Genomic DNA, 144179 nt, shown 5'->3' with positions numbered 1-144179 from the left:
AGGAAGAAAGGGCATTTTTTGATAAAAGCAGCTGTATTATTGAGACAGCTACAAAATTAAATAATTTTAGCAGAGAGCAGATTTTTTCCCCCCGACAGTCAAGATTTAAACAAAGGAATCATCCCACATTTGGCAGATAATTTTGCTTCTCCAAGGGAGAATATAACACTGAGTGAAAAGCATTAAGGTCTCATTTTTCCAAGATAACTTTCTCCTTTGAACATTTTCAACTGCCTTTGTCATGAAAAAGCTAAATAATCTGAACAACTGTAACAATTACTGTTCCGTGGATATTAGCAATGTTCCTGTCATCATTTTATGAGTTCATTTTTTATTTCAGTGATCAGCATCACTGATTTTTGCTTTTGGTCTCCAGAAGTGTAGCAGGACACCTGACACTTTCCATATTGCTGGTGTATAAGGTTGAATAAAATTTTTTAAAGCACTGATTTTTGATATTAAAAGATAAGTCTCTAATGCTATACCGTTTCCAAAATCTGAAAGCCCTTCTAAATTTCAATAGTAACGAGTGTCTACCTCAAGTCTACTTATATGGAATTTTTACAGGATTTATTATTGGACATATTTTCACAAGGAATAAGAGACTGAAGAGATTTTGAAAAGCTTTAATTATACATTTGTATGTATTTAGCACAGTGGCTATATTTGAATGATTTTCTTACAAATAAAAACTATGATTTAAAATACTAATCCTTAGTCACAGATAGGCATCATTTGTATAGCAGATTTTGGAAAAGAGAAGATCCTGCACAGGAAATATACAGGACCTGGTTCTTACTGCATTTTGCCCAACACAATTTCCATAGACTTTAGAGGATTTACAAAAAGTTTGAATGACATGAGAACCAAAACAATAAAAGGGTTGGCTCTAGTCTGCTTAAACACACTATCCTGAAGGATGCAGTGTTTAGGAAAGTAAATTTAAAACCTTTTCCATCTCTAAACAAGCTAAGTTTTTAAACTGAATGCAAAGTTAAAGTGCAGCTGCCTTCTGCAACAAATTGAACTGTCAATTCAAGTTGTCCACGCGCTCCTTGCTGAAGGCAGTAACTGCAGTTTGCCTGTTTTGCAGCACTTCAAAGTGCCTTCCTTTTGCTGAGGGCAGCTTTCAAACCAAGAGTCCAGCCGCTATCTGTGCCTTGGTCAGTGAGACAGTACTGGCTTCCATAGGCCTTTCTTTGTCTGGAAGTCAGAAAAAAAAGCAAAGTTTGTTTTAGGAAACTATATACCAGATGTAGAATGTTTCATTTCCAGTGAGATCAGAAAATGGACAGAGCTGAAGAGGCCATGTATTGCTAAGCCACTGCTCTGCAAAATATCTGATTAGAGAGAAGCTGACGGAATTCTGATATTCCTTTTAGAAACTAATCTTCCTTAATAAACAACAAAAAGAAAACAAGCCAAACAAGAACCAGTTTTAATCAAAGCAGCAGTGTGAAGGATCAGCAAGAAGCTGACTGATCCCTAGAGGAAGGGAAACACACTCATTTTCTCCTCTCATCATACACTCCTGGGAAATTCTTGATCACTATCAGAGCCCTATGCAATATATAAAAGAGATTATATTTCATAAGATATGTTTTAAATTTTACATTTCCACACACGGTATTAATATGAAATGCAGTTTTATCGATTTTAATACTTTAACGTTAGCTTCCATTCTTTGCACAGTAAGTAAATGAAAAGATGCACATGAAATCTGGATTTAATTAGATAGGACATGCTATCACTTACTGATTGATATAAGTAGAATACATTAAATATAAGCACTGTGTAGTACTTTTCTGTCCTGTGATGATGCACAGCAACACAACAAAGTTTCATTTAATGCTGACAGCCAAAACCCAGCCATTTGAGTTTTCTTAGTAATACAAAGTTTTGTAGAAGGTAGATGTGGTATTGAGTATTGATATTTTCTCCTTTTTTTTTTTTCTTGCTGAGTTTATTCACTGGATTCATATTAGCTTTCAAAAGCATTTATTTCTATCAATACTATATTTTTGTCCTTTCATTAATTCTACTGCTATCAACCAAAAAAAAGTCCTGCATGATTCTCCCATAACTGAGGCTTGGTTCTATTTCTGTCAGTGGAAACTTTCTCTACCCAAAAAGTGTTATAATTATGCCACGTACAAAAGTACTAGATGTAAGGACCAAAAGGAGAATGGGGCAGGGTCTAGTGACAGGTAGTCGCTCAGACCTGTTTCTCCATGCAAAATCACAGCACTAGAATGGCTTTCACTCCAGCAGTAGCACTGCTTTCAGAGCCCATTCATTCTGGCCAAATAACACATGTTGCTTAAGCCTTACTTTTTGCTGCTGTGTTATAGCTGCTGATGACCAACAAAACCAGAGTGAGTAATCTGTTGTGGTTTATCTGTTTGTCTTCTCTCTGGGGTACTTTTCCAGTCCTTTCATTACAGTGGCATCTGAGCACCATGTTGCCTTTAATCTCTCAGCAGCTTCAAAGCCATACCCATAGTTGCAGCTGCAGCAGGACCCCTGAAGCACCACCGTGGCACACAGAGATCTTCAAAGAGCCTTAAGGCAGATGCTGAAAGCCTAGAGGTCAGCATGAGCTCACTCAACCACCTTCTTGGGTAAATTTTGCACACTGTTTGTATCTGTCTGTAGTGCCATGCTTGGACTGTGGTGGGTACCCAGTACTGTTCTGGTAGATGCAGCCCTTCAGCTCACCATAGCCATTTTAACAAGTTTGTGCGGGTGAACACCATTATGGTAACTAGAAGCCTCGAATCCACACTGCTTTATCTATGACAGCAGTACATGACATTTGGAAGACAAGTGTTCTATGGCCCTGCATTTCATCAAGACAAGAAACAGGATGGTGACCAGTGCTGTGGTAACTCCACATAGTTATCTCAGTCTTTTGTTTTTTCTCAGTTGCTAGTTGTCTTTAGACAAAAAAGCTTTCTACACCACAATTCATTATACACCATTCATGTAGAAAATTGTTAGTCAATCTTAAAACTTTTATTTTGTAGGAGAAGAATCAAAATAAATCCACATCCATTAAATTCCTCTGCATCTCAAGAGGTCTGATTTCCAGTAGCTCCTTCTACTTCCATGTGGCTCTTTGATTTTCCCTCACAGCAGAACCTTTCTTATGTTCAGGAAACCTTTGTATGTTTATTCATAGCTGCCTGCATAAATTCTTGACTTGTTATATTTATGCTATCTATGATAATGCTTATTTCATCTTAAAATACTGCAGTGATTTTTTCTTGATTTTTATGTTAAAGGTTACTCTGACAAAGGCTGATAAAACACATGGAGCATTGTTTGTATTTACTTACACAGCTTCAGCATCCAGATTGACATCATCACTTCTAAAAAGTATTATCCTCTAAGGATCATTTTGAAAGTGAATGTCACATCTCATTTTACTTTGACATGTAAATACATTTCAGGCAGTCTGTCTAAGCCTTTCTAGCACATCCATCACACCAGAAGTGTGCTGGTGCCAATGAATCAAAAGTTACAGCAGCAGTTAACAAGCAGTGTGCTAATTAATGGCTCAAGCAGAAAGTTGTGAGTGATTTTTCCAGACACTTCACTCAAAAGTGATTGCAAAGGAAATGCCTTTTTAGAAATTTTATATAATGTCACACTAAATGAACCAGAAAGAAACAATATAGAAAATACATAGCTTGGAATTTATGAGAACATTTTGCAACTATTAAAGACCACATTTAAAGGTCTGCATTTTAAATGGAGCAGAGGGACCTGTGAAAACAGATTTACCAGCAAGGTCATCTTTGAAAATGGAAAGGAAGAAAACTAGGCACCAGACATCACTGTTAGGAATATAACAAAGCACAGAATTGCTAGACAAGGGAGGAAGAAAGGATGCTAAAATTTGGAGAAATAATTATGCAGATCATATTTATTCAAACCCAAGAGAAACACTGACCTCCAGTCACCAGCAAAATGAGAAATGTCATTTCAGCTGGCTTTTAAAAAAAGAAGGTCTTTTGGACCAGTCATCCTCCTGCCTACTTAAAACGTTGCTGTTCACTAGCCTGGCTGGTGTCATGTTACCGCATCTCAGAAGATGTAAATCTTGTCCATCTCATGAGAAAACAGATTCCGATGACATATCAAAGGAAATTCCTCATACATATTGAAACCATTCTACTTTCTTTCAAGCAGTTTCAGTCATATGATACTCGGTATAGCATAAAAAGCATTTCCAAAAAAAAGAAGCCTATAAGAAAAAAAAATTAAAAACGAAAGTTTACTTTTAGAAACATCTTTTCTCCAATTTTTTCATCAATAAATTTGGTTTCTATGAAATACATATTACTTTTAAAAAGTAATCTGACTTTGAAATGATTAAGTATGGACTTGGGTTTGGATTCTGTGGCAACATCTCTCTCAAAGAATTTTTTCAAACTGGCTTTATAGTAGAAACCTCACCCTTATTGTGTGAAAATCAAGGTCCATGTTGCTTTAAGTGTTTAAATGAGGCAGTTAGTTCCCCAACCCCTCCAAAAAGACAAACCCAAAATCATTTTTTGAAAAGGAGTAAAAAAAAAAATCCAACCATAATTTTTTGGCAGGAAATTAAAGACCAAACTCTGTTATTATCTGAAAATGTAAATCAAAAGGTTGGTAACGGAAACAAAACTTGTTAACTGTATCCTTGACTATTTTTTCTTTAGTAGCCTTAGCCTCTTACTAGCCATGTCGTGCTAAGTATATGGCAGTAGTTTAAAGCAGTGTCGAATACACACTTGCCCTTCTCTGCTCTGTAAGTATTAGACTGTGGTCTATCAGGAGAGCCAGGGCCATTTGAAGGGCAACATGTCACTATTGCACATTTGCAGGTGGTGGGAGGAGTAGTAGGAGAACACACCCTTTGCATTAAATAATCTAGTAATCTGCATCTGCAATAGCAGTCCTATCTGGGCAGGGTCCCATTGTGTACCCAAAGATGATTTAGAGAGGTTGTACACATTTGAGTCTTCATTTTAATTATTATTCCATGACAGAAAGTTATTTTGTTCTACCTTTGACTGAGATCAGAAAGATCACACAGCCCAGACTGGGGAATGAGTTCTGATTCTGGGATTGAAAATTCATAGCTTTGTTTTGCTGCTAGCTGCAATGGGGAGTTAAGTCAGCTGGCAGCAGGTCTGGGCATTTTTCTTGGGCTCTGCTCTGGCTATCCTGGCCAGGGAGGAGGACAGAGCAGGCCCCCGCCGCTCTCTGGGGTTGGTGTGGTGTGCAAAGGCTTGCTGTGAAGACCGTGAGCACCCTAGTGTGACTGTTGCCTTCAGTGAGCCAGTGAAGGAATGAGGAAAGTTTTTCCAGATGTTCCTCTTCTTGCACAGCACTGGGAGGGCGTGAAGGAAAGGACAGTTTGCTTGCTGCTAAGATAATTCTCTGCTTGAAATTTGAATACCCTTTACCTTTGACAAAGATGTTATAACTGAAGTTTTTACAAAATAATATAAGCCTATTTCATGTGCATTGAAGAGTACCACTTCCTACAAAACTACAGTAAATGTGTTCAGAACAGAGCTGAAGATAATTGGTGGTGATAATAGTTTGCCATGTTTTTCTAAGACATTTTCAAGCCCTGTAGATACATAGCGTCTAACACTAATAACCTATTTATTTTTATATAACATTGAACTTGCCAACCATTTTTACTTATCAGTTGTTAAGAAAAACATTTAAGAACTAGAATTATCTCGTAAAATTTAACCCTGGAGCGGATTTCACTGAAGTTAATTAGCCATGAAAAATAAGATTTAGCTTGAGAAGGCTACTAAAATCTTTTTGCAGCTGTAGTCTATCCTAGCAGGCTGTGATCAGTTAAAATAGATACATCAATTAATCCTTTCTTAGAAACTGATAAAATAATCTATATGGTTTCATTAAAAAAAAAATAAATAAATAAAAGGGAATTGTTACCAAGGCAAAGAGGGGACTCACCTGCTCGGGAAATACTGCTCTGGTCTGCTAACCCTTCCTGCACCCTGCTTCCCTCATCCCTGCGCAGGCATGTGAGTGTGCCAGGTGGGAGGAAAGTAGTGCTGGGCACAGAGGGAGCTTAAAAGCTCCCTGCAGTTCTTCCAAATCCTGGGACCTCACTTCTTCCCATCTAAATAAATGACGCCAGAGAGAGTGAGAGGGAGAATCAAGTTCTTCCTCCTTCCCTCTACAGTATTTTACCCCAGTGACTAGTTCATAGAGTTATTCTGAGCTTCATCTAAATGCTACACGCCAAAAAATGCCATTAAGACTTGTAACAAAGATGGAGGCTATAAAGGAAGGTACTTAAATAAGGCAACAAATGTGCTTCTTTGAATATAGTTAATAAATAGGTTATTAAAAAGTAAAATGAAAAAATAATAGGGAAAGATGTTTTTCATCACTTAAGACCCTCTAGCAGAGACAGTCTTTTTTTATTATGAAAACTAGGAAAAAGAAAAGCCTGCTTCAGTTTTGCAGAAATGTTTCCGCTGTGGAAATGGATATTCTCTATGAATTCTATTGCAAACCAGAATGGTAGATATTTCATCTTTAAAATGGAATAAACCAGATCATCAATAGTACGATGCTGGGGAGGGACTCTTCATTAGGGACTGTAGTGATAGAACAAGGGGTAACGGGTTCAAACTTAAACAGGGGAAGTTTAGATTGGATATTAGGAGGAAATTCTTTCCTGTTAGGGTGGTGAGGCACTGGAATGGGTTTCCCAGGGAGGTTGTGAATGCTCCGTCCCTGGCGGTGTTCAAGACCAGGTTGGGCGAAGCCTTGGGTGGGATGGTTTGGTGTGAGGTGTCCCTGCCCATGGCAGTGGGGTTGGAACTAGATGATCTTAAGGTCCTTTCCAACCCTAACCATTCTATGATTCTATGATTCTATGAAACAGTAAAGTGCCAAAAACTAACACTGGCTGAAGATACTTAATTTCTGTACTGCTGATTTTGGCAGAGAATCCTGTTATAAATCAGAACTCAGACAGATCAGTCTAATCCCCAGGGAAGAAATCCACAAGGCATATTTTCTTTTTTAGGTTTCTCATATGTATGTATATAAATGCTGATTTACATATTCATATGTATCTATGCATACGATATGTAATGTACATGCGTGTGTATGTATACATGTATATGAGGAAATAACACGGTGGATGGATGATGGCAGAGCGGTGGATATGGTCTACCTTGACTTCAGCAAAGCATTTGACACAGTCTCCCACAGCATCCTCACAGCTAAATTGAGGAAGTGTGGTCTGGATGATCAGGTAGTGAGGTGGACTGCGAACTGGCTGAAGGAGAGAAGCCAGAGAGTTGTAGTCTATGGGGCTGAGTCTAGTTGGAGGCCTGTTTCTAGTGGAGTGCCTCAAGGGTCAGTACTGGGACCAGTATTATTTAATATATTCATCAACGATTTAGATGAGGGAATTGAGTGTACTATCAGCAAGTTTGCTGATGACACTAAGCTGGGAGGAGTGGCTGATACGCCAGAAGGCTGTGCTGCCATCCAGCGAGACCTGGACAGGCTGGAGAGTTGGGCAGGGAATAACTTGATGAAGTATAACAAGGGAAAGTGTAGAGTCCTGCATCTGGGCAGGAACAACCCCAGGTTCCAGTATAGGTTGGGGAACGACCTGTTAGAGAGCAGTGTAGGGGAGAGGGACCTGGGGGTCCTAGTGGACGACAGGATGACCATGAGCCAACACTGTGCCCTTGTGGCTAAGAAGGGTGTATTAGAAGGGGGGTGGTTAGTAGGTCGAGAGAGGTCCTCCTTCCCCTCTACTCTGCCCTGGTGAGACCCCATCTGGAATATTGTGTCCAGTTCTGGGGCCCTCAGTTCAAGAAGGACAGGGAGCTGCTGGAGAGAGTCCAGCGCAGGGCAACGAAGATGATTAAGGGAGTGGAGCATCTCCCTTATGAGGAAAGACTGAGGGAGCTGGGTCTCTATAGTTTGGAGAAGAGGAGACTGAGGGGTGACCTTATTAGTGTATATAAATATATAAAGGGGGAGTGTCACGAGGATGGAGCCAGGCTCTACTCAGTGTCAAACAATGATAGGACAAGGGGTAATGGGTACAAACTGGAACACAAGAGGTTCCACTTAAACTTGAGAAGAAACTTCTTCTCAGTGAGGGTGACAGAACACTGGAACAGGCTGCCCAGGAAGGTTGTGGAGTCTCCTTCCCTGAAGACATTCAAAACCCGCCTGGACACATTCCTGTGTAACATTATCTAGGTGTTCCTGCTCCGGCAGGGGGATTGGACTAGATGATCTTTTGAGGTCCCTTCCAATCTCTAGTATACTGTGATACTGTGTGATACTGTGATGTGTGTATTGTTATATATAAATATATATATAATGCAGAAGAACCGAGATCTGGGAGAAATGCATAGCTCTCAGTTATAGCATGCTTCAGCCTAACCTTGGCTACTCATGTAATGTTGGACTGGCCCATGGCTACCCATGGGTGAAGCTATGAAAATTCTGCTGACCTGCTTGCAGCATCACATCTCTAGAACTGGGAGGAACCTGGGGCCAGATGCTGATCAAGTGTAAGCCACCTCCTAGGCTTTAGATGTGTCATCACTGCTATGGGTGGGGGATCAGATCCAGATTCACATGGAATTAAAAACAGTGTAGTCAGTTTATCCTACCCATGTACTTTGCACACCATGTTCCAACACTATGCTTAAAAACAGTCTTGAAACATTTGTGTGTGTTTTACATCATATTTGATGTCTTCTTTTTTTTTTCTAATCTGACACAATAGTAATCTGCATTGGGGGAAAAAAAATGCAAACCAGCAGCTGGTAAATTCAGGAGTCTGGCTTTTGTTACTATGTTAAACACTGTGTCTTCATATTAATATGTTTTCTTTTAGAAGAACAAACTCTCTATATATGTTTTCCTATTTTAAATTAAGGTCATCATGGAAATGCAAAACAAAGCAAAGAACAAAGAAATTAATAACCCAGTTATTTTTTTTTGGCAAGGTGAACTAATACAGTAAATTTTGTCATAAAGTTTAACTCAGTTTTATGTTGTATTCACAATTTATTATTTTTTTTGCTTTCTGATTTCCCCTTTTTTTTCAAGACAGATACCTCTAAAAACCAAAAACCAATCAGTTGTGTCTACATTCACCGTGCTGGACGCTCATTCCAAATGTCATTTTTGCTCATGCTGCTTGATAAGATTATAGCAACATGACATAAAAAGGTCACAGAACCATCACTTCTATATTAAAATGAAATAGCCTATCATTTGGTGTCCTTCTTCACAATTTTCAGTATATCTAATACTAATATTAATTCAGTCTATCTAATACTAATATCAGTAAAAAAGTGGCATACAAATGGCATTTATAAATTCAGTCCATTTTGTTGTACAGAGAAAACAGAAATGGAACTTGGCATCTTCTGGGTGTTTTTTTGATAGCAGATATTTAGAAAAATATCTGACTACATGAAGAATTATTTATCAAACTGAACATGCTATCTATATGTAAAAAACCCTACCTGTTGCAAAGATTACTTTTATATACCCATTTTTCTCCAGTCTTGGTGGCATATTGTAGCACCTGAAGTGCTGATAAAAATGATTATGTCCTGCTGACCACAGAACGGGAAATGTCAAATAGATTGAAATCCACAGATTAAAATGAAAATAATTACTAAACTTGCTACTGTCACTTATCCGTATTTGCTTAACAACACAATGTCCGTATTAAATAGACAAATGTAATAGATAAATGTCTCTCTAGTCCGAAAAGAATGTTTTACACAGTAGCTGTCTATAAACACTAGCACTCCATCTTAGTAGCCAGATGTTATGAGACAAGGCACTGAACTTCCCTCATTACTTTTTTAGAAATTATATTAGCTGCTGCCTGTCAGTATCTAAATATCTATTGTCCATAGAATCATAGAATGGTTAGGGTTGGAAAGGACCTTTAGATCACCTAGTTACAACCCCCCTGCCATGGGCAGGGACACCTCACACTAAACCATCTCACCCAAGGCTTCGTCCAACCTGGTCTTGAATACTGCCAGGGACGGAGCATTCACAACCTCCCTTGGCAAACTGTTCCAGTACCTCACCACCCTCACAGGAAAGAATTTCTTCCTTATATCCAATCTAAACTTCCCCTGTTTTAAGTTTTAACACATTACCCCTTGTCCTGTCACTACAGTCCCTAATGAAGAGTCCCTCCCCAGCATCCCTATAGGCCCCCTTCAGATACTGGAAGGCTGCTATGAGGTCTCCACGCAGCCTTCTCTTCTCCAGGCTGAACAGCCACAACTTCCTCAGCCTGTCTTCATACAGGAGGTGCTCCAGTCCCCTGATCATCCTCATGGCCCTCCTCTGGACTTGTTCCAACAGTTCCATGTCCTTCTTATGTTGAGGACACCAGAACTGCACACAATACTCCAGGTGAGGTCTCACAAGAGCAGAGTAGAGGGGCAGGATCACCTCCTTCGACCTGCTGGTCACGCTTCTTTTGATGCGGCCCAGGATACGGTTGGCTTTCTGGGCTGCAAGTGCACACTGAAGCCAGCTCATGTTCATTTTCTCATCGACCAACACCCCCAAGTCCTTCTCTGCAGGGCTGCTCTGAATCTCTTCTCTGCCCAGCCTGTAGCTGTGCCTGGGATTGCTCTGACCCAGGTGTAGGACCTTGCACTTGTCATGGTTAAACTTCACGAGGTTGGCATTAGCCCACCTCAGAAGCGTGTCAAGGTCCCTCTGGATGGCATTCCTTCCCTCCAGGGTATCAACCAAACCACACAGCTTGGTGTCATCGGCAAACTTGCTGAGGGCACACTCAATCCCGCTGTCCGTGTCACCAACGAAGATGTTGCTTGCTGCATGCTCTTCTCACTGTCCTGAGGATCTCGAACTCGACCATCTCATGATTGCTGCATCCAAGGCTGCCCTGGAGAGTCACATTTCCAACCAGCCCTTCCCTGCTGGTGAGCACGAGGTCAAGCATGGCACCTCTCCTTGTCAGCTCCTCTATTACTTGCAGAAGGAAGTTGTCTTCTACACAATCGAGGAACCTCCTGGATTGCTTGTGCCAGGCCGTACCATCCTTCCAACAGATGTCAGGGTGGTTAAAGTCACCCATGAGAACAAGGGCCTGCGAGCGTGAGGCTTTTCCTATCTGTCTATGGAGTGCTTCATCCGCAGGTTCTCCTTGATCAGGCGGTCTGTAACAGATCCCCGCAGTAATGTCTCCCATAGCTATATTCCCTTTAACCCCGACCCACAAACTCTCTGTGGACTCCTCACCTGTCCCCAGACACAGTTCCATACTCTCCAGCCTATCCCTAACATAAAGGGCAACTCCCCCTCCCCGCCTGCCAGGCCTGTCTTTTCTAAAGAGCCTGTAACCTTCCATTCCAACACTCCAGTCGTAGGAGCCATCCCACCATGTTTCTGCGATGCCTATTATATCATACCCCTGTAGATGTGCATGCATCTCTAATTGCTCATTTGTTCCCCATGCTATGGGCATTTGTATAGAGGCATCTGAGCCCAGCTCCAACTGAAGCCGGCTCATTGGCTGGAGCAACTGGGATATCTCTACATTGCTCCAAGCATTTACTATAGATGCTGGCAACTGACTGGGTGTGTTGGAACGGAATGATGCCCCCCTCCCCCAACACATCTAGTTTAATGACTCCTTGACCAGTCTGGCAAGCCTCCTACCAAAACTGCTCTTTCCCTTCTTTATCAGACCAGCTCCACCAGCCCCCACTAGACCTGGCCTACAAGCTTGGGTCCCAAGCCCGTGACTATGACACCACCCTTTTAACCATTTATTAACCTGGCTGATCATCCTAGCTTTTTTTAGGTCCTCCCCTGTACCCTGGAGAATTGACGAAAGGACTGTCTGAGCTCCAGAGCCCCTAACCACCTCCCCCAGGGCTCTGTAGTCTTTCTTTATGTTCCCCAGGCTACTACTATCTACATCCCTAGCACCCACATGTATCACTAGAAGTGGGTAATAGTCCATGTGAATACGCATTCAAGTATGCATGGTATTGTGTAGCATGGGAATATGTGCAGTTCTTTAATAAGTGGAAAATGAGAGTTCACTCTCCAAACTAGGCTAGTTTCCTGACCTGAGACACAACTGAAAATTCCACCCAAAAGCAAAGGCAAGGGGCTGAACAGTCTTCACATTCTGTTTCCTTCTCATCACATAACTTTCTCCTCCACCTATTTCCCTATCCCTTTCCATTCTTCAGTGTCATTTCTATGTTTTATGTTTGCAGCTATGAGGTATTTTCTGCCACTTGTACCAACATCTGAAATAATAATTAAACTTCTTTTTTATAGTCTTGCAACATTATGTGCCAGGTTTTTCAGCACTGTGGGGGTGGAATAGTAAGTCCTTCACTGTGAGTGTACTGAGGTCCTTGTATTTGACTGCCAGCTTGGCTGTCACACTTTCTAGCCAATACAATCCTGTATTAACTAAACTACACTAAACTACATATTCCTATTGAAAATATAATGTGCTCATACCCTGTAGAGTCTCTCTGCATTGCCTTAAATCTCCCATCTTCTGCTGTTCTCTTTCATTTGCCTATCTGGGAATTCTTAATTTTATTTGCAAAGTCTAGCAGCTTTCACTTTCTCTCTTCTTCTTCTAGATCTTCCTTTCTCTGCCTAAATCTCCAGTATTTACCTGTTGTTACAAATAAATCTCTCTTTCTATTCTAAGTTTTACTTGCTCTTTGCTGTCCTACTGGAGGGGATTATTTGTCCAGTAATCTCTCAACTACTGATTTTCACATCAGTAGTTGGGATAAAATTTCAGACAGCTCTTGCCTTTATTTAAAAAATAACCCAACCTCTCTATTCCATCTAATTTCATAAACTGTTCTCTTACTTTCTAAAAGTCTTTCCTTTTGCAACTGAAGCTTACTATTTGCTGATGATGTTTATGCAAAATTAATGTGTGAGCTCTCAATTTACATCACTTCTGCCATTATCAGTTTCAAACTTCACCAAAATTCATGGCTGAATGAAGAGTATCTTTTGCTTTATAAATGGTGAAGAAATCTTTCATCTGTTACAACCCACAGTGACTGTATCATCTTGGTAATACTTGCTGTTCGTTTGGGAAGTTGAAGTATCTCGTGATGGTATAGATCCCAGCAGTATTTGTCTCCCTAGTAATATTTGTCTTTTTCAACCTTATGCCTTTCCAGTCTGCTTGAGCAAAGGAGACTCATAACAAGCAAAAGATTTAGGACAGATGCACCTTCAATACCAACAGAAATGAATCTACAGTATTTTTTAAAGGACTTTGGCTCCAGGTAAATTCTCCAGCTTTCACCAGTGTCTCGAGCCGTGCATGCCAGCAGCCCATGTGCATGTGTCATGGCAGTGATTTGGCTGTCACTACAATACCTGACTCATCCTGAAGCAGAAACTCTAATTCCTGTTTTACTCTCCTAGGGTTGGGTTTTTTTTGTGGTTTTTTTAATCTTTTTTTTTACCAAATATTTCAGTTATTTCTTTCTCTTTGAACCTTTGTATGACATTGCAGCTCATGGTCTCTGCTGCTGAATATTAATGTTTTTATATTAGCAGGAATCCTTTGTTATCTTTCATGCAGTTGGTGCAGCTGTAGGCTGTGGCATTCTGGATATTTTCTGAGTCCTTGGAAAGCCATTATGTGTTTTAAGAGGTGCAGAAGAGTTTTCTTGATTAAAGTGCATACAGTGAGAGATTCTGCTAGATCAGGTCTCCACTCTATGCTTCCTAATATTGTTCAAGTAAGGCAGATGAATGAGAGGTGGGGACTCTTGCTGATAATCCAGAACTTCAGGAGAGAAGAGTCCATGTTCTTGAATGAAAAAGACTAGATTTTTGGTACTAGACATTCCTCAGTATTTGTGCTTCTAGGTGCAGGCAATTTTTTCTCAACAAGCAGAGAAAGGGAATGAACACTTTGCTGTTCCTCTGCCTGTAAAAGTGATATTCCCGTTGCTTCTATTTGTTGGCAGCTATTGAGTTGGGAAATTAAATTCTGGAATCTGGCAACTTACATCCATGAGAATTAGCAGCAAAAGTTCCAGTCAGCAGAGGCCAGACCTCCCCTTAAGAGTATAAGAGGGCTGTCTTGCGTTATAGCATGTCTCCAGTTCTGGTGGTTTAAGGAAGAAGTAACAGCCCAGCAGAATAAAACTATGACATTTCCTGGGTTCACTGCCTGTCTGTGGAATCAGAGCAGTCAAAACTCAAGTATACAGTAGATATGAGATATCTAAAGCTAGTTAAGAACTTATGAACATAAGCATCAATAAAATCAGTTTGGTCCAGATAAGGGAGTAGTTTATGTAAGAGGCAGATTTGCCAGGACCGTCTCCAGGCATTCTAAAAGTCCTCTGGCATTTAATAACTAAATTGTGTCTGTTTTATGACCTCTAGCTTGCAATCACCTTGGTACTTGAGGCCTGAAAAACAGAAAATATCACATATGTGTGATAATTTCATGTGTCGTGGAAAGCCACATAATTACAAGCCAGTAAATTTGATGGCCTTACCTTAAGAATCATTGGGAAGTGAAAGAAAAATGGAAATATATGAACTAGAATATAGATGAGGGTCTTTATTCTGTACTGTTCTTTGAAGGAGATAAAAAGTATGTAATAAAGAAGATCCACTTGATATAATGTATTTGGCTTTCCAAAAGGCTCTCAAAAACCTCCCTTACCAAAAGGAAAGAATTAGATAGCTGAAAACAGAGAGCAGGAGTAGAGATTGAATCTTCATGAAATAAATTAAAACGCCCCACAGCTTTGAGGTGGGTGACTGGTCATTGACAGATAAAAAAGTTAAATGTGAAATTATACAGATGAGGGAAAGATAAATTATAATTTCATATATAACATGATGGGCTCTTAATTACTGCAGAATGCATCTTACAGAGTAATACACAATCTATGAGAACATCAGCTCAGGGAGCAGAAAAATAAAGCCAAATGTCAGGGACAATCAAGAACAAGGTAAAAAAACTACAAACCCCCACAAAAAAAACACACACACCCCCGAAAACTCAAAAAAAAAAACAAAACAAGCCCCCAAAACCAAACAAAAAATAAACAAAAAAAAATTAAAAAAAAAAAAACAAACAAAACAGCTTTCTCTAGCCAATGTATTTTCTGATTTCATCTTTGGTCTGTCCTAGACGTCTTCTTCTGGTCATTGCTTGAAACAGCATACTGGAAACTTTGGTCTTACCCAATATTTTTTAATGCTTTTACCAACATGCCTCAGTAAATTAAACAATTTCTTCAGTAAGAAGTATAAAAAACAGAGCTCCATAAATAATATATCTAAGCCTAATTACATCAGGCTTGTTTTTATTTCCCACAAGTATATATTTTTTCTATTTATTTTTTAATTTTTTATTAATTAAATAATGTTAGTTCTATTCCACCTTGTATCCTCTATATTTATGTCTACTTACATGCTCCTAATATGTTCTTCAAAACAAGCAAAGGAACATTAAATCAACTGAATTGAATTTGTCCAAATATAATTTGACTGGCAGCTTGCCTTAAATATTATTTTGCTCCCTGTGTATCTTTTTGATTTTACAACAGAAATTTCCCTGAAGCAACACTTGCATTATGATGCTTTCCGTGAGACAGGTTAATCACTAGTGTTTTAATGAGTTTCTACTCAGCTTCAGAAGAGCATTGCAACAGAAGTAAAAAAAGTTATTTCTAGATAAGTTAGTTCTCCTCATCAGCTACTTTGGAAGAAATTTGCACAGCATAATATATCACATACATCTTTTGAAAATATGCTAGGAACAGCTTAATGTGAGTGACAATTTAAATAAAGTTTGATAGGGGAAAGCTGTTAGCATATAATGACTCATAAAAATCACAATTTTTTTATTAGATACGAATCACAGAGAAAATTGGGCTCCTTCAAATAGTGTCTTCCTCCTTCATATGCTAAGCTCAAAATGAAACAAATTGAAAAATTAGTATAAAATTAAGTCTCAGACTAGAAAATTTCTTCATCACTTTACTTTAGGTTGCCAAAGAACATTATCTATAAATAATAAATAAATCAGGGTCTACCTTGGCTCTTGCCAAGTTGTTCTCTATCTTCCCTTGGCCTTTTGAGATGTATTTTTTCTTTTGTGCAGTTCTCACAGAGGCACAGATATTCTCTTATGCATCTATTTCCCTCTGCACTTGAACAAACTAGCTTTACCTTGTCAAAGCCCACATGCCTCAGGTTTATTTGCTGTCAGGTCAGTCCCTCAGCTCAGCTCCTCTTCAGTTGCAACATTCAGCTCTTTTGTCCTCTTCAGGTCCTTCCTCACCATCTTACTGGATGGCTACAATTTTTTAAGCATCAGAGAATTTATAGATTTCAAGGACAGAGAAGAGAATTTTACATTTTTCTTAATCCAGACCTTTAGATTTCATACAGACACTCTATAGTCATCCCCAAAATATTCAAGTTTATCAACTTAGACACGGTTTAAGAGGTATACACAGCACTTAGAGGACCCATTTCTTCAGCAGAAATTGTAGCAATATCAGACTGCAAGTGTGAGTGCATCTGCTCAGCCTTATGTCTGTGACTGTGTCCTTTGGGTCTGCCATGATGCAGGGATGCCAGAGTGATGTCACCCAATTGCAGAAAAGGAACAGAGGTAAAATCAAGCTGCAGATCTTTCAAATCTCAAGCCAGCCCTTTCTGCTGGGATTTGGACAAGTTCAATAACAAGGAACATAAATTAAAGAGGTCAGTAAACTAATCAGAGGTTGATCTCTAAGGTCATGTCTGAAGTGTGGTTAGAGATATTTTAGTGACTTGTTCTTACAAAGTAAGAAATGAAAATAATTCCCAAACAAAAAAGAGAGGTCAGCAACTCCTACATGGCTGAACTTGAAAATAGTATTTCCCTGAAAATGTAAAAATGCCATCCATGCTTATTGTTCTGATGTTTGTTAAATGTAGTTTAAATACATGCAAGCTTTCGTAACATTTTCTCTTTAACAGGATTTTCAGAGATTTTTTTTGTTCTCTTACATCTCTCTCAGTAGTCACTGTTACTAGACTGGTAAGATTTTGTAAGAGAGCTCAAGTCCACCCAAAGAGAAAACCTTTAGGCTTCGGAAAGAGCAGTGAGTGCTTGCAAATGCTCTTATCTTGGTCTGCACCATTCTTTAGGTGGATTGTACATGAGCAAACACAGATAAATGAGCTTGCCTGTCCCAGACTGTTTATTCCCAATTACTATGTTTAACTCAATAATAAGACTTTTCAACTTTATCCTCTCTGAATCTCAAGCAGAGAACAATATTTTTTAATAAAGTAATACATTTGTGGAACAGGGCTTAACATTCAGACAGAAGAGTTTGATCGCAGAGTGAATCTCTTACATTTCTCTGCTTCCCACCTTCTTTCCTTAGTACAGTAGGGCTTATTGTAGAATAGACAAGGTACTACTTTTTTGTCAACATCTCGTGGTTCTTCTAAGTCTGTTATTTAGGGGCCTTTTCCATGGAATTTAGCCATTCCGATTACACTTTGTAATTTGCTCTGTTCAGGAAAGATTTTCAGTCATGCAAGTATCATAAAGGCAAAGAATACAGAAGACCAAAATAAATACTTTTCCAAACAGCAAGATGTTTATATAGAAGGCTTACAGAAAAGTGATGTAATTATGGGAGGAATCCAAATATCCTGTAGGGTTCTACAGCCACATACAGCTTTAGTGAATAATGCTTCATGTTGTTCAGAATACCTCTTCCAAAAACAAAAACACAACAAAACCCACATGAAAACTAGAAATCTTTGTCCTTCAATTTCTAAAATGTCACAGCTAAAATAGAATCTGAAGTATAAAACTCTATAAATCTTCAGAAGAAAGTATTGCTTCAGTGCTTTCATTGTAACATTTCAATCTGCTGGTACAAAAATTTCACTCTAGGGAAATGCTTATTTATTTCCATATATAAGTACTGCCCAAGTGGTATGGGCACAAAAGGGACAGGCACTGCATGTACACTAAGCATGGTGTGCACAGACAATAAATGACAAACACAGCAAAAGAAATGGCAACTTAAGTATCATTCAATCAACTAAATGCATATGCTTTATACTACTGAGGAATATCGAAAATTAAATCTCAAGCAACTATTTTGGTTCTGTTCCATTTGTTAGCAGTAATGTAATTCAGAAGAGAACACCATGCAGTCAAGGAATTCATTGAAATACTGGCAATAGTTAGGGGCTTGGAGGGCTGGATTTTTTGCCCTCTGGTAATAGAAACTACTCATTAAGACATGCCATCTTTACTTCCATTTCAGAATATGGGATCCTCACACTTAACGATTTTTCTGTTATCTATTTACTTCCTCTGTCATATTTATCATTTATGCACTCCCATTTTCCAGGCCAGGAATGCTCTCTGGGGTGTCTAAGTCCTACACCTCATGCACAATGGGACTCTAATTGAGTGATGGACTGTTACTTCCCCAAGACTCCAGTCTGCAGTATATATGGCATTTCTAATTTTTGCCAGCTAAAGCACAGCATTTTATTTTTATGAGCAATTGATCAATAGGGATTGAAGTGTGCAAGAAATATCAATACCCACAAGCAAGACAGATTTCCTGCCTGTTATTTCCTAGCCTGTTTTTATGGCTACTATAGATCACCTTTTTCCTGTGTTTCCAAAGTAGCTGTCTTCTAGCAACTCATTATTCAGATATCCAGTGGAAAATGGAAACCCACCCATAGTGATGACAGCTAAATGAATATGCAGTATAATGCAAATAGCTCCACATGTTAACTGGAACAAAATAAACTATTCCTATATGTGCCAGGGTATTTTCAAGAAGGTTTCACCATTACAGTAAATCCAGTAATTCTTTCTCATAGTTGAAGAAATATCAAATGAAAGTTCACCATAATACCCTCAAAGTATTTTATGTAGAAATCATGTCTTGACCAAGGCTACAGAAAGCAGAAAGACAGCAACACCCAAAGGTTGAAATATCAGTGAAAATAAGGAGATAGTACTTCTCTGGGCAGTACATGAGAGGAAAACATGGTCCTTGTATGTCACTGCTGACACCCATTTTGTGATTATATGTATTTTTCTGAACATGAATTGATGCTGGCATTTGCTTTCTTCTGATTTGGCTGTGCTGACAGTGTTGAATAATCACTTAGGTTTTAACCCTTTTCTGATTGACTCAGAAGACAGAAACAGCAGTGCAACTTCCGTACATTGCAAACACCGAAGCTTTAACCATGGGAAATTGTGGAGCATTCAAAGACTTCGATATCCCTTCTCTTCTTTGCTGGAGCCACCTTTATAAGTAATGCCAGAATTTTATGACCAGATACTGTGCTCATTTTACTGCTTATTCTCAACAATATGAAAATAGAAATGGAAATTCTTCCTATAATAAGAATATTTGGAGTTTTGTTGTTTCAATTTTTCATAGTTGCTTTTTTTCTTTGTCATGAAACGAAATCAGGAACATGACAAAGAAGAAACTTTAAAGAACCCAGTGCATGTAAATAGAAAAAGAAACACAACTGTTTTGGGGGTATTTTGCTCCTAATACTTGTCATGTTATTTCTCCTGGAAAGTAATATTTTAAACATTTCTCCCTCTCACCCCTTTTTATTGATTTCCAATTTAAAAAATAAAATCATGAAATGATCAAGCAAAGTATCTCCATAAACATTACTACTTTTGTTTCTTTGGGGGGGGGGGGGGGGGGAGGAAATAATGGAATGATACCAGAATTTTCCCAACATTCTTCATGAAAGATCAAACTGAAGATTGTTTGATTAAAAAACCTGCTCATTCATTGTTCAACAGACTTGAGCAGACATGTCTACATTTTCATTGTATTTATGGTTTTCAACTTTTTTGGCCGACAACTGAAATATAGAGGGCTTTTGTTGTTCTTGGGAATAAAGGAGATTCTCATATTAGCAAATCCCTAGAAAAGTAGAAACAACCTACGCTCTGCTGGCCTATTCCGAGTCCTGCTGTACAACAGCCTTAAAGAAAGACTTTTCCTCCTCTGCCTAATGGGAGAAGGAGGATTTCCATTAATGTCTCTCACAAAAGAGACTAGTGAGCAGTATCACGCTAACTCATAGGATATAATTTATGTTAATAATAGTATTGTGGCCCAGTGTTTTTCAGGAAACTATTTATGATAGCTATTTTGTTATACAGTAATTTTATACCTGGAAATTTCACAGGAGACAGAGATGTATTCAGTTCTCTGATTTTCCATATATAAAAGTTAGTGATCATGAAGCCCAAACTTAGTTTTCAAGACTGGATGCATCCAAATCTAAGTGTGTACTGCCCCATTTATATCACCTGTGTGAAAGCACCCCTGGCTGAGTTCGGCATTTTCCCGAGGAGGTCACTGTTACAAAGTCCATTTTCCTGGACTTTATAACAGTGTCTGAATACACCTTAGAAAATACTGACCACAAGCCAAAAAGAGATGCTAATACCTGACTGGGAAAAGTGAGGTATGAAAAAAGAAATCTCCCAAATCTGATGAATTCAATGGAAGGATTCATATTGACTTCAAAGGATGTTGAACTGTGGCATGGTTCCTCAGCTGCCTTTGGGTTATGGAAATCACAGGAACATATGACAAAATTTCAACCATCTGCTGAAATCATTGCTGCAACAGGAAAGTCAAGAGTACATTTTAAACTATTTTCCACTTAATACAGAATTGTTTCATACAGAGTGCAATCTTTTAAATAAGGTGTCAAAAATGGCTTTTTATATGTATCTCCGTAGAAATACATGTCAAATTTCAGACTGGCACAGAGTTGCTCTTCTGTTTCAACTTAGAAGGTTTCACAGTTTTTCTCCAAAGTACTTATTCATCTGATCGCATTTATGTCTTAAAAATCCCATAGACTGCATTTAAATCATTTTGACATTTGGTCTTTTTTTGTGAATGTATAAAGCACATTTAACATTTGAAAATATATTGTGTGGCTGGCTTTGACTGTAAATGTTTTGTTTCTTCTGCAAAAGTAAACCATACTGGGATATACCTTTACGTGTGTTCTGCTACAAAGCTCACTTAGTTTTATGACTTTAGCATTAACTGCTCCTGGAAAGAGGTCACAGGGAACCTGTTCTCTGCCCTTAAAATAAAGACAGCTGTATGTAAGGGTCATGCTAAACTGCATGCAATTAGATTGAAACCACTATATGAAATATCATTTTGGTTTACATCAAAATGAGGACTTTGGAACACTAATCTACTATTTTAATAATAGTTTCATCACAGAATCAACTAGGTTGGAATTAAGATTAATATTATAGAGTCTAGCTGTTACCCCAGGAAAATTAATAATTAATATAATATAATATAAATCTACTAAATTATAATATTACCATTTTGGAGCCTTATATTAACACTTTGAGCCTTAAAGTTAACATTATGTGGACATGGTGAACATGACTTTGGTGAGATAGCCATTCCTCATTTTCACTTCATATGCTTCCAAGTATTACTAAAAAAAGGACACAGATACTGCCAGAAAGTAAATATGGGAGCAGGTAAATTCTGGTTTTGAATCTAGAACATATGCTTCCAGACCAAATTATATCATTTAGTGGAGCCATTTTTTTTCAGTGTGTGTTGATTAAATATGCATAGGTTTAAATATCAACTAGTAGAGCAGAGCTGGGGTGCTGCAGTCCACATTTCCTATTTTAGTGAATCAGGCTTTAGACAGAAGAAATTTGCAGCTGTTTGCAAGGACATAAATATATGATTTTAGATTTATTTTAAACCTTTGGACATTATAAAGCTTTCACAATAAACACTTCTTTGGTTTGGGAGGAATCTGCCATAGTTTTAGCTTAATGATTAGGTTCTTTACTCATTTAGCCCTTTTGATGTCTCTTTTACTTTGTGGGCAAGAGCAAACAAGAACAGAGCAAACAAGAACAGTTATTTAAAAAAATAGTATGATTTCCAGAACTACCTCGCAGTGAGAATGAAGACTGCCATCAACCACCGTGGATTTCAAATCAGGCATTTATGCACAAATCATATTTTTCTCAGGCTTATTCCATTCTGCAAATTGGATTTCAAGGAACTGATCACAGATTGAATTGAGTAACATGACCTCAATAAATTTCTGTCTGAAACCTGAACCATTCAGTAAGTTTTTACTGAAAATCAAACTTGAAAACTGCTCCCATGACCTTCTATTTCAGTGGAATACCAAATGATGCTTCACTTACTAGGTACTGGTAGCCCCAAACACACTTTTTTTCATGCTCTTCAACACCATGCCTGGTCCAACTCAGGCCTGCATTGACTTCCCATCTTGTGTTACAGACACACTCCTTCTCCCACCAAGCATTTAATGTTTCATGAATTGTATGTTTTCAAAAAGAAGTTTATGCTATCTGGAAGAAGCTTCCACTGCTGCACAAACCTTGTAGGGTTTTAGAGGAAGCAGTATTTGCTGCATAACCAGCAGAAGGGTAGTTTAATGAAACAGGTGACACAGCAGCTCTGAAAAAGGAAGCAGTCAAGTCAGGATTTATATTAGTCTGCTGAAGAACTGTTCCTGGGATTTTTCACAGAAATTATCACAGACAAGCTGAACATAAATGACTATCAAATCCCTATTTCTTAACTTTTGTTTTCTTTTCAACCGACTTCTCATTCTCTAGATATGGTGTTCCATCTTCTGTGGCTGTTACTCTGTATCTTTAAAATTATTCTTTTCTTCTGTGTGTTAAGAAAAGCTATCGTCAAAAAGCTATTAAAAAAAACTATAATTTTGAAATTATTGAAGTTTCAGCCGTTTACAAATGTCTTTTAATACCTCAAAACTATAAACTGTTATTAGTAGCTCTTCTTTACTTGTTATAAAGTCCACCTTAGTTGGCACTCTTCACATCTTCCTTAGGTCTTGCTTTTCTCTCTAGAGATAGACATGCTCACTGAACAATTTCCCCTGGAGACAAGAACCACACACTAATCAGATACAGTAGTGATTGGGATTATATGGGTATTTTTACTCATTTATTTCATTAGCTAGCATGGGCATCTCAGTAGTTGTTTCATCTTGTGACATTCTACGGTCAGACTTCAAAGAATTATAGCTGGCCATTTACTATTTAAGCTTGTTTAATTAAAAAAAAATCCTTGGCCTGGGTCCAGTTTGTCTGGAAATCTTCCCAAGCTTTGTTTAAGATCACTGGCTTAAAGATAATGTAGGCTGCAAGCTTCCCAGGTGGTAAGGCAGCAGAGCAGTTCATATTGACCAGTTTACAGAACCATGCTCAAAGCAGAAGAACTGTGTAACTGTTTGCAGGAACCTAAATATTTCTGGGTTGGTTTGTTTCAGTCCTTTGCTCCATTACAGAACTTGGACAATAAATAATCCTTGTTTTGGAGTAAGCTGTTTTTAAATCACCTGCATTTATGTCATCAGATGTTTGTAACAGAAACGTGTTAAATTCAATAGGACAACCTGAACTAGTCCATTTATTTAGAGAAGGACTACAGAGCAAGCGGCCTGCTCTGTGGAACCCCATGATCCCACTCCCAAACTGACCAAAATAAGGTAAACCTTCCTTCACTTGCCCAGGTAGTACACCCTGTCAAAGCTGCTCATTGATCTCGAAGCACATACTGAAAGCGATGAGTCTTGTGTGAAGCTTCCTGCCTAACTACTCAGGAAAAACTGAGCATTCTTTAGTATTTCAATAGTACTGACATTAACAAAACCATGAGATATATCTTTGCATTTAGTGTGTTTCTTAATGTGCCTTATTACTTGGCTTTGTATCTCAAATGGGCTCTTTTTCAAACAGAATAGCTCATAGGTCACAAAGTAATGTGTTTAGATAACAGAATATTTCTAATGATCCTGTGTAATAGCCCTCCCAGCCTTTTAAACTGTAGCTGTCTATGGGGCTCCTGTTAGGGGAACAAACTTGCTTTGCACGTTTCATTTTTCCTGCAATAAAACCTAGCAAGACAGGGCTGCTTCTGACCAATACAGTGTAAATAAACTGAGCCAGGGCATACATGTGATTTCTTGGCAAAGCACATGAGGGACAAAGAAGAGCAGACATCTGTGGTTTCTGACCCTGTCAGGGTGATTTATTTCCCTGAGAATTCATGAAGGAGAGATAATGAAGACCAATTAGATAGTAAATCCAGATCCCTGAGCCTCCATTACATGGGTAACTGCAGTATTGGTATGTTAGCAATAGTGTTACTCATACTAAATTTTACCAAGATACACTGGTGCAGAACACCTTCATGAAAATGTTCTCACAAAGAGAGATCAAGAGTCACCCTCATTATTCCCTTGTGAAAGTCGTCACTGTTATTCACAGAATTTCAGCTCACCCAAAGGCAGCATGCGCGACTGTGGCAGTGCTGGAGCCAGCAGCCAAGGCTGCTAAAGCCTATTGTTTGCCTCCCTCCTTCTTCGCTTACTATTGGACTTACAGTTATTTTTGTTACTTGACAGAAGAAGAGACTGCTTTATTTAAAGAAAGCCTACATTTATACAACAGCTTTTACAATAGCAATGGCTGGGTGTGCAATTACTAGTAAAGAACTGAAAGACTTTGGGAGAGTGTGCTGCTTTGAAATGTTATCATCCTGAGAGGAGACAGCAACTATCCCAGTCCTTTGTCTCTGAGACTAATTTCACTGAAGACTTTGTTATTATAGAGAATTTCAAAAAAGTTTTAGCAAAAGCTTTCCCATCCCATTAATTCTTACTCCCCCTCCCTGCCCCCCTTAAGGAAAGAATGAAAGAGTGGGTTTGGTTTTTTCATTAAGCGGTCCTTGCACACCATTAAACCCTGCCTCCTCTGCAAGGTTTTGTAACGCGCATACTAGTAACAAGCAAACTTGCAAAACTTGCTAAATGTGTTAAAAGAGAGTTAGGCATGGAGTATGAGTGCAATCAGTAAATATTAATGTTACACACCATAAAGTGAATGATGTACTGAATGATGAAGTTTTACACCCTGCACTGTTCACTTGATATTATTTTGCCTATCATTTCCCCTTTTTGCTGCAGCAAACTCTCACCCCTTCCTATCATTACAGTCCATTATAGTGTGCTAACTTTATTATTTTTAGCCCACCATAGTGTTGCTTTGAAGTGCTTTAATTGCTTTGAAGTGCTTTGAAGTGCTTTAAGTCAGTCTCTCTCACTGTGCACAAGTCTTTTACAAACTGCAGACAATCCTGAGCTTCATATTGCCGAGTATATTAGAGTTGTGAATTCAGTAAAAGGGGCAAATGAGTGTCACAGGGGAAGTTTTGATTCATTGCACAGATCTCAGTGCTGCTTACAGCTTAGGCTGTCTAATACTTGTTCTTAAATATTTTTATTTTTTTTTAGTTATAGAAACTCACTTCTAGAAACTGGTCAGAAGTGGCCTGCGTAGGCTTACAAAAATAAATACGTTTGAAGTAAATTAAAATTCAGTTCTAATTTCATCCAAAAAGTTTAACTCTCAAAGTGAGAACCATTTAACTCAAGTATGGATAAATGTGCTTGCTTATTATTTCTTGTGAATAATCCTCAGACAGTTAAATGTGCCACAAGAATCTAAACAGAAATATTTGACACGCAGTATTACAGCAGGTATACACGTCTTCTGGGGATTCCCTCCCTAACAGGAATTCACACTCAAGGTCAGCTAATTGCTTCTGTTACCCAGAAATGCCACAGCTAACACTATGTCTTAAGGTCAAAGGGTTCCAGGTGACATTAGAAACTCCTTGGGGCAAAGCCATGGCCATGAAATAGAATGCAGCCAGTCTCATAGAATCATAGAATCATAGAATGGTTAGGGTTGGAAAGGACCTTAAGATCACCTAGTTCCAACCAGCCTGCCATGGGCAGGGGCACCTTCCACTAGACCAGGTTGCTCAAGGCCCTGTACGACCTCTCCCATCCTTTTAAAGTTTTAATAGACTGGACAAAATGAAGGGGGAGGAAAGGTGCTCCTCCAGAAAGGTGCCTGGGAAAGACAAAGATTTCCACTGTCACCTAATTGAAAAATGGCAAAATTAGGAAAACAAAGGCTATGGGAAATCTTGGTCATTTGAGTTTTATAATGAAAAAACATAATTTTCAGGTTTCTAAAAAGCTATGCTAAACTGGTCATGTGTTAAAAGAAGTAGGACTAGTTTGCGGATGGACAGAATAGTCCCTGATTGGCAAAGTTTCATTTTGGTTCCCCTTCCCCATTTCAGATATGATGCAGCCCAACCCATAACAAGGCCTTGGAAAACAGAGATCATATGCCCTGGTCCCTCTTCTCCTAAAGGACCGTTGGACAGAGAGAAAGCAATTGTCTAACAATGATCATTAACCTCCCATGCATGGGTACAGTATCATTGATAAGTGTAATAGTATACGCATTTTTGCTGAAGTGCTAAAATGTTGGCACATTCTCTGTAACTTGTGCGTTGTAGTAACTCCATAGTGGGTTAGCAGATGGTGAGCTGAGTGAGACAGTGTGCCATGACTCATATATTTTTAAATAAATGAGAAACATATTCTCTGTGAGTAAAACAGAGCCACAATATTTTCATTTGAGGCAAATCCTGGTCTTTCTAAGTGACAGCATGTTGACTGAAAGAAAGGAGTAGAAGAAAATAATTTTAAGACATTACATAGTCCCTACATCGCTCAGAACCACTCCATGGGCTACTACTCTATCCTAGCTTCAGCATGCCAAATCACATATTTCCAGCATTATTCCCTGTAATCCTATTCATATGACACTGACAGTGTTTACAGGCTGTCACTGACTATACCGTTTTCAACCCTGCTTTCTCAAGTACTGAAAAAAATACACTGTTGGTGCTATACATGTGTAAACATGCAAGGGACTACAGCTAACCCAAAGTCTAATAAAAATATACATAAAATATACTTCACTATCTTTTGAGACATCAATATGAAAAGCTGTTAAAATTAAATGCATGGGCCAACTGTTTAGACCATAAAGTATGTTAAAGGAAAGTGTCTTGCCAACTGCTTTAAGAAGAAACACTGGCAATATATTTAAATAGCTAAGCATTCATCTTCCCATACCCCAGTGCCTAAACAACTTGCTTAAAAAATAAGTAAATATCAAAATAAAGACATAATATGGAAGAAGCAGCTTTCTAAAGTGGGTACAAGAGTAGATACAACCACACAGATGTAGGACCTAATACAGCAAGCATCTCTCAGTATATTGAGTGTATTGAGTCTCAAAAGCCAAAGAAGCATTTGTTTCTAAGTGTAATGTACAGAGACTAAGACAGTCTACAGCATAGTCTCATTTGGTTGTTTATTACTGCTTTCTTGTTTTCATAGAATCATAGAATGGTTTGTGTTCGAGGACCTTAAGATCCTCTAATTCCAACTCCTGTGCCATGGGCAGGGCACCTTCCACCAGACCAGGTTGCTCCAGGCCCTGTCCACTTCTCTGGGCAACCTATCTTGTCACCCTCACAGTAAAGAATTTATTCCTAGTATCTAATCTAAATCAACCCTTTCTAAGTTTAAAGCCATTGCTCCTTGTCCTATCCCTATATACCCTTGTAAAAAGTACTTTTCCAGCTTTCTTGTAGGCCCCCTTTATGTACTAGAAGACTGTTCTCAGGTCTCCCTGGAGCCTTCTCCAGTCTTAACAAGGCCAACTCCCTCAGCCTATCTTCATAGGAGAGGTGCTTCAGCCATCAAGCATCTTCATTGCCCCCAGAGCTGAATGCAGGACTCCAAGTGGGGTCTCATGGGAGTGGAGTAGAGGGGGAGAATCACCTCCCTTGACCTGTTGGTCACGCTTCTTTTGATGCAGCCCAGCATATGTTTGGCTTTCTAGGATGCAGGTACACACTGCCAGATCATATTGAGCTTCCCATCAACCAACACCCCTAAATCCTTCTCCTCAGGGTTGCTCTCAATCCAGTCTCCACCCAGCCTGTATTTGTGCTTGAGATTGCCCCAAACCAAGTGAAGGACCTTGTACTTGGCCTTGTTGAACTTCATGAGGTTCACCCACCTCTCAAGCCTCTGGATGGATTTTGATCTCTGTAATGTTTGCTAAATCATTTAGCTATTCCAGTCCTCTTGTCAGCCTACTTCAGGGACAGCTTAGCATACTGTAAGATTATAAAGTTCCCGAAATATGAAAAAAGAATGAATTCACGTAGCTCAGCACTGATCTAAAACGTTTTAGACCTGAACAAAGTAGTGAGAGAAACAGGTCTCACAGTATTTTGAAAATAATACATTTTTAGCCATTTCAGTAACATTGTGATTCAAACAAATTCAGTCTGCTTGCTTAAATAGTTCAACAAATAGAGTAAGAAAGTCAAAGTCTTTCTGCAGTGTTTTAATGGGTACATAAACCTGCTGAAGAATAGCATGATAATCATTAACTAGAGAAAACAGAAAAAACAGGAAAACATTCTAAGAAAGAAAAGAGCTTCTCTTAAAGAAATAGAAAACAAGGTGGAAAAGGAGATAAGAGCTGTGACAAAGAATTACAGACCTTTGGCAGAAAAGTTTAATATACTTGGTTGCAATCTGAATCTAAAGCAGACTCCTTCAGGCTCATTGTGAAATGTTTGCATTTCTGGCCTAGCTAAGCCTAGAAGGTGCTATTATACATATCTGATTGGCAACTTTCGTAGCACTGGGAGTAAATCAAAACAAAAACCAAGGAAAGATAAGCAGTGTAGATGTTCTGCTGCTTTTTATAATATCCCTGTGTAGAAAAGAATTCTTTCAGTGCAAAAATTATATCAAAATTAAAACATCACAAAATAGTGATGAATTTATTGTGTTATCTAGTTGAAAATCATTGGAAAAACACAACATTTTCCAGTCAATTATTGGGCTATTTATTGCTGCTACTATTATTTAATACTTCCATGTACTCCGAGATTCTTTACAGAGGTTATAAAACTATCACTAAACCTCACCAAAGGCAGGAAGCCCAGAGAACTTCATGCCAAAAGACTCTACTTACTTTCTCTTTGTCCTCCAGCACCTTTCATATAGCACAGCCTAAAATTTGTCATAAGAAATCCACTACTCTGTAAAGGATTTTCTCTCCACTCTCTCTGTAATGCTGAATAGGCATTAGTAAAGCAAAACTGTTATGTAAAAACATTATATATAGTGTATGCATAAGCAGGCAATAGGCTAGTTAACATTTCTGCTTGATACCAGTATTGTCATACATGATTAACCTTTCATAACTTTCAGAGCAGCAACACTATGTGATAATGCCAAAACAGGAAAGGGCTAGGAGGGAATAAAGATATTTGTGTAAAAGCTGATGCACTGGCTCCTGAGTCCAGTGCATTCAATGGTGCAGAAAAAAATCCATGTTGAAGAACAGGTCAGCAGACAAGAGGCAATCAGCTGAGTAAGAAGAAAAAGAATTTGGCAGACCAGACAACTTCAAATAACAAAAATTGAATATGACTCCTGAAGTGAAACTGTAGAAGACTCACTTATAAGTGAAAAAGCTGACAGTGAAATAGATGGTCTTAGCTGCTCTTTACTGTATGGATCAGAAAAGTTACTAATGTGATATTAAGTAAAAGAGCAGGAGAGTCCTTATGTCTTTAGTACAAATATGACAGTATTTCTGTATCAAATTTTGCATGAAACTGAAAGTGTGAAAAGCTCTCTGTGATTACAATAAAGATAATATTCATCAGTTTATAGTTTGCTGAACTTAGATACATTTAGATTGCTTACTCAGGCTCACAGAAAGTGAATGTCAGCATTAGTACTGAAGCCCAGGAGGTAAGACTAGAGTGATATTCAGAGACCTCAGACAAGACGACTGTCCCTTTGCCTCAGGTATAGTGTAAGAAATAACAGGATGTTGGGACTTAGGGTATGGAATCACAAAGGGAAAGTCTTTCTAAGAACACAAAGAAATCACAGCCCCATTTCTTGGTCTTAATAATAATTTCACAATTTCATATCACCCCTGCTGTACCTTATTTTGTTACATACTTTGTTTGCATGCCTTGAGCTAGAACTCAGTTAATGACTTTTCTACTGGCCTTTTCTTGGAAACCTTGGGTTTTTTTATATTTAATATCTACCACAGCAGATCGTCAGAGCTATAAACAACAAATTTGTTTTGAGAATGTCAGGTGTGTTTGTGAACATTTCAAGAAAATACAAGATAATACTATGTAAAATCATTGCTGTGCGTTTTAGTGAGAAGCAGGCAGTCATCTCAGGTACAGTGAGAAGAGCATATGTCTTTACAACTCTGACATTTTGCTGAAGAGTTGCTTTTGTAAGGAGTTATTCTAGTAACTGCTGGCACCAAAGGGAAGGTCCAGCTTTTGAATACGTTTTTGTCTGCTGGCCAGAGGACACTGGTAAAGGCCCAGCATAATCCTTGAGAGGTTATGCAAGGATAAGATTCATGTCCTTAGCCAACATCCAGGAGCTGTAAGAAAATACTGGAGAGAGTAAACAGCATTTTCACTAAAAAGAGGCTAATTTGGTATCTGTTTACAACTGTGTCACTTCTCAGTGAATTCACAAACCTCAAACCTCTCCCCTCCATTTCTCTTCAGCCTTTTGCAGGTGTTAAAAATGAGCAATACCTTTGCAGCTGACAGGATTTTGGCATGAGTCCATTCTAAGTCCATTGGCTGAGTCCATTCTGTTAGACTTAAAATATTTATTGTGATTTTGTGATTATTTTTAAAAAATAATAATTAATTTTTATGCCCAGTATTAATCACGGGGGGGGGGGGGGGGGGAAGGAGGGGAATGCCCTCTTTTATTATTTATTTGCATAACTCCAGAAAGGCTATTTTTAGCAAGAGGACTAAATATTTTAGACAATTTTATCAAGTAGTTCACAAACAAAATTCGCAAAAATGTCAACTTTTATAGTATAGCTTGTACCTCTGTATTTCTATTACAAATGCAGTGCCAGCATTTCTTGTCATCTTTCTCAAAAGGCTTTAGAAAACACTTGTAAAAATATTAATTAGAAATTTAACTCCTTAGTGAACTGAGAAGACATATTCCCTGTTTAAAAGAGCCTTAAATTTGTATTCTGAAAGCTCTGTCCTTGTCCATCAACAAGATTAAAAAATTAATGTTTTTCTTATTTTCTTCTGTTTATACTTAGTGAAATGGTATCCACCAATTGCATATAAAAAGCATTTAGCTTCTATGTGCCTTTTCTGCAGCTACCCGTTCCTGCTAATATCCTGTTGATTTTCATTTTCAAAATGAAGAATATATTCAGCTGCTTCTGTGTATTAAGTGCAAATTTTCAATAAATATATGCAGAACCATGGCTCTGCTGTACTTATGAGTCTTGTTTATATTAGAGCACAGGTAAATAGAGACAGGCTGGAAAATAAAGTATTCAAGTTGTAATGGACAAAGACCAAATTAATAAAATGAAGTTTGCCAAAATACATGGTCAGGTTGAATTTGAAAATTCAGTTTAAAACATGCATTCTGAAAGGGTCATGAGACAAATAAATAGAAAAAAGAAGCAGGAAAAAGAAAATGGAGCAGAACTGTTATACAGTAAGGATGGTAAAAAGTTTAAAGAATTTTAAGTCAAAAATGAAATGTAATATATGCTTACATTTTTAATAAAGATAGTAAAGTAGAATATGGGGACAAAACTGTGGTTGGCTAATGAACTGTGACTATAGAAATTAAAATTACCATATCCATGGTTCATCTAAGGCCTAAATTTATGTGCTCGCACAAGGAATCTCCATCCAGAATACTAAAAGAACTGCACAGGGTCAAACCTGAGATGCTTTGTGATAGGGGGAAAGCAAAAATAAAACTTGAATTTACAAAAAGGGAAAAGAAACATGTCATGATCGTTGAAATGAAAATGTTCATCCTTAAAGATGTGAAATCAAGGAACATTCACCTGTTTCAGGAAAGGCTCTGTAACTGCTATGCCATATCCCCTACTGTTTGCAGCCATGGTGTTTACATGAGAATGGGGTAGCCTTGGTTTGCACTCCGTATTCTGGAGGAGTCTCCTGGGGCTGCTGAGAATGCGTGTGGAATCCAGGAGCATCACAGCCAGGCAGCTGAACCCTCTGCATCCATCTGCTCTTACGTCCTGCAATCGCCTTCTTCCACGCTGGGCAGCTCTGCAGATCTGTGAGGGCTACACCTTCCCTTTAATTAGAAGAGAGAAGTAGAAAAACGAGACCACTAAGGTAAACAAAATTTAAGAGGTCATAGATACCATTTAGTTATCGATGTATCAAAATGTATCAAATGTATCAATGTATCAGTATGTATCAAATCCAGATACTTGTAAGATTAAATTGTGTGTGCTGCTTTGTGCATATGTGAATAATTTTAGCTTTCTTGACCTTTTATTTGCATGTAATATGTGGAAGATGCGACAACTTATTTTTAAAACCCACAAAACATAAGCTTCATTTCCTCTTACTTATAAAAAGATCTTGGTTCATCCACTTTTCTATGGAAATACAGTGTTCAGCTTCCTGCTAAATTCTTAGCATGCTTCTGCAAACTTCTCGAAATGTTTTCCTTCAGCCTTGTTGACTGTGAAAACAACTCCAGACCAAATCCTGAGGCGAAACACTGAAATAGAACAGAGGCTAAAAGTGTCCAGTAATAAATTTTTGGTGTTGTGAGGGGATAAATATGGGCCTTTTTCCTAGAGGTGTGAAAGCCAGCAAATCAGACTGCAGGAAGGGAAAGTCTGGGCCTGCCCAGCAGAAGCCATTTCATGAATTAGACAATGAATTAATTTTCTGTGGACCATAAGCCCATCATTCCTGAGAAGCCTCTGCCAAATCTCTTGTAAACCGCAACTGCATTACCTAAAGACACTTACCCTGGTGCTCTGCTAGCATCAGGGTAAGAACAAACTGTATGAATTGATGTCCTTCATATACAGTTCATGTATGATGGACTCTACTATGGGCTATGTACCATAACTTCTCAGCTACTGGAGTTTACTGATGGGGTAGCTGTCCTAGAGTCATATATGCAGTATTTTTCATATGGTCAAATTTACAATTATACTTGCACTGAAACCAACTCATTTTTTTCTAAGTAAGTCTTGCCTTTGCTGGGATCACCATCCCACATAGAGGATCTACTTTAGCCTAGTACAGATGAAAACTTAGTATTGAAATACTCATGGACATGGGAGGGTGTTGACACCTCCAGCTTACGCTATTTTCACTGCCTGCCCCTATCACAACAATTTCTCACAACTGAAGAAACAGAAATGAAGGCAAAAAAGAAAAACCTTAAATTCTGCTGCCGAGATAGAGGAGCGGAAAAAAAAGATTAAATAATTCCAAGATCAACAAAAATTTTTGATGCTAAGTTTGGAATAACCACCATTTTCTTCACCCCTGAAGTAGCAACTTCACTTCTAGTGAAGTTGCTTCTTCCTCTTTTTTCTTTACCAGATGCAGACAGTGAGTTATAGCAAAATAGAAACAGAGCTTTTTCTACTTTGAGCCATTTTTCCTGCATGCCCCTTCATATGGTTTTATTTTTAAATATTTTCCCATAAAGATGTAACTTACTTTAGGGCTTACTTCAAGGAAGTTCCTGACAAGTTCCCATATGCTATTGCTTAACCCAGAACAGCTGATCTTTGTAAATCAGCAACAGGCCCAGCAGCAGTATCTGACTGTAATAGCCTGATGGGTTTTGCCTATTTGTAGCGCAGTCAGTTTACTAATGAGGACCTGGCAAGAGGCACAATGCCCCCCAGACCTCATTAAATAGGCTTATTTTGGCCTGCTGAAATATTACCTCAGGACTTGAGTACAGAGGCTGCAGAAATGGAGGTCCTGTCTCACTAGCAGAGGTGGTGTCTTCCTGAAGAGTTTTAAGTCAGGTTTCCTGCCTGTCACTGTCTCTCTACATATGACATAAGGATACAGTGGTGACACTAATGAAAGTAAGTTTCACGCAGAGGCTTGTCGATGTTCACACTGAAGAAGCTCATTCCCATCCTGGGGCCCACTCTTCAGTCACTCCCTGTGCATAATGCCATGTCCCCACATTGGCAGTCTCCAAGCATGCACTGGCCCTCCTGAGGCTCCTCTGCTTTTCTCTGCAAAGCTGAGCAGTTTTAAACTTACTTACTTAACAAATTGCACAGACATCTTCCCAAAGTAAGGGAAACTACATGAGTGGCAAAGTGCCTGCAGAGCCCACCCTCACCACACTCTGCTTCTGGGCAAGGCAGCCTCGGGGCTACAGAAGGGAGAAAGGCATTAATGTTTCACTAGTCAAAACTCATTAGTCAGTTCTCCCAGGTTAAGGGGGAGTCTTAAAGTGAACTGCAGTCATTAGTGCTTTCCTAACCTGCTCTCATTTTCCTCAGCTGTCATGTCCAGGTTTGCCATTTCTAGCTTAGACATGCTGGCAAAAGAGATGCTTACAAAGTGAAGCTCAAGTGCCAAGTCCAAAGGTCCCCTGAGGCTGCAGATTGTTTTGCTTGGAGGCTCATCTCTACTCTGGATAAGCAGAAGAGTAAAAATGACAAATCCGATCAGTCTTTTTTCAGCCCACAAGTATGTAACTTCTGCCACTGTGAAAACTAGAAACCCAGGTTCTGACTGTGCAAAAACCTCAAAATCAGTTTAGAAGGGAAAGAGCTACCTGCAGGAGCACTTGAGCTGCAACAACAGTGATTTTCACCAAGTAAAGGAGAAAAACTGTAGACACTCCATCCCATGCCAGAGTCTGATGCGCAGTGCCAGTTGACTGCACCACTAGTGACATATGCAGGAGGCTCATGTGAGTATGACAGGAGTATCAGGCTAGTCAGGGAAGCCTCTGTTGAATTCTGACTCCTCCCATGTTGAGTAGCCTCTGGAACTGTTACAGGACTGTCAGCAGATGTGGCCTTCTCTAGTCAGATTTTTGCTTGAAAGTCAATAGGTGTTGGATAGCACCCAAAGCTTCAGAAGTATTTGAGAAACAGGAAAAAGGCTTAGGATCATAGCCACAGATTTTCATTAGCAAAGATTAACAGCTACTTTAAGTTAGCCTAACTAGAGGCTTTACTTACTAATATAGCATTATACATTTCCAAGTCCCTCTAAGTAGAGCTAGAGGTGCACTGTCAGCTGCTTTGCCCGCATGACTACAGTTGTTGTCTGGAGACTGCCTGTGACTTTTGTTGATGCAGTGGGAGGTTGTTAAGCAGGCTGCCGCAGGTGGTGCACTAAGATGTCCTGCTGCTTAGCTATCACCACAGAGGCAGATTTATATAAAGGGATACAAGAGGCATGTTTTTCTAAATTAATAATGACTTTATTAATCTGGACAGGAATATTCTGGCCATGGACATCTAACAAGAAATGAAAGTCCTATTTTTGTTCTCCTGTGTCTGTGCAGAAATACATTTCATAATGCTGGTAACAGCCAGCTTGCTGAGACATTCATCAGAGGTGCTGAAGCTCATAATTACAATGGAACATCATGACAGCACCCCGAGCCACCTGGTTTCTTTGGGAAGTTTGCATTGCATGCTGGCCCAGTGGGGCACAATACTGGGTTGCTGTTGTCATGGCTCTGGTTTTGCTACCAGCTCCATCTAAGCCTTTATTCAATTGATTGAAGCATGGTGTACTGAAAAGCAGTGGTGAAATATCAGGCTTTGTGGTGTGCTTTACTTGACAAAGTTCACAGCTCTGCTACAGCTCCAGTTTATCAAGTAACTGGTTCAGTTTACACAAGAGGGTGTTTCTTTTCCCTTTCAGTCTCCTGTGCTTCTGATTTACTGTGGTTCCATTATGTGTCCCCTAGGAACTGCTCTCATTACATTTTCACCAAACATGTCTTGCAGCAGATTGCAATTTAAAAGGTAAGCAGTTATTCCTATTTCAAGATTTGCTGTTCAGCATCTCTATGGAGAAAACTCCCATTAATGAAGGAGAAAGCTGAATGTACACAGCTCCTCATATTCAGAAGTCAGACTGCAGGGATAAGCAGAGACCCCTGCCTTCATGGTCTGTGTCATCTGAGAGGCTTCATCAGTGTTTTCCCTGGTTGTCCCCATGGGATGGGAGAGTGGCTCAGGTCCAGTGTGGCAGTCCCACATCTGCTCAAAACAGAGAGAGAAAGACTGGTTTTGCTTGCACTGTTTAGTTTGTGACAGGATCCAAAACAATGTTTTCTGTTCCTTCAATACAGTTCATGTCTTAGAGACAAATAATAACCAATATTTCCTGAACTCACTTGCCCTTATGGAGGGTTCTTTAGAACCAGAACTCAGAATCGTAGAATAGTTGGGGCTGGAAAGGACCTTAAGATCATCTAGTTCCAACCCCACTGCCACGGGCACGGACACCTCACACTAAACCATGTCACCCAAGGCTCTGTCCAACCTGGCCTTGAACACCATCAGGGATGGAGCATTCACATCTTCCTTGGGCAACCCATTCCAGTGCCTCACTACCCTTACAGTAAAGAATTTCTTCCTTATATCCAATCTAAACTTCCCCTGTTTAAGGTTTAGCCTGTTACCCCTTGTCCTGTCACTACAGTCCCTAGTGAAGAGTCCATCCCCAGCATCCCTATAGCCCCCCTTCAGATACTGGAAGGCTGCTATGAGGTCTCCACGCAGCCTTCTTAACTCCAGGCCGAAAAGCCCCAACTTTCTCAGCCTGTCTTCATACGGGAGGTGCTCCAGTCCCCTGATCATCCTCGTGGCCCTCCTAACTTGCTCTTATGGATTTATTTTTTTTTTTTTCAAATGTAATTTTAGCCCAAAGCCTCTTGACTGAGGAGGATTTAAAAAATAATAAATACAGGGATATCATGCCTCTAGCATTTAATATTTCTGCTTAGCCTGAGATAATTTTCATCCCAGCTGTCCCGGGTTCAGCAGTGGCAGTCATTTTTCTCCTTCTTAGTAGCTGGTGCAGTGCTGTGTTTTTTGACTTTCAGCCTGGGAACAGAGCTGATAACACCGATGTTTTTAGTTGCTGCACAGTAAAGTTTAGTCTGACCAAGGACTTCCTGAGAATCATGCTCTACCAGGGAGGAGGGGAAGCCGGGAGGAAGCAGAGACAGGACACCTGACCCAAAGTAGCCAAAGAGGTATTCCATACTACAGCATGTCATGGCCAGGATGTAAACTGGGCGCAGTTACCCAGAAGGGCTAGATCACTGCTCGGGTCAGGCTGGGTATCGGTCGGTGGGTGGTGAGCAGTTGTATTCTCTTCCCTTGTTATTTCCCTTATCATTATTATTATTGGTGGCAGCAGCAGTGATTTGTGTTATACCTTAGTTACTGAATGGCTCTTATCTCAACCCGTGGGAGTTACAGTCTTTTGATTCTCCTCCCCATCCATCTGGAAGTGGGGGGATGAATGGAGGAGGGGAGTGAGCAAGCGGCTGCGTGGTTCTTAGTTACCAGCTAGGCTTAAACCACAACACCAGCTCATTCAGGTCATTACTGGGCAGAAGTCAAAACTGGCTTTCACTGTTATTGACGTCTGTTTGATGAGAGACTACTTGTTAACAAAGCTGCATAGAGGTTTTAGAAACATTTAAAGGTAGCAATAGAAAACCACCTCACAGTTGTCTCTGAAAAATATACTTTTGTTCAAGTGACCCACATTTCATGTCTGTCATCTTCATAAAATAAAAGCAAAAGTAGAAAAGTTCCATCAACTCAATGCTTAACATAAGGCAGTTCCCAAAGGACACGTAAGGAGCTGTTGCTTTCTAAAATTTACGCATCAGAAGTGGAATGAAGTATACAGCTAAATTTTTGTTTGGGCCCTTCTGTCTAGTTACTGACATAGACAAAAATAATATACGTTAAAGAAATAAGTAGCAAGGGCACTTAAAAAAGAAGTTAAGTATATATATGATGTTTATACTGGTTTTAGCTACAAAAATTTCCACTAAAATTCAAATCCAGTGGTGCATTTCCCAAGCTTACTTCTAGAACCTAACTAACCCACTGACTTACAGAACCTAACCCACTGTACTTCATCAAGACTAGGTATTAATTGTTTGCATCCACAACAGGGTAACACCTTGATCATTACCTAAAAACTTTCGTGCTTTTTCTGAATTATTTTTTATGGTTTTGTTCACCAAGACCCACTCGTGTTGCTAAATTATATTACTAGTTTAATTAAGTTACATTAGAATCTCTTCTGCCTAAAGTTTAGTCTCTAATAACTTTTACACATATTCTCTACAAGATTTCTCCTAAGACTGGCAAAATTAGTTTAAGTCTCTTACACACCTTTACTGGTATATATCTGAAGATCAGCAACATGCAGGGCTAAAACGTGGAGCAGTACTCACAGCACTCAGTGCAGGGAATTGTGAGAGATTTTGCAGAGTTCCTCTTGCCATGAGATCCTGAACTGCCAGGAAGCTTCCCAACCTGCCCAGCTCTAAGTTGAGGGGAAAAACTTCCATGGGTTTTCCTGAAGTAAAATTACAGTTTTACTTCTGACAGGCTCTGTGGAAAAACTGACAGCAAGAGTAATTTAAATAATTGTTTTAAAATACTTTTGCCTGAGAAATATCTTTTTAGATGAATTCTCCCAAAAGGAGAGTTGCTTCAGGCTGAACTGGTAAATAGCTTGGTTCTAGATGGGACCTAGCACTACCAGCGCAAAGTGTTTACACTTCAGCTACAGTAACTACGTCCCAGTGGAAATGTTTATTCCTAACTACATCCCTCAAGCAGGGAAAAAAAAGGGTAAAGCTGAATTATTTACCTTCCATTTCTATTTACTGTATCAATTAAGCTGTGCAATGGATCCTAAGAACCATTGATCTGTTTAAACAAACAATATCACACACACCCTCCTGCAAGGGCCATCTGACACCGAGTTCTTTTGTTTCCATTTGTGGAGCAGGCAAATTATATACTGTAGAGTTTGAACAAACCTATCCATGTGATTTTCATCAAAGATCTTCATTTGTGGCAGTAAGTTTCACCGCACCACTTGATGGTCTGTTTTTCGTAAATGGAAACATTTCTGTCTCTGGGAGGATGAAGGAGATGACATTTCAGTTAAAGGAGTTGGTACATGTACATTTGTGGTTCTCTTGTTGGCATAAAGCTAGTAAATGCCAAACTCACAGGGTTCAGGATTGTATATATGTTAACCACAAACTTGTTTCTCCTCTGAATGAATTGAAGCTTGCTAGAAACGTTTTTCTACCCATTTGTGATACATTTTTGTCAGGGAACCAAAAAATTGAGGCTAAATAAAATTTATCGTTGAAACTCAATTAAAGCTCCACCAACACTAACTACAGATTCAGGATGCCACATGGATTTGTCACTTCACGGCTGAATCTTCACATTTATGGCCAATGATCCAAAATGCGCAACCACTAACCTAAAAAAGGAGGGTTCTCAACCCAAATTCCTCACTCCTGTCTGCTGACTGTACCTGACAGGGCTTCTGTCAGAGCAGGTGTACCTGCCACACATGTTAGGAATGCCAACTTTATAGGTGCCGTTCACTCTTGTTCAGCAAGATTGTTTACATAAGAAAAGTGGCACTATTCCCTGGCCTAAATATACATTAAATAAACAGACTTCTTGCAGCCAGAGTTAAAAATTGCACTGGCATTGATTGAGCAATTGAGCCATCAGTTTAGCCCCTGAGACTGGAGCACCCTGAGTTCTGGGAGGCACTCTGGGAGGAGAATAGACATAGCTTCCATTTCAGGAGCATGTCTCTCCCTCACAGCGTGAGGGATGCCTTCTAGCATAGGGCTCCTATTTCTGCCTCAAGAAAGTGTCTCCTTAAGATGCCCCCAACAACCACCAAGGGAACACAGAGGCCACCCAGGTCCAATAGACTCAATTGAGCAAAGGTTGCACTAGCCATATTTCCTTCATGGCCCTTAGGTTCAGGTACCTGAGTCTCTGGATTTGACTTGTGTTGCCAAGCCTCCAGAAACAGCAAAGCCAAGCCCCTGCAAGTAAAGCCTCTGAGGAGCCCTGAGTGAAAGAAGGATAGAGGAAAATTAATTGCTCAGAAGAAAACTTGTGAGGGATCTCCAATGGCCCCCTAACACCGAGACTTAAGAAGCCTAATGCCAGGTGCCAGCTGGTTATACCATCCTCAGCAGCTCACCCAATCCTTTCACTATTCAACAGTGACATTGAATATGGGGAAAAGTATTTGAAGAGAAAAGGTTAAATTTTTCTTAGATAGCACTTGTTACATGCCGGAAAACTTTTTATCTTTACAAACAAGGCCTTACTGCCAGAAGCATTGATATTCAACACATGTATTTTGTCATTTATGATGAAATAAAGGGTAAAGTTTTTCTACACACGCTTTATTTTGTCTTCTGACTGTTACTTTGGGCTATTGGCAGTCTAACTGCCTACGATTAATCAGAAAGTTAATTTGATCAATCCCGTGGCAGGCAGATCCATGGCCCTCCTCCAGACAATATTGAAAAAGCTGGTTTAGCATCAAGGAGGTTATAAATCCACACTATGCAATCAAGCTGAAGGTGCAAGGAACAGCTATATTGAAAAAATAACTAGTTATGTTCTTGCTACAACCTTGAGAGAATTTCTAAGCTAACTGGACCCTCTAGAGTCTGACTTTGTGCTAGATAAGCATATAAACTCAAGCAATACTCTAAAGCAATCCCATAGACTTCTAAATATTCTAATGTTAACAGATAACCATATAGATTTTCAGAGCAAATAAAAAAAAAGTTTGAGATTAAATGAAATCTTCTGGGTCCTGGAGATGAAAAAAAATTAACTCGCCCTTATTTAGACATCCCAGAAGAGTTTTCAGTCTATGTGCTTCCTGCAGTTGGGAAGCCCTTGGTATGCCGGGAGACCAGTAAATGTGACTTGTGTTAAAGATCACATGTTCTGGCAGTATAACTTACTTTCTCATTAACATCTTCAGGAATATTGCTTTGTCTTGAGGACTGATGTGTGCATATACTTCTGCTTGGTCTGGCAGAAGCTGCAGGAAGGAACTGCCCACTTTTGGACAGAGTTGCTGGAAACTTCCTTGCCTGCATTGCATCTCAAGTAGCGGGCTCTCTGCATGCTATGATAGAGGTGCTAATTTCTATGTGCAAGTGCTAATTAATAACAATACATAAAGTCACCTCTCTACAGTTAAAATTCCTTCCCTATGGAGAAGAACAGAAAGCATCAGTGGTACAAAAGAGCACGCTATAGCCACTGTGAATATAATGAATATTCACAGGAATAATCATCTATTCCTAGAGCTTCTCCTACAAAAAAAAAAAAAAAAAAAAAAGAACTGTTTGGATGCTAGAATATAAATTCTCACAGATTACAAGCACAGACAGGTCCTCTTCTGCAGAACCAGCATCTCAGTTTACCTAATAACGACTTACTGATTTGTAGGAAAAGCTTTTAAGTTGGTAACTAACAAAGTGGAAAAGGAATGCAATAAAAGTCATGTCCTCTCTTTCTGTGAAGAAATACATCAGACAATGTACAACTCCTACAATTCTCTGAGAAAAGTGCTTACAGGACAGAAGAGGAAGGAAGATGGTAATCCTGTGGAATATGGAGAGCAAGGTTTTCCCTAAGGACTCCCTAGACTCTGGGGTCAGTTTTCACTTGCAGGAATTTGTCTTCAGATCTGCCTCCTCAAGTGGTTTATCTCAGTCAAAAATTAAACCCAGGGAGGATGGTAAGAAATTAATGGAGAATGTAACAAAAACTATGCAAGAAAGGTACCTTCTCTGGTCCCTTCTCCTGGGTAAGAGGGTACTAAATCAGGTAAAAGAGCAAGCAAGGACCTAGCTTTGTTGAATTACGTGACAGAGAAAGAGAAAAACCCTTGTGTAAGCCATTTTTCTACATGGTGAGTCAGGGAATTTATGTCCCATTATGTGCTCAGCAAGAAGTGTAAAAGTACAACTCCTTCAAGCAAGTGTGAATAGACGTTCAGTATCAATCTCCGTGATGAAGTGCTTGTCTTCAGTATCCCATGTGCTAGACCTTCACATAGATGGTAAGTCAGGAAAGTCAATTACCAAAAAAAATTAAAATTGATTTTATTTTGTCAGATCTGTCATTTTGTTATGTCAGATCTATGAAAGATGGATGATCTCAGACTTGTAAACAATATGATGAGAATATCCTATTATATATCTGCCACTGATTTTTGTTGCATGATTGAGACAAACAGCCAGAAAAGCAGTGGTGCTGCCAGCCAACATGGAGGTGATGATAGGTGAGGAAACTCTGTGGTCTGGAATTAGGCTATAGTCAAGTTACTCAGTCTCTCAGTTTGGAGAGACATTTAGTCACACTCTTCTGTGTGGATGCCCCTATGTCCAGAAAGCAGCTTCTTAGGGACCAGGCACCCTTCCCCATGCAGGAGCAGTTGGAAGAGTGCTTAGATGAGCCCTGCAGCCCATATGAGACTGTGCCTGGTATGACTCTGTGTTTACCACAAAGTCACAGATTTTGCACACAGGTTTAACTTATGCAACTCCTGAGCAAATGGAATTGCAGCTTCTTTATCCATAGTGTGTGTTAGCTGTGCTGCTATAGATCCTTGTATTGAATTTAGCCCTAAAGCTATCAGAGTTTCACAGGTACTAAATTCTCCAACATAATTTTTAGAAATATAAAATAAGGCAGTAAAGTTGTTAACTTAGAGCTCACTCGATATATTCTCAGCTCGAGGTCTTTCTAAGAAAACCCATGGCAGAAAAGCAAAACAAAACAAAACAGCAACATAAATTCTGAGTTCATAGAATGGTCAGTGCAATTTGCAGCATTGATAGTTGTTACAGGGCTGTCTTATACAGCCAGGAAGTATTTAAACTTACTTAAATATATATGCATGATCCACTCTGCCAGACATATGTGCTACACAAAGACAGATGGGAAAGAGCTGTGTATTCTTGACTGCTGTACTTGACTGCTGGATTCTTGACTGTACTTGACTGCTGGATTGTGTCATACTGAGACTAGTCGTAGTTATAAAGTTGGTTCATACAACTACTCATGTTTATCTAGAAGTTCTCAAGACTGTTATTGAAACAATAGTTCTTTTCTTACTCAATAAAACATAGAGTTTGAAAGTATCGAAGATCCTCTGGAAGATGCTACTACAAGCAAAGCTTGCTTAATGTTGCCTTCTTTTCAGTCACATAGGGAGATGGGTGGAGTGTAGATGTCACTGGACAGAAAATAAAACAAAGCACTCAGAACTGGGAGCCAGACCAATATAATGCAGCAAAAATTGGAGGCAAAGCCTGTGAATAATTCCAGAAATAAAGTGGTAGGGATTTAAGCTTTGGACAAATCTACTCAGCAGTAAAAATATGTGAATCTTCATCAAGAAATAAATCTAAAAGAGGATTATTTTCTTAAAGAACTTAAAAATTAAATACCTCTGTCAGCCAATAACTCTGGAGTTTACAAGAGAAGTATAGACCATCTGTTCAAGAGACCAGTAATACAATCTCTGCAGCTAATCAGCACAATAGCAGTAGGAAATGATTTCATAGAGACCTATCACATCTGTTTTTAAAACTAGTAGACTTTTTTATTTTTAAATACTTTCTCTGAATCTCTCACAAAACCTCTTTTCTGATATGAGCTTAGCTTTAGTAGACAGCTAAACCAAGAATGTGGACATTCTACCGTTGGAGACTGAATGTTATTTTCTTCCTGACAGAAAGGCACTTTGGAGTATAGAAAATTGATTTAATTACATTTTGGATGTATGAACTTGAAACAAAAAAAAAAGCCTCTTGAAAAATCTATTGATAGAAAATAGACCTTTTGATTTCACACAAAAAAGCAGTAGGAATGCTGTTGTCAATAGCAGTGTATGTCAGCAAGTTGGAAAGTCAGCATGACCAAATGAAAATACAGCAATGTGCTCTGCCGATTTATTCCAGCAGAAATATTGGCTCTGAATACTATGTGCCTCTAGATGTGCAACTGGGATTTTTATGACTGTTTTATGGGATTTTTCACCTAATTTTTCTAAGTCATCATGACTCCAAATGGCTAAATCAAGCAGGAAAGTTAAAGAATACAAAATAGCTAATCTTTCATAAGCAGCAAGAATGGCAAAGCAGTAATGGTTACCTAGAATAAATAAATATGAAAGAACTGGAAATATTTGAATGACCTCATTATTGAAAATACTGTTTATGTATCTTGGTCCCGCATTATTTTTATACACAGGATGTTTTCTCCTTTCACACCTGATGAACTACTCCTTGTGCTGTTTCTGGCAGCATGAAGGAGTTAATAGTACTCAAAGTGCTTGGAGCTGCATTGTGGTCTAATAGAAAAAAAGAAATACATGCTAGGGAAGAAACTAATGGCCTTCCCTCCCACACCCCTGCGCTCATGCCAGCAATTCCCCAACAGGCTGGCATTTACTTTTCTTGTGGAAGCTAACCCAGAGCTCAGTCCTCCAGCCTTGGAACCCAGGACATTCCTGTGTCATCTGCTGAAGTCTGGCTCTTACACAAAGGGTGACTGCTGTAACCTAACAGGACTCAAGAAGTCCTGTTTCTCTGGTAGCCTTAGGAGTTTATTCCTTTCCTCTTTATTCCATAGAAAATAAGACCAGAGGAGACTTCTGTCTAACAAGTTCTGCTCCTTTGCTGCTGTATCTTAGCAAGCTCTACCATAATGATAACTTGCCTCAGTTCAAAGGTGATCAGTCTAAGCAGTTAGTGTTTCTAATGAGGGTATTCAGAGTAGATACTGACGTGGTTCAAGAAACTTAAAGATCCATACTTATGGGATAGGGTTTATTCTAGACTCTTATGCTCCTGCCCAAAGAAGACTAAATAACGTCATTGATGGATTTGGAAGCAGGACTGCATTTAAGTATTCTGCTTATCTCAGTGTTAAAATTCTGGTCAGGTCTACTGATAACAGGGATACAGCTGAATCTGTGAGAAAACTAACTGGGCCCTGATAAGTTATAAGCACAGTAATGGTGAGGTTTCATCCAGGACAGTTTGTATTTTTCATGAAAACAAATTTGACTTGTTTGTTACCCTCATCTATTTACAAATGGTGTGTGCTGTCAATGTATTGACTGCACTTGCTCCAAACATACAAATAGACTTTCGGAGAGAGAAGGTTTTCTGCAAATGAACTCCACTCCAAAGCAAGGGTGGGCAGAAAGGATCAATGTACGTTTGCAATTTATGAGCAGTTTTCAATTAGTTCAATTTAGGTGGTCCTTGGACAATGTAGATGAATATTTAAAACCATCCTATTAAGGTTAGGCTAATTTAATTAATTCTGAACTACAGATACTGACTTTTAATAACAGACCACTGATGTGCAAGAAAGTACATTTGGATTTTATTTTGATTCCAGATCTGATCTTTGCAAGATGGTGCCTAAGCAGGGAACTCCTGAGATTCTCATCTATTTTCTGCTCCCACCCTCCCTTATCCTTATCATAACAAAAAGTTCCAGCTGTGAACAGTTTGAGGACTGAGTTGCTTATCACCACTGGTCTGTAACCACAGCTTTAACAAAACATTAATACAAACAACACGGAGCTTACACAGAAAAATAGATCACTTAAACAATATAAAATGAAATAGCAGGAAAATGTTAAGTGCAAGGCCCCTTGTGGTCTGCCGAATCACAAGGACGTTACAGTGTATTTGGCAAGGTATTAAGTGCACTGGGGTTATGTAGTTATGCCTCCAGGTCAATGGACATAAGCAGAGGACTTAATTCTCCTCCCAGTTTCCCTCCACTAAATTTATTGAAGTGGTAGAGTAGCTTCTGCAACACTAGCATAAGCTTCAACAATAATGATGCAGTTTAGTAAGTATAATGACAAAATCTGTTCAATATTTAGTCCCCAAAACTCAGGTTTCTCAGGTTTCCTTGCAGATTTCTAAAGGTCATGTGAAAAAAAGAAATAAAAATTTGAATGGTTGAAAAAAAAGATGATTTGCAGTTAGGTGTTTCCTGCTACATCTGCAGCTAATAATTGCACTATCACATAGGCAGCATAAGAGGGCACAGATGAGAACAAGCTACAGTGGTCATCCCTGAATTCAGACTGCCACACACCTATTGCCTCTGAAATGACTGTCCCAAATACACATTGCAGCTACACGTACAGAGTTCAATATTTTAGATCTGCACCTAACTCTTTCAAGGCACAGAGAAAGAGGGGACGTTTTGGCACCCATAGCAGAATGCAACACTCCTGACTTCAGAGAGGCAGGACCAATATCCAAAACAGGGAGATGCTTAATTTGTTTTTAGTCTCAGGTGTTTTTCCAATCTGTTTTTTTTCCATGCTGAAGACCAGGCAGCTCCTCAGGAAGAAAGGAGTAATGTCTCTGCTTCAGAAAGAAAGTGCTTCAGGTAATGATGTGGTTTACTAGACATTGTACACAACACAGAATGCCTTCTGTCTGAAGATTTTCAAAGCAAGCACCAGATTCTTTCTCAGCACTGTGGATGTTTTAGAGTGTCCAAATGGCAGCATCTAAAAGTAAATGTGAATTACTGTAGAATATTTTCCCAGTGCTGTGTAATATCACGTAACTCAGAGTATAACATACCTGTGTAACTCACTGCTGCAGTGACAGAAACAGTTTGGCTTCTAACAGTTTATTTACAATATTGATCCTGAAATAAAAGGTTCATGTTTTAAAGCCTTCTTACTGCAACCCTTTCAGAATATTTCAATAAACCTTTTATACTACTAAAATAGATCTAATATGTCCCAGCCTATTGATCTGGTACTGAAATTGCTGTATTAGGCAGTTTGAGGGCACTATGATGCTTATTTGGTACCTAAGTGCTATTTTTTTTCACCATGATAAAGATTCTGTGCCTTGACTCTATCTTGTCTTCATTATTAAATAATCAGTAATTCTGTCTGCCACAGAATCCACCTAAACATTATGGGCTTTATGAGCTGTAGATGCTGCTAAAGGAAAACCAACAGACACCCACAGACATTTTACTGATCCTTTCTACTGTCATGGAAACAGTGATGGAGCAATTTGCATAACACAGCATCATTGAACTTCTGCGGCAAAATGAGTAATGTAAAGAATGGATTGGGCATGGAGTAGTGGGAATAAATGTATCTTTAATACTGCCACAACAGCTTCCACCCCCCCCAAAGCTTCCTAGAAAGCTTTATGTAAGAAAGAGGATATAGTTTTCAGTGCACAACAGCTTATGTTACAAAAAACTGTTTTCTGTTCAACAGCAATACAGAGACTTTTGGCGTAGCAAGAATTTTCTTCTGTATTTAGGAAGGCAGTTCTGAAACTGCAGTAATAATATCAGAGATGACTGAGAAAACTAGATTATCATCATGGAACGGTAGCTGGGTTATGTTATGATAGCAGGGAATGCTGCCTACTGCATTGTTGGTTTCAAGCACTTTTCACTACCTGGCACCACCATTTCAGCAAAGGAGAGGTTTGCACTAGATGGTCGTACTGCTCTTAAGATAGACTGAAAAGAAGACAGCTCTTATAGTTACATGGAGCAACATGAGACAAGATGCATACCTCTTGATACATGCACCCTTCAAGACCAAGATCTCTTTGTTTTGCCACTGAAGAACCTTCTGATAAGGGTTCTGGCTACACAGCAAACCACCTGTGGAAGTGAAACACAAGTCTTGCCAAAGTCATAACGTATAATCATCAAAGATCACAGAGCAATTTCTAAAGACAAAACTACCTGAAACCTGCCTTTGTTTGGTCTCAGCAGCTTCACTGGTTGTCAACGAATGAAACTCAGCTTTACAGCTTTTGACAGATTTCTAATATTAACAGTGAAAGGGTTTTACAAGCATCATTCCCTGTAGTTTTCTAGTCTACTCTTGCTGTATAGACCCTGACGGTTTATAAGCTAAAAATTTTACTGAGAAGGAATTTGTTTCCATCAAGAGCTAAATTATAGACAACTTCTTTGTAATGAACGTGGCAAATTAAAAAAAATAAACATGCAAGAGTGCTTTGAAATATGAGAAGGTTTACGATGTTTTAATGTACTCTAGAAAATTATACTTGCAGATATTTACTCTAAATTGAGCTTGTATATTTATATACATAGATATAGATCTAGCTGACAACATTATAGTTATAAATAACAATGTCAGGAAATTCTGTGATTCAAATGAGGAAAACCTGGAAAAGCAGCACTCAGGTTTTATTTTCATCTATAAAAGATGTTGAAATCATGTACAACTTTTTTCTTTTTCTAAAGCCAAGGTTTTCGTGCCTTTTCTGATTTGCCCATGCTTGTTCTTAGGTAACCTTGAGGACAATGAAGGGAGTCAGAATACCTGATGGGGTTTTTTTTTTTAGACAACAGCTATTTTTTCACAGCTCTATCAAGAATGGTAAATTTTAAGACTCCTAAATTTCCTTTGCCTGTAATACTGAAGACTACAATCAGGAGAAAATTCTGTTGGTAAAATTTCCACCGGTTGCCCATCAAATACATGTATGAAAGTCAAATAATACAAGTAGTTTCTAGAAACTTTTTTCAAGAGAATGACTGCTTAACAGCTTAGCAAAAATAAAAAAAATCAAATATGAAATACAAAATATACATCTAGGTAGCAAAGCAATGAATGGCAAAAAACATTGCAAAATGTTTGAAAACAAGTCTCAGTCACGGCTCACCAAAAGACGTATTTCGCTTTTCATTCTGAAACAGAAATTAGGACCCTTTTACTCATTTATTTAGCTACTTCTGGCTATATTCAGATTACACGTGACTGTAAGCAACATAATCCGAGGAGTTGGAGGAAATTTTTATTCCCTTGGTTAAACTAAAAGTCCTAAATATGTAAGAACAAGCTAGACAGTTAAAAAAATTGCCTCATAGCTTTAATCACTGTAAAGGAGGACTGAAAAAATATTGTGTGGCTTTTATTTGCAGATTTTTTCTCTTTCAGGAATTACAAATATCAGCAATACCCATTTTTGAAATTTCAGCATCAAGGATGACTATTACAACTTGAAATCCTATGCTGTGAATGCATGGACACATAAGAAATTGTTCCATTCTTGATTTCTGATATAAAAAGTTATTTAAAAAACAAGTCACCCTGAATTTTATTTAATAATTTGATTAAAACTCTCGCTTGCTCTTAGTGACTAACAGTTTGTTTCCTGGTATCACTGATGTCAGTAATGCATTAGATTTTTAATTAAAGCACACAGCAGAAAAAGAGGGGGCAGCAAAGAATCTCTAAGAAAAAGAACTAACAAAAACATCTTTTCTGGAGCTTTAAGTTCACCTTTAAATGAAGCCCATCTAGCTTTTACTAAGAACATAAATTGTATGTCTTCCTTAAATATAGACATATCCTTCCTATTTTGTACCAAAATCTTTCTTGTGCTTCAATACACACTACATTTAAACCAAGGCATCAAAAGTAAATAAGCCTGATGATAACTTAAAATTCTGTGCAGGCATTTTTCCAGCAATAAATAATGAAGTATTTTGATTAATCCCTACTCTTGCAGCCAATGGCGGTTTATAATCAATTTGAATTGTAATAAGCACACGTCTGAAATTTTTAAACACATTAAATAAAAAAGTTTTAATAAAAAGACTGGATATTTAAGAGCATTTTATATAGATTTCTACAGTGGAATATTTACACTTAGAATAGATGATGGAAAAAGACTGGTTACTCTCCCAGCTTTGCATACCTACCAATTCAAATTCCTTTCTAAGTATTCCAGCATGAAAATATTGCAGACTCTGAATATAATGGCTTACATCTGTTTCTTCTGGGCCTTTACATCTCCAGCTCAGACTTAGAGCATGAGACTACAAAGCATAGGATTAAAGAAAGGCCAATGCCTATGGGTTTCGCAGGACTGTGAGCACTTCTCCCTACATACCACTCCTCCACACAGTGCCAGGCAATCACCAAAAGGTGACATAGGCTTATGCATGTAGTCAGACAGTTCCATGAACACCAAAAAGACAAGCTTAGTTCATGGGGGCTTGCATCTTGCCCCTGGGAACAGAAAATGGTGCCTGGCAGCAGTAGCATGGTCTGGGGCTGAACATGGGCTCAATGCTCCAATGAACAGCTTGGATCCCTGGAAACTTCCCTCTCTTTCTCTCTCTCTCATCAGACCACGCACAAATAATGAGAAAGAATGGAGAGACTGAGTTTGAGGAGTGCTAAAAGAAGAATAAAAATTGTGTATGTAAGAATCCAGGTTAAAAGTAAATAAATAGATAAATAAATAAATAAATAAAAATCTCTGGTGGATTAAATTCCCTGCCTATCCTCATGCCATTGAGCTGTGCGAGCAGGAGATGTGATATCACACTTTACCTTGGAGGACAGCAGCATCTGGCTATCACTTTCAGAAATATCTTTAAAAAAGATGAGCCTAGACCCAAAGGCATTTTAACCTGGGAATTACAGAACTGAGAGGAATTATTCCTCAAAGGAAGCCGCCCATGGAGTTAATTAGCAATGAGTCCTTCCATGACAGGGTGTTTTTCATAACTTTACTTTCACTGAACTCAAATGAATTGTATATTAGCTTTTAAAAATGCTTTGAAATGAAGGGTTTGGGACTTCATATAAATAGGCATAAGAGATTGTAAAGGGGGTTAAAAGTTCAGTAAGATACTTTAGGCAAATAATAGCATAAAATATGTCAGTACATTCTTGAGGTGGAGAAAAAAGCAATGGTCTTTTATGAATGTTTAATGATTTTTACTCCAGGATCAGCAAAGTCTTAATCAAAGCGGGATGCATACTTAGCCTGATCAAATAAGGCATGAAGAGTCAAACATTCTTTCTGAATACTAATGCAGTATTATACTTGGACTTTTAAGTAATTGAAAAATGTCAGAAGATCTACAGAGCACATTGAAGAAATACATGATTCAGTTAAACATTTTAAATTTCATGTCTTAAACATGAATATTACCCTAATTGCTGAAATTAAAGTGTCTACTAAACTTCTTTTCAAGCAGACTGAGTAATGTTGAATGCCATTTGGCAAACATAATCTCAGAAAGGTATCTGAATATTCTCTTTAGCATCTATTTATCTTCTCTTTGCCAAAAAGTACAGCAAGCAATAGTAACACATGCACAGAAATGGTGAAAGTTAGGAAACTCCACCCTTCTGCATTATAGCAAGATCCACTATATTTACCTTACAACCAGTTCACATCCCCTCAAACTCTTCCTTCAGTGGGAGAGGTTTCTTCTCTATTTTTTATATGGAATCTGCAATACAAATATTCACATTCACAAGTATAGGTCTATAGAGGAAGTCACAAAATCACACATGCGACTTTAGATGCCTATAATATCACAAACAACAACAAGAAAAAAGCACACACAGTTATTCTGTTCAAAAATTCTATGAAATTTTGTGTGCTATCTTCAGAATAATTGAAATCTGAATTTACGTTCCAGGTTTGTATGCTGACACAGTCTATTCAACCAAAATAATAAACTTCATTTCTAGATATTTTTTGTTGGTGGTTTTTGTTTTGCTGTTGGGGATTGGGGGGGGCTGGGTTTGGGGTTGTTTTTTTTTATTGGTTTGGGGGGGGGGGGGGGTTGAGTTGTTTTTTTCTTTGCTTGAGAAGGAAATAGATTTGATATTAAATTGAAAGCTTTCAGAGTTTTGGATTAATCATTTCCTCCAAAAGTACACATGCACAGTATGCAAATCTGCGTATGTGGCTTCTCTTTCACGTCACGAGGTGTGAAAATGGTTAAGTATTTCCTGGGAACTAACATAACTGACAGGAGAAATACGCTGCTGTTTTGGTTTTGTAAAACTTTTTTTTTTTTTTTTTTTTATTTAATACTTAACTTTGCTTTCTATTCAATATTATTGCATTTAACTGTAACCTAAGAGTTTAAGTTGTGTAGTGAATTAAGGATAAAGCTACTACAAACATGGTTTTGACTTGTCTCTGTTAAATTGGCTATTCTCCAAACATAGCCCAGTAGGAGTGTTTTCTGTATTCCTGGGCTTTGCTTTTATTATTTTCACTGTTATTACATATGTACACATACATTGTCTAAATGTGAAATAGGAATGATTATGAAGTCACAGCTAATAGAAACACCACTCATTCATAATTTGTAAAGCTCCCTGTAAGAACTTTTTATATCAGAAGGAGACTGCTTAATCAGTTGTATGGAAGTTCGCTGATGGTCAATAATTACAAGCCAAACTCTCCTTCTCTTCAAACTCTCATACTTTCAAGACATAAGGTATATACAAAGAAAGTCAAAGATATTTAACAGCAGGCAGTACAAACTAGACAACATATGCATTTAGTTTAATAAAAGAGAAGGGCTTGATGCTAAGGTACCAAATGCAGAAATACTGTTGTATAATGTATGTCTCCCACAAAAGCACATTAATATTTTAATATTTTAATTTGAATTCTATCTACAGGAAAAAGCATAGCATCCCCTTGCAAAAGAAATAATGGATTGAGCTACGCAATTATTTTTAATGAGCAAGGTTTGTACAGTTAATTTTAAGGGGCTGGAGAGGTACTTATGAAAAAAGGGTAGTACTCACACAATTTTACTATACTGAGACTACGCAAAACCCATTCCTTGCTAAATGTATGCCATATAAATGTGTGGAAAAGATAGACAGCAAGCAGAGAGTAAACTCAGGGCATGTATAAAGACCAATGAAATGCATAGGACAAGTAATCGTTAAACTTTGGGAAATGAATGCTTGCCCCTTGTTTACTTTACTGAAGAGACAGGATTAGCAGTTCCTTCTTGTATATACACTGAAATAACATGTCTTTTTAGGAAGGTAACTAGGTTCCTGTTACTAACTAAAATTAATATATGCAGTACTTTCTGCTAATAGTACTCTGAATTAGGGTATTTGCTTACATCCAAATCCGTCTTGAGAATTTTAAAATATACTCTTCTAATATGCATTTAGAACTGCTAGCAATCCACCCCTTTTGCTTGTCCTTTTCCAGAGCCTTTTAAAGTGTTTGCTGGAAATAATTCCACTGCTATGATAGTCGGAATGCCTTGCTTTAACCATTATAGCTGTGATGCTAAAAATGCAAACCAGCCATACCCAAGGAGAGCTGGATAAAACCAGAATACTCTGACGTTTATGTTGGTGGTATTTCCTTCTACGGCTTGATGGAATGAATACATCTTGGATGTATGAAGATCATCAGCACTCTCAGCAAACTGGAAAATATTATGAGAGCTGTGTAGTTGAACTTGTCTTTTGCTCCTGGAGGTGGCCCTTTCAAAACACAGCTGAGCACCATTTGCCAATGCTCAGTGCCAGTGCTGGTATTGCTCACTTTGTGCATACACTGAACTCACAGTTTCCACCACTGCTGACATTTGGCAGAATTTTTTAGGAACAGAAATGAAAGAGAAATCTTTTTTTTCGATGAACTATCTGAAAAGCAGCTTTTCAAACAGCAACAAAAATATAATCTAGCACAGCTTTCTAGATTCAGGAACTCTAAACTGAGGCACCTAAGACAAAAGGATCCAGTCAGTTCAAATCAACAGCATGTGGTCCTTACAAGATCTTCAGGGATACCAGGTTTGTGGGTTAGTGGTATTAGTTGTCTAGCCAAAACGAATACTACAACTTGCAGCCTGATGGACCCCTTCCTTGTTCAATAAAGGAGTTTGGCACTAAATATTTGATCCTGCAGTCAAGAACTGATTTATGGTCACTGCTTCCAGTGGTTAGAATACCCAGAGAAACACAAACACCAGCTCTGAGGACCTCTGCTCTTCAAGACAGCATTAGTGTATTGCTGTATCTAATGGATCCTGACTCAAATTTGACAATTGAGAACATGGGCTTATTTATACTTGCTAGGCAGAGAATTGTTCCTGGCAATCAGATTGACAGATCCTCAAAAAAACTTTAGATAATCTGAAATTTAAAATAGTAGTGGTTTTATTTTCTTTCCTTTATTATACTTATTATTGAAAATTTGCTTTCTCACCTATCAATGCAGATATTTTGAATAAGTTAAACCAAACATATAGGACCATCTATACTGCTGCTTCCCCAAAATGAGAACATCACATGCTCCATGTAATTACCATTTCTCGATATACTGGCTCCTTGACTGTTCACAAAATGTTTGCATAAGCATTTTCTCCAATGTAACATTTCTTCTCAAAATACCAGTAGAAAAGGCATAAGAGAAGGCTGGTTTATTATCTGTGGACCTCTATTGGAGGTTTTATTTTCTGTCCTTACACAAATGCTAACTGTTTTGATCTTAGAATAGGTATCAATTATTATCAAAGATGGTAGAGAAAGAAAGCAGTTTTTCATGACTAATTACACCATAACCACTGTTCCATAATCTGGCATGCTGCATTTTCATCCTTCAGAGGACAAAGAGCAGAATGACTAATACATCAATTTCAGTCCTGTTCCCTTCTTTTGAAAAGCACCTTGCTATCTAGGACCACCCTTAATCTACCATCTTTTGAAGACAGAAAATGTAATGAAAACATTCATTTCTGTTTTCTGCTAGCCTGTAATAATAAACATCAGAGCAATAGTTATTCTCCATCCACTAATCAATCGTGCTCCTAAGCCATGCATACTTGTCTGCTCTTCTGACATGTACTTTACCTAAAATGGACACCTCTCCCTCTGCTTAATGAAATTTCCACTATTGCAGATGGGGATGAAAGCTCTGAACTCTATGAAGTTAAGATATACAGTACTTTCTTTACACTGATTGCCCAGAGCTTAGATTTTAATTCTTTAGTGCCATTAGGAATTTTAGAATTCCTGGACTGCAACTCATCATGATACACCAAGTGCCAAAGTCCCAAAGCAAGAGGTTTGTAGGAGATACATAGCCAGCCATTTCAGGAGAATTAAGGTATTTATTCTCACCTGAGAGCTTCCCATCTTTTTTACAATTAAACAGATTGTCTTTTACCTACATATGACATCACAGCCAGCTTGGGTTCACTCCACCTGTGCCCTGGAGGGGAAGGACACAAGCTAGCCCTGATCTAAAAGCCAGCTGACAACATGAGTGTGGCACAGAGCCCACACTTGTTTCTCCACAGGACTTACTAGTTCAGTAGTGCCATGCTAATACTGTGTTGTAGCTCTCAGCTGGTTGCACCAGGCTGGGCTTGTTTCTGCCTCGTCCCGTGTCACCACACTCATCTAGGGAGCAGGCTCACTGGTTTGTGAAGCACAGATGCTTTATGAGATTTACAAGATACAACTGAGCAACACCAGCCTGTGCTGTAAAGAACTAATGGTGATTTCATTTTTATCTCATTACTAGGGTCCATGCTTTTTAGCTGTACAAGCTCTATACACTCTCACTGTTGCCACAAGGTTCACTGTGGCCACGATGTGCAGCCTCCTACCAGCAAATGTGTCATCCCAAGCCTCTTGCAGCCCTGCTATAAAAAGCTCTTTTCATATTCCCAGCGCTTCAATGGTATATCTGAGGGTTTTGCCTATGGTCACTCAGTACTGGTCCCAGAATATTTTGTAGAGTACCTGACTCCTCCTCCACAATAGGAAGTCACTGCTGGGGAATAAGTTTCAAATAATTTATGAATGTTCAAAGGGTAGGAAGTCAGGTGTCTCAGAGATTACATATAGAGGGTACAGTGAATGTTGAGCACTTTTCATGGAGAATAATTGTGTGTGCAAGTGCAGGGTGTCCTGAGCAAATTTTTCAGCGACAAAATTTGGAAACATTGGTTAAATTTTCTCATCCTTTCATCTACTTCATTGACGTAGCCATAGACTCTGAATATCCTGAATAAGGCAATCACTACAGCTGTGTGGATTTCTGCCACATCCTTAGTTACTGAAGAAGGTCTCAAGAGCAGTGAATCATAGCCTAGTTCTGGCATACAAACCATGGGCCCAGAGGCCAAGGAAATAATTGAAATCAGTGAGTTTATACAGAAACACACATACATGTACACAAAAACACATGTTTCACTTTGAAATACATTTATATTTTTCAATTGAAAAATCAAACTAGGCCAGAAAGTATTCATAAGTACTTGCTAGCAGCAAACTACTGGGCTGGATACATCCTAACTGGTACGTCTGACTTGTGCAGCTTTCTCCAAGAGGATGTCAGTGTTGATTGCTGTTTAAGAAGATGTTATCTGAAGCTTTTGATTTATCAAAGGTATGGAATAAGGAACAGAAATCCTTCCTGTTTACAGAATCATAGAATCGTTAGGGTTGGAAGCAACCTTAAGATCACCTAGTTCCAACACCCTCCTGCCATGGGTAAGGACACCACACACTACACAATGTTGCCCAAGGCTCTGTCCAACCTGGCCTTGAACACTGCCAGGGATGGAGCATTTGTCACTTCTTTGGGCAACCCATTCCAGTGCATCACCACCCTAACAGGAAAGAATTTCCTCCTTATATCCAATCTAAACTTCCCCTGTTTAAGTTTTAACCTGTTACCCCTTGTCCTATCACTACAGTCCCTAATAAAGAGTCCCTCCCCAGCATCCCTATAGGCCCCCTTCAGATACTGGAAGGCTGCTATGAGGTCTCCACGCAGTCTTCTCTTCTCCAGGCTGAACAGCCCCAACTTTCTCAGCCTGTCTTCATATGGGAGGTGCTCCAGTCCCCTGATCATCCTCGTGGCCCTTCTCTGGACTTGTTCCAACAGTTCCATGTCCTTTTTATGTTGAGGACACCAGAACTGCACACAATACTCCAGGTGAGGTCTCACAAGAGCAGAGTAGAGGGGCAGGATCACCTCCTTCGACCTGCTGGTCATGCTCCTTTTGATGCAGCCCAGGATACGGTTGGCTTTCTGGGCTGCGAGCGCACACTGCAGCCACCTCATGCTCATTTTCTCATTAACCAACACCCCCAAGTCCTTCTCCGCAGGGCTGCTCTGAATCTCTTCTCTGCCCAACCTGTAGCTGTGCCTGGGATTGCTCCGACCCAGCTGTAGGACCTTGCACTTGGCATGGTTAAACTTCATGAGGTTGGCATCAGCCCACCTCACAAGTGTGTCAAGGTCCCTCTGGATGGCATTCCTTCCCTCCAGGGTATCAACAGAACCACACAGCTTGGTGTCATTGGCAAACATACAGGGACACCTTCTGCTAGACCAGTTTACTCAAGGCCCCATGCAAAGACTTGTAGTACTTCAGTTTGAGGCAAGTCAGGGCAGATATTGTGCTCATTTGAATGAATGTCTTACCTACTCTTGTGCTAACCCAGGGTTTCAAAATAAATCAAGGAGTGAAAGGGAGGACTTTGCAGGCCTGGGATCGCTTCACCTATTGTGTGAGCATGTCACAGCTGGCTGAGCACTGGTGGCTGCCTCTGTTGTGGGGACAGAGAAAATGCTGTGTTGGACACAAACCTGAGCGCACAAACCTACCTGTCCACAGCATGTCCACACCTGCATATTTCCGTGTGTATACCTTTATGTGCTTCTTTTGCATCTTCCACACCCTTTTTTTCCTTCTCCTGGACTTGATATACTTGACTGTTCTCATCTTTATTGGTCAGTCCTCCCCCTGTAAAGACAGACGGAGCATCTTGCTCTTACTGGATTTTGACAAAGCAGTAGGATGAGGTAATATGGATTGGGACAACACCAATGAAACTTCTCTACATAAACCATCAAAAATAAGTCAAATGCATATGCAGAAACTAGAATTACTTTCCCTGCTAAGCACCTGGGCTTGTTTGGTTGTTTGTTTTTTTTTTTTTGTTTTGGTGGCGTTTGTCTTTTAAGTTATTTTATTATCATAATTGAACTTTACATAAAACTATGTGTTTTTACTATTCACCTTGAAGCAGACCATTCTGATTAATAGTATCTGTACTTACCGTTTATTGATAATGAGTTGAGTAAATGCATCTGAAGACCTATCGTTCTTACTGGAAAGGTCAGGACATCATAAACAAATCTGCTGTTACACAGCCCAACAATACAAGGCAAACAGAGAAGGCCACATCACTTCCAGACTTCTTTTTTTTTTCCCTTCATTAAAGCATAATGATTTGGAATGGTTTTCAAATGTGTTTGGCTCCCAAGTACCCAAAAGTGCCTTTGTTGTTAAAGAAAGAAATGGAAGCAGGCATTTTCTTCTACTTGAGTTTTTCTGAGTCTTTGCAAGGCTGCTAGTTTCCCAAAATGTTAATCCACAAAGAGTGGCTGTACAAAACTATATATCTGCCTCTGGCTAAACTAGAAGTGATACACATCCAAATAATTACTTTTCTAATAAAATACTAGAAGGTATCCTTCACACAGCAATCCATCCTCCATAACATCTCGTCAAAAGCTAGTTTAAGATATGCCAATATACTTTGGAAGTCCATAGGAAAAAAAAAAAAAAGGAAAAAAACAGGGGGCGGGGGGGGGGGGGGGGGGGGGGGGAGGTTTAGCTCATTCTTTCCTGATTTGGACATTAGAAAGGGACTTAAAATATTACCCAGTTGCAGAATGATGGAACTTGGCACAAAATCCATGCCTCGTTGCAGACTCCTGGGTTTCACTTTCAAAACTGCTTTTACGTTATATGGCGGGGGTGGAGGGGGAACATCTTCCAAACTATTAATTTTGTTTGAATTGGCAACATGTCTCTATGAAACCGCAAGGCACCTGACTGAAGATCTTTAAACCATACCATTACCACACATGGAATATGGGAGTAAAACCTGAAAGCTCCCTCAACCTGGCTATGGATCAGTCAATCCAATAAAAGACACCACTTTTTGGTAAATAACTTTGCCTTGTTTGTCCCCCAGGTCATTTTGGATAGTAACACCAATGTTATTAGTGCCTGGTAAACCACAACCTTCACCTCAGTCGCCATGCCCCTTGCAGAAAAAGGCCTGAAAGTTCATGCACCCTAGCAATTCCCCTGGCAAAAACAGCTTCACCAGCCAAAGGGAGGTGAGGTTTGAAGAAAGGCTTGTGATGTTCCTTTTGCAGTCACTGGCCCTCCCTTTCTTATCTTTGACCACCAGCTCAGCCATCACCTTGGGCCCAAGCATCCTCCAATGGAAATGGGTTCCAGACTCTAGAGTAAGGCCCTGCAAACCACATCTTCTTAGGCATCTCCTTACTAAGTCTTTTGTCACTTATTTTTTACTATTTTCCCCATTTCATCTATACAGAGTGGTTGCGGCAATAATGATGAAGAGGTCTCTATGAACCTTTTTTTAAATAAGCAAAACACCTCAGTTCTGCCCTCTTCATTCAGCCTGAGGCCATGGCTCAGAGGTTCTGTGCTTAAAGCAGTCTGTCTGTCTTGCCCTCCTGAAGGTCTCTGCACCCTTTCATGTATCAGCGTGATGCCCAGCGCTCTCATTCCACCTGGCTAGCACAGAACTTCAAGGTAGGTAAGGTGCTGTACATACTTCTTGGACTATTCTGCCATGCTCCAGCCCTGAGCCTACTCACCCCTGTGTGTAACGCAGGCAAAGGTACCAAACATCTGCTCCCATTCCTGACCTGATGTGCCTTTGCACTTGCATACTATTTCTAGAATGTTCCACTACCTGGAGAGAGGAAGAAAAGCTTTATTTTACTTACTGACTGCAACATGAAAACACCACATATCCAGAGTCTTAGAAAGCATGAGTGCCAAGCTCCCTTTGATCTGTCTTCTCAGCCTCTTAGGATCTGAATGTGTACTGATGTCTCAGCTCCTTTGGAGTCAAGCTTCTCTCAAAGCACCCAGATCCATACTTTGGTCAGAATTTATGGAGATACAGGTTATTGCAAAACAAGAACCCTTTGTGCTGCTACATTTGCTATACTACCACGACTACTGAAAAATACCTGCATGAAACAATACAGCTGATGTGTTGCCCAAATAACTTCAAACCATTAGTATCATGCAATTCTTAGCCTGCAATCCTTGTAACATAGTCCATTACACGTACTCTCAGGTAACTCAAAAATTCAAAAAAACATAATCCTAATAGTCATTTTCTTCAGCACAACACTTAACTAATGCAATACAGTTTGGGAAAGGAAGCATGAAGGAAAAAACAGAGCTGCCATCTAACAACTATCTTTGCCTTATTCTCCACAACACATTCTCCTTGGCCACAGATGACAAAAGCAATTTAGGCCAATTACAGATTAACCACAAATACAAAAAAACACAAAGAGTGGATGCAGACTGACACACCACTAAATAGCCACAGTCTATAACATTTCTGAATAGGCTATTTCAATTTATTAATTCTCAAATTAACAAACTGTACATCTGCTTTGGCAAAGCCTGCTCGTTTCAGCTGCAGCTCGATGTTGCCCTCCTGCGGGCAAAAAAAGGGAGAGCTGTTGTGTTGATTCACACCTTCACCGTACCAAGAGAAATCTGGGCATGGTCCACTCCTTTCCAGCCGAGACAGAGTAAGCACAGATGAGTTGTGTCCCTGTAAATCATGTAAATGTAACATTGTTCTGCACATTTAATCACTTCTAGACTACTTCTGGTAAAAGTTTGCTCCAGATCAGCCATAGTATCTGCATCTTGCCAAATCAGCCACAACTTACACTAGTACTCACGCTGACTTTCTTCCAGCTGGGGGAAGAGGTGATACATTAAGTTTGCTGGAACAAAAAATAAAAAAACAAAAAAGCAAAACCCAACTACTCTGGTTTGAATGGCAGACTGGTTTTTATTCTTTTTTTCCTCGCATCCTTTGCCTAATGATAGTATGGGTGTCCCACAGCAGGGAACACCCACAGTCCCACAGTCTTGAGGACCCCCAAGAAAATCCATTTTTGCTTCCAGTTTGATGAATGACTCTCCCTTGCCTAGGCTGGGATGGATTTCTCTGCAACAGCCTCATTATAATGCACTTAAATGTTTGTCACTCATACACTTCCCACGTGTTTTGCCACTTGGGAACCGTAGGTCCCTATTTATCTAACAGGCTGCATCTGGGACCCATGTGAATTTTGAATTGTGGTTAAATTGATTTGGGGATGGCAGGTATTTAAGTTGGTCTCCAGTTAGTGTTCCACTTCATAAGAATGGGATGAGGAGCAAATTCCCCACCAGAAGGAGGTAGGAAATGCTCCAAACCCAGCAACCTGTGAAACACAGACAGCACTTAAATACTGGTAACCTAATAATTGATCTCTTCATGCCTGAAGCAATGGCCAGGAGACAGAATGGGAATACCTGGGCTATGTAAGAAAAAAACAGTACTCCTTTTCTTATGCATGATGCACAACTAGTGAGAACCCTGATGAACACAGAAAGTAGGGCTTGTTTTGTTATTTAGATTGATAATTAATTATTTGTCCTGCATCAAAGCCCCTAGGGAAATTTTCATACTGTTGTCACCCCAATAAGGTTAACTCCCCTAGACTTTTCTAGGTCCTGCAGCCTGCATAGTGCTAAGGGAAGGAAATAGGGCTTGTGGCAGCCACAGGCAGAAACTGAGCTTCAGTTCCTGTTATCAGAGCAGCACAGCTCAGTTCTGTGCCAGGGTCACTGCAAACCTCAGGGAGAGATGGGATTACTTCCAGCCTCTGAAGTGAGACTGTTCTCCTTCCCAAGATGACATTTATGCCACCCTGGAGCATAATCACCTTGGAAAAGGCTCAGATATCCAGGTAATTTATTTTTACTGAAAATACAAGTTTCCCATAGCATTGCTCCAAATTAAAAAGGGGGTTAAATCCTTAGCAACAGCTTGACTTTACATGTAGCCAACATGAAGCAAGAAGTTGAGTAGTCTTGGATTACTGGCAAAATGCACCTTTGAATTCAGAAATGAATTTGTGGCTGTGTTTGACTGTTGGTATAAGTCAAACCAACTTCTCAAATTCAAACATAACCTCAAACTGAGGAAACTGAGGTCAGACAGTTGTGGCTTGGGTTCATGTCTAGTTGCTACCAACTCAAAGGCTTCCCCTCTCGAAAACAGAGTGCTAATGACCAAGCAACAATCCAAATGCAAACAAGAAAGAAGCAGCAAGAAAACATCTGGAAGCAATACTGGTAGGAAGAGAAAATGGAGATGAGGCCAAATGCTTCACTGCCAAGAAGGAAGAAAAAAAAATATTTTATGACAAGGGGCTTTTCCTTGCCTGTGTTTAAATATCACCAACAGAACATCTGTGTAGAATAAAAGACTAGGAGAGAAAGTACATATGTGGTTTGTGAACGAGGAAAGAAGAAACTGCTAGAAAAACAACTCCAGAGTAGCTAAGGAAAAGGCAGCTGATTAGCATGCAGTCAGTTGAGATCTCCACAATAAATAGCATGATCAACATTCATGTACATCTGTCCAATAAAGCCTGTAAGAACCACCATTTTTCCTTAACAATAGCCAAGTTTATATTAGAAATTACCATGCACCAGCAAGCTAGTAAAAAAAGTAAAATTTCTAAAATCTTTCTTGCCACAATCAATGTGTTGATCAAGTATGAGAATAATGCGAGTTGTCAATGAAAGCCACTGGAAACTTTTACATTAACGCTCAGGCTATAGTGGCTGCTGACACAATGAATTTAAATGAAATCCAGAGACCGCCTGGCAAAGAAAGTATGTTGAAGCAGATGGAAATTTTTAAAGCAAATCTTTGCATTTCCTCAAAAGGTAATTTTGCTCAGGCTTGTTGCTGGAGAGAAAGAGGGGGGAAAAGAAAAGAGCTACATTTCACTCTCCTGCAGCAGCTTCAACAGTACCATTGCTCCATATTCCCCAACCAGTTCTTACACACACACCCCTTCAGGGCAGACTTCCAAATATTAGGAGATGACAGAGATGCAGCACAAATATTTACTCTGCTCTGCGAGGGAGAAAGTGAGGAGCAGTAAAACAGAGGCCTGTTACGTGTCAAAAAAAAGAGAGAGATTCATGTTGCCAAGAGCAGCCAAGGCTTGGTTTCCACTTCCCAGCTCCCAACACCTTTCTACAGGAGGCCAAAGCTCCCATCAGGGTGGGGAGAGCTCCTGTCCAGCTGCAGGCAGGGCTCATGGCAAGTGCCCCCAAGGACACATGCTTTGGCGCATGTCTTTGAGCTAAAATTCTTCCTCATGGGCTGCAAATGCAGGAGCTAAGACCCCACACAAAAGTCAAGATACAGGAAAATATGTTGTCTATACAAACTGCTTTTAGAAGAGCTGGTTCTGCAACTCAAAGTCCTTTTAACCTACTGTCAAACTATATAATGGAGCAAGGGACAAATTACTGCCTCTTTCCAGTCCTCCTTCAAGTGAGTTTCACAGGCTTTACTCTTGAGCTGAATCACTTCAGCTCTAGGAGAATCTTCCAGTTAAAAAGCCATTTCTGAAAGTGCCTTCAACCAAATGACAATTCAAATAGAATATACTACACACAGACATTTATTTGTCCTTTATAGCACCTTTCTTGATGGATATATACTTCCCATACATCTGGGAAATGAAACCTGACCAAAGAAGTGAAGAAATTGTGAGGAGGTGAGATCCAGTGAGTAAGCAGCTGTTTTACTAGGAGCCATACAGCTCTTGATTTAGAGGCCTCATTCACTCAGAGCTGAGGAACACCACCTCTGCCTGGTGCTATACATGTCCGTCAGGACTAAAATAGCAACAGGACATTTTTGTTGTAGCTTCCCAAACATGTCATCCGAGTTCAATGAAGCTGAGTGCGTGATAAAGGAAGTGGATCCTCTGGCAGCAGTGTAGCAGTCCTATTGCTCACATCCACACCTCCTCCTTTGCAGCAGGGATGGTTGCCAAAGAAAGCAGAGCCATGAAAACAAACAGGTTTCCCAGCGACTGCCCAGCAGCCCCACACGCACACCAAGCCTGCTCTGCAGCTCTAAACTTTCCACCGATTTGATGAAACCCTGGTTTCTCCAGAACTGCTTCATGCTTTCAAAACTATCTGGATTGTCAGATCTGTATTCATTCCTGGCCAAGAATGACCTCTTCAGATAAACACAGCATGACTTACCAGGCTGACAGCCCAGCTGTGGTTGAAGAATGCTGTAGGATAACCAGAGCATCCAGTGGGACACTGGAGAAGACCAGCTGTGCAGCATTTGTGAAACAGTGCTGACATGTGGCACAAGAGCAACAATGTGTACCTTCAAATTCCAGCAACAGTTATTTCCCCCTCGCTCTAGAAGTCTGCTTTAACCTGACTCAGTACAAGCAACCACAGAAATCCCTGGGTAATTAAAGATACATGCCCAATTTCCATTCTTATATGAAAGAAGATTCTTAACCCTTTATGGTCCTTTGGATTTTAGCACAGTTAAAAGGAGCAGAACCTTAAGTAACCACTAAACAAGATAAGGATATTCTGCTGTATTAGTCTTTAAGGCTAGTTTAGGAATTTCTCTGTTTCCCAGTCAGTATTTTAAAAATGCTATTCCTACTCACACCTAAAAAGGAAATCCCACAGCACAAAAAGGCTCCATGTGGATAGAAACAGTAACTTTTCAGCTCACATAGAAGAGGAAGTTAATAATCTCTAATAAGAAAACAATTCTGCAGTTGTATTTTCTGATCTGTCACACCCATAAATTCAAATGCCAATCCAAAAAACTCAAACCTGGCTTTATTCAGTGAGAAACTGCCTCTTCTTCAGAATTCAACAATAAAATTACATTGAAACAACTGAACTCTGCCAACAGAGAATTTATGAGATAGAAAGTGAAATCTCTGTGCTATCAGAGTTGGCAGCGTAAGATCCAGTCCAGAGCAGGTGAGGGAAATAGAATGATTATTAACAATGCATATTTATAAAACATAATAGCAACATTTTACAGTTTTAGGGTCTAAAATGTAAATCATTTTTCCATGTTGTCTTTTCCTCTACAGCCTGCAAACCATATAAGCAGTTAATATACTTACTGAAGTATACCAAGAGTTTCCATTTGACTTTTCTCTATAACGTTGACTAAAAAAAAGTTTACTACTCATTTTGACTAAAATGAGTAGGCAAATCCATCAAATTAGAGCTGATAAAAATCCATCTACCTCCTGTGGTTAAAAGACTTCAATAAATGATTCTGTGCAAATACATTTTTAATAAAGTTTTAAGAAGTTTTAGATTGCTTTTTTGACCTGGCTTTGACAAGGTACAACCAAACACACATCAGTGGTCACTTGGAATAGCTGACGGTGTTTTTTTCAGGACTAGAGATATCAAACCAGAAAAAAAAAACGCAATAAAACAACAAAAACTAAAACCTGAGCTTCAATTTTTGGAACAATAAACAATTTCAAAGAAACAGAAAGGATGACATTTTAATTCCATGCAGTAACAGTCATTTCGTCACATCTAAATAATTAGCATGAAGGCTTGGAAAACGGGTCCCATCCTTCCAGGTATTTCATACTTAACCACCAGCACCATACTGAAATAGCATATCCAACTGACACCTAGGAAAACAATAAGCAAGTTATTTACTCCATCATGTAGTAACTCAGCCACTATATATTAATATTCAAACAACAGTATATGATTCAGAAATAACATTTCATTCGAACGTCAAACACATGCATAAATGCCAGGTGTAATAGAGATTGTGCAGAACAGGGAGCTGGAGGGCTCCACGCAGACAAGACAATGGAAGAGATGCTCCCACAGCATTGCATTGGCTGGTGTCACTCTTGGCTCCCAGAGTCTATGAGATCTTGGTTTCATACCAGGAGACAGTTTTAGAAACACACACAAAATAGGACCAGGGAAGAGAGCCCACACTAGACATCGGTTTGTTGGGAACGTTTTGTCTTACTACTTGCTCTGCACATCGAGCTGGCAGAGAGCTCTGTCTGGTATTTGAAGCACGCTCCCCCTTGCAGCCCCCTCCTGTCCTGCTGCCCCCAGACTGGAGCAGGGCTGCTGGGAAGGTGGTCTGATGAATCATGAATGCTTGTCTGGCTACTGAGTCACGCAGCCAGAGGTCAAAGCCAAGACTGTAAACGGAGACTCTGCAGTCTCTTCCCAGATCTGCTGCCAAATGGCATGAACAAATCAATTTTCTGAGCCTCAATTTTCCCATCTACTTGCAAAATACTTTGATGCATTTAGATGAAAGGCTATACAACTACTGCCCCATTACCAGACACTTTCATTCTCTCTCAGGTTATAAAGTGCAACTTCTACTTAAAAATGTGTGTGTACATAGGTTTTTTATGTATACATGTATGAATGCACACAGTCAAATATAAACATTACTAGACTTGAGTTCTAAAATTATACCTTAAATATTATGGTTTGTTGCACCTATTATTTCTATCTTAACTAATTTTTATTATCCACGCTCCATTCTGTCTTTAATAAGTATCTGTAAAATTAGATTTTGGATGCAGGATGGCAGACAGAGTATAAAGACACTATTTTATCCTCAACTTCCACTCACCAGGGAAGAAGTATATATATATAAGCATTTTTTCGTTCCACTGTCTCCATTTGCTAATACTTTTATTCACTAGGTTAAACACTTTAACCTCCCCAGCAAATTACAGAAGAGAGTTTATTAAACAGACATATCAAAAAATTAAATTGAGAAAGGCCATTTCCAAGTCTCAAGCCAGATGTGCAGAAATTCAGCAATTGGCAGCCATGTCCCTAGAATAGATCTCACAAGTCTCTTGCTCATACATAGCGCTATTTTAATTATGCTACAAGTAATGTTACCTCTGTTTTATTTAAGAGTTTTAAAAATCATTCTTGCAAGCAGCCTTAAGTAACCACCAAACAAATTAAATTATGTTGTTGCCATATATTTAGTCAACATATACCCCAGACGGCAGAATAAATGATCAGAAGCTTAGCAGACAGAAGGCTATTGAGGGACTACCCAAAATTCACTCCTAAATTACAAGATTTTTTTTCTTGCTGTTATTATTCTTGGTTTAAGTTCAGTGAATTCGGACTTCTTAACAGATTCTTAACAGCCTTTTGCCCCCAGCTTCTAAAGAAAATGAGTACAAAAAGAATCATTAAATACCATAAAGGGCTTTCTTTGAGCTTTATGTGTTATCATTTAACCAAACCATAATGCACTCCAATTTGTAGAGGGCAGCAGTACAGTTCATAGAGTTCTAATGCTCCTTCAAATAATTTCCTGAGCAATAAATAAGTACAAGATTGACACTATGCAAATCCATTACTTCATTATCTATGCAAGTCTTTACACAGTCCTGAATATATTAGTATTCTAAAGGGAGAGGACAGTTTTTCTCTTGTATTTGGTTTCAACATATTTATTTCTGAACTGAAAGAGGGATGGAGACAAAGAGTGGAACTGGAGCTTGAAGAAGCATACCATGAAGAAAACACATTCCACATTTAAGTAGCATTTATATTGCCAATGGTACTGGCTGTGCTATTGGAGTGTTTTCTGTTTTCCCACAACACTCTATTATAAAGAAAAACATTCATAATTCAAAACTTAGAAGGAGGTTGGAAAGCCAGCTGAAAAGGATGAATATCCTCTTTATCAAGGTACATTTTACACAGAGGGCTACCTACCAACATGCTGAACTAAAGCCAGGTGGGAACACAGAGAGAAGCTCTGTATCTACAACCAATTTCCAGGAATCCGAGAGAAGTGAAATGTTTAATAAAGTGGTAAGGAAGGACTGCAGGCATCTCTGTAATCACTTTACCAGTGGACCACAGGCATTTAGGAAAATAGTGGGTTCAAGAAAGAAGTTGGCAAAAAGCATGGATAAATGCCATGTCTGAGTACTCTGCTTGTACCATGAGACATTCCACCAAAAAACACATACAGAAGTCAGCACTGTAAAGTCAGAAAATAACAAACAAAAGTTATCTAAAAGCTGATGAGAATGAAACATAAAAAGTAAGCTTAAGTTGGGGGTAGGAGGAACCTAGGAGTTCCTATCAGTTGCCTTTCAAATAATCCTGTGTTTTGTGTGGCCAAATGTGACAAATGACAGCAGAGATGTCTGTCAGGAATTCAGCCCCTTAGAGCAGAAAATAAAAGACAGCAACGTATCTGATAACTTCTAACATAATCAATATATTTTGTTGTCCATTATGGCTTGGCAATGGGATTGAAAAAAGACACTACACTTAATGCTATTTTTATCATGAATCGTAGATCATAATATGTAATGTTGTCACTAGCTTACTCAATTTCACTGCCTTGCACTTCTTCTAAACTTGTTACCTATACATGAAGATTTAAACTTCATATTTTGTGTACAATCACTTAGGTCCATTATGGGGAAAAAAGTTTTACTTCTTTTCTTGTGAAAAGCAAAACTGAATCCCAAACCAGTTTTCTTTGGTAGTTTTTTTCAGATGTGCAAACTTCATTTGCAGAATGAAAAATGAAAACATGATTAGCAAAAAATACTCTATCTCTTCTTAGATATTTTAAAAGGATAAAAATCCAGTAAAGCTTGCTATAAGTTTTTATCCTGAGCAAATATGCTATGGAAGACATTCAGTCTGGAAGAGCTTCCTTAGCTTGTCTTTGAAGTGAAGAAGTAGCATTTTAACACAGCATGCTCCACGTAAAATCTTCAGCTTGAAGATAAACACATCAAACTGAAAGAACAGCAGTATTTTTCCATACAGGAAAGATAAAAAACAACCCACGTTTATAAAATAAAACTAACTGTACAGTAGTGGTCTTTATGCATGAGCTACTTGTAATAAATACCAGGGTATCCTTCTCTAAAGTTTCTTTGTGAAGTAAGGAAATACTTTTCAGCCTTGTGAGACCAATTCCTTTTGCATTAGCAAAGTGCTACAGTTTTATTTTGTGCATGTTTAGCTCCATTATTCAAGGATTTTTTTTTTTTTCTGGAAATTTCCTTACAGAATTAATTTTGCTAACTGCAGACCTCCTGTACAGGAAATTTATACTGGAACACTCAGATTATGTATTTTATCTATTTCCATGAAAGAAAGAAATGTCCACTTCTCGTATATTAACACATTTCTGTAATTGTATTGATTTACATTGCTCAAGAACTGCATTAACTTCCTTCATTCCCCAAGTTAAAAACAAAGAAAAAAACGGAAAGGGTGTGGTAGAACACTCCACATCAATGCTGTGGAAGAACCACACAGAATACGCTATCACCCTCCTCTTTCCCAGGGGCTTTGCTCCATATCAGCACCTCCACTTGGATGAGCACCAAGCCTATGTCTATTCTATAGTTGCCAGGCTGCTCCTACGCAGAAACAGCTGATGTTTCTGTGCATCAGAAACAGAGCGGCCTCACTGGATTTCTAAAATACTAAGACAAGAAAAGCTACAGTCTCTCCCATAGGCAAAGAGGATGGAGAATTCCAACCTGTAAGAGCCAGGTGGTATGTCAGCATCCTTTGGGATAAGTCTTTCATTCAACAACTGTCTTATTTACCATAAATGTGGAGCTTGTCCAGGAAAAACATGAGAAAATTATGGTGGACATAATGTTCTCTCAATCCTTGGCCTCAGTGGTTTCAACATAAAATTGCAAGACCTGCTTTGAAGGAAGGAGATAAATTAGCTCTTTAGGTGCAAATATTCTGCAAATTTGCTATCAGCTCTCAGGTAGGACACTCAGAAGTCATACACACACTCTCACTCCAGCTGAAATTAATACTTACATCAGTATCTTCCATTCACAAATGCAGTAAGTTTCAATTCCTACGTGAAATCTGTCAAAAAACTACCTCTCCATATACTTGTTTCTTTCCTGTTAACTTCCACAATTTAGTTGCCATAGAGTTTTAATGCCAAGCATAAGACTTAGTAGGCATTAGAGCTACATGCAGTACTGCATGCTGGGGGCCCTCTCAGCTAATGGTGACTAGGTTGGAACTTTGGCCTTTTTTCTGAATATGTATGCTTTAATGTTACCTTGCATTTTTGATTGTACATGAAGACCCTTCAGGAACAAATTCGGCAACTAGGAACTCTTCCCATTTGTTTCTCTTTTTAGTATTATGGAAAGTTAAACGTGTATTGAAATTAAAATAGGTCTTTAGGCTGCGGTATTTTGAAGACATTCCTCAAGTGCCTCTTTAGGGTTCTGGTCATAAAATACTTCATGCAGGGAGTAGTTTTGTTGTCTTAATAGCTGCAAAGCTTTTCTCTCCTCTGCAACATAATCTCAATTTATTTTCATTTTTTTATGAGCTTCTGATTCACAGCATTTGAATGCTGCTATAGCTTTATAATATGATTTTGCTCCCTTAAGAGTAAAAGTAAATAAGAATAACTTGCCAAAAAATTGATCCATTTATTTGCTCAACCAATATTTCAAGAACACCTGCACAGCTGTTTTGGCAACATACCGGTATCTTCATTCAGCCTTTTACGTTTGTCTTATTCAACTTCAGGCAGATTATGTCTACCTAATGACGAAAAATGCAGTGTTTCCCATACCCCTATGTTCAGCTAAAGAACATCTCATTTTCCTGCTTTTGCCATCTGAATTACTTATATGGAACAATTCAGTTCATGGAAAGTTCACATTCCCTTTGTGTCAATGATATTTAGAGAAATATCAAGCCTTGTCTGTATATTTTTCCATGCACCATTATTTTCAGAATAAGGGAAACACTTTTTTTCAACTCTGAGCAACCCAGTGAAAAACATCCTCTTTGTAGAGCAAGGCCAAGATACAGACAGGCTACGAAAAACATCAGGCACGAGCTTCTGTTTCTACACACACACACACACACACGCACACATGCACACACACATATATGTAATGATGAAGGCTAAAAAGCTCTGATTACATATATGACAACAGCGAAACATTGAAGCAGTCACCTACTCCAAAAGCCACCAGCGATGCCACAGGTTGGGACGAAAGACTCACCTACGAGATCTGAGAAACTGCACTCATCAGTGGCCCTCTATCTCCATCTCAGACCACTGGCTGTATAAACTACAAGAAAAAAAGTTTAACTGGGAAACACAATCTGTGTTTTTTACAGAGAATAACTCAGTTGTACTTGATATACAACAGCTCCCTAGTTCTGATCCTAAGGCATCTCTCATTACCACTGTAGTTTAAAATTTACACTTCAAGAACACTTTAAAGCTCCCTTGTTTCTGCCTTCCCTGCTCCTGCCTGCATTTATGCAAATGCCATTAGCCACCCATGCCTGGTTTGTGGGGTTTTTTTGACTTATTTTTTTATCCCTGCTGGAAAGCTGACATTTGGCAAACACATGAGATGTGAAGGGAGCAGTCTGGATGAAAAGTGACATGCATGTGTATGCCTGAGTGATGGGGGCACGGGAAAGGAGTCTAGGAGAATAAAAAATTCATACCTCATATGGCCAAAATGCTCTCATACAGATTAACAAATGTGATTGAAGTACAAGAACTGAGAATTTCCTCTTTTTGCAAGCAATGCAAAGATTCTTTGCAATGCTGTCAATATCTCCATTTTACAATTCATGATTGCACAGTGAAGACAAGTCTGAGACAGTCGGATCTGGAAATTTTAAGGCAAAGCACTATTTTACATACCAGGACCTGTCCTACTTTACATGGCACAGGTTTTAAAGAAGGACCAAACACTTGAAATAGCTCCCTGGTGAATCAGTTTGCAAAAGCGATTCAGAGATGACAAGTCTCTAAATTTGGATGTGCCAGAAGTTGTTGCATTTTGTACCTGCCCGCCTCCTACACTCACCCAGTACTTCCAAAGATTAAAAACTAGCTTTTAGCAGGTTATACATAATACTTTTTGCCTCAGCTTCTCATACATTGGGCTTAGGTTATGCTAGAGAACGATTCTTAAAATGATGCAATGACCTTGCACTTCTGGCACTTGAAACTCATTAAGGGACACCAAATCTTACAGAAATGCCTTCACTTACCACCATGTCCAAGTCAAAAGTCCTTCGGGGGGGGGGTAGTTAAATCCCCCCAAATCCTCATTTCCTGTAAGCTCAGAGACTTGCTAGAATTCAGGAGCTAAAATACCAGAGGAGTTCATCCTTACAAAACACACTCTATCTTCTCCAAGCTCTTTTACACACATCCTGGAGGCAAAAAGTTGGATCCAACTACAGCAAACCCCAAATTTCTCCATAATCAGTGTGGTGAGTGCAACCTGTGACTGGAGCAGGATACAGCTGCCCTCACCAACTCCATCTCTACATCCTCACTGCTGCCACAAAAAGATGGACAAAGACCTATCCTTCTCATATTAACAGCAGCAGTTGGACGCACCTTCCCCTTGCAATAGAGTAACAACTGTTATCAGCCATAAAGCTACTTTAAGGAACAAAGACCTGAGCAGTTATTCTGCTAGTTCTGTTGCTATTACACACCCAGAAAATGTGTGTATGCACACACTGTATGCACACTGTGTGAAATCACTTTATATGCATGGAAGAATATCCTTTCATTGAAAATGGGAAATTACCACTTCATAAACAAAATGGAAAACAGTGAGGTTGAAAACCTTTTCACACACTACCAGTGGATGACTGCATGTGATGAGAGATTAGCAACCCAAGTAAGAGAAAGCTTAAAGCCTTAAGTATTAGTCAAACACACTCTGAAGGGTAAGTCATGATATCGTAAGGTATTAAGGATGATAAACAGTCTCAAAAGCATAAACTATTGCTCAAATTAACTGCATTCCAAATGAGACTGTGAAAATGCTATGTTTTCATGCCCTGCCTGTACTACAGATTTTGAAGTAAGAGGCTTATACTAAATTTGCTTTGCTACCTTCCTCCTCTCTACTCCTCACTCCCAAGAGTACAGAAACAAAATGGTGTAAAGCAATTACTAGCTGAGCAACTCTTTTCACAAGTAAGCAAAATTCTTGGAAATCGAAGAATTCTAGTTTCAAGCCAAAACACTAGATCCTGAATAAATCTGTTACTATGCAACTATGCACCTTCCTTGCCAACTTCAGGCACCCTGAGACATTCAACAGCTGTAAACCAGTAGTAAGTAGTGCAGGCAAGCGCAAAGGGAACAACATTCAGAACCCAAAACACAAGAGATTTTTTTCCAAGAAAATTCAGTTTTCTTAACTGTAAAGGTGCTGTGGCATCACCCAAAACCATGCCAACAATATGGCAAATATCCTCCACGCTGGCCAGGCTCTCAGCTTTGCTACTTCTAAAGTTGCATTGATGCCAATAAAGGCTGTAACCATGCTGACTGAAATCCTGCTTTTGAACTGTTGCCTTACTCTATGAAATATCTTAAACCAAAAATGCTTTTATCAGATCGCTGACCTTGTATTTGATTCATGTGCAAAATAATCCCGAGGTGCATAGCTTTAAACACTGCCAAAACAGCTCTTCTGAAGTGAATTTTCAACAGCCCAGTGTCCACGTGGAGACCAGTGATGAGCGGTGTCCCTCAGGGGTCAGTGTTGGAACCAATCCTGTTCAACATCTTTGTAGATGACATGGACAGTGGGATGAGTTGTTGAAGTAAAGTGCAAGGTCTTAAACCTGGGCCGAGGCAATCCCAGGAGCAGCTACAGGTTGGGCAGAGAAGAGATTCAGAGCAGCCCTGCAGAGAAGAAGCTGGGGGTGTTGACTGACAAGAAACTAACATGAGCTGGCGGTGTGCGCTCACAGCCCAGAAAGCCAACCATATCCTGGGCTGCATCAAAAGGAGCGTGACCAGCAGGTCAAAGGAGGTGATCCTGCCCCTCTACTCTGCCCTCGTGAGACCTCACTTGGAGTATTGTGTGCAGCTCTGGTGTCTTCAACATAAAAAGGACATGGAACTGTTGGAACAAGTCCAGAGGAGGGCCATGAGGATGATCAGGGGACTGGAGCACCTCCTGTATGAAGACAGGATGAGAAAGTTGGGGCTGTTCAGCCTGGAGAAGAGAAGGCTGTGTGGAGACCTCATAGCAGCCTTCCAGTATCTGAAGGGGGGCTATAGGGATGCTGGGGAGGGACTCTTCATTAGGAACTGTAGTGACAGGACAAGGGGTAACGGGTTAAAACTTAAACAGGGGAAGTTTAGATTGGATCTAAGGAGGAAATTCTTTCCTGTCAGGGTGGTGAGGCACTGGAATGGATTGCCCAAGGAAGTTGTGAATGCTCCATCCCTGGCAGTGTTCAAGGCCAGGTTGGAGAGAGCCTTGGGTGACATGGTTTAGTGTGAGGTGTCCCTGCCCATGGCAGGGGGGTTGGAACTAGATGATCTTAAGGTCATTGCCAACACTAGGTATTCTACGATTCTAAGATTCTACTGTGAGGGTGGTGAGGCACTGGAACAGGTTTCCTAAAGAAATGCTAAATGCTCCATCCCTGGCAGTGTTCAAGGCCAGGTGGCAGAGAGCCTTGGGTGACATGGTCTAGTGCGAGGCGTCCCTGCCCATGGCTGGGGGTTGGAACCAGATGGTCTTAAGGTCCTCTGCAATCCTAACCCTATGGTGCTATGATTCCTGGCTCAGCCCAGCTCCCAAACTCTCCTGAGCTTTGACACAGCCCCTTCCTCATTTCACCCTCCCCCTTCAGCCATGAAATGTATTAAAAGACAGCCATCATCCTGTAAGGGGGATGTATTTCTACAAATCTACAAATGGGAAGATAATTACAGAAAGAAAAAAAATACAACTAGCAAATATAATGTTTAGCTGAAGATAGACGCATCTGTTTCCAGTTGTGTTTAAAGATTGAATAGTACACAAGAACAAGGTTCTTCAGTACTGCTGAGCAAGACTATCTGCTTCATTACATTCAGAATAACTTTTTATATTAAGACAAAGAAAGTACTTGGGAAGGCATGTTGGAAAGTCATTTGTAGTGACACTTCTACCATATGGGTACAACAAAATCCTGCACCATCAGTTCTCATTTCAGTTTTAGTGTTGGCTGGAAACTAACTTTCTGTCAGAGACCATCTTTCTTGGCACAAGCTAGAGGGAAGAAACAGAACAGCTGTGACTTCCTGGCAGTCATAAATCAATTCCTTATTCCTGCAACCCTGCTGTTAACTCTACTAGCGCAAATCTCAGCTCTTAGAGCTATCAATTCTACAAATGCATTTTATAAGGGCTCTGCCCTCTAATTCATGGAATAAAAAAAATAAATCCGTAACTAAAAAACCCAACTGCAGTCAAGTAATTTATCTGACACTGTAGTCACAGGGGGCTGCTGAGACAGGCACTGTCCCTTTCACTCACAAAAAGAGCAGATCAGTCTACTCTGCCATGCAAGAAAGTGAGGATTCAAGGGAAGTGAAGATTCAAAAAATACTTCTTTCAGAACTGAATCCACTGAAGACCACATCAGAAACAAATCAAAGGAAACTGAAATGTATATATTCTTTAAAAAGCTTATTACGGTAGCTGAAAAGAAAAATCTGAACAAATCCTTTTAAGCAGAATAACAAAATAAAACTTGTAATTCCTTCTTCCCATGTGCAAGTACAAGGGTCCTTTCTAGACTTTTCCATCTCTTTAAATGTCATGGTCTCCTTATGGCTTTCATACTGCAAAAGAGAAACTGTTGTGGAGGTTCTGCATTCAATTAACGTTTATTTAACAAATAAAGTAGATCTGGGGGGAAATCCATTACAAAATAAAAAAGCATAATCAAACACATTTCATTATTATTGCCTCACTGAAAATAAATCTTTTGGGGTTTGTCATAGTTTTATCCGAAATGAAGTGACAAATATATATCGGAATTATTTGTTGCACAGTGATGTTAAAGAAGATGAAATGTGTAAAACCTACCAAATACTCTGAACATTGTTTAGTAGTAGAGTTGGAATGGTTCATGGATAAGAAATAAAACCGAGCTATACTCAGTCTCCTTTTGGTAAAAACTATTAAGGAATCTTTTGGCCATATACTGCTCTTCCACCTCTTACCCACACCACAGTCTCTTCAAGTACTTAACAGTGAATAATAAAGCTAGATGAAAGTGGAACAAATCAAATACTTTAAAAACATCTCATCTGTTGTAAAGCACCTTTATAGCCTTGTACTCTTGAGGTTTCTCAATACGCTGCTGGAATTTAAGGCTGTTGCTTTCTTCCTGATGTAGATATCTTCATCAGGAAGGTATCAATGGCAGGGGGAGGGAGGAAACAATATGCAAAAGAACTGCCCGTGTGCTACAGGATTGTATTTCTGTGGAGTTTTTCCCCAAGAAAGCGCCTCATAACAGTAAACTGAAATATTGTTCTGTTCCAAGTTAGCCTAAGAGATCAAAGGCAAATGCTCAGAAAAAAGGGATTAACAAAGGTCACATTCATTCCGAAGGCCTGAAGATCTTGTTATTCATAAATTTTACCTAACCATAGGCAGTATAGAGAGAGACATCCACTAAGACAGAGATGTTCTATGTCTGCAAAGACAAGGGATATCAATCTCCAAATATTAGCCTGAAACAGAGAAAAGCTGACAGTAAACAGAAATTAAACAAAGCAACTTCCTGTTAAAAGCCAATATTTTTCAAGCCAGCCCATTTTAGTAAATTACTGAAGTTACTGCATTTTGATGCATTTACTTCAGCATAATTTCAAGTATAATTACAAACCATTCCGCAAAACAGCATAACAGGGATACATGTAGACACTTATTTATGGTAAAAGAATAATATCTGAACTCTGCTCCCAATCCTTCCAGCTCCAAATAAAGCTTCTTTTTAGTGGATGCGATACAAAGCTTCTTCAACTGTTAGCAGGTAAAAAGTAAATTACTGTTCTGATCATCAAAAAGCCTCTATGTGAAAAAGCAAGGCTGGTATAGAAAACAAGAAGCATTCATCCTGCTGAAGTCATTTTGAAAGTGTAATGCAAGGTTTGGTATGCAGGCACAAACTCACGTAAGAAAAAATTCAAGTAACACAGCAAATAAACCAAAAACTGACACTTAGAGAAACCTCCAATATAAATGTATCAACATCGCCTCAAAAAATATTCATCAGTAAATATTATTTCTGTAACAATGGCAACATCCAAAGAAACTACCTAATACAGCAAAATAATAAAAAATACCTAATAAAGCAAAAGCTGTTATATTAATTTTAAATTACCCTTTATTTTTCACAAGTTTTTTCAACACGCTGTGCCTCTTGGCACAGTAGACTTTGAGACAGTCAGCTTCAAGTTTCTTTAAATTACAAACAGTAGATACAGTAGGAATATCTTAAACCAATTTCTTTAAAATAAATGGCAAGTTAAGACCCTTAGCTTTAAAAGAGACTGCAACAATTTCATTTTCCTGATAGAAAATTCAAGTAATTTTAAGTAAGAGTAGAAAATTGTCTTCATAAAACATCCTATTATTAAATTTTAAGCAACTTTCTTAAAATAAACATTAAATTTCAGTATCAGTTGGGTGCAATTATACCTTTAGAAAAATAATTCATTTTAAATGAAGGTCACTTGGTGAAGATAAGTAAATTTTCAACATGATGAGTTCGCAAACCAAAAGATAAACCATGTTTTCTTAGCTAAATTATTTAATCCTTGCTCCATCTACACAATTAATTTATTTTTTCATGTAAAGGTATTAAATTCAGTATTGAAAATGAATTAAGAAAATGGGCTTACTGATACTTTCCCTTCAATATGTACCAGCATATGACATTATTGCTTATCCCCAACAACTGCATACAAGATTCACTTGATATTGGTTTTTAATGGGTTGGCACCAAACATATACACCACAAAAACTTTAGCTGTATTAATTTACTGAATGAAAACCACAATTTTTTTTCAGATAATTTTGTATTACAGTTTATAGGGGTTTTTAAACAAAGAAATGGATTCATTATAAAATGTTTTTCCATTTTCCCTCCTTACCTACTTTTTAAGACAGCAGAATGGAAAACCAAGCAGGACATGTTTACTTTGTAACTCAAGGCTCAGAGCAGATACTGAGAGATCTTCAAAACATTTTGGAACATTTTCTTTTTTTTTCATTCTTTCAGCCCAAAGTAACATTGTTGGCCAGGAACAGAAACAGTTTCTCTTATCACCATCTTCCAGAAGAAATCTATAAATAAATGTTTATGTAGAGACTCAAACACTGCCGTTGAAGAGGGCAAAAAAAAAATTAAGGATCAATAAATGATACTGCAATGTATCTTGTGCCATTCAAGATAGGAAGTCCTTCATGCAAATGAGTAAGTCTTCCGGGATGCATGAAACTCCATCCTTTCCTGGGAGACTCAATGGAGCAGTTGTACCTAAGAAATTTACATCCACCTCCCTGTAGTAAAAATAGAAACAAAACAAAACCCCAAACATTTACTTTGTGTTTTAATAAAGTTCCTTTTTATTTATCCATAACTTGAAACATTTTGCTATTATTAACAGGCTGCTAACAATTATTTATTTTTTTTACTATCCCTACTAGCAAGGCTGTTAAATGACACCATCTTCAGAGCAATACATAACAGACATGCATTTAAAATCAATTTCCCTTGCTTTGTTTTAGTATTCTCCGGATAAAACTTCTGCAAGCAGCAACTCTGGCAAACAGATCTTCAGTAACTTCACTGTAGATGATACCAGAAACAAGCAAATCATGTTCACAGGCCTTGTTCCAGGACTGCAATCCTATCCTGGAGAGCGTTTAAACAAATCTTAAATAAATTAACCTGGCTATTGCTTTCAAACTGAAGTGTGTTTTCTAAAGTAATGTTTGACAAACACATTTATGGGCCTTAAGTAGGACTGTGAACAATACAGGTTTATAAACAAAACAGGTTAAGTTTCTCTACTAGTCAAAGCTGGATATTAATCCCACTGCCCTGCCTGTTTACTTGAATCAGAGTAGAAAATAATTCATATCTCAGGAAAAAACCTCAAACAGAAAAACAGGAACAACAAATGAACATTTTCATTATGTGGCTGATCTTAAAAGAGAATCATTTAGAAAGCTGTAAAGAAAAGCTATTTGAGTCAATTTGGGACTAAAGTGTTTTGAAAAATTAGTTTTCACTGTACAGAAGCATGTCAGAAATGTTAAAAATGAAATGGTTAACATCTCCAAAGTTTTTCTTTAAATCCCTTCTCCTTCACCATCTGAAATCATTTTGACCGATTCAGCCTGACTGCATCAACAGCTCTGGATCCTGCAATTGAGCAAATTTAGTACTTATCAAAAAACAACAAGGAGTATCTCAATTAGTGATACACATCTTTTCCTTTTCAACTTGGTCTTTAAGTATATCCTTTTGGGCTCTAGTTTTGAAATTATATTAAACACTCAAAGGATATCTTTTTTAAGTCAATAAATTGTCAACTTACCTGGAAGTCCTCGCCTACTTTGTTGAGAGCGATGTTGATTGTGAATGTAGATGAGTCATGATGAGGTCTGAGTGACCGCTGTCTGTCAGGGCTATATTTTACAACAAAATTCAGTAAAGCAAACCCCTGAAACAAAACAGAGTCAGACTTCAACATGTGAACTTCTGCATCACATAGACAGTTCTTGAGTTGTTTTTTTGTTTAAAACTGAATTTATAACACAACATTCATCTATAACTGCTACTTCATCATGCATGAACTCCCCAACCAAACCAAACAGCGCATATTCAATAATATATTAGAATCAGCCATGCCATCCAGTAATTACCTATATAAGTTTTAAACCCATACCTTGGTATAATAGCCAGCGAACACTTTCAGGGTTACAGGTGCAATGAACTCTCTTATGAAATGCAGCCATTCATTATCCAGTCCAATTTGCTTCATATGAATATCATCAGTTGGGACATTTTCATAACCTCCAGAAATACGGCTGTCCTAATGAAAACACCATAAATAACCTTGAAATATGGAAACGGAATGCTTCCAGCACTTCCACAAAATTTATTTGAAAACTGCAACAAAGCAATGCTTTAGCTGGCATATGTAAGCTTGCTGTACAGTAATTTAACAGCCAACAACTGTGGAAAAAAAATGCTGAGCTATGAATGAACAAAAATTGGAAGTTTTTAAAAGGTGAGTCAATACTGGGATATGTTCCCTGTAAATAAGGGCCTCCTAAGGTAATGATATTATTTATTGAGATATAGATGTCTTGATCTCTGATATAACTGAAGTTATATCAGAGATCAAGACAGTACAGGCCTCAACTTGACAGTGTAATAAATAACTATAACTTGAAGATAAAAGTATGTTAAAATGCTTTCTGGAGGCTCCTCTTTGCAGTAAAATAATGAATGTTATTTATCTCATTTCCAAGGTACCACATTTGCGAATACAACAAACATTCCTCCAATTTCAGCCATAGTTAATGAGTACCTTGAACATTCTGCAAACACAGGGGGACGACTGTGACAAATTAGTACTTAAGAGGTAAACAAGCAAAACTTTGCTGGACATCTATTAAAGATCAGCCTTGGATAACTGTCAGATAACTACTACAGCAAATGCACAGTCAGTGTCTGAATTTGGTCTGTATTGGGTTTTTTGACCCAAGGTCTGTATTGGGTTTGCATGTCAAAGTATTTGCAGCAGGGGAGGACTATATTAGTGGCTTCTGTGTGAATCTGCTAGAAGCTTCCCATATGTCCAACAGAGACAAAGCCAGCTGGCTTCAAGATGGACCTGCCGCTAGCCAAGACCAAGCCCATCAGAGACAGTGATAGCACCTCAGGTTAGGCTGGGGAGTAACAGGACAGTGCAACAACAACTGCAGCTGAGGAAAGAAGTAAGAATGTGAAAGAAACAGCTCTGCAGACACCGAGGTCAGTGAAGGAGGGGAGGTGATCCCAGAGTTAGGCAGAGCTTGCCTGCAGCCGATGGTGAGGCAGGCTGTCCCCCTGCAGCCCATGGAGATCCCTGGTGGAGCAGAGATTCACCTGCAGCTCAGGGTGGACCCCATACCAGAGCAGGGGGATGCCCAAAGGAGTCTGTGACCCCATGGGATGCCTGCGCTGGAGCAGGCTCCTGGCAGGACCTGTGGCCCTGTGGAGAGAGGAGCCCACGCTGGTGCATGTTTGCTGCAGAACTTGTGACCCCACAGGGGCCCATGGTGGAGCAGTCTGTTCCTGAAGGATGTACCCCATGGAAGGGACCCATGGTGGAACAGTTCATGAAGAACTGTGGCCTGTGGGAAGGACTCAGGTTGCAGAACTTCATGGAGGACTGTCTGCTGTGGGAGGGACCCCACACTGGAGCAGGGGAAGAGCGTGAGGAGCCCTCCCCAGAGGAGGAAGCAGCAACAGAGATGATGATGAACTGGCCACAACCCTCATTCCCTGTCCCCCTGCACCACTGGCAGGGAGGAAGCAGAGAACACAGGAGGAAAGTTAAACCTGGAAAGAAGGGAGGGGTGGGCGAAAGGTGTTTTTAAGCTTTGGTTTTATTTCTCATTATCCTACTCTGATTATATCAGTAATAAATTAAACTGATTCCCCCAAGTCAAGTCTGTTTGGCTTGTGACAGCATCTGGTGAATGATGTCTCCCTGCCCTTATCTTGACTCACGAGACTTTTGTTGTATTTTCTCTCCCCTGTCCACCTGAGGAGGGGAGTGACAGAGCAGCTTTCTGAGGGACCTGATGTCCAGCCACGGTCAAGCCACAACAGGGTTCATTGAGGAATCCCTCTAAATCTACTGAACAAGAAGCTACATGGTAAACTAAAATACACACTGTACACCATGAAGGAGATGTCTTGGGTCATTGGCAATTCTTGAAACGCTTGCTTGTTGCGGTACACTGTGAACTGTAAACTTATTGTTATAAAGGTATTCACTAATTAGGGTCATGCATATATAGGGTGACACTTAGAATCATAGAATAGTTTGGGTTTGAAAGGACCTTAAGATCATCTAATTCCAACCCCCCGCCATGGGCAGGGACACCTCACACTAAACCATGTCACCCAAGGCTTTGTCCAACCTGGCCCTGAACACCGCCACGGATGGAGCATTCAGAACCTCCATGGACAATCCGTTCCAGTGTTACTTACTTGGTGTCTTCCACCAGACCACTGTCCAAAATGTTCCATTTCTTCTACCAATTCATCACAGGCAGTGTCAGAAAATATAGGAAACCAAAACACATCTGGACATGGCTGCAAACGAAAAAAAAAATATCTTTTTTTTTAACTACATTCATATTTTCAGTGGAGTTAAGCTTTAACAGCTTTTAGTTTTTAGCTGCTAAAAAAAAAAGGACATCTTCACTTTTCTTATTTCTTAGAGAATACCAGGTGTTCTCATTCAAATCATAACTGAGATACATTCAAATAATTACATTTTACCTTGATCCACAATCACATTCTCACAGAATGAATAAAAAACTATGAGCTATCTTGTAAGCCATGACCCAATATTAACAGCTGTATCAGTGTACCCAGATATTCTGTGCCTTGGTTGCCCTAAGTAACAACCCTGATCTACATTTACAAGCTATTAAAAAAAAGTTTAAAACTCAACATTGCTTTAAATACAAAACCAATTTATCACAGCTTTTTAAGAAAGCAAAATTCAATAAATCACCTAATTGACACAGAACAGATCATCCAGCATCAGTACAACAATTGCCATCTTAGAAGGGCTCTGTCCAGATCAGTTGCATGAAAACAAGAAACAAGCAGCAAAGAGAGTTAAAAAAAGAAAAAAAAGCCATCAAAAGGCTTTACCTTATATTCCTGGTTGTCAGACCTTAGAAATCCATAGGGAAAGGCAAACCCCAAGGGAAGAATCTAGATGAACTTTTCTTTACCGGACACCAGAAAACACAGCTATGTGCTACAGACATTTTATTAGGCCTTCTGCTAGTGGTACTAACTAGTTCAAATAAATAAGCTAAGTATATCTGTATTTTGGAGAAGGCAATTACTTCCACAACTACTACTAATTATTTTTTGGACTAGCCTCATCTAATTTTCAAAATGGCAAAAGCTACTTTCCAATACAAAAAGCTGTTCAGCCACAAGACCAAAAAAGAATCTACATCGAAATACTGTATGGCAACTTACTATCAGGCCCACAAATTTTAAGAGAACTATTTATACCCACCTGTTCTACTATATTATCAGTGAATATCTTTGAGTAGTTGGGATTTATATAGGTTTCCTTCCAGTCCTAAAACGCATAATATTAAAACATTAAAAACAGAATAGATTAAATCATAAATGACAAAACCAAATTCATATTCTATTCATTTGCTCTACTGAAATCATTCAAAACAATTAAACAATTTCTTACAGCCATAAATGAACTGGCTCTCATCATGTCAAAAATCATGAAATTACATTAGAGCCGTATCTCCAACTCCTTACACTTGTCATCAGTTGGCTTGTTCATATGATATATTGTCATTTGCTCAAATAGGCGGTAGAGAACACCTTTTAGTATACAACCAATATTAAGTGCATAAGAAACAAATATTCTCCATGTAGTCTTTAAATCCCAAGTCCTTTATAATACACAAACTTTACAATTTTTCAAACAAAATAACTGTTTCATCAATTATAAGATGCGTACCACAGGATTTTCGAATATCTGCCAAAGGTCGTTGTTGTAGTGGGAAGTATTGTAATTGGCTGTCGAAATAAGTCTTCCAAATTCATGTCTGTTGGTAATGTACATGAAAACACCCTACCAAGTAGAGAAAATGTCATTAGCAAGACTGTCCATCTTGGCACAAATGATGTTTTAAAAGAAGTTTGCTTATGATTGCACTTTCATGAACTCTATCACATACCTGTACATGCACATTATACGCATACTGTTCATTTAACATCTTTAATTTTCAAATAGTTAATTATAATCACCAACTAATGTTCATAATTTCTTCTTTACAAGCACACGAATTTATTTTGTAAGCACATTAAACCAAAACAGATATTGTTCATACCATAAATCTACATACAGTTACAGAAAGGAAAAAATAAGAGAAGTGATGAGATGATTTGTTTTCCAGAAAAACCTATCCAGACATACTGGAGGCACCTGTTCTCAAACTGAAAATACTCATACAAGAAAAACAGCATCTAGGGTTTAGTTTCTGGTCAAAAACTGAAAGAACAAGCTAACAATAAAAGGGCTAATGGAAGTCAGAACAATAAATTTATTTCAGAGTGTTCACTACACAATCCTTCTGGTGAACTGGCCTGAAATAAAAAGATAATTGGCAAATACAGCATATAAGAATAGGAGTACAAAACAGCTGAGCACTTCCAAGTATGAGCACCTAAGAAAACATTGCAAAATATTTGCAAGATATCAAATATGGTAAGATACATATTTATTATCAAGCTATTAAGAGAACATACTAAGAAAACTAACTTGATTAGAAATAGTAGCAGGAAATAGTCTTTTTTAAAAGAAACTTAGGTTTGGTGGGATTTTTTTTAGTTTACTGTTTTTCAGACTAACACTTCATTTCTGAAGTATTTGTGACTTTTGTATTTGCAGCAGATGAAGACTGGTATTCCTGTCTATGTTTTCATCTGAAAAACAGTTAAACTGTTAGAAAGATAATTATTATGTTAAACTCATGCCCAGTTTTGGGCACTTACAAAATCATAAAATAGCTGCAGCAGCAGGGAGAATAAGGAGGGTCTGGGTCAAGAAAAACAGCTTAAAGTGACTGTGCAGTCACTGAACTGTAAAGGACAGAGAGAGCCTGGCAGAACTGCTAGTGATTTGAGCTTTAGTTCTTCCTAGGAATACTAAATCAATTTTAGCTATGGAAGCACAGCTTTGGCACACCTTGAGCTCAGGAGCACTGAGAAACCTCCCTGAGGAAACAAGAAGCCTGTCTAAGATTCTTTGAGCTGGTCGTGAAGAACCTGTTCCTGGCAAAAACTTGAATCTTAGAAGACTGAAGAGAAAGCTATAGCAGTATTTCATTAAAGTAAGTGGACAGAGGAGAAGTATCTTCCTGTGGTAGGATAATACTGCACATAATAGTAACTAATGAATAAAAAGTAAAGCAACACCTTTGGGGGTCTGAGCATATGGAATGTTTCCGAAGAAGGGGAGTCTTTTTCCCTTTGTAAACTCTAAAATGAAGGAGAATTATCACATCAGTTTTTCGTTACATAATCTCTCTCTCTTTTTCTGACTACTATTAAGTTTCCACAGTTACATAAGGGAAATAGCAGCCTTTGATCTAAAGCTGATATGCCTTTACAGACAACATGCATCTCCAAGCAAAGCTCATAATCCACATGTCAAAGCTGTTTCCACCAGCCCCTTCTTATCTGCTGCAATACAAAACCAAGCACATACCAGACCATCTTGCAGCACAGACTGAGAAAGAGGAAAGAGAAAGCAATATTCTGATGAGCCAGTCAGATTAGTTTAACGAGCGCATAGGAAGCACAGGTTTGCAATAACTGATGCTGAAAAGGTTTGAATACAACAGAACTGGATGGGGATGTTCTGAAGAATCAGTACAAACAAAGGAGATCATGCCTTGTTATGGGGGAATAAAAAAATTAATACTTGCCAACTTTTCTTGTTCAACTCAGCAAAATTATTTTTCAATGTTATACTGTCTGGAAATAGGTCTGGTTTAGGTCTTAAATTTGTTTCTGTGCTGAAACTAGTGTAAATATCAGTAGAATATGAACATGTAAATTCACATATTTTACAATACAAGTAAGTTTTCTCTCATTGCTTACAGCTTAATGCATGTAACAAATTTCCAATACAGTTTTAATCTATCTGGGAAAAGTAATGAGCAATTCATGCTCCCAAAAAGATTCCTAACATTTCTTAAATCACTTAAGGCTTTTAATATCAGCACTGCCCATAATTAGTTTAAATATGTATCTACTTAAACGTAAAATTGCAAAACATTCCAACTTCAGTCTTCTAGAAGTTTCACACTGTATAAAAACATAATAGAGATGCTCTAACTGCACTGATAAGTCTGAAGTCATCTGCTGTGGTTGTGCCAATGAGTAAAATATTTTAACCTCAACAGGAATTTCCAGTGAATTTAACTAAAAGCCACTATGCAGCCAGTGCACTGGCCTTGCAAAAAACCTCTGTTCTCAACAATTTAAAAGAAACACACCCACAGCATTCTATGTCACAAAAATTGGCTAGTACTTTGAATTAGAAGTAAATATATAATATTCAAGATCAATCAAGTGAAGCAGTCAAACATAGCAGGACACAAAGAAGTCTGTGTGTATTTAAATGCACAGATACACCTTACCATTTCCCTGGCGTTCCTGCAGAGAGCCATATCAGGATCCAACTTATCACGCATAAAGTAGTTCTTTTCTTTCATCTCCAGTCTGAGAGTCTGTCCCTTAATTAAGTATATATTAGCCATATATGGAATATTCCACACTCCTCTAAAAAAAAAAAAAAAAAGGCAGATAATTTAAAGCCATGAAAACTAAGTTATTGCCTATTTATCAAATCAGCATCTCTGTATTTGCTAAGAATAAGCAACTTTCAAGGAAATGAAGCTGAAAGGTTCCCCAGACATTTGAAAAATTACAGCTGGACATTGTGAACATCTCAAACATAAGCGTAATTCAACCTTTATGAAGTACTGTTATAAAAAATAGAAAGCTCAAATTCTCTGAATAGCTTTTTAACTACAAATATACTTCATGTTTCCTAAGTGAAGACAATTAGTCAAAAATTCTTTTGTAATATTATTCTACACTACCAAATGGAGAAAGCAATTCTAAAACAGATTTTTAAATGAGTTTAAAGACTTCACTGAGGCTTCACATAGCTGGTCTGACCTCCTCACACAAATACTCACAGACCATAGCAGGCCACGTACTTATGTGAGTTGAGCCAATAACAACAAAAAAAGCATTGCTGTCATGATGCTCACTCTGCATATTTCTTCCCACCCAGCGCCATGAGCACATCTTTCAGTGTAACTGAAAATGAACTAGTTCTATTCAAGCACTCAATCTGTTTCAGACCTTTTGTTCTTCCAGGGCAATGAAGAGGCATCACCATATGGGAAAGGCAAGCTTAGAACAACTTAAATCACATTTGTTTAGGGGAAGGACAAACCCAAAAGGCTACGTGACAAAAGTATTTCTCATGAGCATCTTGGTCTCTAACAGAATATACAGGAAGAAACATGAAGAAATTCTAGCTGTTGATTAAACACTTGTCCCAAAGAGATGAAGAAGTCATCTGATGAATGCAACAATCATAGCTTTTGACTGAGGCTCCTGGGATATAAGGGTTTGGGTTTGCTATTTGTCTTGTCACTTTCTGTATTATGCACTGCTACAATAACCAAACACAGTCAGACAGGTACTAGCAATGACTATGTCTGGCTTGAACACTGCTTTTTTATTCAAGTTATGAATGGGAAAAACAAATGGGAAAACATGTCTATGAAATAGAAAAAACTAAACAATGTAACTAACCTAAGCTCTTTAGGAATACCACAGTGCATGAAAACGTAAGAATATGCTGCTAACAACCATACTAGGTACCTTAACTCTAAAAATCAGCTTACAGTTACTTACACTCTGTTCCCTTGGACAATATCAACATAATCTTCTGATCGAGCATAATAGCCATCTGGGCTCAAAGCACCCCAGAAATTGGACCAAAGCTTCCCATGACGAGTTACAAGTGGAGCAATTATCTTTCTGTGAAGCAACATATTGAATAAGAAAATACGAACATTTACACACAGACTGAAACATTAAAACATACCAGTTTTACTCAGTTTGGAGTACAGTGTAGTTGAATCACCAATGACTGTCAAATTTTGCAAAAGCTATTCTGAATTTAAGCTGGATGAAACAGCATCCAAGTACCCACTGCCTGGAGACAACATCATGCAACAAGATCAAAGATCCCTATAAATTTGAGGTGGCTTGATTTTTCACTCAGCAAAAAAATACTGCCTACACCATAAGGCAAAATGCATCCCAAAGTCAGAGACATGTTTAAAAAAAAAAGGCAGAAAAAACAAGACAAAAAAAAAACCAAACCAAGCCAAACAACAAACAACACAAACAAACCACCCACTCTGCTAACCCAAAACTTTCTAAGAGTAAAAAGGGGAAATCTAAGTTGACCAGAATAAAAAGGTGCTTTGCTTCAGAGGATGCCTACTGGTAGATACAATTCGCAAAGCTTCTGTTTCTTCCACCTAGTGTACCTGTCTTTTAGCCTTTTTCTGTAATAGTAAAAATTACAAGGAATATAATGCAAATGATTGTCAGCCAGATCTTTACTTAAGTTTCAGCCTTTGTCACTGGTAGAATGAAACAGACATTGATCACTTATCTTCCTGTGATGGACCTGAGATGCCCAGACACGTTATGAACAGGCAAACACCACCTACCTACCTCAAATGTGAATTTAAAAATTGGCAGGAGTAAAGTGTACAGCCTTCACAGCGGGCCCAGTCCACTGAAAGCTACTGATGATAAAGTCACAGCTTTGTACACCTTAAGTGATCATACTGATACAAGATGAAACACCTGCTTCATCTCCAACACATTTCCACTATTTTATTGCATCTATGATTTAAAAAGAAAACAATAATACTGTAATACCAGAGTAGCAAACTCTAGGAGTTTCTGTTAGGTTTTGTTTTGGGGTGTTTTTGTTGCTGTTGTTTGGGGTTGGTTTGGGGTTTGGATTATTTTTTTTTGTTATCCTTTTGCAGGTAACCAAACCATTAGTCAGTGAAATCATAACTCATTTCATAAAACCTGCTTACACAATACCATTCTCTTTAGAGAAACTTTGAAGCATTTGAAATTCAGGAATTGCTGTTTGACAGGAACAAAATGCTTTGTGAATTGTTGGCCTCTGAGCCAGTTATGAAATATAGTAATCAAATACCACGGGTAAACAAGGAGGACCAAACTGCAAGAACAGGCAGGATCTTACTTTCTCTGTATGGCTCCAGAGAATCCTTTCAAGCTAGAGAAAATTCTGTAAAATCAAGAGATATACTACACCTGTTCTGCTCCATCAATATTCTTAAAGTTTTCGGGTTTGTCAGCACAACATCTGCATCTATGCTGAAGTAATATTCACATGCTTTATCCTGGCGACAAAGGTCCCTAAAAAAACCAAAAAGGAATGGTTAACTTGCACATGTCTAGAAAAAAATTCACAAACCACAAAGCAAAAACTTCAAAAACCCCAAATCATAACCAAGTGCTCTACTCATACATTGCATTAAAAGCCCTCTGCAGTGTAGTATTGTAAAAGAAAGGTGCCTTTAGATCATATCAGTGTGATAAACTAAAAGATTATTTAAAAACATGGATCAGATGCCTTATTTATTTAAAAAAAAAAATAAAAGGAAAAAAAGTGATCCCTAGTCTTCCCCAAGTTTAGTTAGAGCTACTATGCACTAAGTTTTGGTCCAATTCATAGTCATTCAGTAATATATTCAATAACCTGAGAACTCTTTGAAAGCATTACTGCTTTCAAGTCTGATTTTAACCTCTGTAACGAATATTAAATATATAAAATATATATAATACAATACATATAAGTAACATATATACACATATTAAATATGTGTTCATATATTGTATGTATATGTATGCGTGTGTTTGTATACAGATACAAGAAGAAAAAAAATCAAGGCTACTATTCTGACGGTACTTGGACTCATTTTTTTTCCTTATTTCTTGCTACACATCACTGAAGAATGGATCAAACTGCAAAACTATGTTTGAAGCATAATTCTCTACACGTTTACAGACACAAGTCACAATGTCAAATGTGAAGTTTTGCCCTTGCATTTTAAAGTCACTAACAAAAACCACTACAAAATCTTCATGTTTCAGATATACAGAAGGAGTTATAACAGTTTCTGTCAAAAGTAATAAGGCAAGCCTACTCTTAAGAAATTCATGTATTTTCTCTTTTAGGCTTTCAAAGTTGCTAAGTAGTTTTCCCAAGGAAATAGAAGTAATCCTGGGTATTCCCATGCTTTAAAGTATTACCTTCTCACAGTGTGTGCTGACCTCGCCAGATGTAGAAATACCAGATTACATATGAAACTATTATGTATATCCAAGTTGCAGCAAAGAACAAGTGGAAAGTGCTTTCTAGCATACTCATAAGTAACATACTTCCTAATCTAAACTGAATGGCTAAAACCTTTCATCTACTTGCTTTACACTCCACCTACTTACAAACTAAGGTCAAAGGAGGAAAAAAAAGCCATTTTGGTGGCTTTCCTAATAAAAATTTAGAAGACAACCAGTTTTTTTTTTGTTGGAAATGTGAAGTTCAGCAGATCAGTTTAAAGAATTCTGCAATCAGAGCAATGTTTAACCTTGCTTACAAACCACAAGCCCATCTAGAACAGTGACCTCATCTGAAAATGGAAAGTGTCACTGCTCTTCATCAAACTTTCCATGAAGATATTCCAAGGGTCTATCTGTTTATAGCAGTAAGACATATGGTCTACCCACTTTCTTTACCCTTAAGTCACTTAAATTTTTACTTTTTAGACATAGTTTTAATTTTAAATTAATGCATTTATCATTTTTATATCCCTCACAGTTTGAAAATACAATTCTAAATGGGGACTATGAACCCAAAGAGAAAGCACTTGCTCTACTTGACAAACCTCTGAAAGAAGAGGTGACCCAGATACAAATCTGCAACACTCACTCAAAGACTGGGTGATATGGCCTGCCGTTTAGGGCTACATTTTGCATCTCTCCAGATGGCCACAACAGTATAAAGAAACTCTTACCAACAATCACTAAAAACAAACACATGTAGCCACAAAACAGATAAAGCACTAATGTTTAGTTTTGCATCTTGGGCTTAAGTATTATTACCACAGTTACCACAGCCGGAAGCTACTGAAAACAGATATGGGTGGGAAAGTTTTTTTTCTTCTGCAACACTCAGAGTTCAAAATATTCCTCCTCCATCTGAGGCTGAAACCTTAAACTGCTCACGTGTTCAGGAGAAGCAGCTCCAGATAATCCAAGACTCACAACAGAAATCACTTGACATCTGGGAGACAGAGATTTAATCCCTGACCTTCGTTCAACCATAGCCAAGATACTTACCTTACTCAAAGGACTGAAACCAGTCCTTTGAGTAAGGCAAGTCCCTGAGAGCTCAGAGACAATGACTTAACATCGTCTTTCATAAAACACACAGGAGATCCCAAATTCAGCTCAAAATTCAACAGTGAGGTCAATAAACTCTATAACTGATTCTGATCTTGCTACTATTCTTCCCGAAACCTCTGAAAGCTTTCAATGGAAAACTTCACTAGAATATGTGCATTCCCACTAAAAGTTGAGGTAACCGTCATTTTTTATAAAGTCCAGGAAAATTCCTAACTAGCTCTATTAGTAAGGAAAAAAACAACACCCTCCACCCTCCCCCCCAGAAAACAAACCCACCCTGAAGTCTGTAAGTACCAGGGGAAAAAAGATTATGGAAAACAAGCTTTCTATAAATAAAACCACAGAGAAGTGAATGAAATAAATTCCTGTATTTCCCCACCTTCTGTTATTGCCTGAATATACTTCATATTGTTATTTACATTTTCTGTCATAGCAAATTCTGTAACAGCTAGCTGAAATCTCATCTCAAAAAAAAGCAAACTTGCAAAATCTTGTTTTTTTAAACAAAAAAGAACTAACAGTAAGAACTCTAATACAGTCCTTGTAGACAAGCTGAGGAGGGAGGGAACACAACATGGAAATGCTATTTTAGGGTTTCAAGTGATGTACGAGCAGAGAAAATACTCGGACAACATGCAACTAAACTTTCCTTCGCTTTACACTGCTTTATTTTCATTCCTTTTTATTATGTTTCAGCCCACATTGACAAAAGCATTGCACTCCTGGTTGCCAGTATTATTGAATTGTAAGCTAAAATGCTAAGTTGTAAATTAAAACCACTCAGTTAATGGTAAGCGAAAATGTTAGGTTGTAAGTTGGGACCACTGCTGAGAGCAAAAGGGGCCGGTATGGCCTTGGGGTACATATAAAACAAGGGTAGCCTCTGAAGATAAGAAATGAGTGACCAAGACAGACGGGACCAGTTCTTCAAGGCAGAAAAATAATCAGAACAAACTGACCTAAAACATGGACACAGTTATTTAGTAATTCTTAAGAGTCTTTTGCACATGCACAAGCAGAGTTCAATCAGTGGATACTGATAGCGGAGGCTATCCTCGACCACCAGAGACCCCTCAAGACTACAACTCACCAAGGAAGTGCACGTGTAATTAAAATACAGATATTATAATTAGTTCCAGGAAATCTACTGAATATGTAAAGCATCTCCCAGAAAGGTTGTAAATATGTGCAAGTTGCTGGATATATAGATGCTGCTTGTAGACTCCAAGCGGCTCACCTTCATGAAATTATTTTCATGTGTGCCCAGCACTGCAATAAGGAATGCCTGCTTTCTAAAACTCTTTTCCAAAAATCAAGTCTTAGACAGCTTCTCTGACCATCTTTTGCAGTAACAGAATCATAAGGTTTTGCTGACTGCACAATTTTGGGTCCTTTCCAATGCTTATCCAACTTTCACAAGTGCAGGAGTTTTCCATGTCAAGGCAAAGCAAGAAAGTAAATGCTTCAATTATTCTTTGTGTGAATGAGAAAAGTAGACAGAGGGTTGCTGCATGGCTATGGGTGAAATTAAAAAAAAAAAAAGTTATTTTCTCACATTTATACTGACATCAAAGAGTCTCATTTACTGAGAACCTCACTGTGATTTGTCACCGCTTTTTATTGAGCCAAAATGGAGGGGGACAGGGAGGAAAGAGGTAAGAAGAAAGAAAACTGACACAACAGCATTATGTACTCAGAAGTATTCTGCTGGAAATAAAACAGGCCTTCAATGCCTAAGAGTTGGGTTTTGGCTTTTTTTCTCTCTTAGCCTGTTTTGCTGCTTCAGATAAACTGCAAATTCACAGTGACGCTAAAATCAGCTAATTTGGAAAAAGAAGGAAAGCAAGTGTTTGAGGCAGATGGAACAAAACTATCAGTCAATAATGCAGATAGAGGCAGGAGAAAATTAATCAGAAGACTGAATATATCTATATTTGTACATCAAACCATTAAACAGCTTTGAAGAATCACTCTTCACAAGTCGTTCCAATCACAGTATTAGTGAGAAGCAAATTAGGTTATTACATTGGAAGCAAGCTGAAGGGTTGAAAGCAGGTCATTTTTTTATAGTAACTACCTTTGCCATGAATATCCTGTACTTCTGTTCCAGAGAAGTTTGTAATGTTTACAAAAGTAGCCAAGCACAACAGTAGTGCAAAGTAAACAGCAGATGAACTCAACCTGCTTCAGTCAAATTGAAAGGAGCTATCAATCTATATCCACATTGTTCACATTGAAGATCCTACTACAAGATCATACTTTCTAGATGAATCAGTATTCTGGCAAGATCTGATTCCACATGTGTCATACATAATGTATAAAGAAAATATGAGGTATCTCTTTAAGACAGAAACTTTATTAAAGATTCCTTTGAAAGCAGGAGCAGTACAGGTCAAATGATACCCAGACAATGGATAGCAAATCACAGCGTAGTGTATCCAGTGGAACACAACACAAGTGTGATTATCTCCTGCCTTACGAAACAGAATTTGAAATTACTTTGTGCAAATATACATTCAAATTACTAATTTTTATCCACAGTTCAAAGATATATCAAAACCTGTCATGTCTTAAAATCAGTAGGCTCCATCAAAATATGACAGATTTAAAGATCTTTGAGTGACATTTAGTAACAGTATAGAAATTAACTACACTAAAGACTATGCCTTATGCTGTCTACATAACAAAGAGGAAAAGGCAACTCCAGAAATTCTGCCTTAGTTACATGTAACATACGCTACTACAAAAAGTTTGCAAACATGATACATTTGCTCTAGAGATTATTAGAAACAAAGAAAGAAGGATTTATAAATATGCGAATGGCTGCCTACACTAACACTGGACATCTGGACATCCTAGAAAAGCTAGGGGAGAGGCTTGGATCTCAGCCAAATATAAGTTTCCCAGTGGCTTCAGCACAACAAAACCCCATTCAAACAAATTTCAATGAACACCACGGGGAATCAGGACTAGACCTTCATTTTTTTTGACTGATGCCATGAACAGCCTATGCTATGCTCTTAACCTCTTAATATTAAAGAAAAGGGCCTTTTGAAATTAAATTCTTCACTCTGACACTCATGGTACATTTGGGAGAAAAGAGAGTGGAAGAATTATGTGAGAATGAAGCCTGCTCAAAAGTCACAAGCAAGGTCTTCATGGTCTGTAAAACTCCACAGTCTGATGGATATACTGGAAGAGCCATGATCGACTCTGGTGGTAGCCAGCCCTGCAGCCACTAAAGAGACCCTTCAGACAGGCAATCTGACACAGGCTACATACTCCTAATGTTCTGATTAAGCCTGGCAAGTGTAAGGTATAAAAGATTAAAAAAGCAAAACTAAAGATCAAGTCAGTTGCCTTTGCAAGTCCTTTCTTCCCCCACCCTCCAGAAAGCAGAAACTTCTTTCTGCTAGAGCACTTCCAAAGGATATTCCTGTCTCCTTGAGCTGCAGAAAGAAATACAATTCTCTCCTGTACATTCAGATCAAGCTTTAACCATGTTTTTTACTGAAATGCAGTATCATTACAAAAATCCCAAAGTGAAAACAAAAACAAAAAAACAAACAAAGGAGGGACTAGGACAACAACTGTGCAATTATTAAATGCATGTTCAATGCAAGAGGTACTTCTGTGAAATCACTCTGTGAGATAAGTTAATTTGAAAAGGTTTTGGATAAAAAAGTAAAACCCAATTCAATACTTTTTTTCAGAAGATACATTGCAATTAGGATTTCTATTTACATTTACACTTGCTTACACATTCCTTTTTAAATTACTGCTACATACAATTTTCTATACAAACCTCTTATAAAATTTTATTGTATTGTACCATCTATTTAATTTCAATAGCATTCTTAAAAAATAACTTTACAGTTTATGCTCGTATTTTTTAATATTGATGTTTAACTATAATGTAAAAATAACCTGACATACCTTATTTCTTTGTAGTCTACTATTGTCTATGCTTTCATTAAAAGACAAATGACAGACTATTGAAGTAGTTCAAACCAGAGATGTTTTCACAATGGCCAACAGCTTTTTATGTTAGACAGAAACAATAAAATACTCAACAATTCATATCTTGTATCTAGATCTTGTTCTACCACAAAAGCTCCCACTTTTGTATCTTAAGATGTAAAGTTGTTAGTGCTTAAGAGGCAAACAATATATATGAGATGATAAAGATGTTAATGTATGCATCATTGTAACAGATGTATCAATTAGTATTTACATTCCCATGTTCCGGGCTTCTGCTTGACTGAGATTTTCTTCAGGTCCAACAATTTTTATATTTTTGATGATGTTCTTGGCTTTTTCCCAGAATTTCTTGATGTGCTTTTCATGGTAAACCTCCTGAAATCATGTTAACATTGTTTATAGTGAAAAGTACAAGTTGCTGTGAAATCATAAACACAGAGTCCAAGAGCACATTGTATTCTATCCCAAACAAACAGATGGCAAACAGTATTTGAAGATATTCCAATATATGTCATTAAAATGAAGCTTGTGTCCAAAATTTTAGCAAAATAACCCAACACATCAGCAATGTAAATCAAAGCTGTACTTCCAGACCAATGATTCAAGATTCACAGGCTGTTTATGCAATATTTTCTCAAGATACTTATCTTACAATCTTCAAAACCTATCCTACAACCTCAGTGGAACACAGGAGGTTTTTATGCCACTTCAGAAGTGCACAGGGCTATCAATAAGCAAATCCAATGTCATTTACTGGATAACAGTCATTAGTAATATGCTATAAAACCTTTGGTCAGTCCTGAAGTGGTCAGGCAGTTGACCTAGATGACCTTTGTAGGTCCCTTCCAATTGGAACTATCTTATCCTATACTACTTGATTTGCATCAGTCAGTACTTCTCCCAGAAGCAGGACACTTTTACATACAATCTTTTTCATTAGTAAAAGAGAAAGAATCTATGCAGTTTCTTTAAATAGATTTCAGCAAGCACTGCCAGAATTTGTGTATTTTTTCCACTTCTGCATAGTAAATTCTGAAAGATCCCCTCTTCCTATGCAGTTTATATTTCTTCACACACTTTCATTTATATCATAATTTCCAAAACTGAAGCTTTGCATAATGGTAGCAGCATACTTACATTATTATGAATGAAGATACTGAGTGCTTCCTTTGGGTAATCCAGAGTCAACAGTCTGTCTAAAAATTTAGGTAGGAAAGGAGTGGGTTGCTCAATGAAAACACCAATTTTTACTCTTGGATAGTCCTTAAAAAAAGAAAGAAAAAGAAAAAATTTGATGCGACTTGTAAGACTTGCCTCCTTTTTAAGATTAGCCATAATAAAAAGTAATTAATGTCATGTTGTACTAACTTAGGCCACACAGCTTTGAAACAGTTAAAACCAACTAGCTAAAAAATGGTATCCCTTTTGTTTAGTTTTACTGACTTCAGTAAATAAGCAAATTGATTCATTATTGCTAGAAAACTCTGAATTCCAGTAACAGAAGCTAGAAAACAGTGTATCATGGTTTTAAAAATTCTTACATTAAAAATTATTAAAATGGTAAAAAAATGTATTTACGTAAATATGCCTAGAACTTCATGGCAATTAATTTTTTGAAAGTATTCCTGTATTTTCTTGTAAATGTAACATACGTACCTAAGACCACATTTTTAAAAATAGTTTGAGCATAACTACCACAAAATATTTTGTTGCTCAACCTGGAAAAGAGAAAGGCTCCACGGAGAGCATATCCTTTGGCACTTAAAGGGGGTCTAGACGCAAGCTGGAAAGGGAATTTTTATTAAGACAGGTAGGGATAGGACAAGGAGGAATGGCTTTAAACTGGAAGAAACTAGATTTAGATTAGATATAAGGAAGAAGTTCCTTAACTATGAGGATAGTAAGGCACTGGCACAGGTTGCCCAGAGCAGCTGTGGCTGCCCCATCCCTGGCAGTGTTCAAGGCCAAGCTGGAAGGGGCTCTGAGAAATCTCATGTTGTGGGAGGTGTCTCTGTCCACGGCAGGAAGGCTGGAACTAGATGTTCTGTAAGATCCCTTCCAACCGGAACCATTCTATGATGCATCTGTACTTTAAGCCAAAGACGACAATACCTTTCTATACACTTACATTTATTTCCCCCAGACCACTACAAGTGGTCTCTGAGTAACTTCCCAACTCACTGATTTTAATCAAGACCTTTGATGAATTAACTAGAGCTTCTATCTTTGCATCCAAGGATACTGAAGTTTTATCCACTTTATTTTAATGTGAATTCACATGTTTTGAAAAGTGGTATTAATTCACTGTCTGTATGCGCTTGATACAGGCATCATGACCACTAAAACAAACCTAGACAGCACTTCTGTTTTTTAACAGTATTACATTATGCCAAAGAAATTTAACCTTCAAAGGCTTCACTCCTACAAAAAGAAATGCACTGCTTGAACAAAAAAATTTTCCACTTCTAAAACACTTAGTATAAATGTCTAACCCACTATAAAGCTCAGAGAGAAATATAAAAGGCTGCAAGTTAGCTTTCCTTAAGCAAGCCAACAGCCACTTGAAAAGTGTCTGGATAAACCATCAGTGCTTGTTGAGATTTCACGGTGTCACTGTCTACATCAGAAATCCAGAAAGATACTGGCAAGTGCACCAGATCAGAAACATTAGGCACCACTGTTTATGCTGACTACCTCCGATTCACAACTTCATTGGCGAACCGAATATGTACTCATGCAGACAGCCCAATAACTTCAAAATAGCTTATAAAAACAAGTACATTAATGTGTCTTGAAAAAAAGTATTCTCTGCAATATGCTCTGGCAACCACTCCAGTGAGGCCAGTGTCATGGTACCTGGTACCACTGATTTTGAGTAATGAGAAAAGCAGCACATGCAATGGGGCTTACTGAGCTGAACATGCACATGTGCTACCAATACTAAAACTGCTGCAATAATTTATGTAGTGTATTTCTATAATTCTAAGCCATTTTCCCCTTATTCTCTAGGACAAAGAGAAGCAAGTTCTGGCTGGATGTGCAAAGGTTATACAGACAATCAGGGATTAGTATCACTCCTTCAGTACACCAAAATGTGAACCACTTGGCTCTACACTAAAAAAACAGCACAGCTTAGACCTCTTCAGCCCACCTTAGCCCAGTTTAGCACAGACCAGCACAGTTTACACCAGTTCAACCTAGTTTAGCAAAATTCATGTCTCTCTAGACCACTGTAGCAAAGTTAAGCCCAATTTAGACCACTCCAGACCGGTTTAGCCCAACGCAGCCCAGCACAGTACACTTCAGCCCAGTTTAGCCTTTCCCAGCCAAACGTAGCACACTTTAGGCCAGCTCAGTCCAGTCCAGTCCAGCATATCCCAGGCCCAATTTAACCCAGTTCAGCCCATTTTACAGCCCAGCCCAGCCCAGCCCACTCCAGCTCAGCTGAGACAAGTCTAGAACAATTAGGCCAGGTTTAGCACAATTCATAGAATCACAGAACAGTTACGGCTGGAAAGGACCTTAAGATCATCAAGTTCTAACCCCCTTGTCATGGCCCGGGAGACCTCACACTAAACTGTATCACCCAAGGCCTTGTCCAACCTGGCCTTGAACACTGCCAGGGATGGAGCATTCACAACCTCCCTGGGCAACCCATTCCAGTGCCTCACCACCCTAACAGGAAAGAATTTCCTCCTTATATCTGTAAACAATAAGAGAATGATTCGTATCAAGAACTTAGGAATCATTGTTACCAATGCACCTGTGACCAGTGTACCATGCGTGGAATGTATAAAAACGACCTTGATTATAATAAATGTTGCTGTCAATGTAATGATGGGAAAGAAGAAGAAACAGGGGAATAAGCTAGTCCCCTCTTTAATCATTTAGACCGTTAAAACAATAAGGAACGCTTTTAGCTTTGTTTAGCTGCTTGAATGCTTTAAGGGGGTTAGGTAACCAAGGAGACATATCCTGTTAAATATACGGGTCTAAGATTGTGGTTAAGCTTGTAATAGACATCTTTTTGTTAATGTATTACCGAGAAGTTTCAGTATGTTTCTTTACCTGGAGAGAAGACCCCAGCAACGGAACAGAAACAAATGAAAAGGAGCCACATCAAGTTTCGGGCAAAGAAGACAACAGGATTGGCTGAAACTCAAAACCAGGAACTGAAACCTGGACCAAGAAGAGACTGTACCCCAAAAACCCTGGTGTACGTTGTTGGCGGAGCAGAGACTCCCGGCGCACCCAGCGCTGCTTTCTTATTGCCTTTTGATATTAATCAGTTGTAATAAAATAATTAAATCAGATCATAGCCAAGGCTAAATTTTTATAACATATCCAACCTAAACTTCCCATTTAAGTTTTAACCTGTTACCCCTTGTCCTATCACTACAGTCTCTAATGAAGAGTCCCTCCCCAGCATCCCTATAGGCCCCCTTCAGATACTGGAAGGCTGCTATGAGGTCTCCACGCAGCCTTCTCTTCTCCAGCCTGAACAGCCACAACTTCCTCAGCCTATCTTCATATGGGAGGTGCTCCAGTCCCCTGATCTTCCTCGTGGCCCTTCTCTAGACTTGTTCCAACAGTTCCATGTCCTTTTTACGTTGAGGACACCAGAACTGCACACAATGCTCCAGGTGAGGTCTCACCAGAGCAGACTAGAGGGGCAGGATCACCTCCTTCGACCTGTTGGTCACGCTCCTTCTGATGCACCCCAGGATACGGTTGGCTTTCTGGGCTGTGAGCGCACACTGAAGCCGGCTCATGTTCATTTTCTCATCGACCAACACCCCCAAGTCCTTCTCCGCAAGGCTGCTCTGAATCTCTTCTCTGCCCAACCTGTAGCTGTGCCTGGGATTGCTCCGACCCAGGTGCAGGACCTTGCACTTGGCATGGTTAAACTTCATAAGGTTGGCATCAGCCCACCTCACAAGCGTGTTGAGGTCCCTCTGGATGGCATTCCTTCCCTCCAGCATATCAACCAAACCACACAGCTTGGTGTCATCGGCAAACTTGCTGAGGGCACACTCAATCCCACTGTCCGTGTCACCGACAAAGATGTTGAACAAGACCGGTCCCAACACCAACCCGAGGGACACCACTCATTACTGGTCCCCAGCTGGACATTGAGCCATTGACCACAACTCTTTGCGTGCGGCCCTCCAGCCAGTTCTTTATCCACCTAGTGGTCCATCCATCAAGTTGATGTCTCTCCAATTTAGAGACAAGGATGTCGTGTGGGACAGTGTCGAACGCTTTACACAAGTCCAGGTAGATGACATCAACTGCTCTACCCCTGTCCATCAGTTCCGTAGCCCTATCACAAAAGGCCACCAAATTGGTCAGGCAGGATTTCGCCTTAGTGAAGCCATGCTGGCTGTCACCAAGCACCTTGTTGTTTTTCATGTGCCTCAGCATGCCTTCCAGGAGAATCTGCTCCAAGATTTTACAGGCACAGAGGTGAGACTGACTGGTCTGTAATTCCCTGGGTCATCCATTTTCCACTTCTTGAAAATGGGGGTTATATTTCCCTTTTTCCAGTCATCGGGAACTTCACCTGACTGCCATGATTTCTGAAATATGATGGGTGCCTTTGTGCCTTTCAAAGCAGAGTCACCTACTACTATGACCCGCCACTTTCTCCTGGAAGCACTAGCAGTGATCATCTTTACTGTTGCTGGTGAACAGCTCTGCTGGTTGTTCATTTGGTGCAGTGAGTGCTTCCTCATTAGTCCTCTGCAGAACTGCAAAGTGGTTCTGGGTGGGGATGTTGGATTTTGGAGTAAGCCACTTGCCTTTAACTGTCCTCTTCCTCCTTCGTGGTTTGTTGGTTTTGGGGTGTTTTTTTTTGTTATTTCTGGCTCCCAGCTTCTTTCATTAACGCTCTCCTCGTTTTCTGTATGCGCTATGGTGGACGCTTGTGGCCCCTGCACAGTTTGGGCCTGGAGCAAGCAGCCCTGCTGCCTCTCAGCTTCCCTGACATCTTTTAGCCTACTGACAAGTCTCCTCCAGCTCAGCCCCCTGCTGCAGGAGGACCTCCACCAGGGCGCACCGAGTGCAGCCCTGCCCGTTGTGCACCCTCCCCTGACCAGACCAGTGCAGGCACCTTCTGCACTCTGAGCTCTGCGCTGCAGCCTCCCCTCCCATCGGCTCTGGTGCCAACGCTGACACCGCCAGGGCAGCCAGAGCAAAGCTTACAGGCTGGTCCCTGGCCCTTACGCAAGTGCTCATCATCCCACTCACTGCCTGCCCTCTCCCTGCCTGCACTGACTGCCGCACCTCGCACCTCTCTCTCATCGCCACGCTCTCTGGGGTGAGTTTTACCCACTCAGGGAGGTGTGGACCATTCTGCCACCCTTCTGCGAGTCCCTGCTCGCCTTAGCAGAGCTGCTGGCTCCTGGGCAAGGCCTGGCCGCAGCTAGAGGCTCCCTCAGTGGCTGGGGCCATTCAGAACTGAGGCTCCTGGCCATGGGGTCTCCCCTCGCTCTGGTGTTGAAGGCTCCTCTCTGGAGATATCTCGTCAAATGAGGTGTACCAATGCAGATATGGGTGTATCAATGCAGAAAGTTAAAAAACAGTATGGTAATAACTATTAGAGGCACAGAGCTAGTATTGCTCTTTCCACTGAAGATTTGTTAAGTAAGAACTATCCAGGCCTAAACAGAAAGCACGTTCAGAAAACTAAATACTGCCTGTACTTAAAAATGCCCGAAGTAAACACTGAGGCCAAGGAAAAGCCTCGTTATTTCTGATGGCAGAGGAAATGAGGCATGAAGTCCAAGGAATGTATTACTGTAAGGAACACACATTCCAAGTATATGTACATAAACTATAGGAAGCTATCCAGTAAATTATTGCAAGTTACTCCCTATTACCAGCTTTAGTATTTAACTGCTCCCCAATCACGTCTTAATTACCAGCACCATGAGGAAGAACTCAGTTTGTTTTCCTCAGGTAAATTTTACGCTGGCAGTTCAAACATTATTTCAATACAACACCATATGAATATTGTATGTTCAAAGCAAAATTAAAAACAAATAATAATCTGAAAGTTATTACAATTCCAGCAATAACTTTTCAAATTTATGTTCTAGTCCATAAGCTACTTACTGTCCAGAAATTCTTTTGCTTTGTCCTTTCATTACAAAGGTAAGCTACTACTCATTTCATGCTATCCTCAACTCTACCTTAAGACCTGTTCATATTCAAATCTTCAATACAGAACAGAAATTAAACAGCTGCTAGAACCAGCCTATTTAGAATAATCAGAGTATTCTTTTAAGTACAAGCCTAACATTTATACATGGTTATTTAGTCTGCCTAATATTTACTGAGTATAAGCTGAAATATTCATAAAGACACTAAAGACATCATGCTTAGTGCCAAAGAACTGAAGTTCCCAAATTTACACACACCACGTGTACATGCATGTCTGTCCTATAAGAATTCTGAAGGCTGAACTAATATATGATCTTAAATGCATCAATTTAGTTCTACATAAATACATTTGTATATACAATACAGGTATCTGTACCATTCCTTATGAAGAAAAGTAATCTTTTAGAAAACAGTAACTTCAGCCATGTTACAGTTAACTTCTATTTGTAAAAAAACCTGTAAAACCGATGCATATGATGCATATCAAGTTTTTTGTAGGTCTACAGTTGAAAATCTGAAATACCTAAAAAGTTTTCCTACCTCCCAAAAATTCTAATTACTTGCTTAGATTTTGCACAATTCAAAAAGTTATTCATTTACCCCCAGTGAACAGAGGTAAGGATCTGCGGGCTTTTGGGGATGGGATCATCTTTCGTTATACTGGGGAAGTCCATATCAAAGTGCATGCATAAAATCATTCCTAAAAGTACTGGTATTTCAAGTACATTAAAATTCCATCTTTATAGTTTCATATAGCAGTAAAAATATTCTGATGAGTCCGCAAAACATAATACGGCATAGTGAAGCCACTTTGCTTCATAGAAATCACTATACACCTATCAACTGCATTCAAAAGGGGTTTTGTTTTAGTGAAAATTATTCTTACCGTTACTGTTGACAGGTCTAGTAAGTCTAAATCACAAATACTGCAACCAGTTTCCCGTGTCCAAGCGTTAGGAATATAGTTTCCCAAATAATTCAAGTGAATCTGGTAAATAAATGAAAAATTCAGATCAATTAAAGGTGCATGCACATGGTGATTTATTAAAAGAGTTCAGGCCTACTCACTGAATCTCTTATACATAAAAGCAATTTATTGTTTTGGCTTATGAAATTTAAGATTAAAAGAAAACAAAAAACAGACACCCCTAGAAAAACCAACAACAAGCAAGCATACAAAATTAGCTGCTAGAAGACTTTCTTCTTTTATTTACAAAACAAAAACTATATTCTTCTAGCATCTACATTTATTGCTTCAGTTAAACCAGAAATTTATTGCAAGTATAACTACTACTAACTAAACCCTTGTATGACTTCCAAGATACAGACTACAACTCTCAAAAGCCACTAGGCATAATTTCAAGGAGAAATTCTTTTCCCAAAGCTGAGAATCATCAACACTACACAAAACACAGACATATGAAAAACACATAGAAAAATGTAGAAGACAGATGCCCAGATGATGCATTTCTGACAAGCCATGCCAAGATTCAGAAGCCAACCAGAGGTATACATTTTAAAGCAGCATCTAGCTTTTTCACACATTTTGATTTGGCACTGAACAAAGTATGTACTTTTGAAACAAGTCAATGGGCTGCCTGGGCTTCCCTGTCCTCCTGGATTCCATAGAAAAGTTTGTGCAGAACTTCACTCCTCTCTACTGCCATTTGCAATGGTTAAAGGATCTCTTATGCCAGGGAAAGGCTGTCTGAGGGAAGGCTGCTATTCGTTCCTGCTCTACTGCCCTCAAAAAAATGGAAGGATAAAGTACAGTTTTGCACAGAAAACACATTCCAGGACTCAATCTGCATTTTATCGTTGTCTGGGTGCTTGCTCACACATACTGAATATCATTCTAGACAGATTATAAACAGAATTGCTTGCACTTAATTTCACAAACTCCATAAAAATTAGTATTTTACAAAAAAAATAAACACCATTGCACCTGAGGAAAAAGAAAAGAATAAAAATATTGCATGTTGGGATAGTTTAGTATCCATTTCAAAGAAATGTCTCTGACCAATGCTATTTAGTAATCTGCAAACTGAAGACAGAAAATACAAAAGAGAAAGTTCTTATAAACGAAAAACTTGGAGTTAATTTTGGGAATTACTTTAATGGTACTTTATTTACCAACTAGTGAAAACTTTTTCTAATCCTATTATACTATTTTCCTCTTAATTCTATGTTTAAAACAAAATAATTTACTCATGATGACAAAGTGATATATATAGCAAGAGTTCCCTCTTTGTTTTTAAAACATGAATATATGCAGAAATGGAGTTTTGTTTAATGTGGCGTAACTCATGGACTAGTATAAGGAGTTCCAACCTAAACTGCTTGCCCAGCTATAAAATACAGTACCTTTCTTTTCATTGGCAAAGTGTCAGCAAAGCCAGAGATGATAGATAATTTGAAGATTTAATTGAAGCAAAAATAACTACAGCAACATGGAAGAAATTGATCATACATTTCACCACTACTGAGTAGTAGTAAGCCAAACAGATAATGGCATCATTATATTCTCTAATTCCAGAGATGAAATAGAGTGCAAAAAAACTATGAAGCAGCAGCCACTGGGATATTAATGAGTTTTAAACTTTTATTTCATTCTCCTGGGTGAGAAGAACTTTTCCCTCTGAAAATAAGGAGCTACAGTAAGGAACATGTATTCAGAAGAAGTCAGGAAGTACCCATTCCCAATCCTTCAGCCAACAGAGGCTATTACAAATGATACGCCTTTACACTTCTTTGCCATATAATAACTGTGCCAGTTGCTCTGTACCATTGAATCCTGACACAGAATCTGTCAGAACAGCTACTTCACAGGGCAGATGGTGCTCTACCGTGAAACCAAAGTTCATGAGTCATGGGTGTATTGCGAGCAGTGTGACCAATGACACTGGAGATGCAAAAAGCCAGCCACAGGTGTGTATATACATTATACTTTGTTTTTACACTTTTTTTTTTTGCCTACATACATTTTCTAAATATGAATATACAAACACACACCAAAGTCTGTGGTAGGATCAGATGTGCTACTGTTTCATGCCCCAGCCTGTCACTCTTGATTAGACTTTTCTCCCCCTAAAAACCTATTCTTCTGATTACTGTTTAATAATCAGATAAACATTCTTCACTAGGTTCAAAAAATGTTTTGTGACAGTGAACATATTAACATAGGCTTACTGTTTTCTAATATCCCATACTACAATGAATCTGGGAGCAGAATTAGTTGTTTCAGCATGATATCAAGTTACAACACAACATCCTTGTCTCTAAACTGGAGAGACAAGAATCTGATAGATATACCACTCATTGGATAATAAACTGGCTAGATGGTTGCACTCAAAGAGTTGTAGTTAATGGCCTTACACCTGAGTGGAAACAAGTGATGAGTGGCATTCCTCAGGTGTCAGTACTGGGACCAGCACAGTTCAACATCTTTGTCCATGACATGGACAGTGGGATTGAGTACACCCTCAGGGAAGCTGCTGATGACAGCAAGCTGTGTGGTGCAGTCAACATGCTGGACGGAAGAGATGCTATCCAAAGGGACCTCGACATGCTTGAGAAATGAGCCAGTACAAATCTCATGAAGTTCAATAAAGTCAAACGCAAGGTCCTGCATGTGGGCTGGAGTAATCCCAAGCAAAAATACAGGCTGGGTGGAGAATGAACTGAGAGCTGCCCTGCAGAGAAGGACTTGGGATGTTGGTCAGTAAGAAGCTCAATGTGACCCAGCAATGTGCAGTTGCAGCCCAGAAAGCCAATCAGATGTTGGGCTGCATCAAAAGAAGCATGACCAGTAGGTCAAGAGAAGCGATTCTCCTCCTCTACTCCACTCTTGTGTGACCCCATGTGGAGTCCTGCATTCAGCTCTGGGGCCCCAACATAAGAGGAACACAGACTGGTTGGAGCAAGTCCAGAGGAGGGCAACAAACATGATCAGTAAGCTGGAGCATCTCTCCTATAGAGACAGGCTGAGATAATTGGGTTCGTTCAGCCTAGAGAAAAGAAGGCTCTGGGGAGACTTCAGAGCAGCCTTCCAGTACCTAAAGGGGACCTACAAGATGCAGAATGATACAGTGACAGCAGAATAACATGATGGAGAAAGCTATCAGAATGCGGGGGTTTATCCTTGAAATTCTTAATTAGAAATGAGCAGTGGTGTTGTGCTACGATTGTTTCAGACTCTTCCATCATTATTTAGTCCTCTATTAAAGTTGCCATCTTTGCACAGAAGTAAAACAAACTGTCACTCACTTTAGTTGGACCATTTCCATGAATAGTGATTGGTAATGTGTCGTACACTGAATTCCTTGCTCTTACTTTTCCTTCTTCAAACTTCAAAAGGACTTCATCTGCAAATCACAGATCATACAGTAGTAACAGTTTATAAATAAAAGCTATAGTTTCAGAGTTAAGTTCAATATACTTCGGTGTTGTTATCATTGTCAATGTTATTTATTTGGAAGTTTTTGTTCATTCTTTTTAACTAGATCTTTAAACTAACTAACTTTGTGCAAATAATATTTATAGAGAATCATAGTTATTATCATAGTTAGTTCAAGTATGGTCTCTTTTTTCATATTTAGAGTTTAAATGTAAGAAAGGAAGTTTGCACAGATGCCATCTTCAGTTTAAATTCATGACAGCTGAATAAAGGAAATCCTGCATTATTCCACATTCCATGTCATTATGTATAGTCATTTGTTTTAGAATACCTAAAATGCAATTTTCATTACTAATCTTACTCCTGTAATTAAGTCTGTGAACGGCAAAAGGAAAAATGGTTCTTAACTTTGTGTTTACTTCAGTTATTGAAATCTTCTGTTTTTAAATCAAGTATTTTATCAGAGGGAGAAATCAATTAATATTAAACCCAAATGACCTGTAACTGATCTGGTAACCAGGTTTATCCATCCAAATATTTCATTAAAACAAGCATATGCTTAGGGAATTATAAATATTGTTAAGCAAAGGAAGTGTTAATGACATTTAATATAACACACAACATGCAAATCACACACTTACCAACAGCTCCATTTAGGGTCTGGAAAATTGCACATTTGTGGTCCAAAGTAATGTTAAAACGTTCCTGAAATAAAGTTCACAGTTACTGAAGCATTCTAAAAGCCAATGTTTTTTACAGTAGTGTTGCAGTTACATTGCAGTGGCAGCAAGTAATCAGGCAAAACTGACATATTCAGCTCTCAGATATAATTATTAATTTTATACTGTTAAGTTTTTCTTCATTTCTGAGTTGTGTAACTGTATAGCAGTCAGTTTTATAAATGCAAAAGATTTATCTATACTTAAAGGATAGAAGTCATAACTCTCCAAAGAAACTACAATTTGGGAATATAAGCCAAAGAAAATTTGTGTCTTATCCTAAAAAATAAATAAATTAGCAAGCCTAGTCTTAGCCAAGCAACAAAACATACTATGTTTCATAGTCTCAAAAATATAAAAGCCAAATCTAAATATCATGTCAGAATAGAAAACACCAGTGGTTTTAGCACATGTTCCTAATACAGTATTATTAATCCTACCTAGATTCTTCTTTAAAGTATCATGGTTTTAAGTTTTAACATGTTGATCAACAAGTACATAACCTTTAAAACATGCTTAAAAACCCTTATATATGTAACATATTCTGGTTTGGTCTTCCAAAATTTGTTACAGCATTGGACAATACCGTACAGAGAACTGGTGCTGATGTATAGTGCAGTATCCCAAGCTAAGCACCACGGAGGCATTTTGAATCACAGTGCAGTAGTGTACTGTGAAGTACAATTTTTTTGTCTAGAAGACAATCTATTTAGACAAGTAATTATATTACTTTTAACTCTGGTCAGCTTTAATGTCTCTACACCCTGCCCTTTCAATTGAATACGCAGCATCTGACTTAACTTGCATAAAATCAATTTAAACATTAAGGACTGAAACAAATGTCCTACAAGGAGCAGCTAAGGACTTTGGGTTTATCTGGTTTGAAGAAAAAGGGGCTGAGGGGTGACCTCACTGTTCTCTACAATTTTCTGAGAAGACAAAGTGAAGAGAGAGGTGCTGAACTCTTCTCCCTGGGATGCAGGGATAGGACACATGGAAATGGTTCAGATCTGCATCAGGGGAGGTTTAAACTGGTTTTCAAGAAGCATTTCTTTACCGAGAGGATGGTCAACCACTGGAACAGGCTTCCTAGAGAGGTGATCAATGCCCCAAGCATTGGGGTCAAGTTTTTAAGGAACAGTGCCCTTCACAACATGCTTTAACTTTTGGTCAGCCCATACTGGCCAGGCATTTGGACTAGATCGTCATTGCAGGTCCTTTCCAACTAAAATGTTCTGCTCTATTTCTGCACTTGTATCTAAACATGCCTGATGTTTCAGGCATAACTTAGTGGAAAAACATATATGCAATTCAGCAACTTCACATCTGCCTTAAGCTTACAAATGCTCAAAATCAACCTCAAATTCAGCAGTATCAGCTTCTAAAGGTTTTTCTGCATCAATACATTGTTAACTTTCCTTTTTCCAGCATCAGCGCCATAGCTCTGACATCTATCATGCTTTAATGCTCCTACTCAGCAGAGAACTTTGTTAAGCTGGGGGACAGAGAGGTCTTCACCAAAAATTTATGATGCAGCTTTACTGAATGTATCTGCACAAAAAGCTGAAGAATCAGAGACAGCTGCAGGCAGGAGCTGAAATGGCAGCAGGCCAAAATATAAAACACTGGATCAGCAAGTAGTTCAGTGACACCCTGGCAAAATGCCACATTCTCTAGCTGTCAAACTGCCAAGTACATGGGACCCTCATTGAGATGAATGTGCCAGCTCATATACCTCAGAGCTATTATTTCTAAAAACGAAGCACAACCTGCCTGGATCTGCAGACAGCCTGAATAATATATCAAGTCATGACCCTTTGGAAGCCTGTGTATCACTCCAACAGGAGGAACCTCCAGAGGACAAACACAACTGTCAATATGGCACCCAGGAATAAAGAGGCAGCACTCCTTTTATTTTTGTCTCCTGATTTTTTATGAGGAGCAGCATGTTATTTCAAGCAGAAACAAATGAGAAAGCCAGTCACTACCTACCCTTGCCAATGGGTCAACATAGATTTTAGTGTAAAACAGCTGGTCATCATCATTATCCTGGAGATTCCATTGCTGCACGATACGATTTATATATGGAGCATAACCAATAAATCCTGCAATATCACACACACAAGTTATTTCCATAAAAAGCACTATTCTGCCAATGTTATCCGCCAGTCGGGAACTTCATTCTTACTGTTTGGTGCTAGCAAAGGAGAAGTATGAAATTCATACAAATTGGCTCAAAATCCAGTTTTCTTCCTGTCATATGTATTGCTTCCGTTTTAAAGAATTCACAATTAAGGGTTATTTTTACACAAACGCTATTTTAAGCGAAAAAGTAGGAAACAGATATCCGTTTTGGATGGCCCGAGAGCACCAAAGCATTAGATTACATTACCATTATCCCCAAGATCCCATATGTGGAAAAAAAGTTTCATTTTCATTAATCACTTCTTGCTGGCAGAGGAACCTAAATCTAAGCCAGAACTACAGAGAATTCACCTCAAAACCAATATACATTATGTTTAAGCCAAAACAGCAACAACAACAACAAAAAAAACCTACACAAAAAAAAACAACACACAACAACAACAAAGCCTAAGCAAAAATAAGTAACATGCAGATAGGCGAGATAAAGAAGGGAGGGAAAGAAACGGGGACATTCCCAGATCTGCACCTTGTCCATGTACCTAGGAAGTGGCATACGCTGTGCTCTGCAGCAGTTAAACAGTATCAGTGTTAGCGCATGTATTAATCAACTGCAAAATTATTACCAAAGCTCACATTTAAATCAAGGAGGATTCCAGAATTAACACATCATTGAGATTAACAGGTGTAACTAGCATTTCTCTTGGAAAAAACTGCCTCAGCCATGCTGATGGGCCAGGCAGAGCTACCAGCACATCTACAATGTATGCACATATCACCAGGAACAAGGCAGACAGGTCAGGAAACCCTGTGATGCAGCTAAACTGTGCCTATAAATGCCATGTACTGCTTTGACCGCACTTACACATTGGATTGCTTCTGAAGTGGATTCAGTCAGTGTCAGTTGGGTCACCCCTGTACAGCACTTCATCGCAAGACACAGTTGCTTGCTCGGCCATCACTTTATTTACCTGCTTTTTACAAGTTATTGACAGCAAAGTCTAGTAAGTTTGAATGAAAACTGTTCTTGAGCACAGAAGAGGAGCTATTTCACTGGGGAGGAAGACAGCAAAGAGGAGGCTAGCAAATCTAGTCCTCAATTTTACACTTGGAGAATTCAGGAACAGTTTCCCATGCAAATATATAAAACAGGTGACAGAAACAAGTCATGCTGAAGTTCCACGACTCATTATATTCAAGAATCGCACTTGCCTCCTGAGTTCAGGAATCGTTTTCCACTCCGGACAACAGGATACTTGTCAGCTAGCCTTTTATCCGGCCAAATTAGTCCATCTGCTGCAAACACCACTTTATGATTAGTTTCCTGAAATTTCTTTAACAGTTCTTCAGGACTCCCCGCAAAAATAACATCATAACTGAAAACAAAGAAAAGATACCCATTACACTAGTTTAATCTTAATACTTCTGTGTTCAAAGTAACAAGTGGTTAGACTATTCATGTTTTTTAAATCGTACAAACAGCCCTTGGAGTCTGAAAAATTACACTAATCATGTTTTACCACCATGTATTTTTAAACCTTACACATTTTGGACATTCTTTCTCCTTCATATTTAGGCAACCTGAAATCGATTTTCACATATCATGTATTTCAAGCAAAAAAAAAACCAAAACATTATGTTTTCCTTTGGAAAACTTTTTATGTGTTCACGAACAACTACCACAAAAAATAAAAAAGTCAAAACTCAGCAGATGAAGTACAGTCGGACTGAAAAATAATTTAGGTATCTCTCACTCAGAGACTTGACGATCTTGGTCTAAAACACAATAGCACTTTCTTCTGAAAAGTCTTATCAAGAATGTACCTAGATATTTCTTAATAAAGTCTAGTTGCTCATAAACTTAAACCGTGTTCTGTCAATATACAGCTTTCTCCTTCAACCTCTTTAATGTGCTGAAGTCTTCAGGAGGCTTTAAACTTTACAAGTATTTATAAAAAACTCCACCTGCCTTTATGTGTTTGTCAGATTTGACTCTCGCCTCCTATTGAGGACAAAGACCTAAGTTGGAGGGCTCATCTATAAAAACAGCAGTTACCCATAGCCAAAGGTCAACATCACCTCAAAACAGAAACAAACATGCATGGGTTTGGCAAAGGTCATGTAAGAATGTAGTATCACAAGCCTTGCGGTTTCTTCTTGTTGAAACATCTAAATCAATGGGTCTTGAGGGATGGGAGACTGAAGAGATAACACAAAACCTCAAAGTATGCATAAATTATTAAATTATTCAGAGTATAAAGTTCATTTCTTTGTGCTTAAGATCTACATATAAAAGCATTAATATGAAAACCACTTCAAGGTTCATTTTACAAAACATGAAACCATGACAAGTAATACTGGAATTATGTCCCAGATTAGACCCTGGCTGAGGAAGCAGAATATTTAAATTGAATGGCAGCATCTCAGCCCCACAGCTTCCTCATCTGAATGCAGGTATATTCATCTTATTCCACACATCTACCTTATGAACTAAAAATCATAAGCCCTGACAGAGGGCAAAGGAATGGTACAGCAACCAATAACTGAAAGATCTAACCCTGACCAAGATTTTGTCCTTGCAAAGTCTTTCAGCTGGACTAAGGAAGACAGCAGTACCTTCACCTGCAGTACACAGAACTTTTTGCACTGCAATTTGCTAGCCAGCAATAGTGCCAACAGACCAACTATTATTGACTTCTGGTACTTCTTTACTACAGTTTTGAAATTACTTAAAATGGCTTTTCTTCAAAGGGAATTTCATGCAATTGGTCTGGGAGAACTCAACACCACCTGACTTACAAATGCAAAAGAACATTTCCACCGCAGAGAAAAGAATGAATCCTAGAGAGGAAGCGTGTTATGTAGTCTATATAAAGAAAGTGGGTTTCTGAAAACTCACTGCTATGTTTTCCTGTAACTTTGGCAGAAGAATGTACAGAAAAATATTGTGCATTTTGAAGCTTCCCCAGTTTTGCAAAAACTGCCTGTGTCTGCCCAAATATACAGGAATACACTTCCCTCCCTTTTTCCATTCAATTGGTCTAACCTGATTCAAAGCCAGAATAAGCCTGAAGAACAAGCAAGAAATAGGAGACAAGTCAAAAACAGACAAAACCAGAAATCTGTCTGAGGCTTTAACTTAATAGCTTATGGCAGGCTGTGCTTCTCCTCTTTGATCAGCTTAGCGCTGCTGCTGCAATGACTTACAGCTGGTATATTGCTTCCAAGGACTGTCATTCTGTAAAAGAAAGCCAAAGTTGAGCAAAGTGCTGTGCTAGCCACAGGATCTGCTTGTGAAAGGGATACACTACCTAATAGAGCACAGTCTGTAACAGAAACACAGTACAGAGCTATTAAGCTGCATTAGCAATTATTGTAAACTTTACACACTAATGGATATTATGCAGGAGTAAGAATCCTGCATGGACGCAGGTCTAAACCATTAAATCCATCACAAAACGTGTTCCAGGACTACCCTTGACAATTTATACTGTTACTATGAGTGATTCACAAAGAATCACAAAATCAGCTAGGCTGGAAAAGACCTCTGATATTACAAGTCCAACTGTTACCTCAGGACTGCCAAGGCAACCACTAAATTGTGTCATTAAGGGCCTTGTTCAAAACATGGGTTTTGAACGCTTCCAGGGACAGTGATTCCACCACTTTCCTGGGCAGCCTGTTTCAATGCCTGACAATCTTAAACTGTAAATATTTTAGCTATACACAAAGGGAAAAAGCCTATACTAAGACACACAAGATGATGAACTTGCTACAGATCAGTTCTCTTCAACATGACTTATTTTAAACAGGGCTTCAAAATTTGACAGGGAAGAAAAAAAAAATGTGAATTTTTGCAGGAAAATGCAGGCTGCCTTGGCAAGCTGGAAAAGCTCAGACAATTTTTTATTTAGTCTTCATAAATCCTTCTGATTAAGTTGAAAGCAAGAAGAAGAAAGGGGGGGGGGGGGAGAGAAAAAAGAAAACAAAGTTTCCACAACTCCAGTCCCATTTCCTGAAGCTCTCAGATGGCAGATGTTTGAAGCTAGAATCCACCCATCCCTCCTCCTCTTGCAGTAGCAAAGCATCCCAGCTACACACTCAACAACACAAGAAAATGTCAAAGGTGGCTCAGGTCCTCTGGAACTGTAAATGCATTTTTTTCACCCACAACTTTTATAACAAGGACTTGTTACTACTGGGGCTGCAAGCTAAGAGCTGAAAATACAAGTGGGAGAGGGATAACTAGTAACCAGCAATTCAAGTCCTTTATCTCATTTTATTTAATTGGACTATTCAGCCACACAGCCATTCTGTCATCTATACTGTATCCCCACTGGCATGACAACCACTTTGAGATACGTATAAAATGTAGTTATCTCTTACTTTCTGAAAGATATTTAAGGAGAGGGGAAGGAAGAAAAAAAAAAAAGGTCAAGACAAAACAGAGGCTTCAAAAATCTTCCAGAACACAAATAGATGGCTGTGAGAGTTCTGGATGAACAGTCAAAGCATCAATCATTTTATCCAGTCTACACTGGCCATTAGCCAGTTCAACCTGAAATGGTCCAAAGAAAACCAGTAGTTAGCTCTTGCAAAAACAAGCCTAATTTAAATAGCATTCCATCTGCAGGCAAAGCATTTTGCTATCTGCACCTAGACACAAGCTACGAACAGAAGTTGTACAAACTTTTTGCAGAATTGTGAGCCACATAAAAAACTGCTCAAAAAAAAAAAAAAGCAAGAACCCAACTTTAAGTAAACAGTTCACTAGAACTTACTTGCCTAGTTACAGTAAGTAAACCAGACATTTCCTCTCCCTGCCCCCAAGATTAATATTCCAAATGCTTCACCATGAATATAACAAAAAACACGTGAAAAATAAAGGAAGTTCACTATATTTGTCTTTCCCAAAGTTACAAACACATTGATCAACATTTAAAAATTACAAACTAGGATTCTTAGAAATTAAAGAGCTCATGAGAATAAAAACATAAGGCTAGAATCAGCAACCTATTTTTTTTCTATCTGGAATCAGTTCCACCAACTTTAAATCAATATGTACTTGGGACTATAGACCTCAAGAACTTGTGTGGTCTTAAATCCTGTGATTTTTCATGACAAAATAGATTATGGCATCTGCACTTCAACACACATGGTCCTCTGTATTCTCTCATCCATGCCAGAAGACAGCCTGTCCCTCAAGAGAATAAATTATGTTGGAGAAGAATTTGAGCTATACCCAAATTTGATTAAAAAATTTGCACATTTTACCATATAGGAAGAAAACAGTGATGAATCAGGACAATAAATTCAAAAACAAAGACATTTAATGTAAATAGTAAATATCTGATTCATCTCATTTAGTAAAGAACAAAATTATCTCCCAAATTAATTTTAAAAGTGTCAGTTATTGCATGACCAGTTAGACCACACTGTGAACAAACATGCAATACTTACTTTTAGAAAGATACTTTTTCCACTTACCAATTAGGAGGTGGAGGGAAAGGGGAAGCAGAGGAAAGCAATGGGAAAAGTAGGATTTGAACACGTTTGAGCTCCCTGTTCTCTGTGACACGGAGAAACCCGTCTGCCCTCCAGTAAGGATGCTCAAGCATAGCTGTTCTATGAGCTATAATCTGGCACCTGCAGGAGCACTGTCGCCCCATCTTTCCATCACGCAGCCAGTGGGGTATATATCTGGCAACACACCTCTTGTTTCAGTCCTCTAACATGTAAAAGAAGCTTTCCTGTTAAATGCTTTCCTCAGATCCCCATTTTTGAGCTTCCTCCATATCACTGTTACTTCATGGAACAAGATCATGTTCTGGTCCCTACTAGCCACTTTATTTCTTGAGCTGCTTTTGCTCCCCTCCGTCATTCCACACTCCTAGCCTGCAGCCACGTCCAGCTCTCGCTGCAGCAGAGAGGACGAAGGCTTGCCTAAAAGCCTGTCAGCTCCCAAAAACTAGTCTTCCAGCCCCTCAAGAAAGCAGCACTGTGAGCAGCCTACTATTTTTATAAATAAAGAAAAATGGAAGCAAACTCTCTCAAGCAAACAGTAAGGGGGAAAAGCAGCATGCAACTTTCAGCATGTCAGGCAGCGACTTTTGCATGCCTACTCAAACTAAAATGTAAAGAAAACAAGCCAGGTTTGCTCACCATTCAACAAACATTACAACCAAGTCCTCCTGATCAGCATAGCTTTCTATGCCTTCTTTCAGTAACCGAACTTTCTGCCCTCCACCAATAGAATTAGGCAGCTCCCCACCTTTCCACTCTTCACCTTTTCCAAGTACCTGGAAGAAGGAAAAAAAGCATTTTTGCTAGTACCCAAAACCAAGAGGCTTTTTAAAGCAGGACCTTATTGAAAACAGATGTTAAAGCAGAAGCAACATATTAAAGCATAACAAGGCAGCATTTCCAGCATCATAAGTTTTCCATGTCTGAAGCAGCATTCAGCACAATGACATCACTGCAAAAACATGAGACATTTCTTAACTAAGTAAGAATTGAGCAATTGCCTGCTACCACCGTTTATTCAAATGAGTCTCCTTCAGATGGGGAAAAAAAAAAAACGACCCACAACAGAAACAAACACTAATAATTGTTTCAAAAGCTGTATTAAAAGCAGTGAGTGAGACTTTTAAAAGTCAATGCAATCACTTTGGGAACAGGAAGATTAAGAGAGCTTGGTGGATCAGGTTATTACTAATCCAAATCGCAAGCTCCAATCTTTCTCAGATCCCTCCAGAACACTTTCCCATATGGAAAGGATAGGTTCTGGTGGTTGCCAAAATCAGCTAAACAAAACTCCTCCCTAGCCAAGCACTATAGCAAATTACAGCTCAAAAAGTAACAAAAACACTTAAACTTTTTGTGGGTTTTGAACATAATGTTTTTGGAAATCAAAACCTGGAAGATCCGCACTGCATGAAGCTTTGGACAAATCTGCAAAGTAAATAGATATGCCCAGAGCTCAGGCTTCTTGGGTGCCTCAGTACAGCCTTATCAGGCTGAAAGGTTCTCTCATTCTCCCAAGTTCAGCGGTTCAAATCAAACTTCAAAGACTCAAATAATTTCCTATTTATGGTGGAGACACCATCATAACTAAGCAGAAAAAATTTATAACACCAACAATTCCTGGATTTTCTCTTGCAGACCAATTTGTGGGGAAAGTTTAGAAGAGGTTTAGTGCCCTCCCTTTTTCCCAAGGTCACGCAGAGGCCAATCTCACAATGTGACGTGGAGATACGGAGCAAGAATGATAGAAACATTTTGTCCTCTCAGAGAATTACAGGTTCCTGGAAAACACAGAGAAACTTTTAATTGGGATCCTCCTTCCCCACAGCAGAGATCTGGCTTTGTTTAAGGAGGAAGGAGACATTCAAAGCCCTTTGAGAACAGTACTGATTCCAGAAGTATTAATTCAAACAAAATCAGCCACACTGAAGAGCAAGGCTGTATGGTAAATAATGACAGAACATTTAAGTGACTGAGGACACCGATCACGATAGCTACTGATCTTTAAAACAGTGAAAGAAGCACTCTCTCATGGTTGTTCAGATGGGAACCAGCAGGTAAGCAACAGGAAGAGCAGCATGGTCACGTACAAGTGCCCTACCTGCCCCTGAGCTGTGTAGTTGTTTTATTTTGCCACAGCATGCAAGGAAGCTAATGCAATTTCAGTTACTATTGCACTGTTAATGTCTTAAAGGCTGTGTAGTATGAACATCTGGTATGAAAACATACAATACCTTTACTGTGTAGTTGAAGTGCTTTGCAGTTTGCATGAAACGGTGAAAGCCATCAGGTTCTTTAGTCGCTACAGTAAAAACTAGTAGTTTATCTGAGGGAGAAAAACACGGAACATGTATTAGTATGTTCTCAGGCCACAGTTTATAACAAAAAAATGCACTGGACAGCACTGCATCAGGGGACTTGCATCTCATTCCAAGACAGGAGGCAAATACACAGTCATATTATAGGCTTGAGATATTATCAAACAAGAACTACTACTGACAAGGTTGCTGTATCTAAAATTATCTGCAGGAAGAGGAAGCAAAGAAAGCTATCTACTCTTGTAAACAACTAACTCAAGACATGAAAATAAAGCTAGTATGACTACTGGACAGGAAGGAATCTTCAAAACAAAAATAACTGTTACTTTTCAGTCTGAGCTAATCTTGTGATCTCTTATCACAGGACTGAATGGCACCAGAGAAATTACCCAGCCTCGGCAATTCCCCTGACAGAAAGTGTTCATATTCTTCATAAAAACAGGGCGGGGGAAAAAAAAAAAAAAAAAAAAAAAAAAAAAAACAAACAAAAAAAAACCACCACAACACCAACTATGTAAACCAGTCCCCCAACAGGCAGATTTAGTGCTTTTAAGTCTTTGGGCAAGAGAAAAGAGCAAGGGTTTTGGGTGGTTTTTTTTTTAATTCAGAGCCTCTGTAAATTACAGCAGTGCCCTCTTAATGCACGCAGGCAAATGACTGCAACCAATTTCCTTTCATATCCCTGGGCTTTTGACATAGTTCAAATGATGCCATGCACTTCCGCTAACCAGCTTCCCAGTTAAACTACTGAACAACATTCAGCACCCTGTGCGATATACTGCATAATCAAAGCACACTACCACTATACAACATCAAGTATTTAATCAGACCAGCCTGGATCCCAGAGCACATTGCAGTTCCCCAATTTAGTCTAAGTGCAAGCAACAGCTGCCCTCTAAACAAAGCCCATGAGATCAGTCCTTATAAGAAAGTAAAACTGATCGCCTCTAATGAACATTCCAGATACAGTGCCTGTCGTTGCCTCACTTTCCCAAAAAACATCCTCTGGGTTTACCTTCATCAGCACAGTATCATGTGCTAAAAGCAACTGCTGTGAAAAACATTTTATTAACCCTTCAGCTTTGTCCACCACCACAGATGTAGCAGGCTAAGAATTCTGGTAAGACAGATTTAGAAGATTAATTGCTCCATCTTTATCCCACTTAAGTGGCAGTAGTCTTTTGTAGGCGAGAATCAGAAGGAAATCCCTTGAGTACATCTCAGGATGGTAGGAGGACCTCCACAGAGGATTCTGGTGCAATACGTTCACAGACACACTGACTAATGGACAGACTTAAGAAATCTCTTGAGTACATCTCAGGAAGATAGAAGGACGTCCACAGAGGATTCCAGTGCAATATGTCCATAGACACACTGACTAACAGACAGACTTAAACACATCAATAATGGTTCAGTACCTTCAAAATCATTTATTCTAAAGGTCATGTAGTTTAAAGTAATTCTACAGGAGTCACGACCGAATGAATAAAGAACATGATATCTTAGACTATGACTAAAACAGAAGTGAAGGCAGAGGATAGGATTTTTCTCTATGGAATAGGTTAAGTTATGATTAATTTTTTGCCAAGCACTTCATTTTCAAATTACAGGGAACAGGAAAAATCTGATCATACCAGGCTGTATCACCAAGCCAAGCAAATCCATTATCGAAAGTTTCCATGATGAGAGACTGAAAAGTCCTTGATCCAGATGACCAACCAGTCAAGCACTGGCCAACCATGGAATTTGGTTTGGAGTAGACATTTCACACCTACATCTTCCTGAGGAATGCTAACAGCAAGGATTTCAAAACTGTACTTTACAACATAATGCAAATGAAAAAAACATGGGCTGCATCAGATTCCTGCTATAGTCATTAAGTCAAAGAAAGTATAAAATCAATGTGCAATTACAGTATGGCAAGCAAAAAATAATCTACTGTTCTTTACAGGATATTGTCATTCTCTTTTCATGGCATCCAAAGCAGTTCCACCTACACAAGTATTTCAGGATTCACTATGAATCCTGGTATGTTACTTGAGTTTTGTGGAATAAGATGAAAGATAATGATGTGCTAATCATATAGATTTGCAAGCTGAGCTATATAAATGGACAAAGATGAGCAGATGAATAACATCCTTTATATTGACATGAAACTACAGAAGAACCTGTATTACACTCACAGCCAATGAAGCGTTCTAAGTAGGCTGCCTCAGTTACGTCTGCAGACAGTCACAAAACAGGAAGCTATTTTTATAAATGTATGATTCACATTGGAAATGTTTCCTTTTAGCATACTTGCCAACGGTCTATTTTTTAAAATTACAGATGAAGAGGCTGGGCTGTATCAAAAGGAGTGTGACCAGTCAAAGGGTATGATCCTGCCCTTCTGCTCTGCTCTCACGAGACCTCACTTGGAGTACTGTGTGCAGTTCAACATCAAAAGGACATGGAACTGTTGGAACAAGTCCAGAGGAGGGCCACGAGGATGATCAGGGGACTGGAGCACCTCCCGTATGAAGACAGGTTGAGAAAGTTGGGGCTGTTCAGCCTGGAGAAGAGAAGGCTGCGTGGAGACCTCATAGCAGCCTCTGATTGGATGGCAGAGAGGGACTTTTCATCAGGGATTGTAGTGATAGGACAAGAGGCAATGAGTTTAAACTTAAACAGGTGAAGTTTAGGTTAGATATAAGGGTGAAGTTCTCTACTGTGAGTGGTGAGGCACTGGAACAGGCTGCCCAAGGAAGCAGTAAACACTCCATCCCTGGCAGTGATCTAGGCCAGGTTGGACAGAGCCTTGGGTGACACGGTCTAGCGTGTGTGGTGTCCCTGCCCATGGCAGGGGGGTTGGTACTAGATGATCTTAAGGTCCTTTACAACCTTAACTATTCAATGATTCTACTTCCATGTCTCTGCTGCATCACAGAATTCTAGGTGCATGTGACACTTAAAAATTATTTAAGTGCAGCAGAACTGTAATTATAGCACTTAGAGTCCATGTAGAATTAGATTTCCTTTGTAGACGACAGTCTTTCTTGAGGTTTTCTGGGGAGATAGTGGGGTTGGTTGTTCAGTTTGATTTTGTGGTTGGATTTGGGGGGGTTTTTTGTTTGGTTGGTTTGGGGCTTTTTTGTTTGCTTGCTTTTAGTAATCTGTGCCTGACCAAAGAGCACAAAAAAAAAATCCTTTTTACTCTGTCTGTAGTGAGTATGGACAGACAATGCAAAGTGCACTAAATTATAGTTACCTTGGAACATTACAGAGGGCATTATTAACCAAATGAGGAAAGAGCACTGTAGTCTTCTAGCTAGTAAGACATCACAAAAATATTAATGTAATTCCTGCAGGCTCCGGTGACTTTATTTAGAGGCAAGTGACAACTTGCACCAGTTTTACTGGCAGAGTTCCATCAAGCATAGCATGGGAGGCAAGTGTTTCTTCCAGGCTAAGTGAGGGAAGAGAATGCTTCTGCCCACCAAATACTTCTGCTTATTTCTTTTTAACCTTTTAATTTGATTCACTTTGAAATACCTATGCTTCATTTTCTACATTTAGGTAGAACAACTTCTTAGAACACTTGTCCCAGTTGTGTCTCATAACATAAATCCGAAGTGACCTTCACGAACTCACAGGAGTGTCAACGTGCAAGTATAACACAGATCCCAGAGGAGTAAGTTCATCCAAGTGCCATTTCCATTTCAGGATGTGCTCAGCTATATCTATTTTCGCTGCAGCCACCCACGGTGTCCCTGCTGCGCGAAGCAGGTTTGGTCACACAAAGAGCCCTACTGGTACAGATGTTCAGTGCAGCACCAGAGCCCTTACCATAGGCTGAGTTGCATGTATATGTTGCTCTGAGCAGTTGAGTGACAGGCCCAGAGTCCCCAGGAGCATCAGTGTGCCAGCTCCAGGGCTCCAGCTGTGCAATGAAGACCTAGGCCTAGCAGCAGAAAGCTGTCTGCAATTACTCAGACCCCAAGTTACCACTGTGGCCCAGTACCCCCAAGGGAGTGAGCCACAAAACTCTCTGTTTGCAAAAAACCCACAATGAATTCTAGCTGCAGCTAGACACTGTTCCTGTTTCACCACTCTCTTTGGCACAAACCCTTGCCCCAAGCTCCATATAGGTCTCTACCCTAAGGAGCTGTACTGCACGGTGTTACATGTAGACTTGAGCTATCTTTAAATCTGCCTATCCCCCCATAAGGGGACAAATACACACTTTTAGTAATATTTTTCAACAAACAATAACAGCATCCTCAAAATGCAAATTTACATGAAACAAACAACACAGCAGGCGGTCACAGCCCTCCACACTTGCAGGGCACTGGGATGCCACAGAGGGTACAGACTGCCTGGCAGGACCAGGCTCTCCCAGGACACAGCCTGCCAGAGGCATCTTGGCAGGCACTGGGGGGGATTACCAAGCTTGGCATTTATTTCCACATGTAAAGTCAGTTTGTGTAAAAAGGAAATGAAAACCCTCTACTGAAGTAGGGGAAGGCATGAAAAACATCTCTGAAGAGCTTCATGCCAGGTATGAGTATGCTGAAGTTACTAGAGTGCAATTATTCCAGACAGCTTTCTGATAGTTACAGTCACAAAACAGCTGTTCCATTTTGAAAACAAGCCTGAAAGAGCATGCATTTGGCCAAGAAAAGTATATCCAGTGACAAAAGAATTCATTTTTACATGCAAATTAGGAAACCCTTTAGCACTCAAGTTGTGAAAGACAACACTGCATAGACAGCACATGCAACTTACTAGGAAATCCAGTGAAGGGTTATCAAAACATCTCACTCTTATTCAGTCTTTTGTGCTGCTACCATGAGTGATCTGACTGAATCACAAATATTTATTTCCACATATAAGAACTATAAACCAATGCCTTTGTCGCCAGTGAATTGCCTGGCAAGGTCTCAGCCAGGAATTGACATGGCAAGATTGCTTTAAGTAGCAGTAACCCCTCTCCTTGTACTTTGGCAAAGAAGTAAGCAAAGAACTGCAGTCATTCCTCACACACCCACATGGTTCTTATTTATCTTGAATGAACACTGACAGAGATTACTATATAACTTCTACCAGGGGTTGCGGGCACGAGTACAGTAGATTCGGAGCAGCCAGAACTGAGGATGTTGCTCACAGCCGCATGGGAGTTGACATTTGGTCCTTGGATTCAAGCACCACGGACTTCTCTGGAGTAGGAGTAAACTGTAAGATCATAGGACATCTGTGCATGGTACTACATTATGCCATTAAAATCTATTTCTACCTTCAAAACTAGTGGTTTATAATGGTAAACAAATACAGTTTACAGTTCTAGTATCTATATAAAACAATCTACTATCTCCTTTGCAGATTACATCACTCTCAGAACTGCTCAATGGAGTAACAACTGTGCATCAACCTCTCCTTTAAATGAGCAAAGAGGCATACACCTGCAAAACAATTCACCAAAGGTCTCCAGCAAGCAAATCAACAAACTGGTAGAGAGCATGGAAGAACCTAGGAAGTGGAAGTATACTGGGAATATCTTTGTGGCTTTAAAAAAAAGAAACAAACCACAAACCCATACATGCACACTGTCAAAGGAAGGTTAGGTAGTAACTTTGGCAGTGATCTGCATGACCTTAAGGCACAGTCTGGGCACATACTTGGAAGAGAAATGGAAGAGACAGATACCTGGAAGAGGCATATGAATGCATCCAAGCCCATTAATTAAGCAATGTAATTGTGCCTGTTACGATGTCTTTCACACCTCCAGAGATGTGGCAGACCAACAGGTTACACACACACACCCAAAAAGGAGAAAAAAAAAAAACAACCCAACCCATAGACTGGATTTAGCTTGCCTTTACACCACACAGGAGCACCCTTCTCCATCACTGGAAAGGCACACTAACACACAATACAACTGAAAGTGTTTTCAGCCTGGATTCCTCCCCTTTATGCTTCAACAGCACAGTAATGAGGACTGTTCAAGAGTAAGCGGAACCAAGAGTAGATGTCAGAGTGCAAACCAAAGTTGTCATATGGCTGTTCACATCCAAGGCAGGGGCAACCTACACATGTATAATCATCAAACTTAAGAACCCTGACTTGGCCCCACCTTCCCTTCCAACTTTACACTGCGCCAGTAACCAGAAAGTGAACTAGAGGAATTGCCCTCAACAAGTTCTATTTTCCTTCCTTACGCAGCTCACCTAAAGCACATGCTCCATTAAGAAAACTCACATTGCGAGACTTTTACAGTAATCTCATTAGAAACAAAATGTAAGCAGGAGTTTCCCTGACTTCCCCATCCACTATATTCACCTGAAAGGGGAATATTTTTGTGCCTGGAAGAGAAATCACAATCCTCAGCTCTGCCCTCAGCCTAGCTGTTTCCACACCAGAAGCCTGGTGGGTGTTTTCCAGCATGTCACCAGCTCTGTTTGGAGAGCACGCCATTTTAGTATCACTGCCCTGATAAGTATATTCAGTTAGCGCAGTTTGAGCTGTGTGTGGGTCAGCTTACAGTATGCTAAGGCATTGATCTGTAACAGGCATGTAATATATAGTTTCTCATATCCTCATGATAAAACCGATACATTTTGGAAGAATAAAACTTTAAAAACTATTTAGGAATACAGTGTTGCTATACAACTAACCTCCTGTAATTTCTCTAACAGATGAGTTGTATTTCTAGAAGATATCCTGGAAAATATAGTATATTCTACAGTATCTTCTGAACAAGATGAAGCTTACCGAGATCCAAAAAAAGTGTCTGATACAAAGCTTGTTGGAAAATGTATTTATAGGAGCAATTGCTGCTTCCTCCATAAAACTGAATAACGTAACAGTCCGAGTTCCCAACTAACTGAAAAACTGTGAAGAGCTTTTAAAGAGAATACAGCACAAGTTTTAAGCATTAAACATTAAAAAAAAAACTGAAATGGACCATTGGGCTACACAACACTATATGGAGTCAATACAGTCATGATAGCCAATTCTCTATCCATACAAGTTTTGATGACTGTACTAAAAACAACTTTTCCATATGCTTGCAAGTTATGTTGAAGCTCTGCAGATAGCTAGAGGATCCCTGATGGTGGCAACAGCAGCTTCCTTATTTATATGGACTCAGGCTGTATGCTCAAAACTCAAAAAATTGTTAATCAGCTAAAATGTTTCAATATCAAACAGCACTTTCAAAATCCAAATTTTTTGCACATGATCTTCCACTTATCACTCAAGAAGGCAATATGAGACTACTCAAAAAGTAGATTTTTATTTCCCCTATAAATAGGGGTTATAGCCTAAACTTCTATGTCAAATAAAACTTGAAAATTCACACATTCTGCAAAGATGTCAAAAGCTGGAAACAGGAGAAACCCATCATATGCAGTGTAACCATGACTGTAAGTTATACATACATATACTTCATTAATGCAATCCAGAATACAAAAATGATCTTAAGAACATAACCTGAAAAAGACAAACCTCAAACATATATATCTACCCACTGTCAGTTTCTATGATATCCATATGGTCAAAGAAAGTAGTAAGCCAACAGAAGAATTTGTGGTCAAATAAAACTTTTGGCATAGAGAGGGAAAACACAGAACTATCCAACCGTTGTTTATTTCCCCCCAGGATTCTTTAGAAACATGACAATGCGCTGAAATAGCAAACATGGTCATCTTCTTTTCTCAGGAAAGAAACATGCTTTACACTGCAGGAGGGGGAAAGATGACTGGAGCATACACAGTACGACTTCATATTTGGAAGTTCTGGGTTTTTTTTAATCTGATTTTTATATTATACAGTCAACACCTGTTCTGCACAAACACTTTGCTGCACACCTCCACTCATGCCACATCTAACTGCTTCTCAGAGAGGCAGGCTGATTTCAAAGTCCTAATAAGAACTTCACGAAAGCTAAACTCCTGACAGAATTAAATCTGGCCAGGGATGTTAAGGGGGACAAGAAAAGCTTCTGTAGGCAAATCAGGGATAAAAGCAAGACAAGGGGAAATATGGGCCTGCTCCAGAAAAACATGGGAGACTTGGTTACCCAGGACATGAAGAACTGCCCACTGTAAGACAAGATCAGATTTGAAACCACCTAAGCAACCAGAAGGTTCACAAGTCCATGGGATCTGGTGAGATACATCTGCAGGTCCTGAGGGACACTGGAGGATGAACTGGCTAAGCCACTGTCCATCATATTTGAGAAGCTGTGGCAGGCCAGTGAAGTTTTCACTGACTGGAAACAGGGAAATATGATCCCCATTTTTAAGAGGGAAAAAAGGTAGAACCAGAGAACTACAGGCCATTCAGTCGCACCTCGGTGCCCAGCAAGAACATGGAGGAGATCCTCCTGGAAACTATGCTAAAGCACATGGAAAATAAAGAGGTGACTGTGACAACAAAATGGCTTCACAAAGGGCAAATCATGCCTGATAAATTTGATGGCTTCCTATGACAGCATGGCAGCACTGGTGAATAAGGGAAAAGCAACTGACATCATCTACCTGCACCTGTGTAAAGCTTTTGACACTGCTCTTCAGAACATCCGCGTGTCTTAACATGGCTTTGACAGATGGACCACTCGGGTAAATAAGGAATTGGCTGGACGGCTGCAGTTTCAGTTACTTTTGAGTAACTGGTATTGTTGCAACTTCCCCAGCTGGAGTTAAGTGTCGCCTGTCACAGGGTTCTCCCTCTTCCCATGTGTTTTAGGGGAACAAAGAAACTGGGTTAGCAGAAATGCATGATTATATTAAGCAAGAGCTGCTCTGAATTTTCTCAAAATATAGAAATTTATGCTATATTAGCACTTGCTGACACACAGCCACTGGACAGGATGCTAACCATTCCCTCCTCTTCCCCAGCTTCCCACCCCTTTCTACTAACTGAATCCAAACTAAAGTTTTCTGAGACTTTCAAAGACACTTATCACTCAAGACTTATCACACCATTATTGTCAAATGCCATCTGCAATCTAAATCCATTTATGAAGAGGTGAACTGTGCTGTAGAAACAGTGCATTTCAGAATCTAAAGTTTGTTAGGAAAACACCAAAGTTTTCTCACATGAAAAAAAATGTCTCATGCTTTAATTCACAGCCCACAGGGATGAAAACAGGCATTAACTTCTTCCATGCGTACTGACTGAAATGGCAAGCCTGTTGAGCTGCTGCTTTCTGCCTTTTATCACATTATTTCTGATATCACACAGATACAGTATCTAAAATGTTTACATGGAAATGATCAACTGTTGAATAAAGCCATTTCTAAAAAAATAAACAGCCTCCCACATACTGTATCTCTGTAACTATATTTCTGTATATACATTCACATGCTTCCAAAGATGTTATTGCCAACATTAATACACAACTGATTTCAGAAAACATTTGAAAGCTGATTCTGTCTCAGCTCTCAATTTACTCTTTTCTTTTAATACTACTGAATATACAGTCAACAAGAGCTCATTAAGACTGGTATGTGCACTCATCAATCACCCGTGTCAGTCCTGGGTGAAGCACTGAGCAGTGCTCAGGCCCACATCTATTCTAATGCAAAATTTCCCCATTTTGATAGCTGAACAAAACCAGATACAAGCAGCAGCAGTCAGACTCTGTTTACTGAATCAGTTATTCTGTAGTAAAGCAAAGATAAGACATTTTCCTTAGTTCCCACATAAGAAAAAAAATAAAGTCAGCTGCCATTCATGAAGCAACTCCTCCAACAAGAGCTGCCTAACTTCCTGACAAGCAGGGAACAGATCAGGTTACAGCTGTTTATTAGTATACAGATAGCAATCAAACCACAAAAATCTTCTTGAGAGTGGGAATGGATGGAGTCATGGCACAGGCTGGGTCTTGCTTGAATGCACAGACTGGATGGCCCTGCTATAAACTGTCATCAGGGCTGTGCAGCTGAGAGCAGGACACAATTAACATCAGCTGTCTAAGTGAGAAAGTTTACTCAGCTTTTACGTTTTTGCAGCCTTGCCCTCTCTCAAATTTATATCTAGAGAACAGCATGCTGTTCTTAAGCTGCTGTTTAGCAACTCCAGCTGTTTAAAGCAAAGTGGTCACACACAGCACTAGGCATTGTTAAAGTCCATTTTCTGACAGCTAATCAATCCATCAGTGAACTTCAGCAGGTAACATCTGCAATAACAGATTAGTTAGTCTAGTGTCTAATAACACAACACCTAATAATAATAATGTCTAATAACACCAGTGCCTAACAACATTTAGACTAGTCTTTGCTTTAAAAAAGAGACAAAGTGGAGCCGAAACTGGGAACTGGAACCATCCTGATGATGTGCAACTGTCCATGCCTGCACCATGGTTCCTGCTGTCAGCACATGCTACCACCCTGATTAGTCAGTTCATTTGAAAAAGCTGCCCTGCAGCTTCACATCTGGCCCTATGTCCAGATACTAGTCAAGTAAAATTCTCTAAACAGAAACGCAGACCACGCAACCCTGGAAAAGGAAGAAAACATCCTTTTCAAAGATCCCTCTTCTGACTGACCAAGCGACTTAAACTCCACACTTGAGATACGTGTAGTGCCCCTACTTGAACTATTCAGTCCTTCAAATCATGCAATAGCACCAAAAACCTTCTGTCCTACTTGTGATACAAGACACCCTGATATGGATGCATATTTAAAGATGCTTTTAACATCAAACACTTGACCCAGCAACTTCAGTTGCTTAAGTTTATGGGCTGGTGCTGATCTAACGTGTACAATTGTTTTACAGTGATGTAAAACAGAATTGGTAAACTGCTTACAGAATAGCCTAAGGCAACACATTGCTGTATTAGTTTCACGTGAACTACAAAACTAATAGAAAAAAAAAATCCAATTCTATCAGATACCGATTATTTTCTGCACAGATGATTTCATCAAGAACCCCTAATGGACTCATTCAGTACATTAACAATTAGACCCACAGTTACATAATCAGCTGTCAGAGGAATGGCATTTAAATGCCAAACCTATTTTTGTTTCACATTTTTCTGATTTTTCCCTTTACAGTTTGCCTTAATTACAAATACTGCCTATGTCAGCTTTAACAAACATGCCTGCAGTTGCATTGCAAAAATCAGTACTATCATCACAAAGAAATACCCACACCCTTGCCCTTTTTTTTCCCCTGTGTCTATTTTCTAAAGAAATCCACAGTGGATTGATAGATTTGCCACTTGTCTAAGAAGAAACCCTGGAATATCTTCAACAGGCAGACCATAAAAGCTGGTGAGTCAACAACTAAAATAAAGAGGGTTTCTTCAGAACTGACCTATACATTCAAATGGAATGTTTTAAGCCAAGGAAGAGTTGTACTGCTTAACCTTAAGCTATTAAGGAAATTGGTCTGTAATTAGTACTCCATTACAAAAATAGTCATGCATTTTAAAAGAAATTGTATAGTAATCCACAGTATCTTTAATTTTGGTTAAAGCTGAAGCAGAATGAAATAATCAAATATGGCAACTGTGTAATTTGTCAATAACTTTAATATTTCAATAACTAGTAGGCACCTAAGCTTCTGCAGTCTCAGTGCTGAGTTGGTACCACTACCATTAAAATATTATATTAAAAAGGCACACAGGCATGCACGCACACTGAGAACACGAAGACAGGTTACACTGATCATCAAATGAAAGATTTACTGTTTCCTTAGAGGACCTCTCATTTCTTTGTTTTTCATTTGTTTGTTTTTCCTTCTGCAAAATGTAAATTAAACTCTAGCTCCCGATTTAAAAAAAAAAAAAAAAAAGTGGAATGAATCCACCTTGAGGAAATACTCAGAAGCAGTTCCATTAAACCACCTAAAGCTACTTGTGGAATCGGGCTGTGCTTGCAAACACGTACTCGTTGATGATTAACTGCCATTTATTCTCTAGAGCTACAACATTCCCACAGACATACATTCCTGCTACTCATCTGTTTGGTCAAGTTGTGTTTTGTGCTGGAAAGAAACACCCTCTATGTATAAATTAAGAGGGAACAAAAATACTCTTCACTTTCAAACTTCTCTGGCCTTGCAAGTGGTCCCTCAAAAACTAAGAGAAACTGACATCATAAATAGAAAAAAAAAAGCCTTTATTACTACCGTACTTACTCTTCATGACAAGGGAATTCACTTGAGCAGTGTGTCAAGTAATTTGTATTTTGGACTAGCAGCTCTACACAAATGGAAAGATACTGGTTTTGATTACACAATGTAATAGTGTTAATTCAACAAACAAAACCCTTGTCCATGAAGAGACTAAGTCACTTTTGCTTAAGTAAGCAACAGTGAGGGAAAAAGCCAAGAACCTGCACATAAATCATTACTTTCCAGAACACGGCACCAATATTAAGAAAACTTTGAGAAATAATCTGTTGGTTTAGATCAGGAATGTGTTTCACACAAAACCTCCCTGCTTCATATATCCATGGTGGTCATTCCACTGTACCTTTACACTGCAATTTACAGCATCAAATGCTGATGATAAAGGTCACAACTGGTTTACCTTTTCTTGGTTTTAATTAGAAATACGCCGTAGAGTCAAAGTTGCAGTAATCTTATCCAACCCCACCGCATTATCTCAGAAGCAATGTCACATTCACCACTGTGGTCTACCTCAACAGCCTAATTATTCTGTCCACCTAAGGAAAGAAAGAAAGAAAAGCCTGGCCAAAAAAAAAAAAAAAAAATCAAAAAACAAACAAAAAAATATTTTCAACAGAGATTGGCATTGTGCAGCCTCTAAACCAGATGCTATGGAGAACTCAGACTGCCAACTCTAGTTGTCTTCAGGGATGTTCATTTTCAAAGGAAAAACTATGGAAGAATGACTTTGCTGTTTTGCACCTCCAACCCACACTTGATTACTTTTAACAAATTTCCAAACACACACATAGCCCACCACACTGTTTTGTTTGTTATTCACCGCTTATTTCAAAGATGGACACCATTTATTTTAAAGGTGTGTTAGGTACTGGGTACATCACTCTGCCTTTACTCTTCACCTGTAAGGGCAGGTGGCAGCTAGTTCATACAGTCCTCACATAACGGGCACAAAACTCTGAAGTGTTCTAGAGGAGGCTTTTCAACAACACAGGTTTATGTAGCAGCTTTAGATACCGCAGTGACAAGATGGGACAAAAGTTGCATCAGAGAAGCAGCATGAAAATTGGGCAGAGAGACGGAAGCAGGCATACAGTGTGGTACTTATAGCCTCTTCTCCACCAAGCAGGCCAAGCCTTTTAGTACTTCTAATAAGTATGTCGAGATGGTTGAATGACCAAATTCCCTTGTCTGCACATAGGTGCCTCAAAAGGAAAGGCCTATCAATCACTGTCACTCACAGCAACGATTTTGGCTGAGTCCAAAGAAGTCAACAGAAGTGGCTGTATGTGCTACACCTCCAGGTCCTTGCACAACTAGGCAGCTCAGCAATTACTTCCTAAAGCACTTGTGACCAGCATCTGACAGATACCAGGGTGGAGGAAAGCCTGCTGCTCCCACTGCCTGCCACGCTGGCTCTGGACAGCCACCCATGCTGTCGGGCCATGCTTCATGACAAACCTCCTCCCAGCCCAACCTCCCCACCCTCACATTTTGAAACCACAGAGACAGAAATGATCCACAGGGCTCACCTCAAAACCTGCCCGTTTGCCACCGTTACAACCGGCGGCCCCAGCGCCTCAGTGCGGCCACGATCCACCTGGCCCAGTCCCCACAGCCGCTCTGGGGAACAGACTTAAAGGCAGTGAAGCCATTTCCCATGCCAACAGCTGACTAATAAGACATTTTAGGTGGGAACATCATTTGCATCTGTTGCCAAGAGCAGTGTCTGCTTCTAGCACAGTAACAAACGTCTTTTCCCCTTGCTCTCTTGTATGTCCTGGACTACATTACATGATAAGCAACATGCATGCAGCAAGCACGGTGCAACAGAAAGATTTTAACACTGTTCTTTTAACAGAGAAGCTTTTGTGTCTTCACCATACAGCAGTCAGTGTTTCAAAGCTCAGTGACGCTCTTCTCTGTGACCGCTTGAAACACAAACCTGCAGGAAAGGTGCACAGGAGGGATTTCAGCAAATAGTTTGCCACAGGGCCCCTCTGGCTGCTCACTGTTCAAGTAACCACTGCTGTGCAACAGCCTATTCTCTTGCTCTAACTTTTCTAAGCCTTTCTATGTTAAGCAGCAAAACCTTATTCAGAAACATAGATGCAGCCTGGCAGTTGGTTTCAGATACTCTTGTTGCAACTTATTTCTGAAGCAAGCAGTAACATTAAGGGACTGCTTTAAAACCTGATATGTAAATTATGTCTTTGCCAGCTGCTTTACACCAAGTTGGACAAAGTATTATAAGACTAGAAATTAAAACACAGATTTCTAGAACTGGAAGCAAATTAAATTCTGCCCTTCTTCAAGTAACACAGCACAGACTCAGAGAAAACATTTAAGGGTTAAAACTGGAATAAAAACAAGTAACACAGCAGGCAGTGTCTGGGGTCACGAAACTACTCAAGGAGTGGTTTCAGCTCAGGGCCTTCAACAATTCAGGCTTCTCATGTTTAAATTAAGAAGATCTAAGATCTTCCTGCGTGAACATCTATATATAAATGTACCAGTGCTTCCTAGCACCGTAATTTGTGTAGCATATTTATTATTTATACAGATGTAGCAGTTTATTTTGGGTTTGCTGAATCATGCAGTGCTGTCTGGACTACACGCTATACTTTTCACACCTTTGAACACCAGCAAGATGCAGGACTAAAGAAAAATCCTTACCATGCTAGCTATTATTTGTATCAACTTGAGATCCTGCATCTCAAGTATGAGGTTGAAAAAGATGCATTATTTTAATAGATATGTTTAAGAAATCTCAACTGTGATTGCAGTAACTGATTTCCAAAGGAGCCTGACTTGCAATACCACTGCCCTGAAGACAGAAGCTCAACTATTTACCCAAAACTGTCCCCCTAGGCTGCACCACCAAGGGACAGTGAACACTGATCAGTAATGCTCACACTCCCCTAACAGACCACCAACTACAGCACATACCGCAATCTTCAGAGAAATCCTCTAAATGACCAAAAGCAGCAAAACATTCAGAAAACTGGGAATAAGAAATTCATTGAGTGGAATCTGGTCTCCATCAGCACCTTTTTATTTATTTATTTATTTTTCACTAATTATCAACCAAGCTTTGTTCAAAATAAAAAAAAAAAAAAAGGAGGTTCCTCTTGCACATCAGAAGAAAATTAATCTCGGTATTAAAAATAACTTGATTACACTCTTGAGTAGTTTACTTGAGTAGTATGCCAAGAAATTAAACTATTTTGGATTTCATGTGGTAATGATCTAGAGGGATGAAATACCTTTGTACGAAATACAGATTCTAAAACAGCATTAGAGCAAGAAATATGTTCTGGTATATAGCTGGGCATACATGTTCTTGGACACCTCTCTGAGGGAATTTCCTGTATACATTCTTTTATTTACATGATGAAGATAAAATTTCCCTCTGTCTTTTGAATCCTTAAAGTGACTACAAAACACAACAAGCCAACAAGCCCCTACGGGACAGGAAGGAGCACGGAAGCCTCCAGCTGACTTTTGCACGACGTAGGAAACTTCATCAGCGTTTGCTACAGTTCAAAGAAGCGACTGACGGTATGCTTTCCCCAGCCTTGGAAAAACATGTTCATCAACACCTTGTCTCACGGAAAGGGAAGAAGAGGAGGAGGGAGGAGGTGCAGGACGGGGAAGAAGGAAAAAAGTCATGGACATTTACTTCCCATTATTTTAATTATTTTCTTCCCCAGGGGGGATTATGCATCTACGACCCACCTCGTCAGTTAAATTACCTTCAGCCAAGCGGTTCCCCCCGACAGCAGCCGGGGAGCCCTGCTCCCGCCGGCGTCGCAGCCTCTTTCCGCACCGCCGGCCCCGCTCCCGCGTAGCATTTTTAAGTGCGGGGTGAAGGAAGCAATCGGGGTTAAAAATAACTAACTGGGAAACCGGCGGCTCCCAGCCACCGCACCCGAGACGGGAGGTCTTTCCCTTCCTGGCAGACGTTATCGACCCGGGAGACACAAAACCGCCGGTACCGCCCGGCCAGCAGCGCATCCCCGCCGCCGCCACCCTCGCTGCGCCCGAACACGCCTCTCACAAGCGGCCGGTCCGCGCGGGACCGCGCCGCAGCACTTCACCACCGCACCCCCGACCCCTACATCGCACCTCACCTGCGGAGCCGGGGCCCTGCCCGGGGTGCCTCTCCGCCGCCGCCAGCAGCGCCAGGGCCAGCAGCAGCAGCGGCAGGAGGAGGCTCGGCGACCGGGCGCCGCTCCACGCCATCTTCCCCCTCCGCACCCGCCTGCCTGCCGCCGCTCCCCGCGCCACCACCCCCCGAGAGGAGGGGTGGGGGGAAAGGAGGCGGGGGATGGAAAACGAGGGGGAAAACCCGGTGCCTGCGGCGCCGCTCCTCCTCCGCAGCGGGCAGGAGCGAAGGGCGCTGTCTCCCGGCCAAGGCTTTATACGGCGGTGGGAGGACCCGGGCAGCGAGGGCACCCGCCGGCGTAACAGGAGCCCCTTGTGGCGCCGCTCCCGGTACACGCTGCAGCTCCCGCTGCAGCCGCCGGGGGAGGGACCAGCGGCCAAGCCCCGCCCCGGCCTCCGTCGCCCGGGCCGCCGCCGTAAATTCGCAGGGCTGCCCGAGGTCCCGCGCCTCCGCAGGGATGAAGCGGAGTCGGTCGGGTCTGGCTTGGCCCGGCGCGGAACCGCCAACTTTCGGTACCTGTCGGGGAGAGGGGCCGAGGTGGCCTTTCCGACCCGCTGCTGGAAACACTCCCGACGTGCTGGATACGTGGGGAATACTTGCCTCCCGCTGCAAGCGTTTTGTCAGTGGTTCCGCTGCCCACCATTATGTCCTGATAAGCATATTCCTGAAAAATGTTCGGGAGATTGGGCAGCTGAAGCCATTAGTTCATTCTATGATTCTATGGGCCAGCAAAACCAATCTGACCCTTTTGCGTATGGGCAGAGAAAGCAGGTCATGAGTAACTGCAAGAATTGGAGGGTCTTTTCTGTTTCTCCTATAGTTAGCAACTGCAGCTTCAGCATCGCACAATTACATTTTCAGTGTTTCCTAACTGCTGCTTTCACAGTCCTTCTCGCTTGTAGGAGCTCCTTTGACTGAGGACTCAGTCCTTTTCTTTGGTTTGCTTTACCTTCATCCCTGCTGTGTGTGCTGCTTGGTCCAGAAAGAATGAGCTTTCTCAATTAGCCGTAAAAGCATGTGGGCACATAATGCAGGCTCTGATTTCTACTGGGTTCTAAACAAAAGCATGGAGCTCTTATGGTTGCAGTAGCCAAGGTCAAATTTTGCCGCCTTTTCCCCTTTATTCTTTCCTCTGTGACTCCAAAAAAGCACATCTGTTAGGCCCATAGAGGCATTTAGGATAAAAAATGAGGTGTCTATTTGACGATTATATAGGTGGATCTCAAATACATGAATCCTGCTTTCAGCACTAATTTTTGTTTTGGATTATGCCCTTGGTCCTCAAATAATATTTCCAAGGTGTAAATCCACACAGATTCCAATAACCTGCCATCTGCTTTTATAATTTTATATGACTTCCAAGCATCTAAGCTATTGTTTATGGTATTTTTTTATTTTGAATCTACCTTGTATTGCAATAAGAAAGAGTGGAGGTGGGCCAGTACACTTCCTTCATCATCAGTATCTTAGGGCTTGTCTTCAGTAATTTGGTGATTCATTGGGCGTTTCTTTAATGATAAAAGTGTAACAGCTTTGTGTGTTGAGATTAAGCCAACGAACTGTTTCTTTTGTGGAAATCTGCCAAATAAGGAGTGTTTGACAGGCAAGTCGTCCACAAGCACTGTGGATGCGCAGTGTGGTCCCTACACCAAAAGTGATCATAGACAAGATGACCACATTTATGCACACATCCATGAATGGCCTCTGCTCACTCTTCCAAGAACCAGCACTACTGCTGCAGATCAACTTACATAGGTATGTAGACTGCATTAGCTGAAAGCAAGCAATGCCGTGACTGGACAATACTGCAAGTACTTCTTCTACTACATATATATATATTATTTTTTTTAACAAGTTTAAGAAATGGGACTATGAAAAACAAAGGTGGAAAGAATAGTTACTAAATCACAGCTGTAGTTTTCAGATAGCAAACAGGTAAACAAGCATTTCAAAAGAGGTCTGCAACAGAACAAACCTCACCTCAGATCCAGAACAGCTTAACAGTAACACTTGAAGATGTAAAGAAAGTATAATTACAAGGCTGAAAAAATAAAAACTTATGAGGAGGAATTAAATCCCAAGAGACATGCAGAGCACACTTACTACCATCAACTATGAAAGAAATGACAGATTTCTTCAATAAAGTCTGAGGGGAAAAAGACAGGACTGTTTGGCACCATTGCAGAATGCCATGGTGATGATGTCATGGCTCCCATGGACAGGACAGGAAGCAGATGAAGCTTCAGCCCTGCAAATTTAGAATAAATCAGCTGAGTATCACGCACATGCACAGGGCCCTGAGAAATCACAGCCCAACACCTCAACTCTGTCATAAGCAGCTAGTTTCACCAGACACTAATACAGAGGTCCCGAAACAGCCCTATTAGGTGGAAACCAACAAGCATACAGAAGAGGGAGCATCTGAGAGAAACCCTAAAAGACATTTTATTAATCACAAAGTACATGTAAGGAGCAAGGACGAATGAAAAGCATTAGTGAAGGAGGGCTGTAAATACGCAATAATGAAAGAAAAGGAAATAGCTGGCAAAGACAGATTTCTAATGCATGAGCAAAATGGGTTGAGAGAACTGTGATCCAAATGCAGCTCGTACCTGTAAGTGCAAGCCCAGACTTTTGACTATAAATTTTTACGTTTTATAGTTTTTCTTGATCTCTTGAAGGCTAATGTCATTTTCAGCTCTTCTTAGAAAATACAGCCTTTGCTCCCAGAGAGAAAGCAGAGCTGAAAGTTACTCAAAACACTGCTTTCAAAGTGACAGATGTGGCCAAAACATCTCCTATCCCCAGAGGCTTTAGTCAAACATTGGCTGATGGAAGGGAAAATGCTTGTGAAACTTCAGAGCAGAGCAACGCCAGCTGTGCAGTGCCCAAGGGCTCTGTCTTGCCCTGCCTCCACAGGCACTTGGGTTAGAAAAGCTACTTTTGTCCAGAAATACCAGCTTCAAGGCCTGAACTGGCAACTGGTGGTTAGCAGAGTCTTCAGCACTCCTAATGCTGTTGCAGGCTGCTTCAGTACTTAAAAACTGTTCTAGAGTACTGAACACTTAAATCTCTGAAGTGCTCAGTAGGAAGATACCCTCAAATCAAAATAATTTTAAAGAATAACACAGTGTGTAATGTAATATGCAAGTATGCTCATATGCTACAGAGGTCTCCTCCAGAAAAAATTCCTACAAATATCCCAAAAAAGTCTCATGTTCTTGCTATTATCACTGTTCGCTCCTTTGACTTTTGACATTATTAACCCTTTTTCCTTTTCCTTTGCAACAAGGCAATTTCTTCATGAAAGATAAATCACTTTGGTTAAATAGGCATGGAGGAGGGAATCGAGTTCATTACTGTTAGTTGAACACTGGAGCCCAAGGGGTTTTCTTGTGCTGAAAATCCAGCAATAGTGAGCAAAACCAGGAAGGGAGCAACTGGTAGCAGTCATCACTTCAGAAAGTCGCTGTGAAAAGTAATTTCTAACCTCTGTGCTGGTTTTGGCTGGGATAATTTTCTTCGTAGTATCTGGTATGGGGCTATGTTTTGGATTTATGTTGAAATCAGTGTAGAGAATAAAGGGACGCTTTAACTGTTGCTGAGCAGTACTTAACACAGAGCCAAGGCCTCTTCTGTTTCACATACCACTCCATCAGTGAGTAAGCTGGGGGTGCACAAGAAGGTGGGAGGGGACACAGCCAGGACAGCAGACCGCAACTGACTGAAGGGATATCCCATACCTTATGACATCACATTCAGCATATACAGCTGGGGGAAGAAAGGGGACACAAACACACACACGTGTTGGGAGTGATGACATTTGTCTTCTCAGTAACTGTTATGTGCGATGGAGTCCTGCTGTCCCTGAGATGGTTGAGCACCTGCTTTCTGACAGGAAGTGGTGAATGAATTCCTTGTTTTTCTGCAAATTTCCTGCTTTGTGTGCACAGCTTCTGCTTTATCTATTAAACTATCTTTATCTCAACCCATAAGTTTTCTCAGCTTTTACTCTACTGATTCTCTCCCTCATCCCAAAGTAGAGGAGAATGAGTGAGAAGCTGTGTGATACTCTGGTTGTCAGCTGGGGTTAAACCACAACAACCCCACAGTCAAGTGCCAGATTAATTTTTAATTTTTTTTTCAGACTCAGTGCATTTTCTACAGATCAGCAATAATACCTGGAATTCAGCTAGCAGATATTTGGGCAAAATTCTACAGGACCTTTGCAGAAGATAACAGCTTCCTGAATTGTTAGTAATCCCCATTCCCTTGGTGCCTTTTCCTCAGACGTCTGAACAGTTCTTTTACAGTCTCAGTAACCCCCTGTCTGTATCTGCCCATCCCTATCTCCTTTTCCCCATCTCTTTCCTAATTGCCTGTCAGGATTCATCATGGGGTTGGCAATGTCCATCTTCCCCAAACCACAAATAATTTTCTATTTCAAAATGCATATAGCTAGTGCCACATGGAATGGAAGCAGATGTAGTTCATTACATCGCCAGCCTGTCACTGCAGCCAGAGGCAGGTAAGTCCTGTCATAGCAAGCTGCCTTCTATAAACTAGAGAAGCTTCTTATAAGAGAGCTTTTTCTCATCCTCTAACTACTCTTCATTTCACTGTATTGAAAAAAAACCCACACGGTCCATGCTCCTGCTGTGCTGTGTCTGTCCTTGAACTCATCTCACCTTGCATCTGGAGCCCCACTAAAATACTTTTTCCACAGATGCTAAAATGGAGCAGTGTTGGGCGCACAAGCTTACTTCCCTAATCTTATAATCATAGAATAGTAAGGGTTGGAAGGGACCTTAAAGATCATACTGAAATTCTTCATTATACAGAAATAAAAACAAAAGAAAAATAACAACATTGGTCTGTGGAGAGCCATGGGACAAAACGAATAGTCAACAATTTACCAGCAGCAGTATTCCAAGAATAAAATAAAATAAAATTAAAGTAAAATAAAATAAAAACCATAGTCATGCAAGTATCCTAAGTCCCTTACTTCAATACAGATCATAAACATTTTTCTGACAGACAATAAATTTGACATATAATGACCAAAAGTCTATGTTGTCTGGACAAAAGTCAGTCATTCTCCGTATATTTTCAATAGCAGCAGTCATTAGTCATTTGTTACGAAGAACAAATTAATTCATCTCCCATTCTATCCTAGCTTTTCCTCTTAAATATCTTTCTAGTGTCATAAAGTTTGTCCTCTCTGTGGTACAGAGATAATTGCATAGCCATTCATTTCACTTCCTGGGTCAAGTGCATACAAACTACAGAACTAAACGGAAGGTTTGGCTTTTTTTGTTACATCATTGATATAATTTACTGTATCAAAGTAGCTAGCTGAGTTCATCATTAGATTAGTAAAACACTTTTGGATATGTCATACATATTTTTCCAGTTAAATTATTTACTTTCTGTAATTTCTAAAAAGAAAATACTAGATTTGAATTATAAATTAAATACATACCAGTATTTTACATGAGCCAAGGCTAGCTAAAAATAGATGTTTGTTGTTATATAAAAATACTGATGAAATCAATATTCTTAATTAACAGAATTTTTTAATCCCTTTCAGTCATGAGAAAAAAGGTTCTTCAGATATTTATTTAAATGCTTGTGGTTCATTTAATTTGACAAGTCAAGAAAACACTAGACTTAAACCAGAATTTAAAAAAAAACAAAACAGAAAATAAGATTTTTTTTTTTTTTTTTTTTTTTGCTGAAGTACATCGATATGAATGGAAAGGCCCATCTGGCAATAACAGAGCTTTAAATTGTGCATCACATTCCCAGACTTTGTAGTGTATGTGAGCCTTTAATAAGGGCCTCTTAAGTACTTCAACCTTAATGAGAAATCTTCCATAGACAATTTATTTCCAAGGAATCAGGCTAAATGTTACTGAAATTCTACTCTCTCTGTCTGAAAACAGTTTTGCTTTGGTTGCCTCCCCTTAATTTATCCTCAACTTCAATAAGAACATTTCTTTGAAATGCTGCCCCAGTCTTGTTATTATGGATGCGATCCAGCCCATTGACGAGATGTGCTGAGCACTCCTCAGGGGTGCTGATGCCATGCTGATTTCAGTGGATGCTCAGCACCTTTCACTATTGAGCGCTGAGTGAATCCTTTCTTTCATAGTAGTCACAGTTTCTTTCCCAAACCACCCAATCAGAAATTACTTTGTTTCATTCACTCATTTACAATTAAAGCTATAAACAGCACATCCTAGCAAAAGATTAATAGTGTAAGCAAGTATTTCCAGGGTATACTCAGCTGTCATCCCATAATTACTCAAAAGATTGGATGAGTGGCTTTGAAATTACAAGGAGAGTTATATTTCTTTACCAAGATGGAGCAGCAAGACAGGAGTGCCCATGAAAAGCCATGCTAAGTTTTTGTCTGCGGTCCATCCTTCGGTATTTATGACAAAATTGCTCCAGCCTCAGGGACCTATCCTGCACTACAGAAGTCAGTGAGCATCATAAGAGAATAAATCCTGCTGACCTGGCTTCAAAACAGATGTTTTAGATCTGTTGCTGCTTCTGATGGACACAAAGGTCTGACCTCCATTTTTGTTTTCTTTGCATTCATTTTTATGGGATTTTTATAGGCACAGGAAACTGAGAATTAAATCCTGCAGAGTGTATCTTGTAAACCCTGCTGATCAGGGTTGATCTTGTAAAGTTGTCTGTCCCATCACCCAATAAACTATAAAATACTTCCCAGAGCCTCAAATGGGAGGTGTTGAAATGGACAGTTAATCATAATGACTAATTTAAAGTCTTGCTTTTGTTATAGTTTGGGAATGCAGAAAAGAACATAATGGAAGAGTTTCTTTTTCAGGAAAACCGGCTGAAAGAAAAATTCTAAACATTTACAGTGGGATTAATAGGAAATTGTAGAAAAATGTGTATATGAAATTATCTGAAACTGGGAGTCTGGGAGTGTTTGTGTTTATGTCAACATATGATCGTAATGTAAAAAATCTTCTGAAGTAAGCCTGTGCTATTAAACAGACTGAAGTATGTCACGTGTATGACCAATAGAAGAGGGGAGGTCAGTATGTGTTTTACAATAATTACCCTAAAGCCTACTTTTTTTGTGTGATTTAAGAAGCCTTCTGAAGACTCCTGGAGTGGTAATTTGGGAAACCACTGGAGCAGAGAAGCATGTCCCACAAGTATTCCTCTACGGGAAGACATCAGATTTCATATTCTCTGTTACTGGAATGGTTTTGGTCGAAGTTTCTTTTCTGCCCCTGCTCTGGGAGTTTTATGACTGTTCTGCCTGTCCACAATGATCTCATTCTCTCCAACTGACTTGTATAAGGTAAATAGAAACTGCTGTCTGACAAAACCCAATTTTGACAGGTAGGTCCTTTTAGTAATTTTAATTTAGTTTGATTTATAACAAAACTGCTATTAAATTAGTCTTATTTCCTACTTCCTGTATGATCTAAATGAGGAATCTGGCCCCAGAAGAGCTCCTGGCAGCAATTCTGGGGCACTGGATTTGAGACAGAAAGAAAGGAGATTTTCTGGCTGTTATTTTGCTGCTGCTGCTGAAGTCTCCTTGCACAGAGCCTTCCGACTTCCACTTTTCAGCAGGAATTGTGCGGCAGACTGAACACAGGAAAGGTAAGAAAAAGCTAATAGCTACAGATCTTAATTTAGTGCCTCACTGGTTGGTCAAAATACCACATGGCTTTGCAATACCTAACTTGACAAGGAGACCTTTTACAGGGGAAAAGAAGTGGCAGCCAATAAAAACAAGGCATGGAAAGTAACAATCCAGTCTTTAAATGAACAGTTAAATACAGTTACCCGGAAAGTTGAGGTTGTGAGCTTTGTCCCTGACATAAGCAAGAAAATCTCATGACCAAATCAGTAGGAGAATATGCTTTGAAGCTTAGAAACATTTAGGAACTAAACACTGCCTTTGAGTTTGGGGTTTTTTGGTTGGTTTTTTTTTCCCTTATCCTCTTCTCCATCTTGCATTGCTTGTGCACATAGTTTCATTTGGCAAAAAGGGATATGAAGGGAGGTTACGTTCAGATCACTATTAGAAAAGTTTCTCTGCAGAGCAGGGTTCACAACTTAGCCTGCACTAGTGTACTTAATCACTTAACTCTGTAACTGATAGGGTGTTGAGAGTGGACCAGATTTGGACATTTAACACTAAAAAGGCCAGGAGTTACTGAAGCAATGAAAAAGTTCTAAGTTTCAGACTGTGTACTGTAAAAGTGAAATGCATTCAGTCTGGATGCTTCTTCTCCATTGTGCTTCTTAGGCCAGTGAGGAAAATTAAGGCTAGGAGGTTGACTGTTCTTACTTACACTGGAAGGGGCACAGAGGAGACATGCTCTGAGTACCAGCATAGTTTTGATAAATGTGATCCACTCTGCATTCAAGACAACTCACCTGTCTGCTGTTCAAGGAATGACTGGAATAAACTGAGAACTTCTGATAGATTCTCAAGAGGTCTCTTTTCAAAAGTTTAGGAAATTTAGTTATATTTTAGCACATCACTCAACAGAAGCCAGGACAGCTACCGTGAATCTTTCAAATAATTTTTCAAAGACTACAATCTGTGCTTCTGTAGTCTGAATGCTCAGGAAGATGAACTAATTACGATCACTTGTCAGGTTGTCAAAACCTGACATTGGCAGTGCATCTTGGTCCTGTAGTCTGGGCTTTGGGAGGGTAATTTCGGAATTACACTGTATTCATAAAATCCCAAGCAGAATTAAGAAGGTGACCTAAGCATCACATGGTGATGAGCCTGAGTCACTGTCATCTTCTGTTCTTACCTCTTGCTCAGTCTTTCTTCACTCCATCAAGACGATATGCAGAGCATATAAGGCTGTAGCCAAAACCACTTTCATAGGCTTTAGAAGAGTAGAAATAACAATATTCAACCTAAAAGTGGCTTCAGAGAAACTGTGCAGACAGCCTCTATTCCAGGGTACCTAAAGGAGAAGGGTAACTTGATAGCACAGAGCACACATCCCCGGGATGCTCCTAGTATATGGCCAGGTAAAAGCCATCCTGTTGTCATAGCAAAGAAAAGGACTAGACACAAGTGCCCTTCCCTCCTATTCCTGTACCAACATAAGGATATTCTTGCCTTTGTGATATTTACACATAAACAATGTTCTTTTGTATATTATTTATATATCAAGAAATAAGGAAAACATTATAGCCTTTATATCTGATTCTGACAGGCAGCTACCTAGCAAATTATCAGCTCTGCAAAACACTTACAGGAAATATCTGAAAGGGTCCTACAAAAATGATGGAGAGGGACTCGTCATCAGGGACTGTAGCAATAGGACAAGGGGGAAGAAGTTCTTTATTATAAGGGTGCTGAGGCACTGGAACAGGTTGCCCAAAAACGTGGTAAATGCTCCACCCCTGGCAGTGTTCAAGGCCAGGTTGGACACAGCATTGGATGACATGGTCTAGTGTGAGGTGTCCCTGCCCACGGCAGGGGGGTTGGAACTAGATGATCTTAAGGTCCTTTCCAACCCAAACCATTCTATGATTATATGAAAGTGTTATTAATGTGGCTGTCATATTGTGCTTACATTCTGCTTGCCAGAATTCAGAATTCTGCTGAAATAAAGGCTGCAGAACTCACTGTAGCTCAGCTGTAATGCTCCTCACATGTAGTAGGGAATATTGATATTACTTATTCTTGCATTCAGGAATTTGTACACCTGATTCAGAAAGAAAAAAAAAAAGGAAAAAAAAACCAAAAACCCAGTAATATTACTCTGCTTGGAAAGGCAATGTAAACATTTCTGATAAGCTACTAAGTTGTTCCTAATCAGATAAATTTGATAAGATTTATTAAAAAAAACCACCCTTTACACCTGTTGTGGTTTAAACCAGTCATTTTCATATTTCTCTTTCATTTATCCTTATTTTGTAGATGCTGCTTTTTCACTTTTTCTACCAAAATACTCTCATGCAATGTAGCTAGAGCTTATTATACTGTATTAGCCTAGTCTCAGTATAAATGCTCTGCAGGTCCATACTTACTTCATTCTCTGTGTTTTATGACAGGGATGCGTGACTATCTTTAGCTCAGTCCCCTTTTTTTGTGTATAATCATTTGTTCTGCCAGCTCTGCGTGGACATGAGTCAACCATCTCTAAGTCCGCCAGTCTGCTCCAGCCTGGAACAGTGTTCAGAAACATCAACATGCTTTTCCAGCCCTTCGGTAAATGCTTTCAAGCTATGAGTACGGCATTTCCAGTCATGTGGCCTTCATCTTTTTTTAAGGTCTTTTCAAGCTGTTTGCTCTTGAGATGCAGAAGTCAGATCCCAAGACTGTGGATCCTTTAGTCCTCTCACTTTGCATGTATATTTACACTAGCCTGTTGGAGTGTTTGTACCTAAACTGAACACAGATCAAGGGAGTTGTTGGATCAGGCCCCTAAAGGTTAGCACTATCTGAAAGACTTCAAATTGCCAGATAACATAAAATCCACGG

The 144179-nt window shown here is 39.3% G+C and overlaps 1 protein-coding gene across 1 annotated transcript; it reads right to left on the bottom strand.

The window, feature by feature from the left end:
• Nucleotides 1-77926: 77926 nt before the first annotated feature.
• Nucleotides 77927-133853, bottom strand: PLOD2 (procollagen-lysine,2-oxoglutarate 5-dioxygenase 2). The gene is made up of 19 exons (XM_057421887.1): nucleotides 133632-133853; nucleotides 117301-117392; nucleotides 115706-115842; nucleotides 110756-110919; nucleotides 109394-109506; nucleotides 107324-107387; nucleotides 106553-106650; nucleotides 103173-103274; nucleotides 96260-96385; nucleotides 95376-95497; nucleotides 88988-89092; nucleotides 87533-87658; nucleotides 86239-86380; nucleotides 83550-83663; nucleotides 83082-83147; nucleotides 82028-82132; nucleotides 79707-79853; nucleotides 79356-79481; nucleotides 77927-78312 (listed from the first exon to the last, which is right to left on the bottom strand). The coding sequence occupies exons 1-19, from the start codon at nucleotides 133741-133743 to the stop codon at nucleotides 78157-78159; spliced, it is 2217 nt and encodes a 738-aa protein (XP_057277870.1). The 5' UTR covers nucleotides 133744-133853; the 3' UTR covers nucleotides 77927-78156.
• Nucleotides 133854-144179: the final 10326 nt, after the last annotated feature.

Source organism: Pezoporus wallicus, unplaced genomic scaffold (genome assembly GCF_028554395.1).
Source record: "Pezoporus wallicus isolate ANWC-B61680 ecotype Strahan unplaced genomic scaffold, APGP_CSIRO_Pwel_v1 scaffold_7402, whole genome shotgun sequence".
In the NCBI taxonomy this organism is placed as follows: Eukaryota; Metazoa; Chordata; class Aves; order Psittaciformes; family Psittacidae; genus Pezoporus; species Pezoporus wallicus.
Note: the sequence above shows the minus strand (reverse complement) of the source record. Positions and strands in the feature narration are given on the sequence as shown.

Excerpts from the sequence above, each read along its gene's own strand:
- PLOD2 (XM_057421887.1), bottom strand. The coding sequence starts at position 133,743 with ATGGCGTGGAGCGGCGCCCGGTCGCCGAGCCTCCTCCTGCCGCTGCTG. Across the intron at positions 115,843-117,300 it reads ACTTCAACTACACAGTAAAG|GTACTTGGAAAAGGTGAAGA; the intron begins GTATTGTATGTT and ends TCCTTCTTCCAG. Across the intron at positions 110,920-115,705 it reads GTTGTAATGTTTGTTGAATG|TTATGATGTTATTTTTGCGG; the intron begins GTGAGCAAACCT and ends CTTTGTTTTCAG.